The sequence below is a fragment of the Zingiber officinale genome, chromosome 4B (assembly GCF_018446385.1).
Source record: "Zingiber officinale cultivar Zhangliang chromosome 4B, Zo_v1.1, whole genome shotgun sequence".
Taxonomy (NCBI): domain Eukaryota; kingdom Viridiplantae; phylum Streptophyta; class Magnoliopsida; order Zingiberales; family Zingiberaceae; genus Zingiber; species Zingiber officinale.
In genome coordinates, this window is record NC_055993.1 from 139212198 (window position 1) to 139354340 (window position 142143).

General features: G+C 38.9%; 11 protein-coding genes and 2 long non-coding RNA genes across 19 annotated transcripts; 6 read left to right on the plus strand and 7 right to left on the minus strand.

The window, feature by feature from the left end:
• Window positions 1-9867: 9867 nt before the first annotated feature.
• On the minus strand, window positions 9868-11114 carry LOC121978040. Its single transcript, XR_006111115.1, has 3 exons — window positions 10730-11114; window positions 10077-10610; window positions 9868-10004 (listed from the first exon to the last, which is right to left on the minus strand). It is a non-coding gene; the product is annotated as an uncharacterized LOC121978040 (long non-coding RNA).
• A 10247-nt stretch (window positions 11115-21361) lies between these two features.
• Window positions 21362-25973, plus strand: LOC121977080 (stearoyl-[acyl-carrier-protein] 9-desaturase, chloroplastic-like). Its single transcript, XM_042529592.1, has 3 exons — window positions 21362-21697; window positions 24213-24711; window positions 25117-25973. The coding sequence occupies exons 1-3, from the start codon at window positions 21375-21377 to the stop codon at window positions 25675-25677; spliced, it is 1383 nt and encodes a 460-aa protein (XP_042385526.1). The 5' UTR covers window positions 21362-21374; the 3' UTR covers window positions 25678-25973.
• A 530-nt stretch (window positions 25974-26503) lies between these two features.
• LOC121977081 (E3 ubiquitin-protein ligase RNF4-like) lies at window positions 26504-31016 on the minus strand. 5 transcript variants are annotated; one of them, XM_042529594.1, is made up of 6 exons: window positions 30822-31014; window positions 30139-30394; window positions 28726-28804; window positions 27924-28007; window positions 27560-27687; window positions 26504-26846 (listed from the first exon to the last, which is right to left on the minus strand). In XM_042529594.1, the coding sequence occupies exons 2-6, from the start codon at window positions 30364-30366 to the stop codon at window positions 26628-26630; spliced, it is 738 nt and encodes a 245-aa protein (XP_042385528.1). In that variant the 5' UTR covers window positions 30367-30394; window positions 30822-31014; the 3' UTR covers window positions 26504-26627. The 5 variants fall into 5 exon arrangements, with proteins under 5 accessions (XP_042385528.1, XP_042385527.1, XP_042385529.1 ...); XM_042529593.1 differs by having other exon boundaries at window positions 27560-27720; XM_042529597.1 differs by lacking the exon at window positions 26504-26846 and adding an exon at window positions 26853-27297 and having other exon boundaries at window positions 27560-27720; window positions 30822-31016.
• A 1420-nt stretch (window positions 31017-32436) lies between these two features.
• Window positions 32437-35142, plus strand: LOC121977082 (protein XRI1-like). Of its 2 annotated transcripts, none has more exons than XM_042529598.1 (9): window positions 32437-32637; window positions 33294-33355; window positions 33425-33547; window positions 33621-33751; window positions 33837-33906; window positions 33979-34081; window positions 34173-34213; window positions 34381-34461; window positions 34592-35142. In XM_042529598.1, the coding sequence occupies exons 1-9, from the start codon at window positions 32603-32605 to the stop codon at window positions 34870-34872; spliced, it is 927 nt and encodes a 308-aa protein (XP_042385532.1). In that variant the 5' UTR covers window positions 32437-32602; the 3' UTR covers window positions 34873-35142. The 2 variants fall into 2 exon arrangements, with proteins under 2 accessions (XP_042385532.1, XP_042385533.1); XM_042529599.1 differs by having other exon boundaries at window positions 33300-33355.
• A 183-nt stretch (window positions 35143-35325) lies between these two features.
• Window positions 35326-40182, minus strand: LOC121977086 (GDT1-like protein 4). The gene is made up of 9 exons (XM_042529600.1): window positions 39972-40182; window positions 39821-39889; window positions 39597-39722; window positions 39417-39515; window positions 39246-39318; window positions 38022-38107; window positions 36780-36863; window positions 36326-36385; window positions 35326-35679 (listed from the first exon to the last, which is right to left on the minus strand). The coding sequence occupies exons 1-9, from the start codon at window positions 40056-40058 to the stop codon at window positions 35491-35493; spliced, it is 873 nt and encodes a 290-aa protein (XP_042385534.1). The 5' UTR covers window positions 40059-40182; the 3' UTR covers window positions 35326-35490.
• Window positions 40183-43024: 2842 nt separating this feature from the next.
• LOC121977087 lies at window positions 43025-43934 on the plus strand. The gene has a single exon (XM_042529601.1). The coding sequence runs from the start codon at window positions 43064-43066 to the stop codon at window positions 43658-43660; it is 597 nt and encodes a 198-aa protein (XP_042385535.1). The 5' UTR covers window positions 43025-43063; the 3' UTR covers window positions 43661-43934.
• A 7054-nt stretch (window positions 43935-50988) lies between these two features.
• Window positions 50989-53560, plus strand: LOC121977089 (GTP cyclohydrolase 1-like). Its single transcript, XM_042529604.1, has 2 exons — window positions 50989-51307; window positions 51879-53560. The coding sequence occupies exons 1-2, from the start codon at window positions 51091-51093 to the stop codon at window positions 53120-53122; spliced, it is 1461 nt and encodes a 486-aa protein (XP_042385538.1). The 5' UTR covers window positions 50989-51090; the 3' UTR covers window positions 53123-53560.
• Window positions 53441-55730, minus strand: LOC121977088 (pentatricopeptide repeat-containing protein At4g14050, mitochondrial-like). The gene has a single exon (XM_042529602.1). The coding sequence runs from the start codon at window positions 55647-55649 to the stop codon at window positions 53799-53801; it is 1851 nt and encodes a 616-aa protein (XP_042385536.1). The 5' UTR covers window positions 55650-55730; the 3' UTR covers window positions 53441-53798.
• Window positions 55731-56579: 849 nt separating this feature from the next.
• LOC121977090 (AP-4 complex subunit epsilon-like) lies at window positions 56580-66655 on the plus strand. Its single transcript, XM_042529605.1, has 11 exons — window positions 56580-57494; window positions 58561-58746; window positions 58834-59049; window positions 59118-59228; window positions 60660-60857; window positions 60957-61088; window positions 62194-62250; window positions 62345-62461; window positions 63740-63817; window positions 63956-64099; window positions 65085-66655. The coding sequence occupies exons 1-11, from the start codon at window positions 56886-56888 to the stop codon at window positions 66138-66140; spliced, it is 2904 nt and encodes a 967-aa protein (XP_042385539.1). The 5' UTR covers window positions 56580-56885; the 3' UTR covers window positions 66141-66655.
• A 1438-nt stretch (window positions 66656-68093) lies between these two features.
• Window positions 68094-70449, minus strand: LOC121977091 (cytochrome b561 and DOMON domain-containing protein At4g12980-like). Its single transcript, XM_042529606.1, has 3 exons — window positions 69660-70449; window positions 68830-69084; window positions 68094-68654 (listed from the first exon to the last, which is right to left on the minus strand). The coding sequence occupies exons 1-3, from the start codon at window positions 70275-70277 to the stop codon at window positions 68364-68366; spliced, it is 1164 nt and encodes a 387-aa protein (XP_042385540.1). The 5' UTR covers window positions 70278-70449; the 3' UTR covers window positions 68094-68363.
• An 11148-nt stretch (window positions 70450-81597) lies between these two features.
• LOC121977092 lies at window positions 81598-85726 on the plus strand. Of its 2 annotated transcripts, XR_006110728.1 has the most exons (6): window positions 81598-81963; window positions 82064-82102; window positions 82839-85179; window positions 85259-85305; window positions 85420-85553; window positions 85644-85726. It is a non-coding gene; the product is annotated as an uncharacterized LOC121977092 (long non-coding RNA). The 2 variants fall into 2 exon arrangements; XR_006110729.1 differs by having other exon boundaries at window positions 85112-85179; window positions 85420-85720.
• A 4921-nt stretch (window positions 85727-90647) lies between these two features.
• On the minus strand, window positions 90648-96453 carry LOC121977093 (biotin carboxyl carrier protein of acetyl-CoA carboxylase 1, chloroplastic-like). Its single transcript, XM_042529607.1, has 7 exons — window positions 96264-96453; window positions 95914-95967; window positions 95670-95833; window positions 95239-95569; window positions 95085-95156; window positions 91219-91284; window positions 90648-90977 (listed from the first exon to the last, which is right to left on the minus strand). Exons 1-7 carry the CDS (start codon window positions 96414-96416, stop codon window positions 90954-90956), a joined length of 864 nt encoding a protein of 287 aa, XP_042385541.1. The 5' UTR covers window positions 96417-96453; the 3' UTR covers window positions 90648-90953.
• Window positions 96454-104199: 7746 nt separating this feature from the next.
• On the minus strand, window positions 104200-109390 carry LOC121977094 (putative ABC transporter C family member 15). The gene is made up of 10 exons (XM_042529608.1): window positions 108637-109390; window positions 107124-108562; window positions 106963-107049; window positions 106267-106887; window positions 106035-106199; window positions 105658-105952; window positions 105076-105596; window positions 104942-105005; window positions 104627-104866; window positions 104200-104535 (listed from the first exon to the last, which is right to left on the minus strand). Exons 1-10 carry the CDS (start codon window positions 108947-108949, stop codon window positions 104411-104413), a joined length of 3870 nt encoding a protein of 1289 aa, XP_042385542.1. The 5' UTR covers window positions 108950-109390; the 3' UTR covers window positions 104200-104410.
• Window positions 109391-142143: the final 32753 nt, after the last annotated feature.

Below are 142143 nucleotides of genomic sequence, written 5' to 3' on the forward strand. Positions count from 1 at the left end.
CTAACTCTGTTTTGCAAGAAGACTAACATTTTTTACAAGGTCGTATTTTACCTTATTCGGTCGACTGAACATCCGGATCGGTCGACCGAACCCCCAAACAGAAGGATCAGATTTCCAACGAGTTGATTAGGTTTGACCAAGGGATCTGTTGATCGAACCTCGAGTTCAGTCCACAGAACAGAGGATAAGCTGCGACTTGATTGAACCGAGTTGATCAGACCAGATAAGCTTATTGGTGTAGGTTGCACTAACGGTCTAATTCAGGTTTTGATTAATACAAAGTAAGTTAAGTTAGGTTTAATGTGATTTAACGATTTAACTAAGTGTGCAGGAGAAGTCCAGATAGGTCGACAAGCTGACCGGATATATGGCAAGAAATCCAGCTAGGTCGACGGGTTGACTGGATAGTTAGTACAAAATCCAAATAGGTCGACGGGCTGACCAAATATCTGGCACAAAGTCTAGCTAGGTTAACGGGTCGACCAGATAGCTGGCATGAAGTCCAGATAGGTCGACCGGCTGACCAAATATTTGGTAAAGTGGTAAGTTAAGGTAAATCACTAGAGGAGAGTGACTTGGTTAGGACGTGTTCCCCGTTTAAGGGAACAGCTGGTGTCAATCCAACTTGGATCCATTTGTGAAATTTAAGTTGAGATCTTGACTATATTCTGATCTCGAGCAGACATAATCCAATTACTAGCCTTGACTATAATTGTGTTAACACTTGGTTTGCAGGATAATATAAGTTTTATTATCTCGGACTAACTTTATTTTGTAGGAGATAAAGGTTGTTGGAAAAGTTGGTCTGGGCACCTGGAATGCCCAAAATCAATCTTATCGCCAGCTTGGAGCGCGTTGATTGGATGACTGACGTCACGGTCCAGGCACCCAGAACTGCCTATATAAGCAACCTTCCACCAAGAGCACAACACACAACTTTCTTCTGCAACTACTTTCTTGCGCGCTGCTCCAAAGACACTCTTGCAACGCTGTGAAGCTTCTCCGACAACCTGCGACTCAGTTTTTATTTTCCTTGTTGTCGGTAACTTTATTTTATAGTTCTTGTACTTATTGTGTAACTCTTTTGCGAAGTATTAGTGGGTTGTCCAACGAAAGTACTCTCACGTGCGACCCTTGGAGTAGGAGTCGACGAAGGCGCCGAATCATGTAAAACTTGATGTGTTAGTGTTGTTTTCGTTATTATTTTCCGCTGCGTACTTTGACTTGATAATGATTTTTCAACGATCGTTATTCACCCCCCCCCTCCTAGTGTTCTTTATGATCTAACAAAGCCAACAAGGTCAGCGGAATTGGTCGACCGAACGGCAAGATCAACCGACCAAACGAAGGCTCTATCCGAAGCAGCAGAACTGTGATGGGAAGCTAGGCAGGTTTAGAAGGTTCGATCGATCGATCAGGGGAATCAGTCGATCGATCAGATTCGAGTCAAACCTGATCCCAAAATCAATGGATCTGGATCAGGCTCAAATCGACTATATAAGGGGCCTCGATCATCACTCTAAAGTCATTGAAATCAGAACTACTTATGCTATTGTGTGCTGCTCCGAAATGTTTTGACAACACACAACCGCTGCTCCAACAATCAACGAACTTCTACTTATTCTTTTATTGTTGGTAACTAAGTTTTTTATAAAGTCATTATAGTTCATCTATGTACTCATTTTCCGAATTTATAGTGATTATTCAACGAAAGTGATCGACGATCGCAGACCTTCGAGTAAGAGTCGTCACAGACTCCGAACTAAGTAACAAAAAGTGTTAGCGCTTGCTTTATTTTACTTTCTCTATCTTTCTCTTTCCGCTGTGTTATTCTATTTGATTTTTCGAAATGAGCGAAAAATTCATGAGTGTTATTCCCCCCCCCCCCCAACCCGTCTAGCATGCATCGATCCTACAATAGTCCGTGCCTGTGCGCAACTGCGCTTCTCTCAGTTTTTCTTTTTTCTTTTTTGGTTTGGGATTTAGCCATTTATCATTTTGTCTTTAGAGTTTAGGAATTAAGTTATAATATTAAAAAATAAAATAAAATACTTTTTTTTTAAGATACTCACGGGGTGTGTGACGTAAGATGTGCGGAATAATAAAACAATTAATTATACGAAAGAAATTAGAGTAATAATTTTATGTAAAATAATTTAAGTAATGATTTTTAATAAAAGAAAATCGACAATTTTCTAAACCGTATACTTGATTTTGCGTATTATCCAAAATACGTAGCCATTTTCGAATTGACTAAATACCCTTCTTTTTTTTCACGGTTCATCTAAATAAAAGAACACTACAGCCAGGGGCGGATCGAGAATTTTAGGGGGAGGGGGGGTCGCATACTAAGTGACAAGGTAGTTAGATTATCTTCCCCTTGGAAAATCTATAAAAACTTTGTTAAAAAATGACTACACCTAATAAACTAATTTAAATCTCGACAGATAGTTAAAGAAAGATTTTTGAGCCATTTGATACACAAAACGTCTACTGCATCTCCAAAAGTTACCCAGAACTACAAGAATAATCTACATGCTTTTCCTCAGAATATGTGATCTTCAAGAGAGATTCAATTCACAACATAGGAGGAATAAATTGAAACATCTTTTAAAACAAGGTGATAGCATAACCCATGTACGAGGACTATTAACTATAATTTTAGTAGAAATAAAACAAGAACAATGAAGTTTGAGCTCCCATCAAACGTTGAAAGATAAAAGTGATTTTGGCCATAGCAGAGGCCAAGTCCAAAAATGATCCATCTAGTTAATTTCAAATAAATGCTTTACTAAGCATAACACCAAGAGCATATTTCATTCCATTCCTACACTTCTAGTTTATTACCTCAATGTATACACGCAAGTAAATAACACCTAGTCAAGTAAGAAGACACAACATATTGTATGCAACCATGAAACATGAGTTGAAGTGAACAAAAAATGTTATCTGCTTAAAAAGCTTGAATTTTTACTCTTAGAGCCTGGAAATATCCATGATCAATGAGGATCATGCAAGGATTCAGTAAGATCATCGCTAGAAACCACGAGAAAGACCATTGCTTTGCATCCTCGCCAACATTGCACCCAAAATAAACTAATAGAAAGTAGATGGATGTCGGAAAGAGCACAAGCAAGTCTGAAGACAACACCATCCACTGCATTACAAGCTTTGTACACACGCCATCAAATCAATTTGGGGAGGGGGGGGGGGGGGGGGGGCAAGAAGTTACAAAGTAGAAACAGTTGCGAGCAAAGAGGGTGATCAAGAAAAATTATTAATACGGGGTGTAAAGAAGGGGCCCCAGGGGGTCAAAAGCTCAGAAGTCAAGAGGGCGTACAGTTAGGAGTCAAGACAAGGTGGCAGTCAAGGCCACCTGATAGTCAAAAGTCAGGGCGATGTGGTAGATAGAAGTCAAGAAGACGTGGCAGCCAACGGTCCAGGGAGCACAGGAGTTGAAACCGCCCTGCATCACTAGCATCGTAAAACCAATTTGGTAATAGCCAGGGCGGGTTCCTAGACAGGGGGCCGAGGCACCCAAGCCCAGGTTTTACATAAGGTCTCGACATCCCCACACAACCCCTGCGTCCGAAGCTAGCCCTGGTGATACCTCTGAGGGATCAACTCGAGAAGTCCCTAACCAACCCCGGGAAGGACGAACATCACTAAAGGACAACAGTGCCAGAGAATCGTAACCACCTATCAGAGAATAACTGTCATACGCCAGGTTATAAGGGAAGTTATCCCTAGAAGTGACCTAGTGGAAGTGTCCAAGGCTTCTAAGAAGCCTAGAAAGGTCCTTAGGAAGATCTCTAGGGAAGTTATCCCTAGTGAGTACCTAGAGCATCCAAGGAGCACCAATAGGTTTTGGGTTCCTATGAGCATATTCTCTACACCCTAGATGGGTTTAGAGAGTGTCAACTCCAATTGGAAGGGTAGTTAATGCAACCTTGTTAAAGTTGACACTTGAGAGCATTTTCAAGGTTATTGTTAACCTTTGAAAATGAAAAGGATTATTGGGTTACTCTTGGAAAAAATGGTATATGTGCCAAAACTTGAAGAGTTGAACTTAATCTAAATTGGCACAATTAAGAAAAGTATAAGAAAAATAAAGTTAGAATTTTGATACTTTCTTAAGGAATTAAGAGAAAACTCATGCTTTGATCAAATGTGACTAAGCCTTGAAGAGCAAAAAGTGCCAAGTTGTGAGGATTTGAAATTGAGTTGAATTGACACACTTGAAGAAAAACCATAAGAGATAATAAGTTGAGATTTTAGTATCCTCTTAATGGGTTAAAGGAATTTCAAGCCTTAATCAAATTAATTACTCTTTGAAAGAGTAAGTTGTGTCAAACTTTGAGAAATCACATTTAATGTAAGTTGACACACTTAGGAAGAGAATAAGAAATACCAAGTTAAGATTTTGGTATCTTCTTAAAAGGATTAAGGTATGTCTAAGCCTTAAATCTAAATGATTACTCCTTAAGAGGAGTAGTATGTGCCAAACAAATATTTGAGGATTGAATTCTTAATTTCAATTGGTACAAATAGAAAAAGGCAAAAGAAATGTCAAGTTGGGTTTTGACATTTCCTTTAGGAAGACATAGGTAATCTAGGATTAAAATTTTAAGGTTTAGCATAGGATTAAGGATACTTAGATAGTCTATCTAGGTATATTTTATTTATACTAAAATGTCATGATTGATTGTCTATCACATGTCATGACATCATGTGTTGCATTCATTTTTATTTTGAAAAATAGAAAAATACCATGTCATGTCATACATACATCATGTAACTATAGCATGTTTGTCTTTTGAAAATTGATTATTGTGATGTATGCCATAACACATCATGCATTGTTTCAATTCGTTGCAATTAAGGACTAATGACATTTACTAACAAATGACATCCTTGGTGGATGATCATAAACTTCCTAATGCCTAGATAGATATGCATGATCCCTTAGTTTAGGGCAAAATCAAATTTACATCTCACAAAGAATTATAAGGTGACTTGTATGTGTTTTAGTACACATTAGATACAAGTGAAATGTTAGGATGGTGAACAAAACTCAAGATGTTGATTTAGTGCATCTTGTTGAGTTTTAGGTTCATCAAAACACATAGTAATGTATTTTCCAATCATTGGGAAAGTTAATGTACAAGTCATGTGCATTGAGCCCAAAGAACATGATTGGATATTAGTTTTGAAAATAATTTTAAATGTACTTTGGAAAATCTTGATGAAGACTATCTTTTGATAGTAATCATCATTGAATAGTTGAGCACAAACTTGGAAGAAAACACTAGAGTTTTTACAAGTTTCAAAGTTTGTGTCAATATTTGAAAATAGGAAGTATTTTCATAGAAAACTATTTTTTCTTGATAGTATATACCCTGAGTAGTGTCTACATAAAATTTTATGATTTTTAGATTTTTGTAGAATTTTTGGGGAGTTTCTGAAGTTCGCTGAAATTGAATTTCAGGAAATCAGAAACTCAATCGATCAGTTGATCGATTGGATTGGGTTTAATCGATCAGCCGATCGATTGGGAAGCCAATTCCCATGAACAGAAGGGCATTGAATCAATCAGCCGATCGATTGACCCATACTGGATCAATCAGTCGATCGATTCAAAGGGAATTTCTACCATAGAAGCGCGTGGAATCGATCAATGGATCGATTGGAGTGCATTCGATCGATTGAGTCTCAACTTCAATTGATTAGGAAGTCTGATTTTGGCTGGAAAAGCCTAATTTCAGCACTTCAAGTCACTTCGGGTCCCGTAAACCATTCCAAACCCCTTGGAATACATTTGTATATATTTAGGGGGAGTTTTCATGATGAAAACAAATATGGATTGGTTAAGAAAAACCAAAGTAAAGTTTAGGAGGTTTAATTCAATTCTGAATTTTGGAACCTTAAAACTTCAAGTTTTGGTCTTCAAGGGTCGTTAACCATTTCTAACCCTTTGGAATATATTTGTATATATTTAGAAGGAGTTTTCATGATGAAACCAGATATGGATTGGTTAAGATAGACTTAAGTGAAGTTTAGGTTGAGGTTTAGCTTCTTTATTGAATTCTGAACCTCAAAACTTTGAGTTTTGGTTTTCCTAATTGTTTAGGAACTCCAAGTCATTGTTGGTGCAATGATAGAAGTTTACCATGTTTTTAGGGGGAGTTACTCTTTGAAAACATAAAAATCTTTTCAAAGCCCTTGGAAGGTAGGTTAAGCCTTCGTGATGAATTAATACTCAGGGTCGAGTATTGGAGAGCAATGAAAGATTGGTTATCTTCATTGCTAGGATGATAACTTCTCTCAGATGAGCATTTTGGAGTAGATGGTTGCTCAAGGGGGAGCATTGGGTTCAATGAGGGGGATCGGACCTTCATTGGTAAAGTGAAAAATGCTCTTGGATGAGCATTGAGAAGAAGATTACTGCTCAAGGGGAGCATTGGATACAATGAATGGGATTTTCATTGGTTAAATGGTGAATGCTCTAGGTTGAGCATTGTGGAGACAAGTAGAGCTCAAGGGGGAGCTTTGGAGACAATGAAAGGTATGTGATCTTCATTCTGAGGTTAACTCTTATAGAGAAGAGTTGTTTTATGTTGTTGATGTGTGACAAAGGGGGAGAATTGGAGGTTAAAGTTAGACCTTCATTCATACTTTGTCATGGAAGGGTTAAGGCTATGAGATTTAGCCTTGTGATAAAGAAGAATTAAGGCTATGGGATTTAGCCTTGTTATGAAGAATGAAGTTAAGGCCATGGGATTTAGCCTTGTTATAAAGAATGGAGTTAAGGCTATGGGATTTAGCCTTGTTATGAAGAATGGTGTTAAGGCTATGAGATTTAGCCTTGATATGAAGTTGGAGCTAAGACTATGGGATTTAGCCTAACTTAAAGGGATTGTCAAACATCAAAAAGGGGGAGATTGTTGGGGTAATTTCCCTAGGTCAAGTTTGACCAGTTTGACTAAGCTTAAGTTGAGTCAAGCTTGAGTCATGATTTGAGTTTTGATGTTTGACAGTATATGGAGATTGCTAGGACAATCGTCCGGTTGTGGAGATGGTCAAAGGGTTGACCAGGTTAATGAGAATACAAGTCAAGTAGGTTAGGGATGACAGGAGACTTGACTGGGGAAGTCCTAACTGGAGGTTAGGCAGTGGTGAAGTCCTAACTGGAGTTTAGGCAATTGGAAAGTCCAAGTATGATCTTGGCAAATGAGAAAGTCCTGGTGAGGAGTCAGGCAACGGGAAAGTCTAAGTGTGATCTTGGCAAAGGAGAAAGTCCTGGTGAGGAGCCAGGCAAGTGGAAAGTCCAAGTGTGATCTTGGCATAGGTTGTAAGTCCAAGCATGTGGTCTTGGCAAGGTAAGTCCTAGTGTGACTTGGCAAGGAGAACTCGATAACTAGGATGAGGCCGAAGGAAGCTCTTGAAGGTAAGGCGTGAATAATGGAGAGATATCCAAGGGATGCAAGGCTGATGGAGGATGCTATAAGGCTAGTTTGAGGTTGATCGAGTGTGGTGTATAGTCCGACAACTAGGATGAGGCCGAAGGAAACTCCTGAAGGCAAGGCGTGAAGGATGGGAGATATCTGAATGACGCAAGGTTGATGGAGGAGGCTAAAAGGCTAGTTCGAGGTTGGTCGGATGTGACCAAATGCTAGGCATGGAGACCAACAAGTCACGGTTGACCTGGAGTTGGGTTGGGGACTTTGGCCTTGAGTTTGAGTCATGACTAGGCAGTGCAATCAATCGGGTGATCGATTGAACCTGGCTCCAATCGATCGATCGATTTGAGTGTGCTGCGAGTGTGGGATGGCTCCAATCGATCGGTCGATCGATTGGAAGCATTACTCGCGAGCACATAAGCCATCCCAATCGATCGACCGATCGATTGGGAGCTACCAATCGATCGGTCGATCGATTGGGGAGGAGAAGTTCTCGCGCAGACGCGAGAGCACAGAATGGTTCTGAATCGATCGGCCGATCAATTGGGAGCTACCAATCGATCGGTCGATCGATTGGGGAGGAGAAGTTCTCACGCGGATGCAAGATCACAGAATGGTTCTGAATCGATCCGCCGATCGATTCAGATGGTCCCAATCGATCAATCGATCGATTGGGAAGTGATTGTTGGGCAGGAAACGAGCGATGGACGGCTGGGATGGAGTGGTGCTGACGTGGCAATCGATTGGGGATGGATTGGATCGATTGGGAGCACTATTTAAAGCCTTGGCGGAGCGTTTTCTCCACAGAACTTTGCGTTCTTTCCTGCGACTCTTCTGCGACATTCACAGCGATCTTCTCCAAGCTTGCAATGCCAGTTCTTGAAGGTTCTTGGAGGCACGTCCAAGTCAAGAGGCGAGCTACAATAAGAAGAAGAAGCTAGGGTTAGGGTTTGGTGTACAAATCTTGTAAAATTTTCCTTGTATATGTTTCTCTTTGTATTTGTGTTGTCTTGTGAGCCTGTAAGGCTTCTCCACTTTCGGTAGTTACCATAAAGGAGTGATTTCATAGTGGAGGGTGTGTGAGTGTCTCTTCATGAGGTGGATACCAAGTAAATCCCTAGAGTTAGTGGTGTTTGTGTTTGTATTATATTTTCCACTGCATATCAAGACGAAGCAAGCACAAGCGCGCGACGAGACGCTATTCACCCCCCCTCTAGCGGGCACAAAGGTTCCAACACATTTGTCTTCCACAGTACTTCTTTTCCTGCGTTCATTATATTTTCGGGGAAAAAGGACCTGACTTGAATGTCGGAGGACCTACGCCGGAAAGTTTTCCCTGATTTCTGGTCCCTAACACTGCGGGTGCTTGTCTGAGTGTGTGCAGAGGGAGGACCTACGCCGAACCTGACTTGAGTGGTTGTTATTCCAGCCGGCGATAAGGATCATGGGGCATTGCCTTTTGGCGCCGTCGAGCTCAGAGGAGCTGAAGGAGGTGGGGTACACCGCCGTGGAGCGACTATACCTCCGGGCCACGCACGACATGAAGCCCCAAGAAATTTTGGTGGTGAGGAGCCTCCTACTGCCGGGCAAGATGGTTGGCCCGAGACAACATTTTGAAGGCGACCATCACGGCCAACTCGAAGTACTCCGAGGAAGCCGAAGAAGGCCGCGCTGTTGGCGTAGGTAGATCTTATTGCCTTCTTCTTTTTCTTGTTCTCGTTGCCGAGGCGGCGTCTTTAGACAGGAGGCGCTTCTCAGCATTGGGCTCCTTCTCCTCCGTTGACTTCTCGGCAGCATTTTGGTTCTTTTTGTATCTTAAGTGCATTCTCCGACATTGATCGCTTTTACGACGCGCTGTTGGCACTTGTTTTTTTCCCGTCGTATCGCAATGTATTCTTTTTCCTATGCCTTATAAAATTTGCTAATGATTTCTTCTTTCGATTTTTTCTTAAGGCGTTTTGTTCTCTTAAGTGGTTATATTCGCTTCTTTACATGCTTAGATCGCTATGAATGATAACTTAATTATAGATAGAATATCCATAAACTGAAATAGAAAGAGGAGTAATATTTCTCTCAAATCACACCATATGATACTTTTCTAGTATCAGTTAATTGTTTTAATTAATAGTCTGTCTTTCCTTATTCATAGTGGTCCAAAAAAAAATGAAAAAAATAAAGAAAAGAAAAAAGAAAGAGGTAGTTGTCATTCAACCTATGGGATTCCATGCTTGATTTTGTTGTGGCTTCTCAGCCCGTTGACTTGTTTGAACGTCCGGTTGCAAAGGGTACAAGTTGCTTATAGGGATGAATATTCAGTTAATTCGGTTTATAAATTAATCGAATTAATCAAAAATCAATTTGATATTAGCTAATCGAATCAAATTAAAATTTTATTAAAATTGAATTAACCGAATTAGTTATTTCAGTTAACACCGAATTAACTAAATTTGTTTAAAATAACAATAAAAAGAATTTATACAAAATTAATATCAAATTAATCGAATTAACCGAATGCTCACCCCTGATTGCCGGAATCAGCTTTCCCTACAAGAATTGAATTCGTTATTTAAAAATTTATATAGAGACAATTACGAGGGGAAAACAAATAAATTATACCGTCATCTTGTTTTGTCACTGCATCAGAAGTCAGATATCCTATGAAATGGATATTAGTGTACTTTGAATCGTGATGAAGTATGAATTTTCTGTCAAGTATCATATCACACTGGATATGGGAACATGACTCTGAAAGAGTGCCTAAGACATGTTCTTTGAGAGTTCCATCATTTTTTTGCGATCCAATTCAGCATAAGCCATTATGCACAGATTATCATAGGGGTTTAGTTTACCAAGATTGATCTGAGTAGTCCTCGGATATGAATTTTTTCCAGGATTCACTTTAGAATACGAGCCCAAATACACTTCAATTCCTTAAAAGAATAATAAATTAAATTGTAAACAAACTTCAATGTAAATAACAGAAAACGAAAATAACAAATAACAGAAAAACCTTAAAATTAAAATCGACAACAAAATTAAAATTGACAACAATAATTAACAGAAGAATAAAAAAAACCCGTGCCGACTTCATGAACGGAGGGCGGAGGTGCGGAGCGGAGGTGGTGGAGCGGGGTGGGAATCAGGCGGAGGCTAGAGCGGAGGTGTAGACAATAAATTAAATCTTGAAACGAACTTCAATACAAATAATAGTAAACGAAAATTAAACCGACAACAATAGTTAACAGAAGAAAAAAAGAGGAATATCGTACCCCAAAAGTGGAGGGTTGACCCCTGCGACAACTCCATGAACGGAGAGCGGAGGTGCGAAGCAGAGGTGGTGGAGCGGGGAGGGAATCGGGTGGAGGCCGGAGTGGAGGTGCGAACAATAAATTAAATTGTGAAACACACTTCAATGCAAATAATAGTAGACGAAAATAACAGATAACACAAAACCCTAAAATTAAAATTGACAACAAATTGAAACGAAAATGAAAATTGACAACAATAATTAACAGAAGAACACAAAAACGAATATCGTATCCCGAAAGAGAGGGGTGTTGACCCCCACGCCGACTCCATGAATGGAGGGCGGAGGTGCGTAGCGGGGAGGGAATTGGGCAGAGATTCGGTCGTGCGGAAATGAAGTGGTAGAGCGGAGGCAGCGAGAAAATAGGGGTGTGGGCCTTTATTTAAAGTTTGAATATAAGTGAATTTTGATATAGAATTTATACTATATCAAAAATTTGATATATCGAAGTTCCGATACTAAAATTTCTATATAGTATTGGTATGATGTTTTTTATACTAAAGTTTTTAATACGAGAGAGAGAGATATATATATATATATATGAGATTTAGGTATCGATAATCAGTCCTAGTTATTTGTTATTTTTTGTTTAATAATTTATTGTTCTTTTATTTTTGTTATTTAAGAAATTGAAGTACATCTTCTTAGCTACGAATTACCCGAATCAATCTTGGGAAGCAAAAACCCTATGATTATTTGTGTATATTGGTTTATGCCTAATTGGATCAAAAAAACATATTTTATGAAATCTTTCTAAGTCATTGGATCGCAAAGAACATGTTTTAGGAACTCTCTCTAAGTCATGTACCCAGATCCAGTGCGATATGATTTTTGATCGAAAATTCAAACTTCATCATGATTTAAAATATACTAATATACTTGTGCCTCACTCATATAAAAGATCATATCATTGCGTTAGAATAAAATATCTCCCATGTATCTGTCTATATCTTATCGTCAAGTCAATCATACTTAGCTATTTGGGTGACCGATATCACATTTTTTTCCTTTTATTTTTCCCTCCAAAAGTATACTAATATCCATTTCATAAAATATATGAGCGTTGAAAATTTGAATGGAAATCAAGAAGGGGAGAGAGAGGACTCCACTATGCATGGGAATGTTAGTTCCACATTGGTAATTCTAGACCTAGTTGGCTACTGTATATTATTTCACATGCATTTGTCAGATGAACAAATGTATAAGAAAAGGTTTTCTTTGGGTATAAGTCCAATAGCTAGATTATAAAATTTAGTATGTTAGGATACTTTGTTCGACGTCACATCTGCTCGCTCGCTACCGTCATTGCCGCAAATTAATTAGGGTTATTAAAATTTTAATATAGTATTATATTGTATCAAAAAGTTTTGGTATAGTATTAGTATATAATTTAATAGTTTAGTATTTGTATCGATATTGAAATTTGAAAATAACGATATAAAATTCATATTATACCAAAAAATGATATATCAAAATTTAAGTATATCAAAATTTTGATACGATATCAATATAATTTTTTTATATACCAAAATTTTTACTATAGTATATGGTACAAAGTTTCAGTACCAGTGTACCGTATTGAATAAGCTCTAGAGGGGATTCTTTTTCAAGATCGACTATAACATGAAGTCTAGATTCATCAACTCCTTCAATAACAATAATAGATCAATAAATTATGGAAACAATAACAAATTACAAATAACAGAAGAAATAAAAATTAAAATCGGACCATATCAAAAACGACAAATTAAATTATGTGACGAAAATTAAAATATGCCGTTGGATATTCAATTCGAACGGTGGTATATTTGTGAATAGAGGAGAGATAAGAAATTTCTTTATGAATGAGACTTTAGTCTTGAATTGAGGGTTTAAAGATATATTAGTTGATTTATATTGATTTGTATGTATTGATGATGTGAATAAATGTATGGAGAGATATTCTCTCTCATGCGTGGGTACACATGGGTATAAATATAGGGCTCGGATTACACTGAATTAAATTGACTCGTGTGCGAGCACAACCTACGCGCGCTGAATGTTGAACCGATCGAAGCAAATTTTATTTTGCATCTCTTGCTTGATGGAGTATAGACCTTGGTCCATTCACCCGCTCAGTCATTCTATCCGTTCAAGTTGTTCTATCTTTCATTGTCCTACCTTCTACTGTTAGGTTGCTCCGCCTAGGGCTGTAATCGAGCCGAGCCGAGTCGAACTCTTGAATGTTTGAGTTTGGCTCGTTTATAATCGAGTCGAACTCAAGTTTTATTTAACGAATATATTCATGGCTCACGAGCTTATTTGAACTTTTATCAAGGCTAAACGAGCTTAATGAATATAAATTATAAATTTAAATATTCATTAAAAACTAAATTATATATCTAGATAAACTTATAATATTCTTATTAAAATTTATAATTTTATTCTAATAAATAAATTTAATATATTTGTCTATATGTTTCATAAGTAAAATGTAAAATCTATAAATTCAATATCAAAATTATTATTTTTTTATTTAAAAGTTGATTCATGAGCTTAACGAACATGTTCACGAGCTAACGAGGCGAATATTGTGAAACTTTAGTTTGATTTGTTTATTTTAACGAGTCTCATTAAACGAGCTCAAGCGAGCTTTTATCGAATCGAGCTTCGAATAGCTCATGAGCAATTTAATTCATTACATCCTTAACTCCGACCTAACAGAATAACAGGAAATGAAAATTAAAATTGAACGATATCAAATCCACAACAAATTAAATTATAAAATAAAAAATAAAATGCATTTAAGAGATATTCAATTCCCAATAAATGTTTAAATGGAAATAACAAGAAACAAAATTTAAAATCTATCTTAGTTTATTTTCGTTCCAATAATTTATTTATTTATTTATTTATTTATAAAATAAAAATTAAAATGCAGTGAAGAGATATTCAATTTCTTCAATAACAAATAATAGAATAATAAATTATGAATAAAAATAATAAATAACAAATAAGTTATCGGTGTGGTTCTGGCTACGACCACCAATCGCCGGTCATCTGGCACTGTTTCTAGTGCTGGCCGGCCATAGACGCCGATGGCTATCCTCCCGATTTAGTCGCTGGTATTTATGACTGTTTATAAGTGACAAACACGTGGTCGACAGTAGTTGTAGGCAGGGCCGGCCCTGGAGGAGGGCGGCACTGGGCGATGGCCCTGGGCCCATAATTTGAGAGGGCCCAATTTTTTTTTTTTTTAGTATTATGTATCATAGATATGTAATTGGGGTCTTGGATAGTTGGGCCCCAATTAGTGGAAAACTAAAGATAAACGTAGTTGATTAATTTAGTTGATGTTAGTTGGGCCCAACTTTTATTTTTTTAGGTATATAATTAAGGTCTTGGATAGTTGATGTCCAAATTTATTTTGGACCTTTTTTTTTCGCCCTGGGCCTCCTCTATAAAAGGACCGGAGCTAACTCGTAGGTTCTTTCTAGCATTGGACGCTATATTGCTAGTGGTTCGACATAGTTGGCAGCACGTAACACAGTTGCTGGCACGCGATACGATAGCTGGTTCACACAATGATTGTTCACGAGTCGTTCAAGAGGAAAATGCTAACACGAAATCGCAATTTCCAGGCAAGCTGATAGCTAAGATGCTTTGATACCTATGTAAGGTATGAAAATTAAGAATACCGAAATTCTTATGCTATGTATAAAAATGTAGAGTGATCTTCCGTAGAGAAGCGATTTCTTGAAGATAAAGAATAAATTTCGTGCTTATTTTTGAAAGAATGATCATAGAATCAGAACGTCCTTCACAAATTCATGAACCAAATTCCGTAACTTTTTTGATGTTCTTCTTTCACTGTGAAAACGAATGTCACGTTCTAAACCCCTATTCTCATCCATAAACGTTTCCTTTATAATGAAACTTATATAAAAGGTAAAAGAGACATTTTGTCCTTAAAAAAAATGTGGGCAACGTGGCCCATTCCCTCCACAAATAGTAAAAAACCAAGAAACAAAAATTAAAATATATATCTAGTATTTTCCCTTCCATTTTTTTTTCATTTCTTCGAGATTTCTTTTAAAGTTGATGTTCAGAAATTTGAGTCCCAATGATATTTATATTGGAGTTTAGAAGGTTTTAGGAAGAAAGTGTAGTTTTTAGTAACTAAGTTATTCTTGCTTTGAGGATGTTTGACAAGCTGAACAATTTTTTAGCATAAATTTATGAGTCAAGATGCTAGTGTTTTATCATTGAGGGACTATGTTAAGTGAATCATATAACTTTGTGAAAGGTTGATGATAGGGTGCATGTTCGTGGGGTCAGTGAGATGAGGTGGTTAGGAGTCAAGATCACAGGCTGGTCAGAAGTCAGGCTGGCGTGGAAGTCAAAAGTCAAGCTTACGTGGATGTCAGAAGTCAAGCCTCCGTGGCCGATCAAGAGTCAGTCTACCCAGCGTGCGGGTCGGGACATACCAACCGAGGATAACAGGTATATAGAAGTAGGTCGGAGTATAGATCTCGGAATACATACTTGTCATCCAGATACTACAGGACAAACAAGCCAAAAGGAATCGTAACCACTTGTCAGAGAATGCCAGAGAATAATCAAGATGTCAGGGAATATGCTAACAGTCGGGGCTCAATACACCTTCAGTTTTGCCGCCAGCCTATTGGGAAGAGCCACGTGTCAATCACCGCCAGACAAAGCCTGACAACCGACATTTCCTGACACCCGTCAGACCCAGAAACTTCCGTTGCAGTATAAAAAGGGATGTCTTGTCCCTTATGCAGGTACGCTGACTCGTCATTTCTCACTAGTATTTACTTTTTCGTCCTTTCTCTGTGATTTATGGGGAAAAAGTACCTGACTTGAGTGTCGGATGGCCTGACCCGGAGACTTTTTCCCTGGTTTCTGATCTCTAACGACCTGTGGGGATCGTCTGAGTGTGCGCAGGGCCATAGTGTCATCGTCCTGATCATCTTCCTTCGTCAGCTACCCGTGCGAACCTTCCAAGGGGGGTGCCAGGTAGATTCGACGTTTCAGAGATTTCCTGTCAACCTCCAGTACAGCAAGGTCCGTCACCATCCGACTCAGCTTCTGGACGGGATTAGTTGATCTTGAGAAGAATAAGAGATGAAAAATAATTTTTTGAAAATAATTTGGTTGTTATGCTCAAAAGATCAACTACAGATGGTATTTATTAATAAGATAACTAATAAAAAAATACAAAGAGGAGGAATGATATGTTTGTAATTTTTATTAACACAAAATAAATTTTGTCCATGAGGGAAAATCTAGTAATTATGTCGATTTGATGAAAGAGATGATAATCTACTACTGCTTGAGTTGTTAGGAGTATGACTGTCACGGATGATTTTACTATATAATTCTTTGTCCTTGTTTCCTAAAAGAAAGGTAAGTGGAAATTTGTTGGTAAAGGATTGTGAAATATTTTTACTGTTCCCTCGGAAGGAAGAAAAGAGGCAGGGGAACCTACTTTTTGTTTTATTTAATTCAATTTGAAAGTGAAGAAGAAAATTGATTTATGATATTTAATTTTTATCACAGTTTGTGTGGCTTTATTTGATATTTGATTTTGAGTTGGGTTTGTTGTTGCTCTATTTCAAATTTATAAATTGACAAAATTAGAGGGAGCTTTGTTAACTTGATAAAAAAGATTAAGATTTTCAAACATTGGGAACTAATTAACTATCTTAATTAGTCCAAGGAGGTCCACATTTATATACATAATTATAAACTTTGAAGTTTACTAATATTATTATTGTTAAACAACGTCTTACTAATCATTGTATAGGTTGGGATTCAATCAAAATTACTAATCATTGTATAGGTTGGAAATCAATTAAAATCTCACGTTGAAAATTTTTGATAAAGATTATAGTTTAAAAGGATGCAAAGGTGTCTTTATTAGTATAAGATCTTTTGGATAGAACTTAAGAATAAAGTCACGAGGATCTATACACAAAATGAATAATATCATACTATTATAGAAATATGTGGATATCCTTTTGCACATCAAATGATATCAAATCATGGTCCAGACCAAATGTCATGTGGGATGACCTTGAACGAAGTTGAGGGGTAAGCCCGAAATAGGTCAGGTTTATTAGATGCTTGTGAGGAGGCCCAGAGTAGGTCAGGGTGACAGGATGCTCGTGGAGAGGACCGGGTAGGTCAAAGGTGACTAGATGCTCACGAGGAGACCCGAAGCGTGTCAAAAGTGACCGGATACTCGCAGGAAGGTCCAAAGCAGGTTAAGGTGACCGAATGCAGATGCTCACGGGGAGGTCTGGAGTAGATTAAGATGACCAGATGCGGATGCTCGTGGAGAGGCCCGAAATAGGTCAAGAGTGACCGGATGCTCTCGGGGTGGGGGGGCGGACTATGAGAGTAATTATAATCCTTCGTTTGAGGGGAGGATTGTTGAGATTCAATCAAAGTCCTATATTGAACAGATTTGGTAAAAATTATGGGTTTAAAATGATGTAAAGTTATCTCCATTGACGTGAGGTCTTTTGGATAGAGCCTAAGAACAAAGGTATGAGGGTCTAGGCCTAAAGTGGATAATATCATGCTATTGTGGAGATATGTGAATATCCTTTTGCATATCAAATGATATCAGAATCATGGTTTAGACCAAATGTCATGTGGGGTGGCCTTGAACGAAATTGAGGGTGAGCTCGGAGTAAGTCAGGTTGATCGGATGCTTGTGGGGTGGCCCGGAGTAGATTAGAGTGATCAGATACTCACGGGGAGGTCCGGAGTAGATCAAAGGTGACTAGATGCTTGCGAGGTGATCCGGAGTGGGTCAAGAGTGACCGGATACTCGCGGGGAGGCTTAAAGCAGGTCAAGGTGACCGAATGTGGGTGCTCGCGGAGAGATCCGAAGTAGGTCAAGGTGACCGGACGCAGATGCTCACGGAGAGGCCCGAAGTAGGTCAAGAGTGACCAGATGCTCGCGGGGGGCCCGAATTATGAAAGTAATTGTGATCCTCCATTTAAGGGGAGGATTATTGAGATTCAATCAAAATCCTACGTTGGAAACATTTGGTAAAAATCATAGGTTTAAAAGGATGCAAAGTTATTTTCATTGGTATGAGACCTTTTGGATAGAATCTAAGGACAAAATCATAAAGATCTAGACCTAAAATAAATAATATCATATCATTATAAAGATATATATATATATATCCTTTTGCACATCCCTATACAAATTCTAATAACCAGTTAAAATTTAATAAAATTTTGTTCTCTGTAACACTTTCCCTATCTTAACAATTTGGTTGAGCTTTGTTGCAGCTGTAGTGCCGGATTCTGTGAAGGCTGAACTACTGTAACGCATCCAATCTTTCCTCAAATCAGTTCCGCTCAATGCCCTCTGAACTATAAAGGCCGGTGCATGCAAGAACTAATATCACAACTTTCACACAAACTGTGCTACTCTCTTCTCTAAAATCTCTTTGGAGATGGCTCAAATCCTATGGGCTTGATTCTGGCAGGAGATATAGATCACTTGTTGCCTTACTATCCTAATTTTCCTCAAAGCTGCAGCAACAATTTGTTGCGTCATGTTTTGTAAAATGCATGATGTGTAGTATTCTTAAATACTTCATAAACTAAACTCAACATCAGAATGAAGCTGCTAATTAATCAATGTTCATGCTAAAGCCCCACCTCCCTGCTGTTGCAGTGTTGTATTTGAGTGAGCTTAACTAGCAGGACCAACCCACTTAATTCATTTATTATGCTTTCGGTTTTCATGATCACTTCTTTATTAGCCTTAATTGTCTGCCTTCCCTCCCCTAAAATATCCAGTTCAGGACCTCTCTAACCTATTGTACAAAATATTCAGTGCATTTGGGACTTTGTTTATAGGTCAATTAATTGTGGTTAGTTTTGATATAAGTTATTATGATGAAGAGGTTCAGTGAAATGATCATTTAGATGATCTTGACCCAAAATTCTTGATCAGCATGAACTTGATTGGGAAACTCTATATGCAGTTGGGACTTTGTTTATATGATAATAAAAGGTGACTCCTTCATTTCAAGCGCCTCTCACCATTAGTCTCATAACGAAATGAAATGAGTACACATGACCGAGCAACCTCTTTGGGTGGAAAAAATTTTATTCCCTGAATAATTATTCTCCGATCGATCCTTATTCTCAAGTTGGGACTTTGTTTATCGTAATATTGATGGTCGCTAATTATATGAGTCTGTTTGCCAAACTTATTGAGTTATCTGTGGGTCAAATCCCGGCTAGTAGCCGGGTTCCTGTCCTCCCCTATCTATTAGTCACTGTTTGGACTAGTAGCTCCTATAATTTATCTCCTCTCTGTTGACCTATAGGGGCGAATAGACAGGAGTACTAAAAAAGAATGAATCATCTTTTATCATCATGTTTACCAAACTTATTGAGCTGTCTGTGAAGAGTGTAGCTTCATTTAAGGGAGGTTGCTGTCTTATTATGATTTTATACTTTAAAACATAAGGCATGGAATATGAAGAGGCCGCTCTCTCAAGATGAGCACTCATAAATAGGGTGAGTAAAATTTGGTTAAACCGAATGGATTTAATTATTATGTCACTGATTATTTTGATTAATTGGATTCAATTTCAATTTTAAAATTTTTAATGTGATTAAATTGAATAAATCAAATTTTAAATCTATAATTGGGGAAATCCTAAGTTTCTAATTCTGAATTAACTAAAAAAAAGTTAAAATCAAATAAAAATCTATAATTCTTTAATAGTTCAATTAGTTAAGTTGAAAATTGAATTATCGATATTTTATATATTTGGTTTGTTCGATTTTTATTAAAAAGTTGGATCGATTAGTTTGAAAAAAATCTAATTTGTTCGATGTAGATTAAATTCATTTTTAAATTTATTGTTTAGCCCTACTCATAAATATTAAGGAGGTATTTTATTTTAATTATAAAGTGCCCTTTTAATTATTTTTTTCCCGATAAACATCACTTTCAGGCTCTGGACAAGTTTCCAACATGAAGATTAATGCACATAAATATGGCTCGCAATGTTAGCTTAGCACATATCTGCCTTGACTATTTTACTCATCTAGAATAGTCACGAATTTAGCTGTTTGTTTATTACCTAAAACGATACGTAACTGATTTATTTTTTCCTAGCTATTTCAAAATGTGAATCGAGTGGGAAGAGGGCAATGGTTTGAATGTGGGCAAGCATTAACTTAAATCTCTCAACTTTTTGCTATTTGACCAACACTCCATCTATCTTAAGCTACCAACTGAGGCTACTTCACACCCATTTTGTGAATCTTAATGATTGATCACTTCATTTTGTCCTAAAAATATAGTTCAAAAATAAATTCTCTAATGATTAATTTTGCTATGTTATAATTGAATATAAAATCATCTAATTATAGCGATGAGGATATTATATATGAAAGAAACATATGTATATCGATAAATATTCTAATTAAGTAGTATAAAATTATGATATATATAAGAAAGAGAAATAAAAAATAGATGGAAAAATAAAATTTATTTAAATATAAATAAATTTAATCATATAACAGGATTTATATGGCTGATATTACTATAATAGGATAAAGTTTTAATTATTGTTATCGCTTTAATCCGTTAAAATAGTTCAGTTTTATTAATTCGAGAATTTTAAATATAAATTGTAATATTAAACATCTAAAGTTGCATGATGATAGGGTGAGTAAAGTCATGGTAGTCGGATAATGTGGTGGTTAAAATCAAAGAAAGGTTGACACTCCACTCAGGGTTAACATGGGCACATATTTTGATCGAGTGGTCTAGCTAATTGGACTGTTGGTCAGATTGAATCTCGAGTCCCACGAGATCGATGAAACCCTTAGATGTATAAGTTCACCCATAGCTGAGTCTTTTAATCCACTCGAAATTAACACGGTCGAGTATTTAATTAGCCAACCATACCTATAACTTGATCAGAGAAGCTAGACATGTGGGCCAACTGGATTCTTCGGCCAAGAGGCAGAGTCCTTGAGAGTGATATCATTCCTTAATCCGATTCAACCCCGTTTGCGAACGGGGTCCGATCAGATGATAAGGGAACTCGGTCGACCTGTCAATAAAGCACATTAAAGGTCCATCAATCAAATGACCTAATATTTTCTTTTGACGTTTTATATAACGATGATTAGAGAATCAAAAAAATATTGTTTGTATAGTTTGTGCTAGGAAGCTACACTACATAACACAAAAATGCAGTTTGAGTGCATTGTTTTTCTTGATTTCAGACGTGATGATATAACAATTTAAATAAAATTTTATTTTATAACGAATAATTTAATAAAACTAATCGGGGGAGAAGTGTAACGCATAAACTTTGCTAGTGTCTCCAATGCGTCACTTAAACAAGCCTTTCCTATTGACTTGTCTGAAACGTATGAATTTAAATCAAGAATTTTTTATATATATTTAAAAAAACAAAAAAGGAAACTTTATAAACGTCCATTTTCTTTTTTTTTTTTTCATTTATTATCTCTTCAATTTAAATGGGAGAAAATCTTTATTATTATTATTATTATTATTATTATTGACAGCACTATGCATCTCCATGAACACATCGCCGGAGGGCAAAATTGTAATTTTGTGCCGCCTCTCTCTGACGATAAAAGTCCATTCCGCTCGCTTTCTTTCTCGCACCGAGTGCGTCGCCACCCCCCTCGCCGTCCGTCTGCCAGGAGGACTGGACCCTCCGGGAAGAGGAGTAGAAGCACGATTCGATCTCACAGACGCGGCGGCCTCAATGGCTTCGATGGCTTATCGGGTGGCGTTTCGGGCGGAGCCCTTCCGCTGCTTCCCTCAAGCCGGCGGCGGGCGGAGCGCCAGATCTTCCAGGGCGCCGGTGGCCTCCACCGTACGCTGCGCCTCCACCAGGTCGGTCCTCTTCCCAATTTCGTTTCCGTTCCTTTCCGCCTCCGTTTCTGCTGTTACAGGGAGTTTTTACCCCCTTTTTTATTCTCTACGGACGAAATAATTGCTTTCCGTATTGTATCGGGTGAATTCTCCCCCGGGTACACTTTTTAATCGAGTTAATTGCTTTTTTATCGCTTCGAAATTTGCGAATTGATTCTTTCTGTTCCCCCTTTCTTTCCGCTTTTTCGCGATCAGCGTTTTGTTTCTCTTGGGACGCGCTGTCCGTCGCCTTTAACGCTTCTTTTTGTATCTCAAGTGCATTCTCCGACATTGATCGCTTTCACATCGCGCTGTTGGCAACTTTTTTTTTCCCGTCGTATCAAAAATGTTATTCTTTTTCCTATCTGTCTTCTAAAATTTGCTAATGACTTTTTCTTTCTTACCCTTTTTTCTTGCGGTATTTTGGTTCTCTTAAACCGTTACAGAAACGTAAACTGAACTCAGGCTTATGTCGTGGTCAACTGAAGCACGAGTTCAACCTATCTATTGGACATATTATGCTTTCTTTGGCATAATATGCTTTGTTTTTTATTCGTTTCTGTTATATGGTAGCTTATTTAATAGATCGAATATCCATTTCTGTTCACAGATTCTCAATAGTATTTCCTCTTAAATCACCATATGTCATTACTTTTTTTGTCGGCAAATACTTTTGTAGGATCAGTTCTTTGTTTTTATCGTCTGCCTTTGCTTGTTCTTTCATCATTTTCCTTAGAAGATTTATAAACACCAAACTTTAACACGATGTGTGAAATATGAGTAAGATCACTGTGGCTTGTGGAAAAAGAAGTGTTTGAGGTTATTGAATGCTATTCTCTAGAAACATATGCTGACTACTGATAATATTTACTTATGTCTTATAGTGATCAGCTAAGATAAACACTAATTCATAATTTTTTTTTTTGTCATTTACAATGTTGTCTCAATCAAATGGATGTTCTTTTCTGCGTATGAGAAACTTCCCTTCATATTCACATATAAGTTGCTTTTGTCTGAACAATCCAAGTACATGCACAAATCTCTTTGGCTAAAATTGTGAAAGATCCTTTAAACTATTTTCACGTGTTCTGATTAATTTTTTTCTTAGCGATTTCCATGTTCTGGAGACTGTGACTTAACAATTATCTCGTAATAAAAATTTCACATGTTACCTGAGTAAAGGGTGATGTTGAGTTTATAATTGAAAATTTCAAAGTAAATTGACCTTATGAAATGCACATCTATTCTGTTCTACCTCTTCATTGCAACAGTTTTGGACAAGGCTTTTATAAATCTGATTAGCAACTTTAGATGCTTTCAGACAATGCACAATTAATGAGCATTTAGCTGCTATGAGTAGCAACCAATCAGACTTCATTCACTTTTAATAGACTATGTTCTAATTTATTTTTAAAGCAACTGTGGATAGCAGTGGTGAAAAAAATTTCAATAGTTTCCACTTCTTAAAACAATTCTTCTCAATTATATGTAACATATACAAACTCTATGAACACAATTTCGAAGGCAAATCTGATTCCTTCTGCATTGTTGCTATAAACATATGAGATGGTTAACTTCTATAAACGATTCTCAATTTGTGGAGCAATGCTATTTTCTGTTGTTATGTTTGTTGACATGTTCTTTAGTAGGCATAGGCAGCAGTGACTATCTTTTATCACATTTTATTGGAATTCTTGATGTGGAGCCACATGTTTGCCTAAAATTATAGAAACTATCAATATTTTATTCTGATTACACAATGTTGCACCAACACCTGGCTAGTTTGCTATTTGGTTCACTCAGTGTAATTTGATCTAATTTAATGTTATGACTTGAAAACATTATCATATTTATATTTTCACTTTGATTATAGATTTCTAGCATGGCTGAATAGTTAATTTTGGTGATATTCCTTGGAAAATAAATTGTTTAAATTTTCAAAGCCATGTCAGGAGCATCTATAGTGGGATAAGGCTTGTTGTTTGTCAGGAGCATCTATAGATGGGGAGCATTGGTGCAACGGTAAAGTTGCCGCCATGTGACCTTGAGGTCATAGTTCGAATTGCGGAAACCGCATCTTGCAAAAATGCAAGGTAAGGTTACGTACAATTGACCCAATGTGGCACGACCCTTCCCCGGGAGGCCAGGACCCTGCATTGGAGGGAGTTTCGTGCACCAGGGTACCCTTTATGTCAAGAGCATTTATAGAATTTATGACTAATGCATAAAGAAAAAGATTTTTGTTCATAACTTGATTTTATATGGTTATGTAACCTAATCATAGAAAAGGTCTTGCATTGGTTTCTTGATCTTTATAGTTTTTCTTGCTATGAGAAACTAGCTCTTTGATATATTACTTGATATGACTATCTTCAATTCTGTGCGCTATGAATCTTATTGTCTGATCTAGCTGATCTTAGCCCAATATTGTAGGTACTGTGTTGTAGAACCAGAAAACTTCATGTTTTTAACATTCAAGTTGTGCTTATTTTTGTAGGATAGACGCTCCAAAAAAGCCCTTTACCCCTCGTGAGTTACATGTTCAAGTTACTCATTCCATGCCACCCCAAAATATCGAGATTTTCAAATCATTAGAGGATTGGGCAGAGAACAACATATTGGTGCACCTGAAGCCTGTTGAGAAATGTTGGCAACCACAAGATTTTCTTCCAGAACCTTCATCAGAGGGCTTCTATGAGGAGGTTAAAGAGCTGAGAGAGCGCTCTAAGGAGATTCCTGATGATTATTTTGTTTGCTTGATTGGAGATATGATTACAGAAGAAGCTCTTCCCACGTACCAAACAATGCTAAACACCCTTGATGGCGTCAGAGATGAAACCGGTGCAAGCCTTACTTCGTGGGCAGTCTGGACCAGAGCATGGACTGCTGAAGAAAACAGACATGGTGATCTTCTTAACAAGTACCTATACTTGTCTGGAAGAGTGGACATGAAACAAATTGAGAAGACGATTCAATATCTTATCGGTTCTGGAATGGTAAGCTCTCTCAACATGCAGATGTTACTTACGTATTTACTTTTCTCACTCTTCGGTTTAACAAATATACATGACATGAGATTTTTCCTACTTATCATCTTTTTAGATAATGACCTATGTTTTTGTTAACTTTTTCTTAGTCACACTAGCAGTTGAACATTAAAATGATTCTTCTTTCATTATTCACTAAATATTTTTTTTATCTGATTATAAATTCTTTATTACTCACATTTTGCACAACTCTTATCTTTTTGTCAACCTTTTCTTAATCACACTAGCACCCGTGTACAATTTGACAAGCAGTTGAGCATTAATTCATTAGTTACCCACTTAATTCATTCATTCATTGTTGTTGTTAAATTTCTTTGTAATTGCTTTGGGTTTTGAAAGTGTTGTTATTTGCAGGACCCCAGGACAGAGAACAACCCATATCTCGGTTTCATCTATACTTCATTCCAGGAACGAGCGACGTTTATATCCCATGGGAATACTGCGAGGCTTGCTAAGGAGCATGGGGATCTCAAATTGGCACAGATATGTGGAATAATTGCATCCGACGAGAAACGCCACGAAACAGCATACACTAAGATAGTTGAGAAACTGTTTGAGATAGATCCAAATGGTATTGTTCTTGCATTTGCTGACATGATGAAGAAGAAGATCTCGATGCCTGCTCATCTGATGTACGATGGCCACGACGCTAACCTCTTTGAGAACTTCTCAGCAGTAGCCCAGCAGCTGGGTGTCTACACTGCCAAGGACTACGCAGACATCCTGGAGTTCCTTGTCACAAGGTGGAAAGTAGGCGAGTTGACAGGCCTCTCTGGTGAAGGGAACCAAGCCCAGGACTTTGTGTGTACTTTAGCTCTGAGGATCAGAAGGCTCGAGGAGCGAGCGCAGGGAAGGGCCAAGAAAGCACCTGCCATACCTTTCAGTTGGATTTATGGCAGAGAAATCCAGCTATAAAATCAACAAGACATTGTGCCATCAAACTAGCTATGCAAGGAAATCATCCCGTCCTGTGAACGTGAGTTAATGAGAATCTATCATATCGTCGAGTCCCGGTCCGCGCGTGCATCGCCATTGTAGATACTCTTAAATCTGTCACCAGTGTCATCTTGTGTTTAGATGCACTAGCCAAGTCAGTTATCAGAGTTGGAAAAGCTTCGTTTCTTTGATGTCTTCTTTTCTTTTCAACCTGTGAACAAGTGACTGTTTTATTCAGTGCAATAATGGATGCACGTGGGTTTATGTTTTGTTAACTTTTCCTAGTCTCTTTTAAAAGTGGTCAAATTACAAAAACTTAGTTTGAGGTGATTTTGTGGGATCATTTATCTGATTACTTCAATTCTAATTTGTATTATGTTGTAGCTTAAAGAAAGGAAAGTCACGCAACTGTAAAACAACGCAATGTTGTCAAAAGACGTATCATAGATCCTTCCCTAGGTCCACTAAGCTATCCTTTTTTTTAGTTAAAAGGATTTTGCCTTAATATGGCAAATAAGACGTTTTCTCTTTGAGAGCAGATCCTCTGGTTCACAAAAACTGAATCAATTCATGGTCCAACCTTTACATTGGTAGAGGACAATGACCCCCCCCCCTTGTTAACAGATGAAGGTCATTACCTCCCACCAATCCTCTTGTCCCGATCCAGGAGCGGACCAAGACAAGGGGATCAGAGGATCCGGTCCCCTTCTCGCTAGTCAAAACTGGAACTTTCAATATTTTTCAAAAAAAAAAATCCAATATTTTATTTTCAGTAAATCAAATGCAACAAACATATCCACTCATATTTTCTGTGAACTCTTGATGCATATAATAATATCCATTGTAATTGCAGATTATATCAATTAAAATGGAAAATGAAATGGAATCAGGAATACATGTACAGAAAGGATACTCAATTGGAGATTATTCTAATTAGGAAGATAAACACGGTGGAAATTTTTCATGTTAAGTTTCCTCCTGCAACTTGGGCATTTTTTCTGTGTCCGGATAGAGAGCTTGGTGCAGGCCATACAAAAAATATGCCCGCAAATAGTTGATGCCGCTTCGATCAACTCCTCCATGCAGATCGGGCAGGTGAAGGGCTTTTCCAATACTTTCACCAGATTGGGCTCAGGGGATATCTTCCTCTGTAATTTCATAGAAAGAATCAAGATTGAATTGCATAGAGTTCATGAACAAACATGAATCATGTGGCAGACCTTGAATAGTTGGACATGAGCATCTTTTGACAATGATGATGAATCGAGTTTGAGACTTAGAAATGAATAAACAGAACAGTTTGGGTATTTTACCAAAGGGAGGACTGAGTGTTTTCAGAATTCATGAGAAACGCTAAAATTCTTCTTGTGGTATTGATCTCAATGAAAATTTTGAAACTTGCAGAAGGCAAGCGGAGTTTCAAGCTCCACTCAGTTCAAGTAACTATGACTACTGATGAGATATAATCTTCACTATTTTTTCTCATCTGCCTATGTTTAATCTTCTGCCTCATACCACACTTCTTCAGAATCGTGGGAGCATCTCAAATCCTCTTCTTCGGTTTCACATTTCAGAATAAGGTTCATCCAATATGATGACCTGTTATAAGATTTAATACTAATTCAAAATTAGCATTAAACTTAGTTTCTTATCGACACCTATCAGAAGCCAGTATTTTAAATTCAAGGATCACTAGTCAAGTTAAGCTAAAGCAATGCCTTGCTCGTTTAGTCACTTGAAGAACTATAAAATGTAATTTCCTTCAGAAGATAAGCAAGCAACTGGAACGTTATTTAGAAAAGGCATAAAAGAAATGAACAATAGTATAGCAATGTCTCGTACAGGGAAAATAAGTGCTTACCTTAGTGCCATGCCCTTCTTCCAAATCAATATACGCATCACAATCGATACTTTTCCTGCTAGGTGAACGGATAAGTGGTCTCTTGTGAGCATTAAATGATGAGCGCGCAACTTGTTCCTCTGCCATGACTGAAAAATAGGTGGGCATCAAAGGAAAGAAACCTAGATAAAATTGAATAATAAGATGAATGAGTTCTATGATACAGCATTCAAGATAATATCGATTGGCATCTTCATGATTGCATCTTATTCTTATAAATAAAAGTTTGTAGATATAGACTAGACTGGACAATATACTAATCTCAATATAAAAGTTTGTAGACCGGAAACAGCAGTATGTTAACCAAAGTCAACACAATCGATACTTTTCCTGCTAGGTGAACTGATAAGTGGTCTCTTGTGAGCATTAAATGATGAGCGTGCAACTTGTTCCATCAGAGGAAAGAAACCTAGATAAAATTGAATAATAGCATGTATGAGTTCTATGATACAGCATTCAGGATAATATCGATTGGCATCTTCATGATTGCATCTTATTCTTATAAATAAAAGTTTGTAGATAAAGACTAGACTGGACAATATACTAGTCTCAATTTTGTAGACCGGAAACAGCAGTATGTTAACCAAAGTCACCACACACACACACACTAATTCATTGTTTCAACTAGTCCTCATCTTGCAAGGAATCTGCATATTAGATGTTACTTCTAATATCAAATTATAATGAAAATAGTCAACATTATCTCAATTTTCAAGTTAGAAAGATGTCTCCATAGCGACCAAAAGGCTAAAGGTTCCTTAGAGTGAATATTGTAATATTGTTTTATAAATGCTACATTCTACAAGATTCTAAATGCACACTAGTTTCTTATAGCACTGTGCTCTCATGATTCTCCATCAAAGATAATGATAGCATGTGTTGACCAGATCTGCATATTAGATGTTACTTCTAATATCAAATCATAACGAAAATAGTCAACATTATCTCAATTTAAGTTAGAAAGATGTCTCCATAGTGACCAAAAGGCTAAAAGGTTCCTTAAGAGTGAATAATTGTAATATTGTTTTATAAATGCTACATTCTACAAGATTCTAAATGCACACTAGTTTCTTATAGCACTGTGTTCTCATGATTCTCCATCAAAGATAATGATAGCATGTGTTGACCTGATCTGCTCAGATTCAACTCCAGATCAACATCTATGATCACTGTCACTGGCTGTTTCCCTTTGGTATGATGTGTCCCCTGAGAAAATGAGTTGAACTGATAAGGGAAAAAATATGGAAGAAGTAAAGAATAGATAGATCAATAAAATCAACCATAAAGAGCATAATTTAACAAACTAAATTAAGTCGTACTGTCGTAGGCAGCAACTATTTGACATTGTCTACATCAATCTAATCCCACCATTAAGCTATATCTAATATGACAGATTCAATATACTCATGTACCTATTTGAAAAGGAAAAAAAATGGTATATGTATTCTTATAAATGTACTAATTTACATATTCCCCTTGAAATTTTACATTAGAAAATTTATCATTGTAAACATATAAGCTATCATATATGCCATGGAAAGACCCACTCAGAATAGTAATATTGATCATAAATGGAAATGAAGTTCTTGAAGTTTTAAAAATTGTACAGATTGTCATTGAATTTGTTTATCGATTGATATTTTTATCCTAACTCATATCTTTGTTTTATTCTATTATTTAGTATATGGGATAAGATTTGATTGCAAAAAATAATGATAAAAGGGAATAAAAATCCACAATAGAAGTGGAATGTGATAGAAAGAGAAGAAAGAAAAAAAATTAAATAATTGCTAAGATTGATATTAGAAAATTTTAGGTATATAATTTTCACAAATATCAAAAACTATGAATTATTAATATTAACTGGGTGTTCAGTTTTGTTGATGTCTTAAGTTATTCTATCATCTTAAGTTATTCTATTTTGTTTGATGTCTATTAGGACTATATACCTAATTGCTCTGAAACCAAAGATTACCTCATATCTAACTGAACGTTCTCATAATATACAAACCTTCTGAGTCAGTATCGATTATCTTAATTGCTAACCTCTGAAGCATGGTTGACAATACTTATCTTATAGTTTGTTTGTTTTTTATTTTAACTTAAGGTTAACATAGTGATCATAAAAATAAACTGAAAAAAAAACATCTCTCATTTTATAAACCTAATCTTTAGTCCAACTCTTATGTGCAAGAATTCCACACCTAGGTTTAGGATCACTAAGCTTTAAAACATGTTGAAATTAAGAAATAAGGAACCAAGCATGACAAGATAAAATTGAACATAAGAGAAACCCAAACAGTGTGATGTGTCTTAATGAAAATCATAGTCATGTAAGAGGGTTTAACACAATGAATTACTCTGCATAGATAAGTCTCATAAGATTTATGTTTGATAAACTGAGCAACTGTTTTGTTCAATCAAGGAATTCTACCACAATAGAGAAAATTATACCACAATCATGAGGAGAAAGCTATCACAATTCTTGTAAGACATGGTGCCCTCAAAAACATATGAATAGTCAACCAACTAGGAATTACCATGGGAAAGCCTCCTGAGGATGAAAGAGTAAGATTTTCGTCCTGTATCCCTTCTACATCAATGATAGAAATTGGTTGGGCAGAAGATTCTTGTTGCTGTCCAGCAGTATGATAGGGTTCAAAAGCAGCAGAAGTCCCCTCCAAGAGATACCACTCTACAGGAAGAGAGTTAAGGTCTAGATCCCGAGCCATCTTGCCTCCAATACTATCCGGCAACTGTTTCTTCATGCCCCGGCCTGAGTACCTACTACATACGCTAGAAAAAGAACGAGAGAATAGCGCGATCAGTGCAATGCCCAGAATGAATTGTAGAACTATATAAAGCAGAGATGATTTTTGGCCTCTTAATTCTCGCATTCCCGAATCCGAATATAGGGAGAAAGTAAATCTGCCATCATAGATAGTTCTAAAAAAAATCATACTGTCAATAAAGCAATAATTTCCAAAGTTGAACTCGATTACGCCATCTAAATCCGAAACGAACAAGAAGACGAAAAGAAGAAAGAAAAAGCAGCGCCAGGGGCGAACAGAAAAGGGGCAATTGGAATTCAAGCGATAAGCTAACGCCAAACGACGAAAAACTCGCAGACGATCCAAGATAACCCCCAAAAGATCCAGATTTCTATACAATTTTTTTTTAAAAAAAAAAAAAAAAGATGATGATCGAAAGAAGCCATACTTACCAGATACAGGCGATCAAAAAATCGGCGCCGGATTGAGACAAATCGAGAAGCTCCTCAAAGAATTCCTCCGATTGGAGGTTTTAGGGTTTGAATCGGGAAGGTAAAGAGGGATTTTGGCGATCGTAATGAGCAAGAATCGTTCGATGCGCTTCGGTTCGTCGAGCAAGACGACGTTAATAGCCGGCGGAGCAAGGGATCGGCTTTGAGGTCAGCGCACCCGTTTGCGGAGAAGCTTCCCGATGAACCGTTGGATTCCATCCACGTGTGCCAGTTCGTGAGATCAGCGGTCTAGACAGGCGCGCAAGCACAGCGTGTTCTAATTATTGCTTGAAATTAATGTTCTAATTATTGCTTTAAAATTAATATCTTAATTATACCGTTAATATTGCTTTTTGGAGGTTTCCTTCTAATTTTAAAAAAAAAAAACAGAAACATTTGTATTTGAAAATTCAGAATTATATATTTTTTAATATCAAAATTTTATTTTTAAAGATGAAGCATATTTTCTCTAAAAACTAAGGCTATGTTTACTTGAGAGAGTGGAAAGTAAAATTAAGGAAAAGTTTCCATGGTGGAAAAGTTTTCGTCGTTTACTTCATTAAAATTTTTCGAAGGAAAAGTAACGCAATCCATCAGCGGATAATTTTGGAGTCAAAATCGATCACCTCAAAATCGGACGGAAAACAATGGATAGAAAAAAAATGACGCATGTACCCTTTTGCATTCACAAAATTATACCATATACCAAAAAAATGACGCATGTAGCCTTTTTAACTCACAAAATTACACTATGTACAAAAAAAAATGACGCATGTATCCTTTATTATTTACAAAATTACATCACAAGTATTCTCCTTCCTCTATCAAGGTAAACAAGTGTGTAAAGAAAAAGATTTCTTCACCCTTTCTTTTCTCTTTCTCCAATGATAACTTTCTATCGTTGATTCTTTTCTTTTCCTCATCCACACTCTAGAGTAAACATAGCATAAATTCTATAATAAAAATGTAGATTTAGCATCATAATTTACTATGCGAAATTTAAAAGGTTAAATATCCTTTATAATAAAATTTTAATATTATTTAAATTGGATGGTAATTAAATTATTAGCTTATCCTAATTACTGACTCACATGGGTCACGTGACGCACTCTCGCCACGCCGTTCCATTCAAAAATCGACCACGTTCCAAAACCAGGACATGCCAAGGTTAGCTACCCAAAAGCCAACCTGCTATGTTAGTGGATTCCTATCAAGGGCCCCACAATCTAATATATTTGTAGGCAGAGCGGGTGGCAACTACTCCACGATTCCCGTAACGGCTCACTTGTCGAATCGGTTTCGAACAACTCAAACCCGGATCCGATTATCAAACCGTCACCGCAACCGTCGCAACTCCCAACGCTAGCGCCTCTACCATCCGGATCCGAATCAGAATCCGAATCCATTAACAACTACCACGGGCACCAGAACCTTTGTTTTTCTATGCCATTCGAAGAAGACGTATTCACCAGATTGCCATTCTACTCTCACACTTCATTTAGTTCAATGGAGTGGCATTATCGTAAATTTTTGAAGTTGAGGCCCCAATTTATGTTTCACAAAACTATTTTTTACTGGTTACTACTCGATTTTGAACGTCTTTCTCTCGGTCCAGCCGAATCCATCGCCGTCAGAAAGGCAAAGGAGTGACACTGCTCCATGATTTCAATCTCACTTGAAGGTAGTGATCTACGATCGGATTTGAGTTGTTTCGGGGCGTGAATGCCTGGAATCTGAAGGCGATGGAGTTCGACGATGGCAACGACGCCGGTAACAAGTAGGTTTCTTCCGTCTCTGCTTTAATCAAATTTTTTTTTTTTCGATTAATTTGCTGGCGGTGCTGTTTGATGTTGCTAAAAGGGAGACGAGGGTGGAAAGGCGATACCTGATCTGTTGCATTGGCGATTTCTTTGAGATTTTTCGGCCAGCTGTTTAGATCTGATCTTGTTTCTTAGTTCCCCCAAAAAATTTTCGCCGTGGTCTTTCTACAAGTTCTTATCTTTTTGTGTTTTTATGCACATCTATGCTTGAATCACTTCCCCCAAAACTTTTTTTTTCCATCTCTTAACTCGGTGACTAATCGCCTTTGCTTGCTATCGAACTAAACATTTTAGTTTATGGTCAATCCACTTCCATGCTCGAATCACTTCCTTAGAACTTGTTTTATCTCTCAATTTGGTGACTGACAGCAGCCTATGGTTGGTATTGAACTAAGAATTTTATTTACTGGTTATGTCGCTTCAATTTGTCGTGTAGTTGATTTTGTTTGATCTGTTCTTTCTGTCGTCTAGTTGCTATGGACCTGGCAGTTCATTCGGTTTAATCTACTGCTTCTCTTAGTAAACAAATTTTTCATTGATAATATTGATTAATATAACTCAGTTTGCCATGGTTATCTGTTCTTGTCATAGTAATCATAATCTCCCTGTTTAGTTGCAGTGGGATATGGGAGTGGCAAGGAGATGAGTATAGTCTGCAGAGAGACACTAGAAACGGTTTGTTGCTTAGGTAATTTGTGAAATAAACTACTGTTTTGTCCGTCTTATGGTCAATGAATTCCACAGAGTTGCCTCACTTGTTCTGGGATAAAATTAATCAAAATGAAGATGATTTGTTATACATTCTGGATGAGCACACTCCGATAAAAGATTGCGCAGACTTGGGGCACTTACTTTCTGATCTTGGAGGTAACCTTCTCTATGATACTTGGTTTGTTGCTTTGGTGTTGAACTTTGGATGCAAACGGAAATTTGTATTCAGGTGATGCTACCAAGGGGTGGGAAGAGTGTAGAGACTCCATGCAACTCAAAAGAAGGCGCATGCTTCAGTTCACTTCTGATGCTCGTGAATCTCCAAATGATGAAATGGCCTCAGCGTTATTGAAAACGAAGGTCGGTATTAGTTACCCATGCTGATTGATTGACTATCTTCATAGTCGTATTGGATTCTTTCTAACTAAATCTTATGGATTATTAGTCAACGATAATGGAAGATGAGATTGCAGAAAGTTTAGAGTGTACTGCACAGTGGGCTTCAGCCTTCTCTGGTTTGTGTTCCTTTAACATTTTGAATTGTTTTGGTCATTTGCATTTCGGTACTAACATTGTAACTCTTTCAGAAGAGAGGTCTGGTTTGAACTGTGAAGGTTTGGATCAATCATCAGAGGGGTGGCTAGTAGATTGCTTGAATGAAAGCGAGATGCAGTGCAGCCCCGATGAAATGTGTGAAAATTTGGGCTTTTGTGTTTGTGATATATCTGCTACCATCTCTTATTAAATGCATGTCTTAAATTCATAACATGGCTTCTCACAGGAACACTATTGTGGCCTTCAATCAACAAGCTGATATTTCTGGTCTGCTCACAACCTTTACAAGTCTTCGAGATATGTATCTAGTATTTATTAAAATGTTGTTTCTATCATGATTTATCTTTTCTACAATTCTATGAAGTCACTGATTCATTTTTCTCAAAAAAGATGCCTAACTCATGCTTTCTTGCTATCGTTTTATCTGTTTATAGAGTATTATCAAGATTCACCTACAATGGAAACTGATACGATGCCAGAGACCACTGCCCCAATTAATCTGAAGCTTTCTAAGGGTATACTTTACTTGGTGATTCATTCAACTCTCCATTATTATTTGCTTGTTGAAACCTCTATGCAGATACCTATGATTGCTACTGGAATTTTCTTATAATCTGTTTATTTTTTTATGTTCTCATTTTTCAGGTAAGAAGTCGTGTATCAGAAGCCCAAGAAAGTTGACAACTTCAGTTGCTTATCCTTTTGCACTTATCAAACCTTGTGGAGTTCACGGCGATCTGACATTGAGCGACATAAATCAACGAATTCACGCTCCACCACCGTCAAAATTGAAGCATGTGAAGGACGAGGATCCTTTTGATTTGTATCCGACATCGGCTTTTTCTGGGAAACCTGTGGTTGTGAAAACAAAAATACGCACTGAAGGTGGACAAGGTAGCATTACGATCACGAGAACCAAAGGTTAGCGGACAAGCAGCTCTGAATGTTGCCTCCATATCACGTCCTCATGCATATAACTTGATGAATTGTCGTGTAAGCTCTAGCCAGGTTTTGTAGAGAATTTAGGTCTTTGAAATGTTTTCTAGGTGCTGTATTTATCACTCGGAAGAATTTGATGAACTTGTTGTCTTTGAGGCTTATGCTTCGTGCTGTCTTACTGTTTTGTTGTGCAGCTATTAATATTGTGCACCTCATTTGTTGCTTATGGTTGAGTTAATGAACCGTTTTGTAAATAACATTGAGCAGCTATTTTTGCTTTGAGGTTGGATCTAGAGGAACAAGGATTGTGACTCGTGGCTTCGAAAAGATTGCATATCTTTGCCATTTCAACCTGAGGCGAAGTTTGCATCCTTCGTCGACGGGGGCAATCCTCGAGGTCACAAGATAGTAGCATCACATTTTAGTCGAACAGAATGCCATGACTAATCACATAATACACTATAGATCCAAAACCTATAGAACATACAACTGTCATTATGTGTAAGAAGGGCACAACAAAACATAATAATGGTGTTGAATTGGAATACAATTTCGCCTATGAGAAAAATACTTATCAGTGAATTTTACTTCCATTTCTCTTCGCATCACAATGGAGGGTAAAAGTATGAAGACAAGGAGAATCCAAGAAAGAGAAGGCCACCAATGGTGGCGACTGTTCTTTGTGAGATTTTGGATGCCAACAAGCTCCCTCCGATAACCGCCAACGAAGTGCATACCGTGTGACCCAAAGTTGCTCCAACAGCAACTCCAATTGCATTCTTGTGAGTTGCCAACTGCAACACCCAGTAATTGTCGAAATGATAAAGTTCTTAAAGAGTTTGAGGAAGTAGCAACAGATATATTATATGCAGATCCTTCATAGTATTACATGGAATTCTTTAAGTCACTTATCATGAGATCAAATAACTATACGTCTATTTTTAAATGTTAACTATAATATATTTCATTTAAACTTTTTTTATTCATATCCTCCATTCTTATCAGCTAGTCATATTGTGTTTTAATTTATAACAAAAGTAGGTTAAATAAGTGATAAAATGGACTGAAATAGAGTCTATGGGGAAAAAAATGAAGGGTGCTTGAAATAGGAATAAACAAGAGGGCTCCTTCAAATTAAAGGCAATCAAATTGCAAAGATGTACATATAATCTACCCGTAAATAGTCCTGGAGCTTCAATGAAAATGAAAAAGGAAGGCAAGTAGAGTCAAGGAAAATGAATTTTACTTGAACAGACACACAGGATGGATAAGCAGGACAGGGAAAGGATTACAAAATGATACATGATTTCTATCCAAATGAAACTATAGTAAATCACCGGCCTTCGCCTACTTTGAGATTCCAATGCATGATGCGAACCACAATACAGTTATACAGATAGAAAGATAAAGCTAGATGCAGTTTAAGATGTGATGACTCACCGCGATGGTTGCTATTTGGCTGCGATCTCCCCATTCAGCCAAAAAAGTTAAAATAAATGACTGCAAACAGAGGGTAATTATCAATATTCCATTGGATATAGAAGCATAGATAGTGAAATTAAAAGCACCATCCTTCAACAGTCCCTACACACACACAGAATCTAAAACCAGACCAGGCAAATACAACCATTTAACCTGGTTTCAGGGGCTAAGCCTCTCTGAGGGACCAGTACAAGAATTCTGATTAAACAGAATTTGAGTTAGTTCAAAAATGGTGAAGCAGTGAGATCATTAATTTTGCCTGTCCAATTTAAAAGACACTGCCTATGTAATACACACAGAAAGAAAAGGCTACAAAACATTTGACGGAGCAGAAATTGAAAGCATGAATGAAAACATGCAGAAACTTTAACATTATCTGCAGGTTAATAAGCACAATAACAAAAGATCAAACCTCCAAGAATATTGGTGTGCAGAATCTGGTAAAGAAGTGTCGCAATGTAGATTTTCCTTGCCCAGACTCCAGCTTCTCTTCCACCTGAATAAGTTTGATCAGTGAATTCAACGAAAAGCTTCTACCTTTATAAGGGTTAGTACAATGCAATAGCTATAATTCAATCTTCTGATTTGAAATGAATATGCCAATAAAAAGTATAACACTGAGAGCTATACAATATTCCTCAGCATTCAATATTAACTGCACAGCAAAGACATCTTCCTGCTCTAATGACAGGTTCAATTACAGAAACTGTAAGCCACTAATTAATTTTGAAGAAAATCTGCAGGATTGTAAAGTGTTAGTAATTCACTACTTTAGACTACTTTACTGTTTCAGATATAACTAACTGTCACATATGATTGCCTTTCTTGGCTAAAGCATAAGAACAAAGAGAGAAGAGACACAAGAGTTTCCCTAAAATGGCTACGAAGAGCATTTGGATGAAACAACCCAAAGAGAGAGTGATGAACACAGAAATAAAGGATAACTGAAGACACCAATCACTTTTTTTAGCATTTCTAAAAAATCAGAAAAATGATTTGAGCAATAGGCAAAAAGAAAGTTTAAAGTAGAAATCAACAAACAGAGAAGCAGAAGACAGAGCTCAATAATCAAAAACCACTGCAAGTGATTTCTATGGAGAAGCATTTACTTTGAATTTTGATTTTATTCAAATGAAAGTTCCCATTTCATTAGGCTTTACATGTCAAATTTGAATAACAAACAATACATGAAAGCGATGGTGCTTGGGAATGTTTGAAAAGTGGGATTCTAGGCTCTTTTTTATATATCAAACTGGCACTCAAAGTCAACAAACTTATCGTCTTATACCAACAAAAATATATATAAAAAAAAAACAAGGTTGCAAAGACAACTATCATGAGGGACAATATTTTACTTTTATAAACAGATATATTCTTCTGCTATATTGTAACCAAGGGTTAGATGCATAGTGAAGATATATTATACTACGCAAAATTAAATGTATTATGATCAAGAGGATAAGAGCAATAGCATATAGAAAGTTTTACAAAACACCAAGAACAATTAAATTTTGAACTAAGGGGAAAATATTTCAAGCCACTAGACCAACTTCTCAAAAATGTAGAATCCTAACACCTTAAAGAAATAAAGCTACAATTTTAAGAGGAAAAGACATGTAAATTGAGTTAAAGAAAATACATTGAAGTAACATACCTCCTCTATTTCCTTCTTCTGTGATGCCTTGGAATCTGATCTCCAGGCAATGTATAGTAATCGAAGACCAAAAAATGCATAAAGCACTGAATGGAATAAACAAAATGTTGATAGTATCAAAATGTGCCAAACAACTGCAATACCTTGGTCACTAAGTTTGCAGTTATCTTTTTCATTCAAGGTGTACATGGACTAAGAACATTTTGAAGGTCGAGAGCTATAACATTTGACTACATGGCTGGAACTTTTTTTTCTTAAGCAGAAAATAACACTTAGAGAAACCAAAGAAAACAACTAGTAAAGAAGTAACTATATATATTTTTATAATTATGCTTTAATCAGTCAAGCATCGTGATCAAGAGACAAAAGTAACAAGTTTCAATTTAAGATGCAAATATTTGTATTATTGATTCAGTTGAACTTCATATTTCTATACATAGGAAATTGTGTAAATCACAACTGCATCTAACAACAATTGTTATTAGTAATACAACGCGGAACAGCACCAATTTATAATGTCAATATTTGCCTTATAAGTGAAGAAATCGAAGATTTACAAAAGGACTGAATTAACTTTTATATGACATTTAAGAGTATTTGAGAAGAAAACATAATTTATCCTTTGAATATATCTTTGTAAGAAAGTAGATGCAAATCCTTACGGCATGTGCATATCATAGAATACCAAAATAAGGTTGCAGATTCTGGCTTTCCTAAATTTTGCTATTAGTTAAACGACATCAACAAATTCCTTATAATGTACTCATGGTTCCATATTGTCTACAAGCAAAAACATTAGTAGCACCGACAGACTTTACACCACTGATTTTGAGAACAAGAATGCATTTCACATCGTCTGCATCAATAATTGCAGTTTGAAGAAGATAGACTGAATGCTGAATGGACTGATGCACCAGCAACAAAGGAAAATCTGGCAAGATTGACTACTGCGATAAATTGGTGTTCCATGCCGGTTGGTTCTTCAATATGCAGATTATATTCCACCAGGAAGGTGGGAGACAAAGTGGCTAGGACCTTTCCAGGTTCAGTCTTTTTTATTGATGCGCAGGCAAGGGGGGAAGGGGGAAAGGGGGAAGAAACCATTTTTCATTAAGGATTTAAGATAAAGATGGAAGAAACATTTGATTTTCCTTTTTTTCTTTTTTAGCAACAACTGAATTCAACCAAAATTGGAAGATTGCAAAAATTAAATGATGAGTTTACCTGTGGCAGCACTATTAGTGTGCTTCCTCGATATTAAATTTGGCACAATCCTACCAAGCCCAGTTGAAAGTACCTATAAACAGGTAGAGTAAAACAAACCTTTTAGTTTTCACGACACAATATACTAGAGCTGGAGAAAACAAGTGAAGAAGAACAAATAACTCTGATTACCGTCATCACAACAAGGGCACTGAGTGCACCAGACAAGACAATCGATTTTGGATGACGCATTGCCATAAGAGCCGCAATTATAAAAGTCTCGTCCCCAATCTTCCGAAAACGAACTCTTATGTTAGTAGAAAATAGTTGATAGAAAAAACATCATCAGAACAATGACCAGTGAGCACACACCTCGCTGACAATGATCATGGACAAGCTAGAAAAGAAAGCATCAAAGACACCCAACCCCCTCTCTTCCAGGGAAACAACTCCTTCCCAACTTTCATCATCATCTTTCTTCAACGGGCGAATTAGCATCTGCGGTAAACGGAGGAAATAGACCGTCCCAAAATTTTAAACCTCACAAAAATTCATTTTTACGACCAGTAACTTGAAGCGCACAAAGATCTGCTCACTCTTGTGCGTCGATCCAACGGTTCGGCCACGACCGCCGAGTCTTTGTCTCCACCATCCGTCTCCGACTCCTGAAACGTAACGAGGTCACCGAACTTCTTCAGCTAAGCATCGAGCAGCGGCGGCAAATCGAGGGAGAACGAGAAGGATTACCTGCGCCAAGGCCGCCAAACAAGTCGAGACGATGAGGAGGAACAGCGCAATCGAGGAGAGATCAAATCCGGTGCCGGCCCTTCCCATCGCACCGGATCTGAAACCCTAGAAGTTGAACGCTCGCTGTGAGATCGATCGAAAGAGGAGGAAGAAATCGCGTGGATCTGCTACTTCAGCGAAGCCGGTCCTCGTTTCGCAACGCATCTAATTAAATAATGCGATTGGTTAAATAAGCATTTTGTTTTAATTTAAAATAGAATAATGATTTTTCTTTATACAAAATAGCTAATATTTTTTTTTTGCAAAATAATTACAAAAATCTTTTCACACAGTTCATTTACTAAATTCAAATTTTAATAAAATATTCTTATTTTAATATTATTAAAATAATTAAGAATAACTGGTACAACATATAGCACTTATTTTAATATAAAAAACTCTGAATTGAATTAATAAAATGTTGTAGTGCCTTTTCATTTTTTTTTCCTAATGTTTTTTTTTATTTTTAAAATTCCACGAGCATTTAGTGGAGCAATCATCTCCTGCCACGCAGACTCTAACGTCGCAACACGTTTCCTACTCAGCCGGTGCTCTAATAAAAGTGTAACGTCGAATCGAATCATGATCGATTTGGTTTCATATAAATAAAATTTTCCATTAGAATAAAAAAAAAATACCTAATATGCTCTACCAGTGCTCGGTCGGTAATTTACAGAAGTGTATTGAAAATACTTATTCAAATTTTATATTTATTAACAAATATAATTATTTTTTATTATATATTTCTTTTATTAGCTGTCGACGGTTCATTCATCGATAGTCAAACATTATAAAGAAAGTGGAATACACTAATTAATTTTTAAATTTATTATACTCACAGTGCATTAGTGTGTACATGGTGCACGATGCACATCTCTTAAAATATTTTAAAACTACGTCATTTCAAAAATCTACAACCCTTTATATAATATATGAAATTCACATTAGTTGCACTCGGGATAATTATATTGGTTTAATTTTTTTTAAAAGATGTTTAAAGTGTATTTTCGTCGAAATTCCATAAAAATCTTAAGACGCTCGGAATCATTTCAAAACAGAACCATTAGACTTTTAGAAGCCTACTCAATATGATCAGATCATCAAACACAAACTTCATAACTTAAATTGAGATATATAAGTTTTTAAAATATTCATAATTTTAAAAAAATTTAGGACGAGCTTGTTAAAAAGACTTAGACCTATTATACTTGGGTATCAGCTCCACCAAAGTGTTTGTAAGATTCTTGTTCAAACAATATCTTATGTAAACATGTTATAACTTATAATTAGATAAATTAATTTTTATGTTTCCACAACTTAAAAATAATTTAACACAAACTTATTAAAAAGGTTTAGACTTATAATACTTAGATTTTGAAATTTTAAATCTGGTAATATTTTAACCAAAACTTATTGATCATCTTATGAATCTCGTAAATCGTTTTAAATTATGACTTAGATTCCTTGAACTCTTAGCGGTGTAAACATGCTCTAAGATCCATTACCAAAATCGAGAAATGTATTTTTTTTTTTGAATTTTCACAATATCATGATAATTTTAAACTTAGTGTCAAATTGATAGGAATTAAATCTAAAAACTTGAGTATGGATAAAATCTATCCTCTCCCATGGATTTTGATGGAATGAGAATGATAATTAAGTTTTGGACGAAAATATCCTTAGTATATTTGTTCACTTTTTATTTCATTTCATTTCACTTTCTCTCTCTTTATTATCTCTCATCATACTTTATCTCTCCTCATCCTATATCATATTTTTTCTCTCCTCATTCTCTCTTATCACACATTCTCTACCATTTTCTCTCTGTATTCTCTCCCATCACACAATCTCTCTCCTTATTTTCTCTCTTTTCATTCTCTCATCATTTTTTCTCATCGTACTTTCTCTCCCCTCAATCTCTCTGACCATACTCTCGCTCCATATTTTCTCTCATCGCACTTTCTCTCTCTTTATTCTCTTCAATCGCACGCACTCTCTCCTGATTTTCTCTCATCGTACTTTTCCTCTCTTCATTTTTTCCCATCACATATTCTCTCTCATCATACTTTCTCTCTCCTCAATCTCTCATTTTCCCTCGTCACACTTTCTCTCTTCATTTTTTTCTCATAACTCTTTCTCTCTTAGCACACTTTCTCTCTCATCATATTTTTTCTCTTGTCAATCTCTCCTATCATGTTTTATCTCCTCATTTTCTCTCATCACACTTTCCCTCTCTTCATTTTTCTCATCACACTTTCTCTCTCATAACATTCTCTCTCTAATCATATGTTTCTCTCACGTTCAACTTTCTCTTCCATCTATTTTTTTTTTTTCCTCTAAAGATAGGATAAAAAAAATTTAGGTTAATTCCGATTGAAAATATTCAACTAACAAAATATTATTTTTAAGAATGATACTCAAACTCATACTCATTCTCATTCCATAATACTATAATACTCATTATCATTTTGATTCCTAAAAAAGAACCAAATGTCACCTAAATTTATCATTCTTAGCCATCAATACCATCAAAAGATTCTTATGAATCTTAAAATCATTTCAAATCAAGATAATCAGAATGAAAAAACCTCCTAAATATAATGCACTCAACCTATACGGCCTTAATTAACTGAGAGATTACCATGACTAATTAAGTTGATAAATATATAAGATAATAATTATAGTGGTGAGAGGAGGTTGAAATTCGATAGGGAACTGATGCACTTGTCAATTTAGATTTCTATTAAACTTCTTAATGATAACATCGTCAGAGGGTCGCTAATCGTAACGGTACCACATTTTTAAAATTAATTGAGAGATATTTAATTTTAAAATTTTCACATCCTATCAAATTCTAATCAAGCCAGCCGTACACCAACCAGTCTCCGAAGGAGGTTTGGTTGAGTCACGTGTAAATCTAATCAGCACGACTCTATCAACGAGCGTGGGGCCATACCACGGCATCTGTGGGCCGTGCATAATTGCTGGTTGAGTAACGATATGGTGCACGAGTTTGTCCGCGAGCATAAGGCCACATCTTTAGGCCGCCGAGCATGATCGCGATCTCCGCAAGAAACCAAGCGTCGAATTCACTCCTCCGCTCGCCACCGACGATGTCCTTTCGATCGATCGCCTCCCTCTCCCTCCTCCTACCCCTCCTCTTCCTGCTCCATTTCTCCTCCGCCGCCGCCGGCGATGACAATCTGACGGCCTACCAGGTCCTCGCATCGTACGACTTCCCGCCGGGCCTTCTTCCCCTGGGCGCACTCGGCTACAACCTCGACGCCACCACTGGCGCTTTCTCCGCCTACCTCAACGGATCCTGCAGCTTCTCCCTCGAGGGCTCCTACCAGCTCCACTACAAATCCACCGTCACCGGCGTCATCTCGACCGGACGCCTCTCCGACCTCCACGGCGTCAGCGTCAAGGTCCTTCTTTTCTGGGTCAACATCATCGAGGTCCGACGCCTCACTGACTCCCTCCGCTTCTCCGTCGGCATCGCTTCTGCCGACTTCGCCATCAGCAACTTTTACATCTCCCCCCGCTGCGGCTGCGGGTTGAACTGCACCGACGGCGACGATTCGCAGGAATCTATTCGATCCCCCCTCCGTCTTCCTGGCCGTCACCAGGATGCGGTAAGCTTTACTTGAGAACTGTCAGGCTAAGCGTCAATTAGGGATTTGTATCTTTCCCTAAAATTTGTGATCCTTATCTTCACCTAAAGATTACACTTTAATTGTGTATCAATGTCGAATCAGAGCCCAGTGATCTCTGATTATCTAGTAAAATAGGGAATGATTTCACTTTAGCTATGTGCCAATGTTGAATCAGAGTCCAATTATCTAGTAAACTGGGGAATTATTATGTAAGCTCAGTGCTTTACTTGGCTTGAAATGCTAGTAAAACAGGCAGTGATTTCTTCTACTTGTGATCTTTATCATCACCTACCTTCCCTTACCTTAATAGACAGAAGTATCACTATTTCTCAAATTAAAATTATTAGACTCCTTTTTATTTGTATCATAATAGGATCCATCAGTATTCAGTTTCATTCATTACTCCTTGGGTTTCCTCTAAATTCACATTCACTAGTTGAACAAGGAAGGTTTTTAGTATAACTTTGTACAATGTTAGATCAATGCCCAACAATCTCTGATTATCTAGTGAAATAGGGAATTGTTATTATAAGCTCAGTGTTTTACTTGGCTTGACATGTTAGTAAAACAGGGAGTTGTTCCTCCTATTTTATGATCTTTATAATCAACTTTCAATAGACAGAAGCATCACTTATCCTTGAATATAAAATATTTCCTCTCTACATTTGTAATAATACTATAGGATCCATCAATATTCAGTTTCTTTCATTTTCCCTTAGATTTCCTCCAATTCACACTCAGCATATCATTTTACTTTTCACTAGTTAACCAATCAGCCATGGAATGTAGGTGGGTTCTCTCATTGAATTATGGTGTATGATTTGGTTCATTCATTTCTTCTTGGGTTTGCTACAATTTGCATGCACTTCATTCTATTTTTTGCTAGATGATCAATCAGCCATGGAAGGAATTTATGGCATTGAGTTAGAACGAGATGTGGTGCAAATTTGTCATTCTTGTAGTGATCTATTTAGTTCCATCAACTGCACCTTTTATTCTCCCGTCTTACATTCAAACATCATTGTAGTTTCCGGTACTTGACCGTCCATCATGGAATGTAGGAGGGATTTATTGCATTGGCTTACAGTGAGCAATGGGGAGATGTTGTAAATCCTCTAGTGAACTAAGCAATCCATTCAGCTTCATTCATTGTTCTTTAGCTTCATTCCACATCATTCTAGTTTTCACTTGTTGACTGATTGACCGGGGAATGTAAGAGGGATTCGTGTTAAGGTGGGATATGACAAGATGTTGCCAATCCTACAGCGTTCTATCAACTGCTCCTTAGGTTTACATTCAACATTATTATACTTTTCTACACTGTTGGAGGTGCCTATCATGCAAATCTTCTGAGTTTTTATTACTTAAGGAAGCACAATTAATATATCAATGTTTGTGTATTGCTAACGGTAACCGGTTTTCGCCGAGTAAATGTCATTCAATTTTATCGATTGATATATATTGACAGGGGCATTTACATTCATCATGTTTGAATCTTTAGTTGTCATATGGATTACACTTGCAGATCTCAAGTGCCAAGTTCATACTTCCTAACAGTATGGTCATGTTTTTGATGATATGGCCAGTACACCACATAAACCCAACTAAAGTAGCAAAGCTTTCTTTTGGTCAGGTAGAGTAACAAAGTTGGATCTTCCATCTTTTTCATTGATAGGATTCAACTCGAATGTCGATGGGAGCTGCTTCAAATCAGCTCGATGACCGTCGTGGCATTCTTCGTTGATGAAATCGCCCTTAATAGGAGCCTGAGCCCTGATGCTAGCTGCTATGGGTAAATGTCGTTATCCTTATGGGAATTTTGTTAGATATGATTGTTTGGGCTTGTTATCCTGACCTAAACGATACAGTGAGGATTTATATAATAGCATTTTTCTCAACACATAAGGACGTTTCAGTATTACCCATTTTACGTACCTAGCTTTTGTAATTTCAAAAACATATAGGCTTTGTTTCCTTAGGAGGAAAAAAATAAAAATTATGAAAAAATTTCCATGATGGAAACTTTTCCTCTCCTTACTTTGTAAACAACGAGGAATTATATTTATTTCTTTTATTTACTTATAAAAAACTAAGAGAAATTCTTTTCTTTTGTTTATCAAATGAACTGACAGATTTATAAATCCTTACACGGATAATTTTTTTTCATAATTTTTGCTTCCGCCTAAATAGGGTGGAGAGCAATTCTCTTTTGCCACAACGTGCATATCTATTTCTAACCGTCGGTACTGACAATACAAGACGATGATAGGCAGCTACACTCGCTGTCTTTTTCTTGCTAGCTGCCCTATGAGGGCGCTGAACGTGGCTAGGGAGGAGATGGCCCTATGGGCATGAGCGACCTCGGATATTGCTTGAGGGGCCGACAACCCATAGAGGGCGAGCGACCTAGGAGGGTCACTTTCAGGCTGCTACCCCCAAGGGTGAGTGCCTTCGAGCTTGCTCGCGTGGATGGCGAACCCCCGAGGGCGAGCGACCTTAGAGGTCGCTCACGAAACCAATGGTCCTCTTGAGGGCGAGAGCGAGCGAGCGAGCGCAAGTCTAGTGGCCTTGCGAAGGCGTGGGGCTGGCGACCTTGTGAGGGTGAGCGCAAGTAAGGGCGAGCATGAGCGAGGGCAAGTAGGCAAGCAAAGTCATCACCTTGTGAGGATGAGCGCAAGCGAGGGGCGAGCATGAGCGAGGGCGGGTTAGCATGAGCAAAGGCAGGCGAGTGAGGCCGGTGGCCCTGCGAGAGTGTGTGTGTTGGGTTGGTGGCCCTGTGAGGACGAGGGCGAGTGTGCTTGGGTTGGTGGCCCTGCGAGGGCGAGGAAGAGGGCGAGTGTGAGTGCGCAAGGCCGGCAGCCTTGCGAGGACGAGCATAGGCACAAGGGTGAGCGCAACGTGATTGTCGATTTTTTTTTTTTTCCTTTTTTCCTTTCTCCTACCTTTTCCTATGGAATTTTTTCCACCATCAATTTCTTTCCTTCCCTTTCCTTCTTTCGGAGTAAACAGAGGCATATCACATTTATGTTATACTCTTTCTCCTTCTTTTCACGAAATAATCACGTGACTTTGTGTGCATGAATTTCTAAAATTTTGTAGAATCTTGGTGCGTTTGGTATGCACCGTTTTCATTTTTATTTTCTGAAAAATGTGCGTTTTTTAGAAAACAGAAAATGATTTTTTGTCATTTTCTGTTTTTCTAGAAAACGATAGTCAATTTTTTAGAAAACGCGCGCGGAAAAAGTAAATCAAACACCATTTTTCAGAAAACGCGCGTTTTCCAGAAAATAAAAATGGAAAACGTGCATACCAAACGCCCCCTTAAGTTTTTAAAAATTTATTACTCTCAATTTATTATCAAATTTAGGTTTGAGAGCGTGAATATATTAAGGAGGCTGATATTAGTATATTGATTGCAATTTAGAATGATTTAAAATTTTCTAAATTCATCAGTCATTTTCGGATAAAATTAATTGATAGATTTAGAGAATACTGGATTATTTTAAATTAAAACCAATATACTTGCTTAACATCCCTAATGTACATATGCCCTCAAACCTGAATTTGATAATAAAAATTAAGAATAGTAAAATTTTAAAAACTTATAGGGCATGTTTAGTTGAAGGTTATTGTTGATAACCTTGATTATTTATCTAAAATTATATTATTTAATCATATTTAATTTAAGTAATGAGTAATGAAGCATGTCTGTCACGTAACAAATGATGGACATAATTTGGAATATTTGAAAGTGTAAGGTTTTATGCCATTACCTCCCTAATGTACACATGCCCTCATATCTAAATTTGATAATAAAAATTGAGAATAGTAAATTTTTAAAAACTTATAGGGTATGTTTAGTTAAAGGTTATTGTTGATGATCCTGTCCAAAAGCGGGAAATTGGAAAGCTGGGAGGTGGTGGCTTCGCTTACTGGCTGTGGACCTCGTTTCGCTTTGCAACACAAATAACGTCAGTGCCGAACTAGGGAAGGGATCCCAGACATTGACCCTCCGACGCTCAAGTCAGTCATTGAAAAATGTGGAGAAGCATAGCAACAGTAGCAAACAGTAGATAACGCGCACTTCCGTCGGTGATGGAACCCCTTTTTTATAGAGCCTTGGTGGACAGCGTGCGCGCTTCTCGAGGTATGGGCACACTCTCTCATGTGCCCCATGAAAGGGTCTTGTCAAGAAAGTATCTCTGACACCATACCTTAACAGAGCATGTGTATCCCTGACGTGATAATAGAAGCTTCTGTCGTATGAGGATGTCGAGAGATACCATGCCTCGTGTCAGCGGCACTATCTCCCAAAAGAATGTCGAGAGATACTATAGTGGTCCCGTTGTTTGGCCAAGCGAGGTAGTCTCTTGGCTGGGACTCCGCTCCGCCCATGTCCAGGTTCCGTTGCTGGACCAAGCGGGGTAGCCGCTCAATCGAGACCACTCCGCTTTGTCGACCTCCGTGATTCTTCTATTCGGTGACCGTGTAGTAACATATCATTCCCCGTTCAGACCAGCTATGCGGTCTCCCTCAGTGTCCTGCTGTTCCGTATTGAGCATCGACTGTCTAGCGTATCATCTCGGCTCGGAATGGAGGTCTGCTCGGACCCATCTCCTGCCGGTCGAGGCTTGACCGCCCGACCACCCATTGAAATTGTCCTCTGTTCGACCCTTTAACATTCGGGCGTTGATCACCTTGACTTTGACCTCCACCTTGACAGTTGACCCCGTGTCAAGTCGATCTCCCTCCATCTCCGCATCAGTTGATAACCTTGATTATTTACTTAAGATTATATTATTTAATCATGTTTAATTTAAGTAACGAGTGATTCGCAAGTAATAAAATATGTTCGTCACGTTAACAAATGAGGGACATAATTTGAAATATGATTACTTTGATGTAAGGTTTTATGTCATTCCGGAGTTAAAAAAATATTCTCAATGTTTTTAAAATTAATAAAGTTAAATATGTGACATGGGTAATACTTAAATCTCTTATCCGGTTTAGTAAAATACTATTGATATAACAACTATTTTTTGCCCCATGGATGGGAGGATTGGAGAAGAAAGATGTGGATTTGTAGAATCAAAGACACCAATTAGATGATCACCTAATCTCCTACAAAAGATACACAACACACTATTATAGACCATAATGACTCGAGCAAAAGCTTGGCGATGACAAGGATGCTCGTCAAAATTACTATAATATTGTAATTGTCTGCCATCTCTTTTAACATTGGATACCTTTTTAATGATATAAAAATATTTGGTGCAGGAAATAATTAGATCTGTGGCGTGCAATTTAATAGTGTGATCGCCGGCCCCCGATCTGGATCTGGATCGAATTATTGATCAATTAAATAAATCGCCGGAGCCTTGAGATTGAGAATTTGAGATGGGCACTCCACTGCTGCCATTGTCCGCTTCTGCTGCTCAACATTTGATGCTGAAGTTATCGTTATTTTTAATCAATCAATCAATCAATATCTACAATGTCTAGAATCCTGCAGGTTTGCCCCAACATTTAAATTACCATGTCAGGAGTTATCGTATTTTTTTTAAATTTATTTGATGGGCCGAATCTGATATCTCAAGGTTATTCTTTGATCTGAATATCTATAATTTTTTAAAAAAAATATCCAAACATATCTCCCTGTAAAATAATAAAGTTGTCCTCTGTTTGTCATATATATTAAATATTTATCCTGTCTAGAAATAGTGAAGGTGACTGATTGAAAATATGATTTAGGATTGATCGTGTGAAAATTATACTATGTTCTGCTATGTAAAATTGTAAAAATTAAGAATGTCAGTACCAAATTAGGAAAGAGGTCCTCAACATTAATTTTTTGATACTTAAGTTAATCATCGGAATAGTAGTAAGAAAATTGTAGCAACAACATGAGTGTAATCACAAATAATGCATACCTCCTCCTGTACATGGACCTTCCTTTATATAATGCTCTAGTAATAGATGTGCATGCTTCCCAAGGTGCGTGCACCTTTTCTCAACTATCCTACGAAAAGACACGTTAAGAAAGTGTCACTGACACCATTCTTTAACAGGACATGTAAATCCCTGCAAATCCCTGATATACCAGTGGAATCTTTCATCATACGATTTACCTGTTGATCATATCCTACTGTCAGCAGCATCAATTCCCAGAAGGATGCAATAACCTAAGTAAGGGATCCCACTGTTTGGCCAAGCGGGAGAGCCTCTCGATCGAGATTCCCCACTCGATTGATCTCAGCTATTCCTCTCTGTGGTCGCTCGACTCAGTAGGCTGTTTCTCGCCCGATCGGACAAACGGTTTGGTCGGACTATCCTTTATTTGGTTAATTGTGAAGATCTGATGCCCTCTCCATAATCATCTCGACTAGACGAGTGATATGCTCAGATGAGCCTCTGGGCTGATCGAACCCTTCAGACCCGCTCGGCTAACATTGGTGACTCGACGATTTCTTACTTTTGACCATCTTAACTTTAATCTTTACGTCGGATGATGTTCCCGTCTTTTAACTCATACTTGAAGGACTCTCTTTTCTACCGCATCAAATATCGTATTAAATAGATTTATTTTAATAATATTCCCATTGTAATCATTATAAATTTGCAGTTACTAAATATAGTGTTAAATAGATGATTGAAGTTTTTTTAATATTTTTTATTAAAATTTAGTTTGCGCTGAAATAGTACTTTAAAAATGAAAAACATAGGATGGTTGGCATTTTAAATATTTTTTATAACAAAAATAAGATATCGTCACACTCTACCCTTATCACTATCATTAAACTCCCTCTTATTTATTTATTATCGGAAATGATTTCAATTCATCGATTGTGGTTTTTAATTGACTGATTACTTCATCGATGTTTTTTATTTAAATAAAAAAGATTTTTTAAAATTTATTATTCGTGTAATAGAATTTGTAAATATTTTTCAGGTTTTGGAGCATCCGATCTCCACCGAAGTACACCTGTAAAGGGTCAACTTGTCCGTTGAAGATCAGTATTTTTTAGTAAAAGAATAAAGGTATCTTTTATTTTTTATTATTAAAAAATATTTTATTGAAAAATAATTTCCCCCCTAAAATTTTCATTATTTACAGCAGTTTTTATCCTAAATTATTTGTGTTTAAAACTACCTAATGAGATATTTTTTTTAAAAAAAAATCTTTATTTTATTATTATTATTATCAAAAGGGCATTTTATTTAAAAAATATATAATCTTTTGATGCCCTGTCAGAAATGTTATTACCGAGGATATTATATTTTACTTCATGGTTTATATTTGTTATAAAAGAGCTATAAATAGAAAGAATCGCATTGCGTTTCATCGAACCACGAATATCTCCTCTCGAGGGGCGACCTCTCTTTCCAATTTCCTGCGTTCTCACTCTCGCTCCGGCGTCGGCATGGGCGCGCTCGGCTCCGGCTGCTTGGACGACCTCGAAGGCGGAGCCAAATGCGAGGAGGAGGCGACGGATCCGCTGGCGTCGGAGGCCGAGCGCCCGCTCTCGATCGAGGAGGCCGTCAAGGCGCTGCTGCAGGGCCTCGGAGAGGATCACGAGCGAGAAGGCCTCCGGAGGACGCCGCATCGCGTGGCCGAGGCCTTCCGCGGAGGAACCAGAGGTTTGCGATCGTTTTATTGTAAATCTGCTGCTACTCCGTTGGTCCCCCCTTTTTTTTTTTCGTCCTTCCGCATTTCACAAGATCTGTCGGTCATCTTCCGTTTCTTTAGTTTAGAAAGCATAACCACTCGCTTTAGATATCTGCCATCGCTTTCCCAATATCCTTTATTTGGTGAGTAGATTGCTGTGTAGTTGTTAGCAACCAAAATGCTTTCTTTACAAGGATAAGTAGTTAGTAGTATGCTATGTTGATTGTTGACATCATAAAGACAAAGCTTAGTAGTTGTTCTATTCCGCTTTAGATAAGGAATGTTCTGCTTCTCTCTGCTTGGTAAAGAAATCTTCAGAACTTGTGTTGTTTGGATTCACTATCCGAATCAAAAACTTCAATTCATGCCCGAGAATAAAATCCATTTTATCAGCATTCTTATCCTACAATTTGCTCTGTTACTTGTGTTACAAATTACTGAATTACCAATGCACAAAAAGATCTGTAAGGAACTGGTGGCTTGTATTGGTGTTTGGAATAGTTCAATCAAGTTCTTAATTTGAGCCAATCTTTTCTGTAATAGGGTACAAACAAAAGGCGAAAGACATTGTGCAGGGTGCCTTGTTTCCAGAAGCTGGATTGAATCCGGGAGTCGGCCATGCAGGAGGGGTTGGTGGGCTAGTGGTTGTTCGCGACATCAACCTGTTTTCCTACTGTGAGTCCTGCTTGCTTCCATTTAGCATCAAGTGCCATGTTGGCTATGTGCCATCCGGAGGGCGTGTCGTCGGCCTGAGTAAGCTGTCGCGAGTTGCAGATGTATTTGCAAGGAGGTTTCAGGATCCTAAAAGACTAGCAAGTGAAGTTTGTGCAGCATTGCATAACAGCATTAACCCGGCCGGTGTTGCTGTCTCTCTTCAATGTTGGCACATGAAATTTAGCCATTTGTGTGACAGCAATTTTACTCATTCGACCATATCAGATATGCAAAGTTGGGGAACAGTTTTAGCTTCTTCCAGGTCTGGAGTTTTTAAGGAAGGGAAGAACTCTTTGTGGGATGATTTCACTTCTCTTCTGAAACTAAGTGGTGCAATCATCGAAGGAGGAGATACAAACCATTCTCATGTTTCTCCCTGGTGCCCCTCGAGGTCTCTTGAAGTACCCATGTCCAATGGAGAGTGTGCGAGAAACTTCAAAAATGGAAAGACTTCTTCCACTACAGCAGTTTCACAGGCTTCTATGGTGGCTGCTGTTGCTTCAATTCTACACTCCCTTGGTGAAGATACTTCGAGGAAAGAACTCTTGGGCACTCCGTACCGTTACGTCCAATGGCTTCTGAATTTTAAGAGCTCTAACTGGGGCTTAGATTTGAACAGCCTTGATATCTGTAAAGTGAGCTCTTGTGTTGTGAAAGATGGAAATATTGACAGCAAGAATGAGATGAAGACAGAGCTAAGCATTCCTTTCTTCTCGCTGTGTGAGCACCATCTCTTACCATTTCATGGTGTTGTACACATAGGATACTTGACCAAACAAGAAGGTATTTATATCGAGCGGTCAGCTTTGCAGCAAATGGTTCATTTCTTTGCTTGCAAACTCCAAGTTCAAGAGAGATTAACCAGACAAATAGCAGAAGCAGTTTATTCTAAGCTCAATGATGGTGTAATGGTTGTTGTCGAAGCCCACCATAACTGCATGATATCAAGGGGGATTGAGAAAGTAGGGAGCAACACGGCTACTATAGCAGCTTTGGGCCAGTTTTCTAGTGATCCAAACACCAAGGCTTTCTTTTTGCAGGCAATTGCCAGTAATGCTACTTCTGGGGTTTGATCTGGATGGGCCGAGCTATATTTACAATGCAACTATCCTGTTCATGCCGAAGGTAAAGCATTGCACTAATATTTCCTTGTTGCTGATTCCCAAAGCCAGCAAGTCTCATCGTTTGCAAGAAGTTTACACAACAAATAAGAAAAGCCATGCCTGAAAATTTTAGGATTTGCATCATCCTGCGAAAAACTTGAAGGAACATAAATAAATTTGATTCTCCTCTAGTAACGTTGCATCTATGCAACATCTTTGTTTGTAGAAGGGAGTACCATCACGGACATCCAACGATTTTGTTGGTTAGTAGTAGTTTATGTTGTTGTTGACGATTATGGCCTTAGTCTTTCACTGTCATGGTATCTTCACGGTTTATCAAACCGATCCTTTGTAACGTTGTTGTACCCTTTTTCTGTATCGAGAGAGATAATTGCTAATTGCTGTTGATGGGTTCCTGTGTCATTCCAACAAAATTATGATTCTGTTACTACTTATTTTATGCTTTTGAGTGTCTTCTCTGATTTCATCATACAATTGCTTTAAAAATGTTTTGAGAAGGCTGCAACATGAAAAGATTGCATGTGTCCAATGCATAAACATGTTCCATTAAATTCACCGATATTCAGAATCTTCGTGCAGGTTCAGCAATTCGTCGCTTAAGGTTTTTGCACAAGGTCATACGAAGTTACCAAAAATCTCCACAAGAACACTTTCCACATTCGAAATGGTGAAACCTATTTGCATCTCGCACAACTATCGACCTCCCAGTTATGGCACTGATCAACTTTAGAACGGTATGACAGTCTGTGCAAACGCGAAGGTTCTTCACGATCCGGATTGTGGTTCCTGGGATCGACTTGAGAAGCCCAAAGGCAACAGCCAATCTCTCACTATGCAAGAACAGTTGTTGCTCTTTCTCGCACTCTTCCAAGTCGTGCATAACCGACCTTGCGTCCGGCACATATCCTCTCCTTCTCATGTCGATGGCCAGTTCATCGAGCAATTGAACGATCTCGACTCTCATATCATGCGGGATTTCTCCGGCCGTAAACAGACAGCTCTCTTTGCCCAAGTCAATCCAACTATAACCTGGCTGTTTCTTGATCTCCATATCATCCATCAATTTCCTCACTCTGACCACAGACTCCCATACTCCGGCAACAGCAAATGCATTGGACAGCAAGATGTAGGTCGAAGGGTCCTTCGGATCCATACTCAGCAACCGATCGGCCACCCTTATGCTCCTCGGGGTATCGCCATGCTTCATACAAGCACTCAGCAGGGCTGCCCAGATAGCTTCGTCAGGCACATACGGCATCGACTCAATGACATGTTCTGCTTCAGCTAGATGCCCCGACCGACTGAGAAGATCCAACAAGCACGTATAGTGTTGCAACGAAGGCCTAATGCCGTGCTCCTCAACCATCAAATCGAACAATGCCCGCCCCTTTTGAACAAGCCCGGCGTGGCTGCAAGCATAGATCAATCCAACAAAAGTCACACCATTGGGCTGCACTCCTGCAAGAATCATATGATCATACAATTGCAATGCATCCTCAGCTCGGCCGTGCTGTGCCTCCCCCACAACCATGGTCGTCCAAGAAACGACATCTCGTACGGTGAGGCTTAGGAAGACAGATCTCGCGGAGTCGATATCACTGCACTTTGCATACATGTCCACAAGAGCATTCCCGACTATGAAGCTTGATTCATACCCAAGTGCCCACATGAGCCCATGGAGCTGCCTGCCCAATTGTAGCGTCGCTAAATCGGCAGCAGCGCCAATGACGGCTGAGAGAACAAAGGCATTGTCGATCTCCACTTCTTGCCTCCGCATTTCTACAAACTTCTTGGCCGCATGGAAGCTTTCCCCGCTCTGAAGGAAGCCAGAGATCAAAGCTGTCCAGGCGAAGATGTTTCTGTGCGGCATTTGATCGAACAGCTCCAGAGCTCGGGCCTTTCGGCCATTGGAAGCGTATCCGGAAACCATAGCAGTCCAGCAGACGAGATTCTTCTCGGGAATTGTGTCGAACACCTTCCGAGCGTCATCGACGGCGCCGCACTTGGAGTACATGTCTACAAGAGAAGACTTGACGACGTTGTCGTCGTGGAACAGAGACGACAGGAAGTGGGCGTGGACTTGCTTGCCGAGACGAAGGGAGCCGGCACGGGAGCAGGCCTTCGCGAGGGTGGCGAAGATGAATCCGTCGGGAGGAACGGCGTCCGCGGAAACCATGCGGCGGAAGTGGAGAAGCGCATCGGAAGGGCGATCAGAGTTGGAGAGGGCGGAGAGGAAGGAGGAATAGAAGACGGCGTCCCTGTGGGGGGATTCGTCGAACAGCCGGTGGGCGTCCGACAGGAGGCCGGATTTGGCGTAGGCATCGAGGAGAGCAGTTGGGTACGGGGGCCAGCGGCTCACGCCGGACTTGATGAGGTGAGCGTGGAGATGGCGGCAGGCGGCGGGATCACGGCGGCGGACGGAGGATCGGAGGAGCGAGATGGCGGCGGGCCGAGATGACGTGAGGAGAGGTGGCATTCATTACTCGAATGAACCGGTCGTGCTGCCGCAGGTCGCAGTGCGAGGACGAAGAAAATTCATTTGGCCCCTGAAGTTTATCAGAAATTTTTCTTCTCCCTTCATACACTTTTTAGAAGGGCAAAAATAAAAAAGTACCATTCGTATTAAATTATTTTAAAACTATTATAATAACTATGTATAGTCTTTTTATCAACCTAAAAAAATTGATTAAAAAAAGTTACTACTATGTGAAAGTCACGGTTGAACTCACTGAAATTATCTTTTGCAATGCAAATAAAGCATCTCTAATTTAAATTTTGTAAGAAGTTATTGTAAAATGAAAAAATAAATAAATAAAATAACTCGAATAATTATGGAGGTAAGGGTTGAGGTTTTTATTTTAAGATGAGTGGTGAAATTTATGTGTAATCTAAAAAGGGTTATAAGAGAGGTTTTTTTTTTATAGGAAAGAGTAATAATTATTTATATTTTTATATGGCATTGATATACATATTAGAGATAATGAAAATGAACTCTAATAATTGAAGATGTCTTATGATTGCATAGAATAAATTCATTTTAACTAGAAAACCTCTCATTTAGAATTACTATGTTGTTTTCTTAGTTTCTACATGTGTTGCACTCAGTTAGTTTATACAAGAATATTATTATCATTAGGTCTAGGATTGATTTCTAGTAAGTATGGAATGTCATTATCTCAATTCCTCTTTACATGCATTATTATTGCTGGGTTAGGAAGCTTCTCATGATTTCGATTTCACCTTTCATGGTCAATTATGTTGTTTTCCAAGACCTAAGGGTGTACAAATACGATTTTTAAAACTCTAGAGTTGTGTTGTCAATTCTAAAACTAAAAGGCTTGTTTTTGAAAAATGACTATTTTCCCAAGTTTTTTTTTGTTGTAAAATCAGAGCTATAAACAAACAAAAAGGAAAGGAAACAGAAAATAGAAAAAGGGAAAACCAAAATCTCGTTTCTTTTATTTTCTGTGTTCGTCTTCCAGATCTCAGATTCAAGCTCGATCTCCGTTTCGATTGCGCACTCCTCCCGATTCGATCCGAGTTCATCAGCATTCACGCCTTCGATGCGCTGAATTTTCGTGAACGGCTTGGAATTAGGATCAGTTTGCGTCGGCAGAGCATTTCGATCCGTCACGGAGGAGTACGTCCTAGGGTTTTGGCTTGGTGAATCCGGTGGAATTGGGAGAGATTAAAGCGGCAGAGATAAGCGCAGATGGAGCAGCTGAAGACGATCGGGAGGGAGCTGGCGATGGGCTCCCAGGGCGGCGCGTGGGCGGGCCAGTCCAAGGAGTTTCTGGACCTGGTGAAGTCGATCGGAGAGGCGCGCTCCAAGGCGGAAGAGGACCGCATCATCCTGCGGGAGATCGAGTCCCTTCGACGCAGGATCGCCGAGCCCGACGTGCCGCGACGCAGGATGAAGGATTATATTATTCGCCTCGTCTACGCCGAGATGCTTGGCCATGACGCCTCCTTTGGCTACATCCACGCTGTCAAGATGACCCACGACGATTCCCTCCCTCTCAAGCGTACCGGCTACCTCGCCGTCACCCTATTCCTCAACGACGATCATGATCTGATCATACTAATCATCAATACTATCCAGAAGGACCTCCGTTCGGATAACTATCTGGTTGTCTGCGCTGCCCTCACTGCCGCCTGCAAGCTCATCAACGAGGAGACTATCCCTGCTGTTCTTCCTCAGGTGGTTGACCTCCTTGCACATCCAAAGGAAACCGTGCGCAAGAAGGCCGTGATGACACTCCATCGCTTCTACCAACGTTCACCCGCCTCCGTGTCCCACCTCATTTCCAACTTCAGAAAGGTATCTGCTTTCCCCATATCCTGCCTGCTTGCATGTATTGTATGACATTGTAATTTGCTACTGAAGCCACCTACATTCAATTCCTGCTCGCAAAAGAATGGTATTGTAGTTTTTCTCTGGTTGCATAGAAATATGCTCCCTTTGCCTTGATGATTACATTTATGTGACACTATTATCTTTATTCATTAAATGCTACCTTGGCAATTAGTCATGATCGCATCAGCATCGGAAGTTCGTAACATATCTGGACCTTTTACCTTTTATTAGGTACTTGAACAAGTGATGCTTCAGATAATGTAGGTGACACTATCACACTAAATAAAGCAAACATAGCATAACGAAAGAATAGACCTTGCGTTCAGAATATTCAAGCCAGATGAACCATAACACCCCAATGGCATGGATTGGATGTAAACAACTGAAATATTTTCACAATGATTGCTGATGTTTGGTTTTATGGAAAAGTATTAAGGGATCCTTTATAAATTCTTAACCTTCTATTTTCTAAGTGTCAGCCTTTTTGCTTTAGTTCAGTCAGTATATCCCTTTCGAAACATCTTGAGTTTGCTTATCCAACTTATTGGGAATATGTGTTATTGTGTCTCTCACTTGCTTCAGGAAAACAAAACAAAATCCAGAATAAGCAAAGCATTCTAGTTGGTCTAGGTTGTTTCAGGAATATTTGCTTAAGCATCTAGATAAATTTGGAAGCACAAAGAAAATAAATTTATCTTTCCTTGATTATGCCAGTTGGATAAATCCTTGTTAAGACAAGTTGAATATGAATCAAATGCAACATCAGTTGAGGAGAAGAGGAACTAATCAGTGTTAAAGCTATAGTTGAATGTTGTTGTGTTTTATCAGTTGACAACTTAAGCATTGTGACTTTCTTTTTGGTTTGTTTTGTGATATGATACTATAGTATTTAAAGAAATTCTTTTAATAGGTATACTATTTTGTTAATCAATCTAAAATACAGTTTTTTAATCCATTATTTAAGTGTTCTTATCATATCTTACAAGCCTTTCTGAGGAGTTAACCCATTTGCCTTTGATCTTTGTCTCAGAGGTTGTGTGATAGTGATCCTGGAGTGATGGGCGCAACACTTTGCCCTCTTTTTGATCTCATCACTGAAGATGTAAATTCATACAAGGATCTCGTCGCCAGCTTTGCCAGCATTCTTAAGCAGGTAGCTGAGAGAAAACTTCCAAAGACATATGATTATCATCAAATGCCTGCTCCATTTATTCAGGTACCCTGCTACATAGAATACCTTATCTCTAACTCAAGTTATTTTTTTCCCTGCTTAATTTTGGTAGCATTATATTTTATCTTGCAGATAAAACTACTAAAGATTCTTGCATTACTCGGTAGTGGTGATAAGCAAGCAAGTGGCCAAGTTTATAACGTACTTAGTGACTTATTCAGGAAATGTGAAACATCAAGCAACATTGGAAATGCTGTGCTATACGAATGTATATGTTGTGTCTCATCCATCTATCCAAATGTTAAATTGATGGATGCTGCTATAGAAGCCACTTCCAAGTTTTTGAAGGCATGCCCAGTTTTCATTTTTGGTTGATGATATTTTGCTATATCTTATGTGGTTATTTTGTTCGTCAGAGTGATAGTCATAACCTCAAATACATGGGCATTGACGCACTTGGAAGACTTATTAAAATAAATCCAGATATTGCTGAAGAACACCAACTTGCTGTTATTGATTGCTTAGAGGTGATGGATACTCTCTCAAAAACATTCTTAATGGAAATACTGATATTTTTCTCTCATGAGATATTTTCTCAAGAGAAATTGTATGTGTTGATCTCTATATTAGTTTCTAACTCTGAATCACCTGACTTGGTATTTGTTTACAATTGTAGCAAGAGTATATGCTACTTATTAGTTAGTGAAAAGGTTGACAAGTCATAAGAATGAACTATGTACATCATCTTGGACATTTTCTTGCAATTTACCATTCTATTAGTAGTAATCAAACAGTCCCCATCAGGTTGCTTGATGTTGCATGCTTTGCACATGCTGCGTTATGTTGGAAGTAATTTCTTGTCCATGCTACTTGGAAGTATTTTCTTGCTAATGCTTATATATATATATATATATATTATTGTTGTTAGCAATGATAATTCCCCATTCAAAATTTGCTTTTCTTATACGTTCCAATAAGTGATTGAATGTGATGTATGTTTCCAAGCTATGAAATGATATGCTCTTGTAGTCTTGGATGAGATCCACAGCTAACTGTTTGGCCATGTCCCATACTGACAAGCATCAAAATTGGAAAACATGAAAAATAGCTTAGATACGCACAGGAGAACAGTATTATTAAAAGCCAAACATGAACTACTAATATAGAATAATGAGCTATATATTGGATTTTGATTAAAAAACATCCAATTACTATGATCTACTTGAGTTCAATAATATACATGCAACTGTAAATTAAGCTTGACAAAAATAAGCCCAATTGACTGGGGAAACCTAGAGGGTAGGGTGGTTACAGAAAATAGAATGCACGGTATTAGCAAGCAGAAATAAACAGAAGAAAGGTAATATAATGCATAAGATACAGGTTAAAGAGATGGACCACTATTGGCAAATAGGTAGTTGATAGTTGAGACATCACTAACTATAGTTTTGCAACACAATCTGAAAGGAGATAATAGGCTAGTTGCTTATCTATTGGCTACAGTTTGATACATAAATTATAACACAGGTTATTGTTTGCATTGTAACATCCTTTATTGCTTTGCTTATATCTGTATAATTTCGACAACAAAATTTTACATGATCTTGCTTCATACTCTCATTGATAGCAAGTCACAGAATGCATAACTATGTTGTTTTTGGTAAAAATAGCATACATGGATTTCAGTAATCACAGACAGTTCAAGCCTACTGAACCCTGGTTTGTCAATGTAGATCTGCGGGATAATTAATCATCTTCTTCTGGTGGATTGATACTAATGATTATTCTGTTCTGTTTACAATCAAGCTTACTTTCCTTGGAAAAAATAACATTCATGTATATATGTTTCGGACACACAATTATGTAGCAGTGATAATTATTTAACTACCTAGCAATTGCCAAATACTAAATAAGAATTGTGATATACTGAGTCAGTTTGCATGGATTCATTTCTACAGGATCCTGATGATACCTTAAAGCGCAAGACCTTTGAATTACTCTATAAAATGACAAAGTCCTCAAATGTCGAAGTAATAGTTGAACGTATGATTGATTATTTGATAAGCATCGATGATAATCACTACAAGGCAGATATTGCATCACGTTGTGTTGAGCTTGCTGAACAATTTGCACCAAGCAACCAATGGTTTATCCAAGTAATACTCCATGTTGTTTAATTTTATTACGTTTTGTACCTTTGTCTAAAACATATCCTAGAATTGTCTCTTAACAATGACTTATCTTTTACTTCCCAGACAATGAATAAGGTCTTTGAGCATGCAGGCGATCTTGTTAATTCTAGAGTTGCACATAATTTAATGCGACTTATTGCTGAAGGATTTGGAGAGGATGATGAAGGTGCTGACAGTCAACTTAGATCCTCTGCAGTAAGTTTGTGGATGCTAGATTTTTTACTTATCATGGGTAGATTAACTGGAATTAATGTCTCACTTTTTGAATTTTGTTAGAATTGTGGTATCACTTTGATACCAATTCCTAGAGATGCGATAGTTCTGTTACTAGTTGTTGGAACACGGCAATCTCCTTGAAAGTGTGAAAATAAGAAACACAAGTGAAGATAAAAAAACATTGAAGGAAACAAGATTGAGGAAGAGAGATTTTGTATGGTTCACAAGCTTCCTTACATCTATGAGACCATGACCTTATGTGAATATTTTTTTATGTTATTGTCAAATATGCATTACATCACATCTCTACATTACAATATTCATGAGATGGTTTTTTCCTATGATATATGGCTCACACACATGCCAAAACTCATAATAAGTGGATTATGTAATTATTGATGATATGCCATATAAGACTGATTCACAACTTTTAGAAGATGCGTTAGGAACACCAGGATGGATTAATAAGCACTTGAATATTAGACTAGCACCATTGGATGGCACCTCTTTTGGTAAATTGATCATCCAACAGGATTGGTTGAAGCCTGGTAGAGCATGCGGTAGGTCATCAATTGTCACGACACTAGTTTAGGTTGGCCAAATTCAGAGTTTTCTGCATTTACTCCTAAAATCTTCGCTGGGGTGCTGCCCCTTGCACTCTTTGCAAGCTTGATCCATAGATTGTTCGAATTTGACAGCTATGGTGTGGCCCCTTGCCCCTTGATGAGCTTACTGGTGAGCTTGACTCCCAAACCTCCATGTAGCTCATCAAATTGCATTGTACCTCAGTCAGGCTTCACACCTCCAAATAGACACAATAAATCTGTCTGTTTTATATGACCTTGCTGCTAAAATATTTGTAGCTGGAACAAACAACTAATTTCTGCAGACTTCACTATAAAAAGTTTCTCATACTTCTATTTACCAAAGTTGTCCTTTTTTATTGTACAAGTTAGTCTGGTCAGATTTTTGAATGACAGAAAACTAGACGTTCTGCATGGAGTCATCAGTCATCTCTCTTTATTGTTTATTTTCATCTTTTTGTTCCTATTGGATAACTGTAACTTCTATTTCTTATATCCAGGTTGATTCTTACTTGCGCATTCTTGGGGAACCAAAGCTTCCTTCTTTGTTTTTGCAGGTCTACTGTTTTTCTTGTTTTATTTTACTTTTTCATTTGGTTACCTATTTTATGAGCCTTTATAATGCTCTTAAAGAATGGTATTTAAGCTCAGGTCATATGCTGGGTTCTTGGAGAATATGGAACTGCAGATGGGAAATACACTGCTGCTTATATAATTGGAAAGTTATGCGATGTTACTGAGGCGCATTTATGCAACGATACAGTCAAGGTTAATCTCTTAATCATGTTTTTGCTTGTGACAGAGAACTTTACTTCCCTTATTATGATATGTTAACATTTTTATTTTTTATTTTTATTTACAATTCCTCAGCCTACTAGACATAAAGAAAAGTTCTGGTGTACAATGAATAATCTAGACTTATGCTAAAATGTTTTTAACATATCTATAATATTGATGTCTGTTTCCTTTTTTGGATTATTAGCACCTTGCATGGATGTAGCATTCATGCGTAACATTTCTTTTGGCTTAATGATTTGCACTTAAGAATTTGAATCATTATGGTATACAGAAGAAGTTGCTTTCCTTAGTTCAATAGTAAAAGGAACCCTTTCTCCTTACTTTAAATGCAAAATTGCTATACATCTCAAAGGCAAAAGACTTGGCTTGTAGTTAATGGTTTATTTTTTTAATATATTTTTGTTATTTGATATGCTCATCACACTTCTTTTCCGTAGTGAACTCTCTCCTTATTTGATTTATTTTATGTTCATTTGGAAATTTTTCCTAAGAACTATGTTGTAGAGAAATTTTTATGAAATTCTACTTTATTTCTAATGTTTCTGCCAAGAAGCCAGTAAGATTATATTTGCATGCTAAAATCAAATAAATGTAACAGAATAAGCAGGAGGTGAATAAAGTAGGGTGGTGGAAATGCACTTAATGAAGGTTAGTTGGAACTAAGGATTGATATGGGGCTCAACTCCATGTGACGGGGAGATGATAATTAATAAACAAATGTGTATCAGAGTGGGTGGTATCACTCATTTTCATACCTGCCATGAATTTTAAAATTAAAACAAAATTTTAAAATAATAAGTTCATTTGTTTTGTCTGTGAATTTGAACAGTTCAGAATTCATGTGTATCATTTAAGAAAGAAACTATAACAGAATAATTAATACGAACCACTGTATCATATGAGGATCCAACGGCACCCTGCTTGTTGTGTTATTCTCTTGCTCTACTAAATGGGACCAAAGCCTTCACGTCAGCAGAGACCTCAAATCAAACCGTCCAACCCAAACTTTTGGACCAAGTGAAGGAGATGTTGCCTTAAAGTTTCTGAAACAATTACCTGAATATATGAGACAAATGGACCTTGTCCACTAAAGCTAAATCCTGTGATTGCTTACTCTTAGGAAATGCAGTAAAATAGACACGTTGTTTTGGTTGTATGGTCCACTAGTAGTTTATCTATTCATCTGCTTATTTTGTTATTATAATGCATCTATTTAGCAAAGGACTTTGTCTTTCAAATTTGTGATAGGCTTATGCAATATCAGCAATCATGAAGATTTGTGCATTTGAGATTGCTGCAGGAAGAAAAGTGGAAATGTTGCCTGAGGTAATACTTGTATTTGCATTGTATGCCAAGAGAGTATAATTGAGCTGATCTTTTCATTCTATTGTAAAATTGGGTTTTGCTTGCTTAAATTATATACTTTTGCTAATACTGCAGTCATTGTTTCTATTGCCTTTGCAGTGTCAGTCCTTCCTTGATGAACTATCTGCATCACATTCGACAGACTTACAGCAACGTGCTTATGAGCTACAAGCATTGTTGTGTTTAGATAGTCAAGCAGCTGGAAATGTCATGCCACTTGACGCAAGCTGTGAAGATGTTGAGGTAATCATTATGCAGTTTCATAATTGCATTGCCATAATTCATTGCATGCATAAGTTATCTTATCTTTGCTATTGGTCTCTATAGTTGGGTTATGGATGTTTAATATTCCTAAATCTGTAAATTGATTTTTTTTTTCTCTTGTAGTTTAAGGCTTTAAGGTTCAATAGTATCTACCTATTAGCTATATTATCAGAGTATGAGTGCACATATCATGAACAACTGGTTATCATGACTTGCTTGTGTAAAGTGCATGGATTAGAATTTACATTATCTAGCAATTCATTGGGTTTATGATTCAAGTTCCATCTAACTTCATCATGAGGGGGATGCTAAACAATAATCCTCCTGCATGTATGAATGAACTTAAATTTTACTGACTGATAGATAGAATAGCCAAAGATGCAGGCTAATCCAACTATAGAATGTAACAGGTAAAAGAGTTTGTACAATTGAAATTTTTTCTTGAAAGTTTAATTATCATTGACTGCCATCCTATCAAAATCTCTTAAGTCAAAGATGAGGTGATGACAAAACCTGTTTTTGACTTTTATTTCTTTGTAACTCTAGAACAAGGTGAGATGGTATAGAATGTTTAAAAATTACTAATTTCTCTGACATAGAAGAGGTAAATCTATTGTAAATAGGACAGCGAGATCAAAGAAATTATTAGTTTACTAATGTAATAAAATATAGTTTTAATTAATTTGATTATTACCAATGATATTGCCTTTATATAGTGTTCAATGGAAGGATAACATTCATGCAAATATGGCTTGATAGCAAAGGTTTTTTTTTTTTGATAATGTTGGAAATTTTTTCAAACTAAATATAGCTGTAAAATTCCCTGAAAAACTTTATGCGGTCTCAGAAAATTGCTCTGACTCAATTGCAACGATCTCAAGTTAAAGGCAAATATTTTAAGTTAGAAAGTGAATATTTTTAATTCCTTGCTGCTCCAATAAGCTGACGAGGTGTTTTCTTTCAGATTGATAAGGATCTTTCGTTCCTGATCAATTTTGTTCAACAATCCATTGAGAAGGGAGCAAATCCATACCTTCCCGAGAGTGAACGACTAGGCATGTCTGGTGTAAGCAACTTTAGTAGTCCATACCAGCAAGAAGCTTCCAGTCATTCACTTAGATTTGAAGCATATGAGCTTCCGAAACCATCTTCTATACCTGTTATTCCTCAACCATTCATTTCAACTTCAACTACAGATCTTGTTCTAGTGCCTGATACTACTTATTACAGAGAAAACAATCAAGCTTCTAAGCTAATTGTTGGCCCTGAAGCCTCTTCTGCAGATGCTGGAATTAAGCTTCGACTTGATGGTGTTCAGAAGAAGTGGGGTAAACCTACATATTCATCTTCTTCGTCTATCACTACCTCAGTGGAGAAGACAACAAATGGAGTCGTGGCACATCAGGATGGCATCAGGTCTCATTCACGAGATACCACATATGATTCAAGGAGACAACAGCCTGAAGTTTCGGTAGAAAAACAAAGGTTAGCAGCATCACTTTTTGGTGCTTCAGCCAGTAAAACTGAGAAGAAGGCAACAATGGCCCAGAAGGCACCCAAAGGAAATTCTACAAACGCTGAGAAATCCAGCGTGGTCAGATCTGTCAGTCCTGGAACTTCCAAGGATAAAACTGCCCCTCCTCCTGATCTCCTTGATTTCGGGGAACCAGTCCCTACAAGTGCACCAACTATTGATCCCTTCAAAGAGTTGGAAGGACTTATAGAACCAGCTTCAGCACTGGGCCCGCTCTATAATACCGTCAAAACTGGTGGTGACAAAGCACAGGATCTGATGGCACTGCACATGGATACGCCACCAAGTGTATCCAGGACTTCTCTCAGTTTGGCTTCTGAAGGCACCTATTCTACCGATAAGAGTTCATACACGGAGAAACCCATGATAGCAGTTAAAAAGGGTCCAAATCTACAAGATGCATTGCACAAGGATGCAACCGCCAGGCAGGTCGGTGTGACACCCACTGGAAATAACCCCAACTTGTTCAGAGACTTGTTGGGCTGAAAAGTGCAGTGTGGTTTCACATCTTAGTTCATTATACAATCTCAAGAAGAACCCCGGGTTCCATGGTCGTGGTATCTTTGGTGGATTATTTCACACATACAACGAGAGAGTTGATGATTTGCTTGCTTACATTGGTTCGATCTAGACAAAAGTGCATTTTCAAGGCTCATTGAGTAAATCTAAAAGGGATTTTTTTTTTCTCTTTTTGAGGTGAAAAATAGGACTTCCTCAAACAAGGTGTATAACATGGTTGGCCAATTTGTAGATGTGCTTTAGTTCTATCTGTAGAGAAGAAGACGCTCAAACATGCGGGCAAAAAGGAAGCCATCATTCATCCACTTATTGCGTTTGTTGCTTCTCCGGCGAGAATTGCTCGACTGGTATTTTTTTTTTTTGTACTTTTTAATCCGTTGTATTTTCTATAATAGAATTTAAGATTTATTCCTGGACTTTTTTTTCTTCTGTTGGTTTTGTGGAAGCACAATCTCTAGTGTATTTCTTACATGGCGAGCTTATGTGATGTGCAGGAAAGCATCATGTGGTGAAATTTCTTTGGGAATGGTTAGTGATAAAACTCGCTCTCTCAACACTTACATTTAATATGCCCTATTCATTGAATAGTAGAAGTAATTTTCTCAAATATTTCAATAAATTATCTGCACGTTAAGTATGTGTGTGTATATATATATATACTGCTCAGAATAGTCGCTCAGAGCCTCACCTTCTATTGTGGCATGTGGAATGTGCTCATGTCCCTTAGGATCTCTTTACATCAAGGTTATGTTTTTTTTTTAAAAAAAAATAAATTTAGGTGTTATTTTTTCTTTAGTTCGTCTTAAATTTAAAAGATAATTTATGCATACGCTCAGAAGTCGATTTTTAAGATGTTTGTCTCATTTGAAATTTGATTTTCTTATTGTTTCTTTAAATGCACTGCAATACACTTGGGGGAACAATGAGATATTTTTTTTTTGGTTGTTGTTGAATGTTGTTAATGTTTTGTCCGCTCAAAAGTGGGTGGAGCAAGATGGGTGAGAAATGAAGTGCAAAATTTGCTCTTGTTTTGTCCACTGAAAAGTGGGTGGAGCAAGATGGGTGAGAAATGAAATGCAAAGTTTGCTCTCGATGAACGCAGCTGAGAAGGTCAGGTGCTAGTGGGCGATGGGGCTCTGAGAGGGTTTGGCCGAGTCGTAAAAAGGGAGGATGCAAGTGCTCAGGGCTCATCGACGACGTCCCCAGCAATAGGACGAGCCAGAAGCTCACTGTGAATTAATTATTTATGGGCATATAGTTGACGAGATCCATAATGTCAGCAGTCAATGAGATCGACCTAGGTCAAAATCATGAGGAAGGTGAGGATACTTTTATCATTTCGTTGTCCCTCTTCTCGTCCACTTTTTTTGCTTTTTCTTTTGCTATCTTCTATTGGCAAGCAAACTGCTATGGTGTGACCACGTTGGCTATGGAAGACTAGGTCTCCTCTCCCTTCTTTCCTCCACTTTGCTAGGCCCCTTGTGGTGTCGACATGTGGGCTCAAAGTAGCCATCAGTCTTTGTGGTCTGAACAAGCAGACCGCGACTTGACCCTATCAATTGTCTTAACTTGTAGCAACAATATGACATACCCGTGTTAGACACTTGTCTTCTCTCTACTGTCCTACCTTTTGCTTCTCACCTTGCAAATTATGAACTCGATTCTTCTCCATATCACCAAAATTTCACCACTTGGAGTTCAACCTTCCATTTATCCAAAAAATTAAAAACTCATTGATAATCAATTAGTTGGTGAAGAGTAGGCAGAATCAACTTGTAATTTATTAAAACTCAACACCAATAGACCAACCAATCATTGTGACATATCAGGAAAGGCACCATTACAAAGGATTCTAAGCTAATCTAATCCAATCCAATCTAATCATGACAAGGAAACCAAGACCACACAAAAAGAAAGGGGTGGAAACATATTGTATGATATTATACAACAAGCCTTTTCTGAGTCTTCACAAAAAACATTAGAAAGCTCAACCTCCAAAACCACACAAACTTAAGCATAAAGGCTGATGTAGAGGGATTGCAGAAGAGTTGGACTTATTTCAATAGAATATACAAAGTGATATAGAAAGACTAAAACTTTGTACCACCATTGTAGATTAAGCAAAAGGCGCGTGCGCATACTATGAGAAAGATCGAATGGTACATACTGGCAGAGTGGTAGTAAGATCCATCATGTAGATAGTGGATGTTTCACGCCATTGTAGGGTTTTGAGTCGTCAGATTTCCTCCTGAGAGCAATGATCCAAGTGACAATCTCCAAAAACAAGGCGATAGCGGCTAGAATGCAGATTGCAATGATGTAAGCCACTGTCCATTTGTGATCGATGCTCAAGACCTTGAAGCCTTCAAAGACGTTGGCGATGCCCAAGGAGATGACAGCGTATCCGATCAAGTGATGGTAGATATTCCAATAGAATCTGTATTTATGATCCTGGTTTGGTCTCAGGAACAGAGCGAAAACCTAAAAACACATACGCCAATTGTCGCATAGTAAGATAACATACTTTGGAAGAAGAATTCGGCTCAAGGATTTTAGCTAAACCGAAACAATGCAGGCGGTATCGAAGATCTTTTAATCCAATCAAGCATATCAAACTTTGATTCAAATGTATCAAAGGTTGCAATGCTAGTCTTACCTGTAAGGTTGCCAGCGAAAAGAGGCTTATTCCGATGTTTCGGTGAGTGGTGTATTGAATTCCCTTAGATTTGCTGCCGAGATTGAGGCCAGTAGCCCAACCACCAACTCCAACTCCATAGCCGATAGTCTGACATGTTATGTGGAGATAAAACCACGCAGGGTCTGCTGACTTGAATGTTTTCAGATATCTAGCAAAGATTGCGCCCACCGGAAGCAAAATCCCCCAACTCACAGCGTTCAGCACGCCGTGCACCTAAATAACATGCAAAGTGCCAAGAATTCAGATACACATCCAAAGCTCCTATAACAACATTGAAGTATCCTAGTCAATGCATATTCTATATATGTTTCTATTGTACATACTTTTTCCTTTATTTGTATTGCGGTCAGCCTTTCGACAAAGTCAATTAAATTGACGAAATTCCCAACATTCTAAAAGTTTTGAAACACAATAAGCATGCACAATGCAACAAACAACAAAATAGTCTGAAGACCTCAGTAGAAATTAAAGTTTTCTATGACGAAAAAGGACAAGGTTGCATTTTGGCTAAGCTGATCTGAAGACCTCAGGAACACAAATATCTATATCAAAGGCACAGAGACGACGAATATTAATAATTTCTCAATAAGAAAACTGTGGAGGACCTTGAATTCTATAGATACTTCCAAATCCAGACCACCATAAAATCTTGGAAAAAAAATATTAATAATTAGGAAACAAATCGATCGATTGAATATTCTAACTCAAGGTTGACCCCTAGTCAATCATACTCTATCTGCCAAGAGATGATAATTTTAGGTAAATTGCAGGTCAAATTAGGTACTCACATTCTTGCTCTTGGTAGTGGAACTGCCGGCGCTGGACTGGGACGTCGCTCCCCTGATGAGATCCACCTTGCCCGTGGAATGCAAGTTCGCCGGCTGGAGCTCGTGGGGTTGCGGAGCCCCACTCGACACTGACGGCCCCACTTGCCATACCTGGTTCACCGTCGTCGTCCCCGACGTCAGCTTCAGCGTCGCGAAGATCCGCATCACCCCGCCGGACTGCTCCGCCGCCAGATCTGACGTGTCAAACGCGATCGGCCCCTGCTCGACGTCGGTCCCCTTGATGCTGTACGTCCTCGCCCGCATGGACCCGTCGGGCTGCTGGAACGCTATGAGCGCCTGGGACCCGTCCATGCCCTGCCCGGTCGGGTTGATCGCCCAGGCCACCCACCCATCCGGCTGCGCCGGCGGCGCGACGAACGCGACGGAGAGGTTTCCCGAGGCGGCGTCGTAGGACCAGTGGAGCGAGGCGGAGAGGTACGGGAGGTCGCTGCAGGTCGCGTAGACGCGGTTGGAGCCCAAGGACGCGGAGGAGCACGAGGAAGCCCCGGAGGCGAAGCCTCCGAGGAGGAGGAGGAAGAGGGCGACGGGCAGCGCGAGTCGAAGCCCTAGAGCGGCCATTGCTCCGGTCGCGGCAGTATTCAGGCGGCAAAAGGGGAATTAATAAGCCGATCAAGGGGATAAATGCAAAAAACAACCCGCCGGGAGGGGCTTCTTTATAAATTCGAAGAAGGCGAGGCGTGGAAGCGCTAAAAGCAGGCGCGAACAGAGGAGCACGGGTGTCGGGGTCGCTTTACAGAGGAAGAGGAGTGTGCTGTTCCGCAGGACGTTTTATTAATTAAGCTGCGCTTGACACGTGCGGGTTCCGGGGCGACGACGTTACGTTACGTAACGGTCATGGATGAAAAAAGGAGCGTCCGTTACGGGAAAGCGGTTGGTAACTGGTTACGACTCAAGCAACGACCGACGTATGGCTTTGGGTGGCATATGGAAACAATACTTATAGTAATTTTATTCGAAAAAAAAATCAAGTCCTCAATTTTAATTTACCTTAATTATCTTTATTTAAAACAAAACTAAATTCAGTTATCTGTGGAATCTTTGTTCCCTTCTTTCCCGGGTAAACACGGTTGGTAAACGGTGGATGTCGGTTTTTTAGTAGGGTAGAGGAGTGGGCTGGTGAGTGACGAGTAAACGATACAAGGAAGCAGACGACGCGACCAAATCGAGAGAAGAGAGAGAGAGAGAGCGGTGACAGCGACAGGTGGACGGCCACCATTCATTACGATCGCTGCCATCGTGGTCGACGTCACCATGCGGTATGCATGACGCGTAGGTTTGTAGCAGCCGACCCGTTACGAAGTATATAAATAAAAAAAGGGTTTTATTCAGAAAGCAATTGAATCATTTTTATAATATTTTTCTTATTAAAAAGTGAGTTTAAATATATAAGAAATTTAAAATGTCTAGGACCAGATGGTGGCTATTCTTCACTGTATCTCAAGAATAATATATGTTTTTTTTAGCTTTTAAAAATATATTATTGATTTTTAAAATTTTGAATAAATAAAATGCAATATCATGTAGGTCGAGATTTGTAAAAGCTTATCAACTTGATTGGATGAGATGAGTCGTGCTATTAATTGGACAACCAAACACATATTACGAGAGAATTGAATCAATCAAGTCAAACAAATTGATTGGGTGTATAGGCACAAAGGATTAGTTGGGAAGTTGAGTAGGTTACTTGAGCCGGTTGAGCTAGCAATTGGCCAGGAACCATTAAGCTAAGCAATAAATGAGGATGATAATGAGTTAGATTTAAATAGATTTCATATTCGTATGATCTCTGTCATCATTTCTATTCGTATCTGATATTCAATTTTCATCCATATCCTCATCACATGATATCTTATTATCACTTATAATATTTTTTTAATTTGAATTATTTCAATAAAATTATAAATATTTATCAAATTCTTAAAAAAACATTAAGAAAAAACTTAAATATAAAAATTAATAAAAGCCGTCATTCCCAAGGTTAAGTGACGCTTCCTCGCTATTTGGAAAATAAAATCAAATCAGGGAAAAAGTCTCTGACGTTGAACCTCCGACATTAAAGCGACATCCGACGCTAAAGCTAAGAATAGAAATAGGAAAAGAAAATAGTACAGAATGATCATGATCCTAAAATATGAAATTTTTCTTTCTTTTATATTTTTTTTTGATGACCCTATGTCTTCCTCTTGATTAATGGCATTAATTACTTGAGAGAAGAAAAAAAAAAATTTGACTTCTCTGCAATCATTGATGAAGTATTTTCCTTTGCTTCATTTCATGATGGAGTGTTCTATTTGATTTCCTCTTTCCCTTTGTTCCAGGCCATGCGTCGTATTGGGTGGGTGTCCCGGTCGGCTCTCACCGAGCCGAGCGAACGTCTGGTCGGCTTTCTCCGAACGGCCTATATATATCCGAGCGGTCACTAAGTCGAGCTCCACTCGGATTCAACGGCTAAACCTCTTACCCTGATTTTAACCACCTCGATCTTGACCTGTACCATGCCATTGGTCACGAGAGCGCCACATGGGCCCTGTTGGGCAAAACCCGTTACAATTAGTGTGATTTTTCCACTCTTCTGAGTGCGTACCAAAGTCACAAGAACTTACAATCAAGTAGGTTTGAGCAGATAATCTCAAACTGTCGACTCTAGCGAGCCGAGCCACGTGCCGAGTAGATGAGTCGTGGACACCGGGAGTTGTCGAGCAGCGCCACGTTGTGCTAAGAGTTGCTGACAGGATGTCGAGAGCTGCAACACGAACTCAGAGTGGATGCCGAGTCCAGCAGAGCGCTGTCTCCTTAAAACAGATTCGGCCCCTCCGTGGTGCTCAGAGGATTAAGTGGACGTCTGTTTCCCAGGATAAAACGGCAGGATCACGAGTACAACCGAGCACTGGTTGTCGTGACGATCTGAACTAGCTCCGAAAACTATCACTATTTCTGTTGAGCAAAAGAAGTGCACAACAGAAGGGAAAGAAACATGGGGATTCAAAGTGGAAGGGAAGCACGTGCACACAAAGCTTAGTTTTCCACACGAAACTCACTGAAGCTGTTTCTTGTGCTCTACTTCGTTTCTGTGCTCAAGGTCTTATATAGACCTTGTGCAAGCTTGGCTTACAAGCACAGCAAGCCACAACGTGGCTTGCTGTTGGCTTTCATTGGCCAGCAAGCCACAACGTGGCTTGCTGGTGGTTGCAAGCAAGCCACGTTGTGGCTTGCATGCAAGCCACTTGGCTTGCAAGCTTGTTTACCATGTGGCCTTGTTTGCCATGTGGCACAAGTAAATGTGCCACGTGGCGTGTAAGCAAGCTGGCAATTTTTCATATCTTGTATGCTGGCCAACAAGTTGTTTGACTAATATAACAAATAAGGGGGTTCACAAAACTACCCCTCGGGTTGATGTCGTCCGGGCCCTAGATTTCCAACCCCCTTCGTTCCGAATCAGTCGGAAAGCCTTGCTTGTAATCGTTGTGGGACTACAACCCACACGTCGCGTTTTCATTCAATTTTTTCCAACAATCCCCCACATGAATGAAAACAAGGATTTGTGATAGTTTTCGACAGTTGAGTCGAGTATAGGATAGGTAGGTGTTACCCTTTGAACCTTCCCTTGTAAACTCTGTTTGCTCACTGGCTGATTAGTAGACGTGACGTCTTTGAACTATTTGGCCGTAGGTGTAAGCATGAACAGATCTTACCCAAGACTCTCCCTGATATAGTTCAGGTCTCATGAGTGTGTTCGTTCTTGGCCATGAACACGCCTGGTTCTGTGAGAAGCTCTAAGAATTGTGCCTCTAATTCTCTTCAAAGCGGCCCCACTTCTTTCTCACATAGGTGATCTCTCAAGAGTTACCATCTACTCTTTTTTATCATTAAAAGCTCATTAGCTTATCCTGCTCTAGTCACTGTTTCAATGGGCTACCCCCCACAATGTGTCTAGTCAGTGCAGATTAGTTGTCCCTTTGAACCTAGTTCTTGGGATCTCCAGTCAGCATAGGTTGGGTGTCCTCTGTACTGATCGCTGACAATGGCATCAAGCCCATTCCCTGTGATGAGCTTGCAACTAACTCTCGATTTAACCCTTTGGTTAGCGGATCCGCTAAGTTATCTTTTGACTTCACATAGTCAACATTGATAACTCCAGTTGAGAGTAGTTGTCTAATGGTATTATGTCTACGACGTATATGTCTAGACTTACCATTATACAGATGGCTCTGTGCCCGACCAATTGTTGATTGATTATCGCAATGTATGCAAATCGCCGGCACAGGTTTTGGCCATCGTGGAATATCTTCTAAGAATTGTCGTAGCCATTCAGCCTCTTCACCACATTTGTCAAGAGCTACAAACTCAGATTCCATCGTGGATCTGGTTATTACGGTTTGCTTAGAAGATTTCCAGGAAATGGCTGCACCAGCTAGAGTGAAGACATATCCACTCGTAGACTTAGAGTCTTGTATATCAGATATCCAACTTGCATCGCTGTATCCTTCGATCACAGCAGGATATCTTGTATAATGCAGTCCATATTCACGAGTGTACCTTAAGTACCTCAGTACTCTTGTTATCCCTTTCCAGTGCTCAATATTGGGATTACTCGTGTATCTGCTCAGTCTGCTTACTGCGTGTACAACTCATCAAGTACATCAGACTTCCAATCACTCGAGAGTATTCTATCTGCGAGATACTTTCACCTCGATTTTTCGATAGATGTTGACTCGTATCTATTGGCGTTCGTGTCAACGCAGTATCACCCTTGGTGAATTTCTCAAGAATCTTGTCCACGTAATGGGACTGATTAAGAACAAGTCCTTCTGTCGTTCTAAGAATTTTGATTCCTAGAATCACATCAGCTAGGCCCATGTCTTTCATGTCAAATCTTGAGTTCAACATGTCTTTAGTGGATTTGATTATCTTATCATTACTCCCAATGATAAGTATGTCATCTACATAGAGGCACAAGATGACATAGTCATTCTCTGTGGCTCTCATGTAGACACATTTATCACATTCATTGATCTTGAATCCACATTCCTTCATGGCATTATCAAATTTTTCATGCCACTGCTTTGGTGCTTGTTTCAAGCCATATAATGACTTCACCAATCTACATACCTTGTTTTCCTGTCCTGACACAGAAAACCCCTCAGGTTGGTCCATATAGATTTCCTCTTCTAAATCCCCGTTTAGAAAGGCTGTCTTGACATCCATTTGATGTATTTCGAGAGTCCATAGAGCAGCGATAGCCAATAATACTCTAATGGAAGTTATTCTAGATACCGGAGAGTATGTATCGAAGTAATCAAGGCCTTCTCGTTGTCGGTATCCTTTGATGACCAATCTGGCCTTGTATTTATCGATTGTACCATCTGATTTCATTTTCTTCTTGAAGATCCACTTACACCCTAGTGGTTTACTTCCCGGAGGAAGATCCACAAGTTCCCAAGTGTGATTTTGCAAGATAGATTCTATCTCAGATGCAATCGCCTCTTTCCAGTGAGGTCCATCGGGAGCCTACAGCTTCGAGTAACTTCGGGGTTCACTTTCCAAGATGAAAGTGATAAAATCCGATCCGTAGGATTTTTCTACTCGAGCTCGTTTACTCCGTCTAAGCTCAACCTCAACTGGTTCCTCATTTTTCCTTCGTCTTGTGTTTCATATGCCCGTTTTGAGGAGCTAGCATCCTCTCGGGTCTTAAAAGGAAATACATGCTCAAAGAACGAGGCATTTCTCGATTCAATTATCGAGTTCTTGTGTATCTCCGGTATGTGTGATTCATACACACAAAATCTATACGCAGCGCTGTTTTGTGCATATCCAATAAATATGCAATCAATAGTCTTTGGTCCTATCTTAATCTGTTTCGGATCAGGTACTAACACTTTGGCAAGACACCCCCACATTCGTAAATATTTGTAGGACGGTTGTCTTCCATTCCACAACTCATAAGGGCTCTTATCTATTTTCTTTCGGGGCACCTTATTTAAAAGGGCTTCCCCCCACATGGACTCTGGCAATCCAGAGCTTAAGAGAAGAGCATTCATCATCTCCTTAAGAGTTCGGTTCTTTCGCTCAGCAACTCCATTTTGCTGAGGAGTATAAGGAGCCGTTGTTTCGTGTCTGATCCCATGTTCAGCACACAACTCAGCGAACGGTGACACATATTCGCCGCCTCGGTCACTTCGAACCACCTTAATCTTCCTATTAAGCTGGTTTTCAACCTCATTCTTATAGAGAGCAAATTTCTCTATAGCTTCATCCTTACTTTTGAGAAGATACACATAACAGTATTTTGTGTTATCATCTACAAAAGTGATGAAATATTTATTACCACCACGTGTTGATGTACCTTTTAGGTCGCACACATCAGTGTGGATTAGGTCAAGTGGTTCGTTACTTCTTTCAATATGTTGAAAGGATGACCTTGTCATTTTCGCTTCAAAAAAATCTCACACTTGTGTTTTGGGTCAAGGTGAAATGTAGGTATGCTTTACATATTAATTAATCTACGCAATACATCGTAGTTAACATGTCCTAGTCTACCATGCCGCAAACACGAAGACTCAAGCATATAAGTGGAAGAGCTTTCAGTTTTATTTATCTTAGACCTAATCGGCATTACATTGAGCTTAAACCGCCCATCAGATATATAGTCCCTTCCTACAAACACTCCATTCTTGGACAATACAACTCTGCCCGACTCAAAGACAATGCAAAAGTCATGCTTGCTTAACAGTGATCCGGATACTAGATTCTTCCGAATCTCCGGAACATATAGCACATTGTTCAGAGTAAGGTCCTTGCCCAAGGTCATCTTCAGCACCACTTTTCCTTGGCCCATGATGTCCGAGGTTGTCGAGTTCCCCATGAACAGCTTGTCTCCAGTGACTTCTTCAAATCTGTGGAGCAGCTTCTTATTGCAGCAGACATGTTTGGTGGCTCCAGTATCGATCCACCATTGCCGAGGATTAGAACCTATTAGGTTCACTTCAGAAATCACAGCGCAGAGATCCATATCCTGTTCTCCCGCCAGGTTGGCCTCAGGTTTTTTCTTCTTTGGCCTTTTACAATCTGAAGCCTTGTGACCCATACGATCACAATTGTAGCATTTCCCTAAGAACTTCTTTTTCATGTTTTGTCCTTTGGGTTGCGTCGTGGAAGATTTTGGATGCTTCCGTTTTGAGCTTTGTCCGTGCTCAACAACATTGGCTTTTACAGTAGCCTGAGAGAACAGTTTTCTCTCCGAATTCTTGTTGTCTTCTTCTATACGAAGGCGAACAACAAGTTCCTCCAGGTTCATTTCCTTCCGCTTGTGCTTCAGATAATTCTTAAAGTCCTTCCAGCCAGTTGGTAGCTTTTCAATGATAGCTGCCACTTGGAAGGTTTCGCTCAGAGTCATACCTTCTGAGTGAATTTCTTGTAAGAGTACTTGAAGCTCCTGGACTTGACTGATTACAGACTTCGAGTCACTCATCTTATAGTCCAGGAAACGACCAACAATAAACTTTTTGGCCCCAGCATCCTCCGATTTATATTTCTTGTCCAGAGATTCCCACAGTTCCTTTGCCGTTTTTATCTCACAATACACAAGATAGAGTGAGTCGGCAAGATTGTTAAGGATGTAGTTTCGACAGAGGAACTCAGACTCGTTCCATTTGTCGAGCAGAAGGAGGGTGTTTACCTCATCTACACCCTTAACAACCTTGGGAATTTCTTCGGTCAAGATACGTGCCAGACCTAGCGTGGTTAAGTAGAAGAACATCTTCTGCTGCCACCGCTTGAAATTCACTCCTGTGAATTTTTCTGGCTTTTCCCCGTGATTGATTGGCACATTCCCAATCGGGGCGGAGGAGGCCGGCACATGTTGAGCCTGTTGCATCTCAACATTTTCTGCCGCTATATCAACAGACCGAATCTGTTTTAAGTTTGTTGGGCAAAACCCGTTACAATTAGTGTGATTTTTCCACTCTTCTGAGTGCGTACCAAAGTCACAAGAACTTACAATCAAGTAGGTTTGAGCAGATAATCTCAAACTGTCGACTCTAGCGAGCCGAGCCACGTGCCGAGTAGATGAGTCGTGGACACCGGGAGTTGTCGAGCAGCGCCACGTTGTGCTAAGAGTTGCTGACAGGATGTCGAGAGCTGCAACACGAACTCAGAGTGGATGCCGAGTCCAGCAGAGCGCTGTCTCCTTAAAACAGATTCGGCCCCTCCGTGGTGCTCAGAGGATTAAGTGGACGTCTGTTTCCCAGGATAAAACGGCAGGATCACGAGTACAACCGAGCACTGGTTGTCGTGACGATCTGAACTAGCTCCGAAAACTATCACTATTTCTGTTGAGCAAAAGAAGTGCACAACAGAAGGGAAAGAAACATGGGGATTCAAAGTGTAAGGGAAGCACGTGCACACAAAGCTTAGTTTTCCACACGAAACTCACTGAAGCTATTTCTTGTGCTCTACTTCGTTTCTGTGCTCAAGGTCTTATATAGACCTTGTGCAAGCTTGGCTTACAAGCACAGCAAGCCACGTTGTGGCTTGCATGCTTGCCAGCAAACCACAACGTGGCTTGCTGTTGGCTTTCATTGGCCAGCAAGCCACAACGTGGCTTGCTGGTGGTTGCAAGCAAGCCACGTTGTGGCTTGCATGCAAGCCACTTGGCTTGCAAGCTTGTTTACCATGTGGCCTTGTTTGCCATGTGGCACAAGTAAATGTGCCACGTGGCGTGTAAGCAAGCTGGCAATTTTTCATATCTTGTATGCTGGCCAACAAGTTGTTTGACTGATATAACAAATAAGGGGTTCACAAAACTACCCCTCGGGTTGATGTCGTCCGGGCCCTAGATTTCCAACCCCCTTCGTTCCGAATCAGTCGGAAAGCCTTGCTTGTAATCGTTGTGGGACTACAACCCACACGTCGCGTTTTCATTCAATTTTTTCCAACAGGCCCTTCCTTATTGCCACTTAGCAGTGTATCTTCCTGCAGTATGTGGAAGATATGTAACATGTTTTGAAGGAGTCGCAGCAATGTCATCAGCGAGTGGGAAATCACTGACTAGCACTTAACAGAGAAAAAAACAACCAATTATTCACTTCAAAGTTATCAAGAAATTTTCCATAGGTATTATCACTTATAAAAAAGTGAAAGAAATATGTTTATACAATCATAAGCTAACCTTGATTTGTTTCCCTATGGAAGAAGTGGAATATGATGCTATAGAAAACATACAAAAACAGTAGAATAATGCTTTTATTTATGAATTGAGTTATCAAAAGCCTATGTCCCCCTAAAATTTATAGTTTTCTAGTAAATTGCAACCTACTGCAAACATACATTAAACGAGAAACATAGATATGATCAAAATGTTTTATTGGATGTCTCATCTCTCCTATACAAAGAGCACTGTACAAGTACAAAATGTCCTCTAATATACTGTATCCTGCATGGGACCGCCGGGCCGTTTGGGATAAGGATACCATCTTGAGCACGCAATTTTATACAAGTTCGTGCTTTTCCTCAATCTGAATGTAAAATTCTAGTTATCTAAATCCCTAAAGTCTCAACAATCAATGTCTATGTTCATAAAGTGAGGAGGAACGCCAAAAACATCAAAAGCAACTTTTTTTTTGAAAGGTAATGATATAAATATCAAAATAGCATGTATATTTTAATAAATTCAAAATTTTAAATACGTTATTTGGTAAATTACCGTTCTAGTCATCCAAATCCTTAAAGTCGCAACAATCAATGTGTATGTTCGGAGGAACGCCAAACACGTCAAAAGCAACTTTTTTTTTTGTCTGAAGAAAAAAAAAACAGCCTTTCTGACAGAATGAAGTGCTAGCTCCGTCGGCCTGAATACATAAAGCTGATTATAACTGCTCAAGAATAACATCCGATCGATAATCGATCTCGCTTAAAAGACATCCAGTCAGACAGTCGAGAAGTAGTGAACGATCGATTACACATATTATCTGAGTTGGTATATGATAGAATGTTTGTCACATGAGATTGTGGGGTCGAAATTCAGGATAATCGGGGTATAAATTTTCGATTCCTATGTAATTTACTTCACCTGTCACATACTTATTTAAGATATTATGATTTATCTCCCTCATAATGATCTTAAGTCGGATACGATAAAAATAATGAGGACGAATGATTTCATCTTTATCACATGAGAAGTAGTTAACGATCCCTCTAAAATTAAGCAGATGTTAGGATTGTGACGTGAGATAAACGAGCAGCGAAATATCTACTGGACAGCTCGATCAGGATCTAAATAAATGTACGGCGATGGATCACATGGCAGGGGAACGAATCATTAACAAGCGTTTGGCTGTCTATTATACACTTCAAAATTTCAATTTAATTATTTATAAATTCAATCTATATATATATATATATATATAATAATTTAGATGTAAAGTAAATAATCTCCCCTAATTCTAAAATATATATAGATAGAGGATATCAGTTGTTTTTATTTTATTTTATTATTTTCAATTAAAAATAATTAAAATATATATATATATATACAGCAGCGTTTTTTTTTCTTTTTAATTTTTTTTTAATTTTTGAATTAAAAAAATAATTAAAATATTTTTAAAAAAATTAATTTTTAGGGTTCAAACTTTGGGTTATAATATCAAAGTTATTTTTTTTTTTTTTACCTATAGAGTTCAGGCTTTGGGTTATAGTATCAAAGCTATTTAGGGTTCAGGCTTTGGGTAATAGTATTAAATCTATTTTTTTTTTAATTTTACCTCTAGGGTTCATGCTTTGGTTATAGTATCAAAGCTATTTTATTTTTTAGATTTTACCTCTGGGGTTCAGGTTTCCCAATTAGATTATAGTGTTTGGTTTTTAAAATAAAATTAATTTAAGTATTTATTGTGTATTGTAATATGTTAAGGGGATATATTAATGTATTAGAAATTTATATAAAGAAATATTAATATTTTTAATTGATTTTTTTAAAATTTAAAATATTAAAAAATAAAAAAATTTAAAAAACAAAGCTTGATCTCCTGCGCGACGCGCACGAGATCAGTATATATATATATATATATATATATATATATATATATATATATATATATATATATATATATATATATATATATATATATATATATATATATATATATATATATGAGAAATATTATGCTGCGGCGCCTTATGTGCGGTTTTGCCACGGTACTTAGGCTGATCGGTCCCCAGACCGATCAACCTTCGAAGCCTGATCGGTCTGTGGACCGATCAGGCTATAGGTGGATCGGTCCACAGACCGATCCCCCTACCTTTTTCTGCCTCTGATCGCTTCAGCAGACACAGCGCTGCCGATTCTGGCCGCGAATCGGTAGCGCTGTGTCTGCTAGCGTTTTCGGCAGATTTTGGCCACGAAACGGCCGGATTCCGGCCGACAGTGGCCGGGCGTCCAGTGGAAGGTCGGCAGTCGGTGGTTTGGCGAGGTTTTTTTTTTTAGCTTTCCCAGACCGATCAGGTTGGAGCCTGATCGGTCCAGGCCTCTGACGTGGCAAGTACCGTAGCAAAACCGCAAGAATTGCACCGCAGGAGAAGATTTCTATATATATATATATATATATATATATTGAGCATGTTGCATATTTATCTGATAAATGGATTAGGGGGTGATTATTTACTTTCAGTTTAAACATCTATATATATATATATATATATATATATATATATATATATATATATATATATATATATATATATATATATATATATATATATATGAATTGATAGTCTGCGGACCTTCTCCTACGGAACGCTACGGATTGCTTAGGTGGAAAAATCCGTGTAATTCTTTTTTTTTAAGAAAATCCGTGTCATATTTTTTTCCCAAATCTACTTTTCCTCCGCCGAACCCCTCCTCCCCACACGCGATCCTCCTCCGCCACTCTCCTCGCCGCCGCCCCACACGCGATTCCTCGTCTACGCCGTGCCCTTCCCTCCCTCGGCTCGACGTCAACCCTCGTCGCGCCCTCCTGCGAGTCTAGGTTTTCCAGCCGTGCCCTGCCCTCCCTCACCGCGACTTCGACCGTCGCCTCGCCGAGCCTCCCTCCCTCGCTAGGAAGAAGTAGGTTTTCCCTACACTGTGACGAAGCTAAGTTTTCCCAACACTGCGACGAAGCTAGGTTTTCCCTTGCTCGCCAATGCGTCTCCTGCCGACATTTCTATTTCAAAGGTTTTTGAAACCTGACGGCATTTCTATTCCATCACCGTGAGTTCTTATTTACTCATAGCCAATGAGAGTTTCTTGGTTATAGTAGTGCTGGTATTGCATTTGATATGAAGATCTTAATTCTGGTTCATCTCTGCAGGTTCTGCAACCAGTGACAGCAACAAAACTGTATAACTATGTAAGTCTTAACAGAGCATATGTAAGTCTTAACAGAGCATTCGTCTCTATATTTCTTGGTTCTAGTAGTTCTGTTATTTATGGTACATAACTTGGTATCAAATCATATGTTCCTCTTGCTTCTATCTAACTTCTTCTCTGAGAAACTAGTTATACTTAACCTGGTATTTACATTTACTCACACAGAATACTCACAGCCATGGATTTGCCATATTATGTTCAACACATATATATGGTGTAAACTCTCTTAACCATACTTACATAATTTTGATTGTATTCCATTCACATACATATATATTTCATTTTTCCTATTCAATCTATTGTAGATTTAGACACTCAACATATTTGTTGAGTCACAAATATATTTAAATTATTGATTAAAAAATAGTATGACTGAAGAAGCATTTGATTGAATAATTATATATCATGTTCCTTTTTCTGGTTCAGTCTCTTTCAATTTTATTTGTAAAATATTTCCTTCTATATCATGGTTCACCAAGCTATTGTTATGACTATTTGATTTGATTTGGCCAATCATTTCTGATAGTGGTACTAATTAGATATATTTTTGATCAAAGTAGACAAAAAAAATAAAATGGTAGAAATTAAAATTGAAATAAGAACTAGTTTTTATCAAATGATTTGAAATTTGTAATTGTGAGTTTAAATTGAAATAAGTTATAATTTTTATTTATTTGTATACTTATTTGTTCTCAAATATAATGTGATATTTTCAGAAATGGACGAAAATAGAGTTGATGATCAGGAATACATTCCTCAAGTTGCAGATGTTAGAAAGCCAAAAATTGGGATGAAATTCTCATCGCTAGAGGAAGCATATTCATTCTATAACCAATATGCACGAGAAGTCGGATTTAGTTCAAGGATAAACACAAGCAAGAAAAATAAGATAACAAACGAAGTGATGTGGAAACAAATTGTATGCTTTAAAGAAGGGCATACTGATCTAATGCGGAATGCTAAACATGGAAAAACTGATCAACTGATAAGGGAAAGAGCACGTGGCACAGTTAGAACAGGTTGTAAGTCAAATATTGTACTTGTTAAGAAATAGACCGGACCTAATTGGGTTGTCAGTAACTTCGTAGAAATCCATAATCATCCACTCTCGACTACCTTAAGGTGCATTTGTTACCCTCACATCGTAGAGTTTCAGCAGCAAAAAAAATATTAACTAAACAGTTTTCAAAGGCCAATGTACCAACTTGTCAACAAATGCGATTATTAGAGATAGAATATGGAGGACCTGAGGGGGTAGGTTGCACAGAAAGAGATATTAGAAACTTTGAGAAAACCCTAAAAGATGATCAAAAGGATATCGATGCCGAAACACTGATCGAGTTATTTACATCTGAGCAAGAGAAGAATTCATCTTTTTTCTTTGATTACGAGATTGATTCAGATAACAAATTTAGTAGGTGTTTTTGGGCTGATAATGTATCAAGGAGGGCATATGGTGTATTTGGTGATGTAGTTGTATTTGATACAACATATAACACCAACAAATATGGCTTGATTTTGACACCATTTGTAGGAGTTAATCATCATCATTAGACAATTATTTTTGGTTGTGGGTTTCTAAGTGATGAAAAAACTGAATCTTTTGTTTGGTTACTTCAGAAGTTCATAGAAGCAATGCCTAAGGGTCCACCAAATGTAATCATCACTGATCAGGATCCTGCTATGACGAAAGTCATTGCACAAGTTTTTTCATAAACAGTGTATCGATATTATTTGTGGCACATACTGAACAAATTTTCAGATAAATTAGACCCTTTGACCTTTCAAAATCATTATCAAAGCATAAAGAATGTCATTGTAAATTCTACAACACTTGATGATTTTGAGAAGTCATGGGAAGAGGTTATCAAATGTGCTAACTTGGAGAAAAATGATTGGTTATCCTCGATGTATGAATTGCGACACAAGTGGGTGCCGGTATATTTTAGGCATGTATTTTGTGCTGGAATGTTAAGTAGTCAAAGATCTGAAAGCTCGCATTCATTTTTCAAGAGGTATATTTCAAATAAGAACTCATTGATGAATTTTATCACCCGTTTCAATAGGGCACTGAGACACCAAAAACATAATGAGTTAGTTGCAGACCATGTTGATATGAATGAGCATCCCAAGATTAAGACAAACTGGCCAATGAAAACTCAAATGGTTAAGTTGTATACAAAAAAGAAATGGCTGGAGTTTCAAAGTGAAATGACCGACAGTCATGGTTATTATGTACAATCGGCATTTACAGGAGTTGACTCAGTGGTTTATCATGTGATGAAATTTCAAAGTTCTTCTTCTTCCAAACCAAGGATGCTTACACATGACAAACAGAGGGACTATATATCGTGTAGTTGTACGAAATTTGAGTTTGAGGGCATTCTATGCAGACATATGTTAGCATTTTTTCGTATCAACCAAGTGTTTCATTTGCCTGATACGTATATACTCAAACGATGGACACAAGATGCAAAGGTTGGAGCAATATATGCTTTGGGGAAGCAAAATTGCGTCGATGATCCAGATCCAGAAAGATTTTTGATGTCTAGACACTTGAGGTTATCCTATAAAGCTTCAGTGTTAATTGATGATGCATCTTTGACTAATGAGGGGACAAACTTCTTGGAAGAACAATTCGATTGTATCTACAACAAAATTCAAGAGATAAACATTAGTAAAACATGCGGTGATAGAAATAAAAGGAAGAAATCCATGGATGAAGGTCTTGGTATTATTGATCATTCTTCAGTAAGAACAAAGGGATGTAGGAAAAGATTGAAATAATTAAAGGAGAAGTCAATCTCAAAGTCCAGGATATGTCCTGGATGTGGACATTGAGGTGTGTCACATGACAAGCGCAACTGCCCAATTTTACAGCAAAAGTATGTGTCAATTAATTCTGCATTTCTATTATAATTTTACTTGCAAACTCAAATTCTTTTTATTATATTACATTTTATAAATATGACGATGTGTCGACTGTCAGATCAACTGAAGATAATTATCATAACAGCATTGACGACACATATGAAGTAGATTTGACATCTAGAGCTGGTACTATCAAGGTTTTATTTTATTAAATTATAGTTGATCATTGAGAAAATGAAGTTAATAATTATCTTTATGGTTGCAGGTTCTAACAACATGCGGTAGGATATTTGTAATTATTTATGACGACTGGTAATCGTCTATTTCCTTTGTTTGCACAATTGGAAAGTACATTTCATCTTTCATTTATTGAGCTAGTTCAGTAATGCAAATATAATTACTAACTTGCTTTTTTAATTTTTGTAGATAACTGGTGCTGTTCTTTTTGATATTTAGTTGTTGAAATACAATTCAATGACTTGCTTACAACTTGCATGCGGTATATGGGAAAAGAATTAAAATGTACTCTCTTTTCAAATGTTTCAAACTTGGATGATCTGGTAATATCTATTATATGGTGTTTGATTTGGTTGCATTTCCTAGATTAGAATAGCAAAATTTTATGCACTTGTCTTCATTTGTGCTCACAGGTTGGGCTACCTGTTCACAGTTCTGGAGTGTTAGAGTGTATACTAAAAGTCTAGCTTTTGTATAAACATTTATTTAGAAATAAAGAATCACAATGGTCAAATACCTACATTTATTTGTTAAGTGTAATTGTTCAATTAATTTATATTGTAAATAACATGGTGTGTGGTGTCACACATAGAAGATCATGTTATCAGTTCTTTATAAATTATAAACAGTTGCTCACAACTAAGATGGAAAGGAACAAACCATTGGAATAGTCGTAGTATAATTAGGTATTAGTTTATCTTAACTAATAAATTACACTAGTACACTCTAAGTGTTTTGAGTAGGACCATTTTAGGTAAGTTCTTTTAATACTGACTTGATAAAAGAACTAGACCTTAGTTATTATGGAAGTGTGTGCTCTTAATCCTAATATAATAACAAATACATATATTTAGTATTTATTTCTTTGACTTATCAATGGGTGAGATATAGCTCGATAAATCAATAAACTTGATAAGTTAGGAAATGATATTACTTATAGTGTATATTATTGATTATAGAAGAAAATTGTGTCCTAGTAATCTAGGTTGAGAATGTCCCCAAGATGAGCTCATAAGGATTGTCATGTTAAACCCTGCAGGTGGACTTAGTTCGACATGACGATGAGGTTGAGTGGTACTACTCTTGGACTAAGATATTAATTAAGTGAGTTGTCAGTAATTCATTTAATTAGTGGACATTCGACATCTTAAACACAGGGAGATTAACACACTCATAATAAAAAGGAGCCCAAAATGTAATTTGGAATTGGTGCGGTAGTTCAATAATAATTCTTTAGTAGTATGAATTATTATTGATGAAGTTAAGTTGTGTGTTCGGGGCGAACACGGGAAGCTTAATTTCATCGGGAGACCAAAACCAATTCCTCCTCTCGGTCCCTATCGTAGCCTCTTGTATATAGAGATGTATACCCACCACATACTCGCTTCTTACCCAACCCAAGGGGGCCGGCCAAGCTAACTTGGAACCCAAGCTAGGGCCGGCCAAGACCCAAGATTAGTGGTCGGCCCTAGCTTGGAGTCCAAGCTAGGTGTGGCCGACCACATAGAAAATAAATAGGGATTTTTATTAAAATTATTTCTTATGTGGATATCATGGTTTTAAAAGAGAGTTTAAAATTTAAATCTTTCCTTTTATAGCTTTCTACAAAAGATTAAGAAAAGATTTGAAATCTTTCCTTATTTGTAAATTGAAATGTGGATTTTAATTTTAAGAAACTTTCCTTTTTTAACCATGTTCAATATTTAAAAGTGAGTTTAAAAATTAAATATTCTCTTTTATAAGTTTCTACAAAAGATTAAGAAAAGATTTGATATTTTTCCTTATTTGTAGATTGAAATGAGATTTTAATTTTTAGAGATAACTTTCCTTTTTGGAAATCATCCACATGTTTAAAAGAAAGATTTTAATTTATAAAATTTCCTTTTTACAAACCACCATGAAAGGAAAAATTATTGGAGAATTTTTTTATAAATTTCTGGAAACAAATTAGGTAGTTTTAATTCTTGTGTTATTAAAACTCTCCTTGTTTGGGATTTTAAAGTGGCCGGCCATGTTATGTGAGAAAAGAAAATTATTTTTTAATTAATTAAATTTTCTTTTTCATGGCAAAGGAATTAAGGAAGTTTTTATTTAAATTTCTTTATTTGCCAAGGCCAAGGATTATAAAAGAGAGGGTAGAGGTGCCTTCAAGAGAAAAAACTCTATTCTTTTTCTTCCTCTCTTTTCCTCCTTAGTGTGGCCGACCCTAGAGGTTTTCCCTCTCCTCTTCTCTTCTTCTTTAGTGGCCGGTTTCATCTTCTCTTGGAGCTTTTGTTGATGGCCTGTTCTAGCTAGTAGAAGAAAGAGAGAAAGGAGGATTTGTTTCTAGCATCCCTTAGAGCTTGGTGGTGGTGGTCGAACCTCTACTTCTCTTGGAGAATTGTGGTGGCCGAATCTTGCTTGGAGAAGAAGGTGTCTTAGGTGGATTCTCATCTCGGTAGATCGTTGCCCACACAACGTCCGGGATAAGAAGAGGAATACGGTAGAAGATCAAGAGGTTATTTGCTTACAAAGAAAGGTATAATTAGTAATTATTTTCCGCATCATACTAGTTTTCTTTGTATAGTTATTTTTGGAAATACCAAACACAAGAGACATATGATTCTAGAGTTTTCGGATTTGTTTCGAATTTGTATTTCTTTTGTTTTATTTTTTGAATTTGTGATTCGATTGTTCTTTTTGGTTAAACCTAGAGTTATATAAGGAAATTAAATATTAGCTTTCATTAAAAGGCTTTGTCTAGGTGGTGGTGGATGCTCTCATACCCAAGAAGGTCATGTGCCTCGTCATGCAGTCCTGGAAGCCAATTTTAGAAATTAATATTTAATTGAATTTATAACATAGGTTGATTTGGATCAATAGTATTAAGTTCCGCTTGCGATCCAAGTCTAAACCATTAAAAATAGATAAGTTAAATTTGAAATCAATAATGTTAAGTTCTGTTTGCGATTCCTAATTTAACTTCTAAAGAACACAATAGGTTGTTTAGGAAAATGTTCGACACTTGTTCAAAATTTTTGTACATTGGAACCGGTACGATTCTTCTAGGACCAACCAACATGGAGTGCATGGGTTGTAGTTGCATTTGGCTCCTCTTGCAATCTACTTTGTTTTAGCAACTGATCTCCGGAAGAGGATCTTGAACATGTTGTAGAGATCTGTATGCTATTTGATTGTGACTTCTAAGCTAATTAAACAACTATATCAACAATAAGCCGGAGTCTATTCTCCATGTACATTGCTTGGTAAGTTTATGTCTGGGTTGAAAAATTACTTGTAGTTAATTTTTTTTCTTAGATTTCTAGTATCGGTTGAATTTTATCATTTGAAAGGCAAACTTCATCTCATATTCCAGGAAATAAAAATACAGTTGATGACCAGAGAAGTTTTTTCTGTTATACTATGGATTATTCAATAGTTTATATCTGATGAGAAGGCGTTGCCCTTTTCAAAAGCCTCCATGAGTACAAAAATAAGAAATCCACAACCAATAGCACAACAATGAAATCCAGCAAATACTAAGAATTCCACAGCTTCATAAATCTTGAAACCAATTTCTTTGCAGACTATCCACTAACAAAACATTAGCTAAAACTTCCCAACACACCCTGCACTTCCTCAGCTTCTACACAGACACCATGGCACGAAAGCTCCACCATAACATCATCAAGTACCCACATAAATTTTAAAAGCTTCCAACTCCAATCAAAGATAAAAACGAAACGGCACACCTGTTCCTTGGCACAACACTGCAAACATCTTCAATAAGCCATACAAGCCCAGCACACAACCATTAACAAGCAATCAACACACCAAAAGGTAATCCAGAATTTACCAACTGCACATCCTTATATTCTCTACTTATCTATACCAGAACTTGCACACCACAAAGATTATTACCATTTTACAATAGCATATCCTGTACAGATATTAACAAACTTCATACATGTTTGAAATATAACTCTTCCACATCCAAGTGACTACAATTCCACACACCCAAAAATAATTCAAAAAATTCCAAACGAAGTCCAAAGATGAATCAAACGAACCAGTTCAATTTGGTTTGAAACAAACCCAAAATTTTCAATTGGATTCGGCAAGAAAATACAATGAATCAAAGAAACAAAGTATAATACAATCAAATTTAACTGCGACACCTTCCCTCTTCAGCATAGTACATCACTTAGAAAACTAGTATGGGAAAACCTAGCTTCGTCGCAGTGTAGGGAAAACCTACTTCTTCCCGGCGAGGGAGGGAGGCTCAGCGAGGCGACGGTCGAAGTCGCAGTGAGGGAGGGCAGGGCACGGCTGGAAAACCTAGACTCGCAGGAGGTCGCGGCGAGGGACTGCTGTGGCGCGGCGTCGCGGTGAGCATTGACGTCGAGCCGAGGGAGGGAAGGGCACGGCGTAGGCGAGGAATCGCGTGTGGGGTGGCGGCGAGGAGAGCGGCGGAGGAGGATCGCGTGTGGGGAGGAGGGGTTCGGCGGAGGAGTATCGCGTGTGGGGAGGAGGGGTTCGGCGGAGGAAAAGCAGATTTGGGAAAAAAATATGACGTGGATTTTCTTAAAAAATAAGAATTACATGAATTTTTCCACCTAAGCAATCCGTAGCGTTCCGTAGGAGAAGGTCCGCAGGCTATCAATTCTTTTATATATATATATTTGAGTTATTTAAAAAAAAAATATTTTAATGTTTGACATGGATAATAAAAAAACCTAAATCTAGTTGCAATTTTTAAAATATGTTGAAATCTCAAATCACATTTGAACTGGTACTCTTTGGTTTATATTAAAATAAAATAATCAATTGGATTCCTTGAAAGTTAGATGGCACAGTTTATTATATATGATTAAATGTTAAAATTTTAAGACATAATAGAAACTATTTTTTCTCCTTTTATACATGATTTAAATGAAGGATATGGAAGAATTTTTTTTTTGAACTCAATTAAATAATTGAATAATTGGGTATAAAGATAGATCTAATAGATTCTATTCATACCCAATTCAAATATATATATATAATCTCTTCATGTTTAATATATTTTTATTGAATATAATTAAATTATGTTTAATCTTATTTGATAGGATATTAATTTAATATGTTTTTTTAATAATGATAGTTGAATAAAACTAAAAAAATTATTAGTATAAAGGATATGCGATCTTCTGATAGATATAGATACGAGAATAAATATATGATCCACAATAGATATAGAGATAAAAGTTGAAAATCCAGTGAGAATGAAGACAGATATAATAAATTGGGATGAGGACAAAAGATATAAAATTCGACTCAAATTCGATCCATTATAATCTCCACGCATAAGAACATGCAAAAGATTCCAATATTTTAAGTAGAAGCTACCAACAAACAATCACATGCTCAGCAAAGAAAAACATGAAATGCAATCACTCTTGAGGAATTCCAAGCAATCTCAATTGATATCCAAATGTTTGGTACAAGACAAAATGTTTAAAAAATAAAAACAAATTGTTTCAACGAGATGGATAAGAGAGCACCAGTCAATTACAGTGTCAAAAAGTCAACAAGATCACAAAGATTTATTGCAGTTCGAATGGGAAAAAAAATACATTTTAGCAACTAGACTCAGATCAAAGCTATCACCGTTTCCAATTCACATGCATAGTCAAGTCTTGGAAGAAACCAAAAGGCAAGAGAAACTGACGGAGAGCATCCGTAACCATGGCAGATGGACAGGCTCAAGGTTCGATGACAAAAATTGGCTGCATAAATATCCCAGAGAGAGTTTAAAATGTGAAGGTAAAAAAAGACACAGCTTCTCTTTCACTCTATCTCTTGTAACAAATTGATACCGAAATAATACGCAGCATTATTTCATAGAATTAAAGGTGTGCAATATGACCATCTGTTACATGTTTTAAATTTTTAGAATATTTTTAGAATTTTAAAATTCAAGAAAATAGACTGCAGGGGTGAAAGAAGTGAAAGAAAATAGAAGCTAACCTGTCCTACACCTACAGGTTTGCCATCTTCGATCAGTATCTCCACAACAGTTCCGGCCTGATCAGACTGGAAAGGAACAGTATAAGATTCATAATGTTTTCGGATTAGAAGCGACAACATGATAAACAATGAATAAGTTTGACTCTGGTAAAACAGAACTTCAGAACGATGACAGTTTGCTTAACTTGTCGGCATGTAGATAAGTATATAAATGTCAAACAGGACCACCGAATATACTATGAAGTAATGAAACAATAAAATAAATAGCAAGACCGATGTTATTTTACTTTCTGAATAAGATAGCTGTGTCATTCTAGGTGTTTTTTATAGTCCAAGATTATCAAACATCAAATAAGAAGTTGCAAGAAAGATTAGTTCTAGAAAGAACAAATATCAGTAGCCCATTACTTCTTAATCAGCTGCTACATCAGTAGCCCATTACTTGTTAATTAAATCTAATAGTTGGGCACGAATGGTACGATTATAGAAGCACAGTGACCAAATCAAAACAAAATGGGAATTATTGTTAGGAACCTCAAATCTGCAAATCGAGATTGAGTTGTATGAAGTGGCTAAGTGAAATCCATTCCTCTACAAGTGGACTGAAAGTTCAGTAAGATCAAATGCAAGATAAAAACAAGAAAGAAAAAAAAAACTGAAAATGATAAGTATTGGAATGCACTAAAGGGGATGGACAAGTGAAAGGAATATCTACAAATGAAATCAAAAAATATACAAGTAGAAATAAAATCCCAGAAAGAATCCAGTGACAAGCATTCAAGTGGGTTGTTGGAAGCTGCAGTCCCAGAGATTAACACATTATATTTGTGTTTGAGAAAAAGTATGGTAGTTCCCTCTGATGATGTGGAGATCCGAGAGGAACCCCAAATGATGAATAATTAGCAAAATTCTACAGAGACAGTCCAATTATCGAAGACATGGTGGGATTATTCTTTTGGTCATCAACATCCCTGGTCACTTGAAATTGTACTTAGCATTGTACAAAGAAATTTCAACAATGATAGTGTGATGGGAAAACTAAAACCAAGTTAACTTTTAACATTTAGAGTACATCAACGATTGTTCTATTAAATGTATTTTTATTGTATACAAAGCTTCAGATAGTTGAGCCCACCAAGTACTGGGTCAGGCTGGAATAGTGATCTCAGTCAGTAGAATAGTTGGATATCAAATAAAGATTGTAAGTCAATGATTTTCCGGATTCACTTATGGATGAACTATTTCTGAGAAAGTACATTAAGGGTTGTGGACTTGTATAACAAATCAAGTAAAATATTGGAGATATTCAGTGTGATATTCCCAAACTTACATGGACTATTGGACTAGCAAGAAGGTCTTGTTCCCTTCCTTTAAATGTTCCCTGTTGGTAATTTTTTTCTTATGAACCATACCAAAGAGAGTTGCCACCTAAGTGATCTCTTTTAACCATGCAAACTCTGTATTTACTGCTCTTTTATGTTTTCCTATTTATTGTTGTGTTTTAGGCTAGTTAACTAGTAGGAGAGCAATATCCCATGCTATAGAAACTTCTCTGTAAACGTAGTGTGTAACTGCAATTGTTGAAGTCAAAAAAGGTGGCAAAGTGAATGCTAATATAGATTAACAAGCACCTAGTTGACAACAAGAGACTAGTTCTTCCTTTCATTTTGGCAGTCTTAAATACCAAGCAAGTAAACAGAATACCAGTAGTGATGTCATTGTAGCTGAGGTCATGGTGGGCAAGGTTCTTGAGGTTGCAGATGAAGGGTAAGGATAGACAGGTCGCTGAGTATGTTGGGGACAGAAATTTTAGTGTGCATGAACCCGTCGCTATTACTGTGCATGAATCCAGGTTGTACTTGAGTAGCTTTCAGTAATCATTCTTTTTTTATCCTTCTCTTCCATCATCCCATGTCAATAATGTTTCTTCGCTTCTCTTTGCACTTCCACCCTCCTTCCACTCCCTTCCTCACCTACTCCCCTCCAATAAACACAGCCACCTAAGTGATCTCTTTTAACTATGCAAACTCTGTATTTACTGCTCTCTTTCTTTTATGTTTTCCTATTTATTGTTGTGTTTTAGGCTAGTACACTAGTAGGAGAGCAATATCCCATGCTATAGAAACTTCTCTGTAAACGTAGTGTGTAACTGCAATTGTTGAAGTCAAAAAAGGTGGCAAAGTGAATGCTAATATAGATTAACAAGCACCTAGTTGACAACAAGAGACTAGTTCTTCCTTTCATTTTGGCAGTCTTAAATACCAAGCAAGTAAACAGAACACCAGTAGTGATGTCATTGTAGCTGAGGTCATGGTGGGCAAGGTTCTTGAGATTGCAGATGAAGGGTAGGATAGACAGGTCGCTGAGTATGTTGGGGACAGAAATTTTAGTGTGCATGAACCCGTCGCTATTATTGTGCATGAAGCCAGGTTGTACTTGAGTAGCTTTCAGTAATCATTCTTTTTTTATCCTTCTCTTCCATCATCCCATGTCAATAATGTTTCTTCGCTTCTCTTTGCACTTCCACCCTCCTTCCACTCCCTTCCTCACCTACTCCCCCTTCCCTTTACGTCCTCCAATAAACACAGCCTTAAAGTTTCGAAAATCAAGTCAGACCAACAGTTCAATTCAGATTAACCATATATTGAAAGATTACAACAACTGGAAAAACTCAAGAACCCATGTCATGTTCAATTCGTCCAGAATATTGATATATATTTTGTTTTAAAATTATTAGATTTTTCTGTTTTATATTTTTATTTAATTCAATTAAACTGGTTGGACTAGTTTAACCATAGAAGCGCTAGGCTACTCTCTGACCAATCCAAATTTATACATTGATTACAGAGCCATTATATAAATGCTATGCATGATTATATTCACAGACTACAGTCCATTATACTACTATTACTTGGAGAAAATAGTTGCCGTATATGAAAAGGAACAAGCTATTCATCCTTCTTAATGCAATATGTTTTCATATTTCAATTGTGGCAAAAGGCGAATACGCTCGCCCCCAGCACCCCCGCCAACTCGTCCCAAGGCCAACACGGAGGAGGTAAATCACGGGCGGCTACTAGCCTTTGGAATAGTGACTAGCACATAAGGGAGGTATTTACCTCGGCTTTGCCGAGATTCGAACCCCAGACCTCATGTTTCAAGCACTGACAGCTAGTTAAGGTAATTCCAGAAATAATAGATTGAGGATGCAAAAGACAGTCGTGACGAGACGGTGTGCAAGATACAATGTCAATTGTGATTTAGCCGTTTAGGCAAAAGGGATGATACCTATAATTACAATAAAAACTGAAACATTTTATAAGTTTAAGAATGAAAGATTCAATTCAAGGTCCATCCTACTGTGCTTGTGGGAGCACAAACTAAGGGAAAACCCATATTCAATTGCTAATGTTTGAGATTAAGGAGTCTTTTGGGTTAAAAGTCAAGAGTCAACTATTGAGATCTTCAGTGAATAAGATTAGAGTTTCTCACAACCTTCTTGAGTAGAAAACAACAAACAATAGCAAAAAAAAAAACACAAAGCTCTATTGACAAGGATTATAAGAGAAGATGTCAAATAAACTATTTAGCTGAGGACATGAAATATAGAGTGTCAAGATCTCAATATACTATTTAGATACTTAAAATATAGAGATTTATTAGTTGAAAATTATCATCCTTCTTTTAGACTTGTTAAATTTACAGACATTATCCATTGGCCAAAATAGGAGCTCCAATTTAACTCCCATGATCAGTTTCATGGATTTGGATAGAGGTGAAAAGACAATAAATTCATTTCAATCTTACAGCCAAAATAATAATTAAAAAAAAATTAAAATCAAACCATCCTAAGAAAGTGGGCTTACTTCAATTTCATTCATCAGCTTCATAGCTTCAATAATGCAGAGTACTTGTCCCTTGCTGACTTTGTCGCCAGGCTACCAAAGTAGGCAATTTAAGTAGGATGCAATGTGTTATCTCATTAAGTTTCATCTACAAAAAACTGATAGTAGCAATCACCTTAACAAAAGGGGGCAAGCCTGGACCAGGGCTTCTGTAAAGTGTCCCTGACATAGGACTCTTAAGAGGAGGATGTGATGTCTTTAAAGCCTTAGGAGTAGATGCAGGGGCAGGGGCAGGAGCAGGAGGCGCTGGCGATGCAGGAGAAGGAAGGGCGGGGGCAGGAGATGGTTGCGGAATTGCTTGTGAAACTGGTAACGGAGATGCAGGGGGTTGCATCATAACAACTTGGGGTGGTGGAGGCTGAGGTAAAGCCTCCTTTTTGCGAATGATAACTTCACAATCATTTTGTTTCAGCTGCAGTTCAACAATATCTCTTGAATCAACAAGCCTGCATCACAAAAATGTGAATCGAGAAGCCTGTTTAGGTTTTACACTACCAGATAAAAAAAAAACAAGAAGCAAATAGGTAGAAGCCTCATTTCTCATACTCTACTAGGCTTGCAACTTGAGTCATAAACTCAGCAATTGCCTCCTCCGTTAATGGAGCTGAAGGTGGCGAAACATTTTCATTTCTCACATTCTTCCCTTTGAGTGCTGAACTATCCGCCTTAGTCCCAGAAGATGCAGAATTATTGGCGGATCCACCAACATCCTATGCCGGGAAGTAAATCCAAGGATGAGAACGAATAAAACCAAAACTAAGCTAACAACGGGAAATGCATTAATGCTTACGTCATTCAATTGAGCCTTCACAGCGACAGCATTATCTCGGCGGAACCCCAATCCCTACAATATGGAATTTGTACTACCATCAAACATTACCACGAAAACAACAAAAACCAATTATATGGAAAGGAACGGGCTGAAGGAGTACGGATCAATCATCAACAAGAGCAAAGAACAGCAAAATCAAAAAACCGAAACAAAATGTCAGCTTCCAAGAATTTCAATCAAAGAAATCAAAATAGCCGAGGAGACGAAAACAATCTGTTTTCCGAAATCTACCAAGGAACGGGTGGCAGGGAACAGATCTAAGATGAAGTCGAGCGAGAAGAGTGAAAAGGCTATCAAATCAAACGAACCTTGGCGGAGAAAAGGAGAGGCTTCTTGAGCTTCGAAGGGAGAGGAAAGGAGACCGAAGCAGGGCGTCGGTGCGAGGCGGAAGAAGCGGCAACGGCGGCGGCTGACACACCGGCGGCGGTAGCAGCGGCGGCGGGGGAGGCGGAGGCCACCATGGTCGTGACTCGGAACTCGGGAGGCCGAGAGTCGAGTTTTGGGGATTCATGAAGACAGCGGACCAATTAATGCGTCATCCGCTACTAATCGGGTTCGGATGAGAAGAGTTCGGATCCTATGTTGTCCCTAAATTTTGTTGTCCCCGTGTTTATTTATCGATCGAACGGATTAGATTACATCTCAAGAATACCTTATACATCATGAGGATATTGTACACATCTTAAGGATGTCATGATGCTTTAAGATATAATCTGACCCGTCCGATCAACAGGGAACACGGAGACAGAAAAATTTGGGGACAGAAGAACTGGAATGAGAAGCACTCAATTCAATTAGAATGACGGGTTAATGTGGAAGAGAAAGGGAAAAGTGGACAGAGATTCTCTGATCCAAAATCCCTCGATCAATCCTGGACCCTAGGCAAAAGGTAAGATGCTCACAGGGCTTCTGTCAACATGTCTCAGATTTATACGGAGGATCATCTCAACTTTCTTTTGAGACCCTAGTGGAAAAAAATAAGTCTTTAATTAATTTTTAAACTAAATATGATTAGAAATGTTGAATTTTATTAGTTATAGTAAAAAAATAGAAGTTGACATCCTAGCAGCACTTAACACAACCAATCTTATGATCATCTAAGGAAGTAATTAAGAAATTATAGTTGACTACTATGGAAAGAGTATTTTTCTTGACTTTATCGAGATTTAACTCATTGTTCATTATACATTAGCCAACTCAACCATGTCTCGAGGATGACATTTAATTTTATTAGTAAAATTCAAAATAACAGTTTCATACATTATCAATAATAATTTATACAATTAGAAAAAATGACAAATTATGCCACGTATCAATAATTTTATCTTGCGCCAAACTTCACTTCTTTATTAGTAAAATTTAAAAAATAAAAAATATTTATGTTAACTAATTTGGAAACGAGTATTAAATTATTATAATATTATTAATATGCATTTTAATTACTATTTAGAAAAAATATCAATAAATTTTAATTTTGAGGAAAGAAACACAATAATAAAATTATTATATGAAATAGGATCAAGTACTAAATATAATCATTATCTAAAATAGACTTTTTCTTGAAATTTTATATTAGAGGAACTTCATAAATAAAATTATCTTTATATTAATTTTAACTTTGATAAATTATTAAGAAAATTTATTTAACTAAAAATAGTTAACTAATATACATCGGTGAATTATTAAAAAATTGAAAGAAAAATTAAAATTTTTAAAAAATATAACGAAGGAGTAAATAGAAAAAAATAAAATAAAATTTAGAAAAAAATAATAATGTGATATTAAATTTTTATAAAAAATATTAATTAAATATAACTCATAAATAATTTTAATTTATTAACAAAACTTAATTTTGATTAGTAAATTAAATTTTTACTAGTAAAAAAAATTACTAATTAAATTTTAATAAAGAATAAAAATAAATTATTAACCAAATCTAATTTTAATTATAAGAAATTAAAATTATCAATTAAATTTAACCAAGTAAAAAAATAAAAATCATGACTTTAATCTATTAAAAAAATTAAAATTAAAATTAGTAATTAAATCTATACAAATTTAAAATTATTGACTAAATATAATTTGATTAATAAAAAATTTAAATTATCAATAAAAATAAATCTTGACTAAATTTATTTTAATCATAATTTTAAATATTTAATATACAACTTCACACACACACATATATATATATATATATATATATATATATATATATAGAGTGAGCCCTAATATAATAGGGGCCCTAGGTATAGATCTTAATGGCCTATGTCTTGAGTCGGTTTTGTCATAGACAACTATTAGTTTTTAGAATAGTGACTAGCATATAAATGAGATATTTATTTCGATTTTGCTGAGATTCTAACCCAAGACCTCAGGGTGGCAAAATCCTAGCCACCAGATTATCCCAGGGATTAGAATGACGGATTATGATGGCAAAAGACGAATATGTTTGCCTTCAGCGCATCCTTCAACTTGTCTCAGGATTAATACAGTGGAGATAAAATCATGAATGACTAAGGGGCTGCTTGTTTGGGGGGTTTGGAATGGGAATGAAATAAAACTTGATGCTTGGTTTGAGGAAATGATGGTGGGATCCACGGATTCATTCCTCTAAATATAGGAATGAACCATTACTGAGTAATATAGGGGTATGAGAATCATTTTCATTTCATTAATATTTGTAATCATTCCTATTTTCATTTTTATTTTTTTATCCGAACTAAATGCCCCTAATAATCTTTGGAATAGTGACGGATTATGGATTCATACGCGAGTGTTTATTCGATATGATAAACAAGTTAATTAATGACAATTTTTCAAAGGGCGTCCCAAAATTTCAGATTGCCCAAAAGCGCCCTGAAATTTGGAAATGCTTAAAAGTGCTTTTCTTTCATCTCTCAATAATTTTTCTACGTATGTCCTTTCCTTTAAATTAAATTTAACTTTTTTCTTTATATACCTGCAACAACTGTTATAATGTTGATTTTTTAAAATCAGTACCATGATTTAATTACAGTATTGGTTTCTAAAAATCAGTATTATTGATGGGTTAAGTTATGGTATTAAAGCAGTATTGATGTGTTAAGTTATGGTATTAATTTTTAAAATAGTAAAAAAAGTATATTACTAATTTGGAGTACCGTAATCAATGAGTTTTTAGTGAAATTTATTGATGAACGTACCAGATTTAAATTTTTTAACAATTAATATATAATGGAAGAGAGTATTGTAATGAAGGTATTTATAGTATTCATATATCGTTTTAATACTACTGTAATTACTTCAAATTAATATTCTGGGCATATATAGACTAGGGAGATATTAAAGAAATATATAGCGTTTGGAATGATTTTAATATACGGGTTATTATGTTAGATGGGCCAAGCGAATAAATGAAGGGTTTAAGTCCAAAAAAAAATAGGAAAGGTATATTATTGGCCGATCGAAGGCTGAGTGTTCACGTGCTCATATATATTCGGCTGGGTAAAATTCGCCCAAGCATAAAGACATTTGACCTTATATATTATTTTCAGCATATTATCGATCGATCGCAGGCCGAGCGAGTGCCTACGCGCTCGTATATGTTCGACCGGATAAAGTCTGCCCGAGCATAAAGACACTTAACCTTATATATTATTCTCAGTATATTACCGACCGACCGCAGGTCGAGTGAGCGCTCACGCGCTCATATATATTCGGGTGGGTAAAACCCGCCTAAGCATAAAGAAAGGATCAATGGAAGACAGTCCTAACATACGGTCGGCTTAAATGATCGGATGAGATATATTCAACAGAAGACATTCTTAACAGTATATACAACCGGCTTGAACGACTGACCGAGATATATTCAGCAAGAGGTATTCTTAACAATATATACGATCGACTTGAACGACCGACCGAGACATATTCAACAGGGAGCATTTTTAACAGTATATACAGCCGACTTGAATGACCGGTCGAAATATATTCAGCAGGAGGTATTATTAATAGTGTATACAACTGGCTTGAACGACCAACCGAGATATATTTAACAGGGGTATTCTTGATACATGGCCGGTTTGAACGATTGACCTAGATATGCTTAATAGAATATTTGACGGAAAATATCTTTTAAAAACTTCTTCAATTACGATGACGTGTCCTCATTATAAATATCAGTTGATCCTGTTCGGAATTTGAGTCAGACGGACTGTCGGGTGAGGTGGATGGAATGTTGACCGAGTCGCGACGTCCCGGAGGAGGGTATGCTGAGATGAATTATGTGTTGACCAAGTCTTCAAAAGTCCTCTGGTCAACTCTACCTGCAGCCAGTGACCGAGTTGCCCCGATCCCTGGTATCTTGAGGCTCGAGGCAGTCCAACGAATATATAAGTAACAGGCTAATAATATAATAATGAAATAAATGAGAGGCGAGTACGAAACGTACCCTGACCCAGGGGGGCGCCCTCGGATGGGACGCTGTTCGAGTTGTCATGACCCGGAAGAGTATATGAATGCACCGGACGAGGAGCTGGATCTGATGAAGCGAAGCCGGACACGTCACAGAGTTGGAAGTGGTGGCACGAAACTAGACGTTGTTGGTGCAACCTCAGGTCAAGGTTGACCTGGTTGACCCGACTCGAGTTGACCTGACTCGAGTTGTATTTTGATGTTTGACAAGAACAAAAGAGTTGTATTTTGATGGGAGATTGTGGGTGCAACCTTTGGTCAAGGTTGACCCAAGGTGAGTTGACCTGACTCGGAAAAGTCCAAGCAGGGGGTTTGACACGGGAAAAGTCCAAGCAGGGAGCTTGGCACGGGAAAAGTCCAAGTATGGAGACTTGGCATGGAGAAGTCCAAGTATGGAAGCTTGGCACATGGGAAGTCGGAGAGGGCTCGGTAGCTCATTCTCCGGACTGTGGTCAAAGAGGGCTCGGGAGCTCGTTCTCTGGACCGGATGGGAGTCGGAGAGGGCTCGGTAGCTCGTTCTCCGAACTGTGGTCAGAGAGGGCTCGGTAGCTCGTTCTTTGGACCGGATGTGGAAAAGTCCTGGTGAGTGAAGCCAGGCAGACGGGAAAGTCCTGGTGAGTGAAGCCAGGCAGTCGGAAAGTCCTGGTGAGTGAAGCCAGGCAGACGGGAAAGTCCTGGTGAGTGAAGCCAGGCAGTCGGAAAGTCCTAGTGAGTGAAGCTAGGCAGTTGGGAAGTCCTGGTGAGTGAAGCCAGGCAGTTGGGAAGTCCCGGTGAGTGAAGCCGGGCAGATTGGAAATCCTGGTGAGTGAAGCCAGGTGAAAACCCTAGTGAGTGAAGCCGGGCAAGAGAAAATCCAGATGGATCAAGGGAGATCGAACATCTGGTGTTGAGAAGGTCAAGTAGGTCAAGGGAGTGACCGGATACTTGACACGAAGAGAAAAGTCTAAGTGAGTCAAAGGGATTGACCGGACACTTGGTGGGGAGTCTTAGCAGGTCAAGGGAGTGACCGGATGCTAATCATGATGTACCAACAGGTCAAGGTTGACCGGATGTTGGTTTGGAAGGCTTGGGACTTGGTTTGGGCGAAAACCAAGCTCTGGATCGATCAGTGGATCGATCCAGTGATACACTGGGTATCTGGATCGGTCTGGTGACCGATCAGTAACCACACAATGAGCTTCTATGTGTTATCTGATCGGACTGAAGACCGATCAGGAGGCCGATCAGAAGAAGGCAACAGAGCTGGGAAAGAACAGCTGATCGGTCTGGGGACTGATCAGCAAGGAGTCTGATCGGTCACCACGACCGATCAGAGACGCAGCCACCTCTCTTGCAGAGAGGTGGGATCGGTCCGGGGACCGATCAGACTGGGGCCTAATCGGTCCCCAGGACCGATCAGACTGGGGCCTGATCGGTCCCCAGGACCGATCAGAGGTTCCCTGGACCGATCAGGCTTCAGCCTGATCGGTCCAGAACTATCCGTTGTGAGCCAACGGTCTTCTGTTTCTGGCTTCTTCTTCGCAAGTGGATGCAGGTATAAGAGGAGAGGCTTCTACAGTGCAGAAACTCTCTTCTTCTTCTTCTTCTTGCTGCTGTGAGTTCTTCTGCGAGCTTTGCTGAGCTCTCCATTGCTGAAGCTTCGTGTGAGCTTCCGTCGGCTGGGTGATCAACTGCTGCTGTGAGTTTCCTGAAGTTGCTGCTTTGGATTCCAGTCGACAAGCTTTGTTTTGTACATTCATATTGTCTTCTATTTTGTGCTGTATTTTTGTACATCTTTCTTGCTGTTGCAAGAAGTTTCTGTGGCGAGGTTTCTCCACCCAGAAGGAGTGTTCTTATTAGCCGATTTTCCGGGGACTCATCCACCGACGGATTGGTAGGCTTCGTCCACCTTACGGACACGCCGAGGAGTAGGAGTTTCATCTCCGAACCTCGTTACATCATCGCGTTGAGGTTTGCTCTTCCTTATTTTCGTTTCTATTGTTTTATTTTCCGCTGCGCTAACTTGATTTGTAGAAAGAAACGAACGATTTGGGGCGGCTATTCACACCCCCCCTCTCTAGCCGCGATCATCGGTCCTAACAGACGTGACCTCGGTCGTAGGCCGGGCTAAAATATCAGCATGCAGGCCGGGCAAAAACATCGACATGCAGGCCGAGATAAAGCACCGGCACGTAGATCGGGATAAAACACCGGCATATAGGCCAGGATAAGACGTCGGCACGCAGGCCAAGACACGACACATAGATAGGAGCAGCGCATAGGGTGGAACACAGTGCATAAGCCAGGTCGACACAAGGACAGAATACAATAACGACACACAGGGCAGGAACACAATAGTGGTACATAGGTCGAAGGCATACAACGACGAGGACGCTACATCAAATAGGCGTCCGAGTCTTAACGAAGGCGACAACTAGCCATAACGTGGAGGGGGCAGCTGCTGTGGCGTGAAAAGCACGGCTGTAGTAGGCAACCGTGGCGCCCCTAAGTGTTGAAGTGAGTCGAGATGACCGGATATAGCGCTGAGAGGTGCAGATGGCGAAGGAGGCGGGGCGGGGAGCGACGTTTTGTTGCTGGATGGGCTAGTAGTTGCTAGGGAGAGAGGAAGAGGAGAAGAGGAGGAGTCAATCGCTGTGAGGGGAGGTGACCGCAAGGGAATACATCAAAGGTGGCATGGGCAGCCACAAGCCCTAGCGCCGGCGACGAAGGTGGCGCGCAGAGGTTGCGGTGCCGCTCGTCGGCATCCGTGTCGAGAAGGCTGAGGGTGTCTGCTAGTGAGAGGAGAAGAAGAACCTCTGGCTCATCGACGACGAGAGAAGCGGCGACGACTCGTGTACGACCAGTGACCTCCATGGTCACTCCTTGGCAGCGATAGAATCCGTCCTGTGGCGGCTTCGCGAGGAGGAGACGAAGGGGGTGATATCTGGAGGCACCTATCGGCGAGAGGTGAAGGAGGGAGGAGGGAGATGGCTCGCCGGTGACGATAAGGGAGCGGCGATGACTGTGCCTCCTCTGCGTCGTCCTCGCCGCGGAAGCCCCAAGAAATGAAGGAGAAAACACCGCCTCTTCTCCTGCATGCTATAGTGCCTCCTTTTTTCTCCTAAAGCCCTAACCAGCGAAAAGACTAAAATGCCCTCCTTCCTCCTCTTAATTTCTTCTCTACCCCTCAACCTATATCCACATCATCAATCATAAATGATAAAATGGATACATCTGGGATACAGAAAATATTCCTTAAAGGATTATCGCACGAAGTATAGAAGATGACTTCATCTTTTAACAAACTTTAACGAACCGGGGACCATCTCGCGACTACGTAGGTTACGTGAGCTAGGTAGTATAAAAAAAGGAATCCTCTCCGTTGACAAGGTACGCAAGTTCTTCTTCTTCCATCTGTGAGAGGAACTAACTTGAGCGTCGGAGGGCCTAGCCAGAGATCTCTACTCTGATCTTAAGTCACTAACACTTTGTTAGCTCGTCTCACTGTGCGCATTAACATTGAAAAATTTCTTCATATCTTCAGAGTTTATCTTTATCAAAGGAGCATTGAGAAAATTCATCAGAACTAGTACTCATCCTCATAAATAAATTTGAGACAGGATCAAATATGTTTGACTGAAATATTTTGATGAACTAAAACCACTTGATGAATCTGAAAAAACTTTGAACAATATGTTTAGGATTAGAAGGGTAAAATGAAAAATAAATGAAAACTAAATGTACCTTTTTGTATGTTCAAACATTAATTTCAATATAATTGTGATTAGTTAGCTCAACTTCCAAACATGCACATTAAACGCTGACCAATCGATAAGAAATAATGATTCTTCTCCAACATTCCTAATACAAAATGGATGACAAAAATAAAAACTAAAAAAAAAAATTACTGCGTCGAAGGCTTCTCCTCTGTTGCTGTACAAATTGTAGAGTAGGTTCACTGATGGCATTGCTTCCGCTGATTCTGTTGCGTCTTTGTTAGATTCGATCGATGCCGTTTCTCGATTCATTCAAGATCGAAGTCATGGTTACCGCTCTTGGATCTTCCCAGGAACTCCATCACCAATTTGGAAAACGCCGACGAATCATCCTTCAGGAGGTCTCTCGGCGAACTGAACTCGAACACCTTCCCTGCGCGACACAAACAAGGGACAACAGATAGAAAGAAGCGGCGGCATGCAGCCGTCTGACTAAGCGAGTTGCCGAGCGAGCGAGCGCGCACCTTCGTCGAGCACCAGAACAAGGTCGCTGTCGATCACGGTCGGAATTCGATGCGCCACCGTGATCACCGTGCAGTCGCCGGTCTCTTCCCTGAGAGTCTTCTGAATGAACTTGTCGGTCGCCGTGTCCACCGAAGCTGTGGCCTCGTCCAAGACGAGGATCCTCCTCCGGTCCAGCAGCACCCTGGCGAGGCAAGCCATCTGCCGCTGGCCGACGCTCCAGTTCTCGCCGTCTTCCGCCACTGCATCCATCTCTCTGTCTCAGCCTCACTCGCATCGACATTGCTTGCGTTTCAGTTAAAGAGAAGTCAAACTACCTGGCGCCTCGAGCAGTCTCTGATCTTGCTTCACTACCTCTCCGAGCCGACATTTGTGGAGTGCCTAGTGGAACAGGATTCGATCAGTCGTCTTCTACCTCCATTCCCTAAAGCAACAGAACAAGGTCACCTACCTCCCAGATTTCCAAGTCCAGATGTCGCCGCAGGGGATCCAAGTTCGTCCTCACAGTTCCATGGAAAAGAGTTGGCTCCTGGGGTATGATGCTCAGCCTCGACCTCAAGTCCTGTAGACCAATTCGACTGATGTCGACGCCATCGATCACGATCCTTCCTAACGATGGCTCTACCACTCGGAACAGAGCTTGGATGAGCGTCGACTTGCCACTTCCCGTCCTGCCTACCACTCCAATTCTTTTCCCTCCGGGGAAGGTGCAGCTGATCCCCTTCAGGACCATCGGAAGACCGGCGTTGTAACGAACGTGGAGGCCGTCGAGCTCGATGGTTCCAGACGTCGGCCAATCCTGCTCTGGTCTCGAATGCTCGATTACGAGAGGTGCCTCGCTAGGCACCGCCGAGAACTGCAGTATCCTCTCCACCGAGATCATCTTGTTCTCGACGTTGCAGAGGTTCCAGATGACCCAAGCCTGCAGCACGTTTAGATTCAAACCGTACGTTGCAGCGAGCCCTGCCAAGCCTGCAACGGAGTAGAGTTAGGCGTCGGAGATAGTGTTAAGGCACAGGAGAAGTTCAGTTACTTGGATCAATGGAGTCTCGGGGCATGGAGACCAGGATGGTTATCACTGCGAAGAACACGAGGTTGAACAGGAAGTTCACCCTCACCGAGAGCCATTCCATGGTTCCATAGTTGTGAAACGTGATTCGCGAGTAGTCATCGATCAAGGCCAGGTTCTTCTTCGAGAAGCGTCCTTCCTGATTGAAGCAACGGATCGTGGCGGCACCCGAAAGAGACTCGGAGAAATGGTGGAGGATGGGAGCTTTCCGGATTCCTACCATTCGAGCTAGCTCTCTAGCAGAGCTGATGTAGTAGTTCTGCAGAAAGTCGGTTTAATTTGTTTCCTTACCCACAACAAGTTCCGCCATTGAAGATGAGCAAAGGTATTTGACTAATTACCTGATACCAGATGGAGACTGCTACGGCGATGACGAAGAGGATGAACACCGGCCAGGCCACTTGGGACATTAACACGATGATGCACAGCAGCTGAACCAGAGCAAAGACCAGTCCTGCGAGTCTGTAAGGAATATCGGTGTCGACGGTGCTCTGATCTGTGGAAGACTGAAGAAAGAACAGGATTGTCAGTTAATCTTCTACCATCGGTTAAACGAGGAACGCAGCGACTGACCCTGTTAAGAATTCGACTCGAAGGCGTTGCGTCGAAGAAGGACATGGGTGCTCTCACGATGTTGGTGATCATTCCAAGAAACAGGCGTTGAGCCGTTTCAATGGCGATGGTGGCGAGCAGAACCGCCCTTCCTAATACGAACACCGAGCTGCCGGCAGAGAGGATGACGAAGCCCCCCAGCATCGTTTCTCTGCTAACTCGGCCGTCCTTTTCGGTCGCCCAGGCGATCCAGTAGTTGCTGCCCATCTGAAGAGCCTGGAAGAGGACCTGGCAGAGCAGCAGCAGAGGAACAAGAGCTCCTCTGTAAGCCGAAGTCACGAAGGTGCGATAGACGTGCCACTTCACCCTCCCAAACTCCCTTTCCTCTTCCTGCGATCTCTCGATGAGTTCGGAAATTCCACTGTCGGCGTAATGTTTCACTTCTCTGAGCTGCTGCTGCTGCTTCTTCTTCTTCTTCTTCAGTTTATGGCTCACGCTTACCGATAAACCATTCTCGTCGGACGGACGGACTTGGCTCAGTGACTCGTTGTGTGCGGCCATTTGCTGCACAAGCTCCCCGTCGGTCTCCTCCATCAGCTCTTGGTACTTTCCAGATTGCACCACCTTTCCATCTCTCAGTACCTGAAAATGACGGTCAAAGCAAAACCTGAAATGCTATTTTGCTCGTCGTTATCTGAAGATACGAGCCAAACTCACCAGAATAAGATCTGCCGCGGCTAAAAACTCCAGCTGATGCGTGACGTAAATGACAGTCTTGCTGGAGAGCAGCCTCATCAAGCATTCCTGCACGCGAGCCGCCATGATCAGGAAGAAAGCTCATCGGGGAGAAACTTCAGGCCGTAGTTTATTCTCCATACCTTGAAGAGGTGTGTCCCTGTGTGTGCGTCGACCGCGCTGAAGGGATCATCCAGCAAATAGACGTCTGAATTGTTGTAGACGGCTCTGGCCAGTTGGATCCTTTGCTTTTGGCCTCCGCTCAAGTTAATGCCCCTTTCTCCTACGAGGGTGGAGTCGCCGTCGGCCCAGGTTCCGATGTCCATGTTCAGGGCACAGGACTCCAACACTTGTTGGTACCATCTCCTGTCCATCTCCTTCCCGAAGAGCACATTTTCTTGAACGGTGCCGGACTGAATCCAAGCACTTTGGGGGACGTAGGCCCGCGTGCCGAAGACGGTGATTCTTCCGCCGGTGACTCTCGGAATCTCTCCGATGATACTGCAGAGGAAGCTTGACTTGCCGGAGCCAACCGTGCCGCACACCGCGACCTTCTCGCCTCTCATTGCCTGAATCCTCTTGTCGATTTTGAGGGTGGGCTTCTTCGAGTTCGAGTTCGAGTTCGCTTCCCAGTTGTATTCGCCGGGTTCGATTTCCAAAGCGACGTGGCTCGATGCTTCGGTGTTCTTGCTTGGCCAGAATTGCGTCTGTTCCTCTTCCTTTAAGAAGTCCTGGATCCTGTTGACGGAGACTTTCGTCTGCGTGATCATGGCGACGAGCTCCGGGAGGTTGTAGATGGGCTCTTGCAGGATTCGGAACGTGGCTAAGGCCGAGAGGGCCGCGCCGGCGGTCAGCGGGGTGCCGACCAGGATGCATACGCCGAAGGCGACGACGGAGACGAGAGTCGGAGAGGCCCAGAACAGGAAGGCGATCGCAGAGCATGTGTAGAGATACCTCTTGAGCCAGCTCCTCTCCTCCTCTCTGAGCAGGAGCAGCTTGTCCAGGAAAGCTGTTTCCCATGAATGGAGCTTCAAGATCCTCATGCATTTTAGCGTCTCGGCTGTGGCCTTGATCCTCGAGTCCTTCGCTTCCATGATTTTGGAGTGCAGTCGCTCCTGTAAATTGGCCAGCGGCGTGTTGCTCGCCATGACCACGATGGTCGCGACGAGCGCAGAGAAGGCCGCCGCGAAGCCGAGGTTCACGTAGAGGATGAGCAGCGCCAGAGAGACCTGGACGGGAAGCAACCAAATGCCGTGGATGTGCCAGAAGAAGTCGGCGACTCGTTCGACGTCGACGTCGAGGAAGTTTATGATCTTTCCGGTGCTTGTTCCGGAGTACTTGATCAGAAGAGACTTGTTGTAGATCGCCACCATCAGGGCTGCTCGGACTCGGACGCCGATTTGCCGGGCGCCGAAGTACCACTGCCGCTGAGTCAGGGATTCCACCGTCTTGGCGGCGAAAAAGAGGCAAGCGAGGATGTATCCTCTGCGGCGGCGCACGCCGCCGGAATCTCTGTCGGAGATGAAGTCCACCAGGCCGGAGATGAGGAAAGGGCCGAGGTAGGAAGAGAGCGTGTTGAGCCCTGCAAAAGCAGCGAGCAATTAAGGAGAATGCCGATATCGATTCAAGGGAATGCAAATCCTTCGGTACATATACCGGCGAAGATCGCATTCAGCGCCAAGCACCTCCGAACAGAGTGAACGATCGCTCTCTGGAACGACGACGATTCGGCCTTGCGCTTGCGCAGGGATTCCTGCAGAAGGCAGAAGGAAGCTTTGGCCGATTCCGATCGAGGAACGCTCGGGACGTGCGAAAGCTCGAGCCTTTCGGCTCGCCCCTTTTCGAAGAGAGGACTCAGCCATCCGAAGGTGAGGCGGCTCCAAATCCCGGCGCCGGAGAAGCCATCGTACTCCGCCTCATTCGCAAGCAACGGTCGCTCCAGTTCCGGACTGGAATCCGAGGAACTCATGGAAGAAGAAATTGACTAGGGTTTAACCAAGAAATCAAGATTGGGGAAACTGTTCCATTGAAGACGCGCAAGGAGGCGCTCGAGAACCCTAGCTAATCGCGAATCCGTACCGCCAAGAAAGCATTTTGGCGTTACTACCATTGCCAGCGCGGCGCGGAGCTCGAGCCTCCATGACCCATACCTCAATCCCGATCGCCAAATCCAGGAATCTTCGAGAGGTGCGAAAGATGCCACTGCCAAGACTGGACAAGATGTCGCCACCAGCTAGCGTCGTCCATGGCTTTCACATGCTGGAATCCCGCGTCGTCACGGGGAAGAAGAGGATGATGATAAAGGCAGATCAATCGATCGAACCCTCTGCAAGAACCGATCGATCTCGACGAGGGTTTCCGCCTTAATCTCGCGCCGGGTGTAAAAACAGGAAACCAATAATCTCTTTCCGAATCAGACGGCTCCATGCGTGGATGGCAGCTGGGAGCAGGTCGATGATCGATCGAGAATCTTACGACAAATCGAGAACGGCCAAACAGCGACAAGATTCGCATCCTGAAATCGTCAAAAAAACAAAGATATATATCCATATATATATATTGATACGATCATCAATCATGAAACGCATGGTCCCGGAAGAATCTGCAATTGCCATTGTTAAGGAATCAGGGATTGAGAGCAGATGAGTGTGGATAAAGCTGGGGAGGCAGACGGATCGCATGCGTTCGGCCTGTGGCGGTACGTGGCGCGCTCGTGAGTGCGCTGCGCGGTGCGTGCATGTCCCATGCATGGACGCGCGGGCTTTTTTGGCGGTTTGTGCTGGCACGGTTCACGGATCGGGGCAGACCGGCGAGTTGTCGACTGGACCACAATAATGTAGGTGAAACCAACCGGTCGAAGATGTTTACGATTAGACGTATCGATCGGGTCAGATCACATAGTCACTCGAGAATAGATATTTCCATTGTGAAGTCTCTTTCGCCTACTTCGCTATCTCACTTGTTCCTCTAAGTTTAAAATTTATATAAAAGGAAATTTAAATATTATCGACACATTTTTCAGGCGAGGTGGAAAGGGATTTTGGTGGTTTGTGCTGACACAGTTTGTAGATCAGATCAGAGTTGACGGGGTGAGGAGTCAGATGATATATATGCCAAGAAAATCATACTGAAGGGACGATTTTTTTTAAATAATCAATTATCAAAAAATAAATATAATAATTGATAAATAATAACACTTCCTAAAATATAAAATTATTAGCATAAAATTGTAAGTTAAAACAACTTACACAAAATTAGCAGCAATTCCCAAATAAAATTATAATTTAAAATAATTAACTTACACAGAAAAAAAGGAGAGTACAATTCAAAAGTTTTAAATAATCATCTATAGCAATGATCAATTAATTTTTATGTTTATCCATTTTAAATTGCACTCGATTCGTCAATAATTGATTGAATAATCTCTTTTTTTTTTAATGTAAATTCTAAATCAAGAATGAACTAGCGAATAAATCATCTTCCATGTTATTTCACAATCATGTCTTGACAATCTTCATTGATGAAAATGAAATTCCATAGTTGTAGTATAAATTGAAAGGGCAAGAATAAGTCCAATGAAACATTTTCTTTCCTTGGTCGACCTCTACTTGATTGACAAGGAGCTTGCATGTTTGGTGTATCTATTCCATGTTTATCATAAAAACTCTTCACCATGTCAAATAATTGATCTCATCTATGCTCTCTGAATTTATAAAGAAGTTCTTTATCCATGGTGTTTATAATATCTTGAGACTTGTATTGTAGAATTTGACAAAGATAGTTAATCATTTCTAACAACTCAAGAATAAAAACAATATAAACAGAAATTCAAATGATAATATTATATCATAGTTCCATCAGTTGTTGCTCTACCAAATAAACTTTTTTTTTGTCATTAATGATATCACTTAAAACAAGTAGAACGTGATCAAACAAAGCAAACTACGAAGTGCCCTCAAGTGAGAACCCCATCGTGTATCTCCTGAATATTGTAATACTCGCAATTTGATTTTTTTTTTTCCATTTCTAGATTTAAGCTCATTAGTAGATATCAATTCTACAATTTGATTAACTTGAGTAATTCGCAATTGATCATGGTGTTTGGAAGAAAAATCTACTAAATTCATTATAACAACCAAGTGTGAAAAGAAATGTTCAATAGAAATAACACTTTGAGCTGTTACTACTATAAAAATTGACGTCAAAGAAAAAGTAGTTATCTTGATTTGATAAATTAAAAAAGTAATTAAGAAATAAAGAGTGCAAAACCTTATATAGTTAATTACAAGAAAAATCTAAATCCTAAATTGAAAAAGTAAAAGACTAAATTACCCTAAAGGTTACAAACAAATAATTCTAATAAAATTATATAATCTAACATCCCCCTCATACTCATGAAGCATTGAGAGTTTGTCAGATAAAAATTGAAAGCATAAAGCAGAATGAATTTTGATAAACATATCAGCTATCTGCAGTGAGAAAGGAACAAAAAGGTAGTACAATAGTGGCAAGCTATAGATGATGACGGGTGAAATGAAAATCTATCTCAATATACTTCGTTCTTGTTAGAGTGTATACTAAAAGCCTAGCTTTTGGTATAAACATTTATCTAGAAATAAGAATTACATTGGTCAAATGTTTACATTTATGATAAATGTAGTTGTTCAATTAATTTATATTGTATATAACATGGTGTGTGGTGTCACACACAGAGTATCATGTTATCAGTACCTTATAAATTATAAACAGTAGCTCACGACCATAATGGAAAGGAACAAACCATTGGAAGGTCGTAGTATAATTAGGTATTAGTTTATCTTAACTATATAATTACACTAGTACACTTAGAGTGTATTGAGTAGGATCATTAGAGGTCGTTTCTTTTATACTGACTTTATAAAGAAACAAAGACCTCAGTTATTATGGAAGTGTGTGCTCTTAATCCTAATATAATAACAAGCACATATATTTGATATTTATTTCTTTAATTTATCAATGGATGATATTTAGTTCGATGAATCAATAAGCCCGATAAGTTGGGAAATGATATCACTTATAGTGTGTGTTGTTGATTATAGAAGAAAACTGTGTCCTAGTGATCTAGGTTGAGAATGTCCCCAAGAGGAGCTCATAAGGATTGTCATGTTAAACCCTGCAGGTGGACTTAGTCCGACATGACGATGAAGTTGAGTGGTACTACTCTTGGAGCTAGATATTAATTAAGTGAGTTGTCAGTAACTTACTTAATTAGTGGACATTTGTTATCTTAAACACAGGGAGACTAACACACTCATGATAAGAAGGAGCCCAAAATGTAATTTGGGATTGGTGTGGTAGTTCAATAATAGTTCTCTAGTGGAATGAATTATTATTGATAAAATTAAGTTGTGTGTTCGGGGCGAGCACGGGATGCTTAATTTTATCGGGAGACCAAAACCAATTCCTCCTCTCGGTCCCTATCGTAGCCTCTTAATTATAGAGTACTATACCCACCTTCTTACCCATCCTATAGGGGGCCGACCAAGCTAGCTTGGAGACCAAGCTAGGGCCGACCATGTTTTGGTGAATTCATGTGGCCGTCCCTATTAAAATAAAAAGGAATTTTAATTTTAAAATTTTTTTTATGTGGATAATATAATTTAAAAGAGAGTTTAAAAATTTAAATCCTTCCTTTTATAAGATTCTACGAAAGATTAAGAGAAGAGTTAAAATCTCTTTCCTTATTTGTAGATTAAAAGGTTGATTTTAATTTTGGTAAAAACTTTCCTTTTAATTATATTCATGATTTAAAAGAAAGTTTGAAAATTAAAAATTCTCTTTTATTAGTTTCTACAAGATTAAGAAAAGATTTAATATCTTTCCTTATTTGTAGATTGAAAGGAGATTTTAATTTTTAGAGATAACTTTCCTTTTTGGAAATTATCCACATGTTTAAAAGAAAGATTTTAATTTATAAAATTTCTTTTTATTAACCAATCATGAAGGGATTAAAATTATTGGAGAAATTTTTATAAATTTCTAGAAACAAATTAGGAAGTTTTAATTTTTGTTTTAATTAAAACTCTCCTTGTTTTGGGGAGAAGAGTGGCCGGCCATTATAATTTGAAAAGAGAAAATTATTTTAATTAAATAAATTTTCCTTTTCAATGGCAAAAGAATTAAGGAAGTTTTTATTAAATTTTCCTTATTTGCCAAGACCAAGGATTATAAAAGAGGGGGTAGAGGAAGCTTCAAGGTGAACGACTCTATTCTATTTTCCCTCTCTTTTCTCTTTGGGTGTGGCCGGCCCTTTCTTTCCTCTCCTCTCCTTTGTGTGGCCGAAACCTTCTCATGGTGGAGATATCTTTGGTGGCCGGATCTAAGAAGGAGAAGAAGGAGAGAAAAGAAGCCTCTTTTCTAGCATCCCTTGGAGCATGGTGGTGGTGGCCGAACCTCTTCATCCTAGGAGAAGTTTTGATGGCCGAAACTTATAAGGAAGAAGAAGGTGCTTGGTGGTTCTCATCTCGGAAGATCGTTGCCCACACAACGTCCGAGGTTAGAAGAGGAATACGGTAGAAGATCAAGAGGTCTTTCTAAAAGGTATAACTAGTAATTTTTGTTTCCGCATCATACTAGTTATTTTTGGAAATAATACTAAATACAAGAGGCATACGATTCTAGAGTTTCCAATTTGTTTTCGATATAGTGTTCTTTTGTTTTTCTTTCCCTTGTGATTTGATTGTTCTTTTCGGTTAACCTAAAGTTATTTTAGGAAATTAAATATTAGCTTTCCATAAAAGGTTTTGTATAGTCGGTGGTGGTTGCTCCCATATCCAAGAAGGCCATGTGCCTCGCCACGTCGATACTGGAACCAATTATGGAAATTAATATTTAATGGAATTAATAACTTAGGTGACTTGGGTCGAACGTGTTAAGTTCGCAGGAGATCCAAGTCAAAACCTAAAAGAACAAATAGATTAAGTTTTGGATCAAACGTGTTAAGTTCGCAGCGATCCAAAATTTAATTTAAAGAACACATGGTAGCTAGGAAAAGGTTCAGACCTTTGTACACAATTTTTGTACAGTGGAACCTCTAGGTTTTCCGAGTAGCAACCAACAATTGGTATCAGAGCTAGGGTTTTGCCTCTGTGTATTTGGTATTAGTTTAATTATGCACATGTCATACATAATTTAGGCAGGTTAATAGTAGGATGTGCTAACTTTGTGGATGCAGGATCCAACTATTATGGCTTTTAGTTATTATGTGTGTGATTAGACCCTTGGACATGTCAAGGGCATTTATATGTGTGCATGATTGTATTAAAATACAGCAGGAGATGTATTTAGTTTTATTAGGATTTTATTTTTGATCTAGGTACATGTACATTCCTTTTATGGAATATAGGATCAAAATGTAAAATTCTATTTATGTCGCGGATCGAATCTTGCAAAGCGTGGAACCTTCTAAGGACCAGAGGCGCAGCGGAACTAGGAGCAAGATGGATGCGACAGCTAGACCCGGTGGCGGTGGCCAAATATGGCAGCAGCTTGGGATGACAACACACGGAGGACAACTAGAGATAAAAGCCATAATAGTTGAAAATTAGATTTTCTATTTATTGCTTTTATATTGTGCTGTGTGTGCATGTTAGTATACATGACTAGTAGGCTAGCATAGTTAAAATTCCTCGTTTATAAATAACTAAGTGGGAGAGAGATTTTTAAATAAATCCCATGGTCTCCATTACTAGTTTGTAAGTGATGCAAACAAGCTTGCGCGTTGGCTCTGAGTGCCTTCCTCCATAACGGATGAGCTTGTTTGTGGATCACTAGAACAGACTTCCATTTTTGGATGACTATAGGAAGTTAATTAAGAGCGTGTGATCTTCCCCAACGGAAGGGGCATAATCTTATTAATGGACTTAGTGTCAAGTAATGGTATACACTTAGACACATCTAATAGTATCCTCCCCATCGGAGTCACTGCTATTATTTGTGTGACCAAATGAAACCAACTATTAATTTGTCATAAAATTAGGTTGACAAGATAATAAAATTAAAGGGTTAAAACCCCTCTTACAAATGATTGATTTTGTATACGTCCACACTAACGTTGCATACAAAATTAACGGTGTTTGAGATAATTTTATTTGTCATAAAGATACGTTGACAAGATAGTTAATGGGTAAAACCTTCCTTTTACAAATGTTGAATTTGTATACGTCCACACTAACGTGACATGCAAAATTCACGGTGTTTGAGGTGTTGGTGAATTTAAATAATATTGTTTGAGGAATCAATATTTTATTTTAAATTCAAAAAGTTTTGACCAAATATTTGATCAAAGACAGATCAACTATTAATTTTATTCGTCATAAAGTAAAGTTGACGAGATAATAAAATTAATGGATAAAATCTCCTCTTTGATTTTGTATACGTCCACACTATCGTGGCATATAAAATTCATGGGGATTTTAAAGAATTGATCTTGACCAAATATTTTTGTGATTCTTAGGATTTAAAATGTTTGTCAATCCCTAGTTGTTATACTATAGAAAAGACTTAGTAGTCCCAATTGTAATGATTGGAAATAGGACTTGGACATTAAGGTAGACTGTCTTCTTAGAACTAAGAATAATATAGGTGTATTTAATTCATTAGTTGAAACATGTTTAGTGGTGTTATCTACCAGAACACAGAGTGTAGATCAGATGCCATCAATCATGTTCGCAATTCATTCAGGGTTCCGGGAAATCCGGCTAAATGAAAATTAAAACAACATGGGCACCACTGTAAAAATGGTAGTTGTTGCGGTGGGAGATGTTTATCTTTTGATAAGAATAAAACATGAATTTTTGAGTAATTGTCTTTACGCACCAAGTTTAGAAAGAACTAGTTTTCAGTTTCTAAACTATTCAAAGAACTTGATATTCTGCCTCTTTTAATAACAAAGTTGTTATTAAGAAAAAGAGGGAAGTTATCTGTTCTGGTACGTTGGTTGGCAATTTATAAATCCAATAACTCTCACGATGCAACAAATGGAAATTAGTAACACATCTTCTAATTTTAAGAGAAAGCAACCTTCGGAAATGAACCATTAATATCTTTGGCATCTAAGGCTAGGTTATATTAACTTGAGTAGGATTCATTGGTAGCTGATGAATTTTTGGGTTCATTGGTAGTGGAAATCTTTCCAACCTGTGAGTCTTACTTGGAAGAAAAAATAACCAAGAAGCTTTTAAGTTTAAGGGGTATGGAGTCAAAGATATGTTGAAATTGGTTCATTCTGATTTGTGTGATCCTATGACTATCCAGACAAGAGGTAGTATTGAATATTTCGTCTATTTTATAGACAACTATTCAAGATACAAATAAATTTACTTAATGTACTGCAAGACTAAGTACTTTGATTAGTTCAAATAGTACAAGGCTGATGCGGAGAAATGTTAAAGTAAAAGTCACTATGGTTAGAACATAGTGGCAAGTACCTCTTGGGAGAATTTAGGAGTCACTTATCAGAAGTAGGGATTCAATTCCAACTAACTGCACCTGGTACACCCCAGCAGAATGGTGTAGAAAAAGGAAGGTATATGACTCTTATGGAAATAAGTAGATTGATGAGTTATTTAGAATATTACCAAAATTATTTTTAGGATATACTCTGGAAACGGAAGTGAATATAGTACCTTCCAAAGTCAGAACTCTCTACTCATATAGAATTGCTGAATAGGCGTAAGCCTATTTCGAAGCATATTCGGATTCGGGTAGTCCAGCACATATGCTGAAGAGAGACAATGATAAGTTGGACAGGAATTCACTTGTTTGTGGGTTATCCTAGAGAAATGAAAGTAGGTTTATAGTCTTAAAAATCAGAAGGTCATTGTTAGCATCAATGACCGATTTTTAGAAAAGGACTATGTAATAAACCACGTGCCCATAAAAAAAATTTGTTCTTAAGGAAATAATAAAAGACATGTCTAATCTAGTACAAATTGTACAAGATGAAATACCACAAGGAAACTGCAACACGTATCACAAATGATACACAATTGCAGAAAGTGTCTTGTCGTAGTGGGAGGGTTGTTAGGCAACCTAAAAAGATTCATGTTTTGGGAGAGTTTTTGGACTCGATCCCTGGAGGACATGAACCTGATCTCCGGACATATGACGAAGCACGCCAAGATAAAGATGCAATATCTTGGCAAAGAGTAATGAATAACAGAATTAGAATATATGTATTCTAATAAAATCTGGAAGCTTGTAGAACCACCAAATGGTGTAAAAGCCTTTGGGTATAAAAAGGTCTATAATAGGAAAAGAGGGATAGACAGGAAGGTAGAAACTTTCAAAGCAAGGCTAGATGAAAAAGGAAACTTTTTCACTAGTAGCCATGCTTAAGTCTATCCGGATACTTTTATCTATTTGGTAAGTGGATGTCAAGACAACATTCCTTAATGGAAGTCTTGAAGAAAGCATCCATATAAAGCAACCAGAAGGGTTCATTGTAAAGGGCTAAGAGTATCTTGTGTGCAAGCTCAATCAGTCTATGGACTGATGCAAAGCTTCAAGGTCTTGGAACATCCAGTTTATCAAAGTAATCCAGACCTATGGATTTATTGAGTAAACGGATAAGTCTTGTATATACAAAAGGTGTGATGGAAACGTGGTGGTATTTCTTGTACTATACGTAGATAACATTTTTGGTAGTTGGAAACAATATCAAAATGTTGTCAGAAGTAAGGGTATGGTAGTCCAAATAATTCGATATAAAGGACTTGGGAGAATGTATATATTTTTGAGATCAAAGGATCGCAAGAAAAATATACTTATCCTAAGCTTGATACATCAGAAAAATCCTTGCTCGTTTTAAGCATGCAAAACTCCTAGAAAGGTTTCTTACCTTTTAAGCATGGAGTGTCTTTATCTAAAGAGATGTCTCCGATGACATCAAAGGAGATTGAGGACATGTAGGCAGTTCTTTATGCTTCGGCAGTTAGACAACCTAATGTATGCTATGCACGAGATCAGAAATCTGTTTTGTTAAGGGCATAGTTAGCAGATATCAAAGTAACCCTAGACAAGGACATTGGATTGCAGTAAAGCATATATTAAAGTACTTTAGAGGAACTAGAGATTATATGCTAGCTTACAAGGCAGTTAATTTAGTCCCTGTGTTGCATGGATTTTGACTTCCAATCGGATAGGGACAATAATAAGTCAACCTCGGGGTTTTGTGTTTACTTTAGGAGGTAAAGTCATAACTATGGAAGAGTGATAAGCATAGGTGTTTTTCTGGACTCTACCATAGAAGCTGAGTATATGGCAAGCCTCTGAGATAGCCATAAAAGCTGAATGACTCAATAACCTCAAGATAGACTTAGATATGATTTCTGGTTTGTCCAAAGATTATTACAATTTATTGTAATAACATTGGTGCAGTAGCAAACTTGAAGAAACCATAAGTCTATAAAGTAAGAAAACACAATAGAGCGCAAGTACCACCCAATACGAGAAATCGTATAAACAAGGAGAAGTTGTTGCCGCCTAGATTACATCAGATGATAACCTAAGGTCCTTAAGGCAAGAGCTTTTTGAAAGGCATGGGAATCAGATGTATGGCAGCAGATACGGCAGCTTAGTCTTTTAGTATAAGTGGGAGATTGTTAGAGTGTATACTAAAAGCCTAGCTTTTGATATAAACATTTATCTAGAAATAAGAATCACATTGGTCAAATGTTTACATTTATGATAAATGTAGTTGTTCAATTAATTTATATTGTAGATAACATGGTGTGTGGTGTCACACACAGAGGATCATGTATCTTATAAATTATAAGCAGGAGCTCACGACCATAATGGAAAGGAACAAACCATTGGAAGGTCGTAGTGTAATTAGTATTAGTTTATCTTAACTATATAATTACACTAGTACACTTAGAGTGTATTGAGTAGGACCATTAGAGGTCGTTTCTTTATAATGACTTTATAAAGAAACAAAGACCTCGATTATTATGGAAGTGTGTGCTCTTAATCCTAATATAATAACAAGCACATATATTTGATATTTATTTCTTTAATTTATCAATGGGTGAGATTTAGTTCGATGAATCAATAAGCCCGATAAGTTGGAAATGATATCACTTATAGTGTGTGTTGTTGATTATAGAAGGAAGCGTGTCCTAGTGATCTAGGTTGAGAATGTCCCTAAGAGGAGCTCATAAGGATTGTCATGTTAAACCTGCAGTGGACTTAGTCCGACATGGATGAAGTTGAGTGGTACTACTCTTGGAGCTAGATATTAATTAAGTGAGTTGTCGTTAACTTACTTAATTAGTGGACATTGTTATCTTAAACACAGGGAGACTAACACACTCATGATAAGAAGGAGCCCAAAATGTAATTTGGGATTGGTGTGGTAGTTCAATAATAGTTCTCTAGTGGAATGAATTATTATTGATAAAATTAAGTTGTGTGTTCAGGCAGCACGGGATGCTTAATTTTATCGGAGACCAAAACCAATTCCTCCTCTCGGTCCCTATCGTAGCCTCTTAATTATAAGTACTATACCCACCTTCTTACCCATCCTATAGGGGGCCAAGCTAGCTTGGAGACCAGCTAGGGCCGGCCATGGGTATGTTCATGGGTGAATTCATGTAGCCCTATTAAAATAAAAAGGAATTTTAATTTTAAAATTTTTTTATGTGGATAATATAATTTAAAAGAGAGTTTAAAAATTTAAATCCTTCCTTTTATAAGATTCTACGAAAGATTAAGAGAAGAGTTAAAATCTCTTTCCTTATTTGTAGATTAAAAGGTTGATTTTAATTTTGGTAAAAACTTTCCTTTTAATTATATTCATGATTTAAAAGAAAGTTTGAAAATTAAAAATTCTCTTTTATTAGTTTCTACGAAAGATTAAGAAAAGATTTAATATCTTTCCTTATTTGTAGATTGAAAGGAGATTTTAATTTTTAGAGATAACTTTCCTTTTTGGAAATTATCCACATGTTTAAAAGAAAGATTTTAATTTATAAAATTTCTTTTTATTAACCAATCATGAAGGGATTAAAATTATTGGAGAAATTTTTATAAATTTCTAGAAACAAATTAGGAAGTTTTAATTTTTGTTTTAATTAAAACTCTCCTTGTTTTGGGGAGAAGAGTGGTCGGCCATTATAATTTGAAACGAAACTTATTTTAATTAAATAAATTTTCCTTTTCAATGGCAAAAGAATTAAGGAAGTTTTTATTAAATTTTCCTTATTTGCCAAGACCAAGGATTATAAAAGAGGGGGTAGAGGAAGCTTCAAGGTGAACGACTCTATTCTATTTTTCCTCTCTTTTCTCTTTGGGTGTGGCCGGCCCTTTCTTTCCTCTCCTCTCCTTTGTGTGGCCGAAACCTTCTCATGGTGGAGATATCTTTGGTGGCCGGATCTAAGAAGGAGAAGAAGGAGAGAAAAGAAGCCTCTTTTCTAGCATCCCTTGGAGCATGGTGGTGGTGGCCGAACCTCTTCATCCTAGGAGAAGTTTTGATGGCCGAAACTTGTAAGGAAGAAGAAGGTGCTTGGTGGTTCTCATCTCGGAAGATCGTTGCCCACACAACGTCCGAGGTTAGAAGAGGAATACGGTAGAAGATCAAGAGGTCTTTCTAAAAGGTATAACTAGTAATTTTGTTTCCGCATCATACTAGTTATTTTTGGAAATAATACTAAATACAAGAGGCATACGATTCTAGAGTTTCGAATTTGTTTTCGATATAGTGTTCTTTTGTTTTTCTTTCCCTTGTGATTTGATTGTTCTTTTCGGTTAACCTAAAGTTATTTTAGGAAATTAAATATTAGCTTTCTATAAAAGGTTTTGTCTAGTCGGTGGTGGTTGCTCCCATATCCAAGAAGGCCATGTGCCTCGCCACGTCAGTACTGGGAACCAATTATGGAAATTAATATTTAATGGAATTAATAACTTAAGGTGACTTGGGTCGAACGTGTTAAGTTCCGCAGGAGATCCAAGTCAAAACCTAAAAGAACAAATAGATTAAGTTTTGGATCAAACGTGTTAAGTTCCGCAGGCGATCCAAAATTTAATTTAAAAGAACACATGGTAGCTAGGAAAAGGTTCAGACCTTTGTACAAAATTTTTGTACAGTGGAACCTCTAGGTTTTCCGAGTAGCAACCAACAATTTGTATTAGAGCTAGGGTTTTGCCTCTGTGTATTTGGTATTAGTTTAATTATGCACATGTCATACATAATTTAGGCAGGTTAATAGTAGGATGTGCTAACTTTGTGGATGCAGGATCCAACTATTATGGCTTTTAGTTATTATGTGTGTGATTGGACCCTTGGACATGTCAAGGGCATTTATCTGTGTGTGCATGATTGTATTAAAATACAGCAGGAGATGTATTTAGTTTTATTAGGATTTTATTTTTGATCTAGGTACATGTACATTCCTTTTATGGAATATAGGATCAAAATGTAAAATTCTATTTATGTCGCGGATCGAATCTTGCAAAGCGTGGAACCTTCTATGGACCAGAGGCGCAGCGGAACTAGGAGCAAGATGGATGCGACAGCTAGACCCGGTGGCGGTGGCCAAATATGACAGCAGTTTGGGATGACAACACACGGAGGACAACTAGAGATAAAAGCCATAATAGTTGAAAATTAGATTTTCCATTTATTGCTTTTATATTGTGCTGTGTGTGCATGTTAGTATACATGACTAGTAGGCTAGCATAGTTAAAATTCCTCGTTTATAAATAACTAAGTGGGAGAGAGATTTTTAAATAAATCCCATGGTCTCCATTACTAGTTTGTAAGTGATGCAAACAAGCTTGCGCGTTGGCTCTGAGTGCCTTCCTCCATAACGGATGAGCTTGTTTGTGGATCACTAGAACAGATTTCCATTTTTGGATGACTATAGGAAGTTAATTAAGAGCGTGTGATCTTCCCCAACGGAAGGGGCATAATCTTATTAATGGACTTAGTGTCAAGTAATGGTATACACTTAGACACATCTAATAGTATCCTCCCCATCGGAGTCACTGCTATTATTTGTGTGACCAAATGAAACCAACTATTAATTTGTCATAAAATTAGGTTGACAAGATAATAAAATTAAAGGGTTAAAACCCCTCTTACAAATGATTGATTTTGTATACGTCCACACTAACGTGGCATACAAAATTAACGGTGTTTGAGATAATTTTATTTGTCATAAAGATACGTTGACAAGATAGTTAATGGGTAAAACCTTCCTTTTACAAATTTTGAATTTGTATACGTCCACACTAACGTGATATGCAAAATTCACGGTGTTTGAGGTGTTGGTGAATTTAAATAATATTGTTTGAGGAATCAATATTTTATTTTAAATTCAAAAAGTTTTGACCAAATATTTGATCAAAGACAGATCAACTATTAATTTTATTCGTCATAAAGTAAAGTTGACGAGATAATAAAATTAATGGATAAAATCTCCTCTTTGATTTTGTATACGTCCACACTATCGTGGCATATAAAATTCATGGGGATTTTAAAGAATTGATCTTGACCAAATATTTTTGTGATTCTTAGGATTTAAAATGTTTGTCAATCCCTAGTTGTTATACTATAGAAAAGACTTAGTAGTCCCAATTGTAATGATTGGAAATAGGACTTGGACATTAAGGTAGACTGTCTTCTTAGAACTAAGAATAATATAGGTGTATTTAATTCATTAGTTGAAACATGTTTAGTGGTGTTATCTACCAGAACCTGGAGTGTAGATACAGATGCCATCAATCATGTTCGCAATTCATTGCAGGGTTCCAGGAAATCCGGCAGCTAAATGAAAATTAAAACACCGTCCACATGGGCACTACTGTAAAAATGGTAGCTGTTGCAGTGGGAGATGTTTATCTTTTGATAAGAATAAAACATGAATTTTTGAGTAATTGTCTTTACGCACCAAGTTTAGAAAGAACTAGTTTTCAGTTTCTAAACTATTCAAAGAACTTGATATTCTGCCTCTTTTAATAACAAAGTTGTTATTAAGAAAAAGAGGGAAGTTATCTGTTCTGGTACGTTGGTTGGCAATTTATAAATCCAATAACTCCCACGATGCAACAAATGGAAATTAGTAACACATCTTCTAATTTTAAGAGAAAGCAACCTTCGAAAATGAACCATTAATATCTTTGGCATCTAAGGCTAGGTTATATTAACTTAATACAGCCCTCATCCCCTGTGCCGGTCGGGCGGCATGCCCCTCACGTATGTTGGTGCAACCTTAGGTCAAGGTTGACCTGGTTGACCCGACTCGAGTTGACCTGACTCGAGTTGTATTTTGATGTTTGACAAGAACAAAAGAGTTGTATTTTGATGGGAGATTGCGGGTGCAACCTTTGGTCAAGGTTGACCTGGTTGACCCAAGGTGAGTTGACCTGACTCGGAAAAGTCCAAGCAGGGGGTTTGGCATGTGAAAAGTCCAAGCAGGGAGCTTGGCACGGGAAAAGTCCAAGTATGGAGACTTGGCACGGAGAAGTCCAAGTATGGAAGCTTGGCACATGGGAAGTCGGAGAGGGCTCGGTAGCTCGTTCTCCGGACTGTGGTCAGAGAGGGCTCGGGAGCTCGTTCTTTGGACCGGATGGAAGTCGGAGAGGGCTCGGTAGCTCGTTCTCCGGACTGTGGTCAGAGAGGGCTCGGGAGCTCGTTCTCTGGACCGGATGGAAGTCGGAGAGGGCTCGGTAGCTCGTTCTCCGAACTGTGGTCAGAGAGGGCTCGGGAGCTCGTTCTCTGGATCGGATGGAAGTCGGAGAGGGCTCGGTAGCTCGTTCTCCGAACTGTGGTCAGAGAGGGCTCGGTAGCTCGTTCTCTGGACCTGATGTGGAAAAGTCCTGGTGAGTGAAGCCAGGCAATTGGGAAGTCCTGGTGAGTGAAGCCGGGCAGATTGGAAATCCTGGTGAGTGAAGCCAGGTGAAAACCCTAGTAAGTGAAGCTAGGTGAAAGTCCTGGTGAGTGAAGCCGGGCAAGGGAAAATTCAGATGGATCAAGGGAGATCAGACATCTGGTGTTGAAAAGGTCAAGTAGGTCAAGGGAGTGACCGGATACTTGACACGAAGAGAAAAGTCCAAGTGGGTCAAAGGGATTGACCAGACACTTGGTGGGGAGTCTTAGCAGGTGAAGGGAGTGACCGGATGCTAAGCATGATGTACCAACAGGTCAAGGTTGACCGGATGTTGGTTTGGAAGGCTTGGGACTTGGTTTGGGCAAAAACCAAGCTCTGGATCGATCAGTGGATCGATCCAGTGATACACTGGATATCTGGATCGGTCTGGTGACCGATCAGTAACCAAACAGTAGCCTACTGAGTGTTATCTGATCGGTCTGCAGAACGATCAGGAAACAACGATCAGAAGGCAAGAAGTTCGGGAGAAAAGGAAGGGAATGCATGCTGATCGGTCCCCAGGACCGATCAGGCTTCAGCCTGATCGGTCCAGAACTATCCGTTGTGAGCCAACGGTCTTCTGTCTTCTGGCTTCTTCTTCGCAGGTGGATGCAGGTATAAGAGGGCTGATGGCTTCTACAGTGAAGTAATCCCTTGCACTCTTCTTCATCTCCGAAGCTTCTGCTTCTTCTTGATCTTCTTCTTGCTTCTGCAAGTTAGTGCTTCCGAAGCTTCGCGTGAGCTTCCTCGACTTCTTCAACTGGGGTCAGCTGCTGCTGTTCTTCCGTGAAGTTGCTGCTTCATCAACGGAAACCAGTCGAAGGCAAGCAAGGTGTTTTACATTCATATTGTTTGTATTTCTTGCTGTATTTCTATCTTGTTGTTGCAAGTTATTGTGGCGAGGTTTCTCCACCCAGAAGGAGTTGTTATTAGCCGGTTTTCCGGGGTCTCATCCACCGACGGATTGATAGGCTTCGTCCACCTTACGGACACGCCGAGGAGTAGGAGTATCATCTCCGAACCTCGTTACATCGACGAGTTTGAGGTTTGCTATTCTCCATTGTCATTTCTTTTGTTTATTTCCGCTGCGCTAACCCTAATCGTAGGAAGAAACGCGAAGATTTGGGGTCGGCTATTCACACCCCCTCTCTAGCCGCGATCATCGATCCTAACAAGTGGTATCAGAGCGAGGTCGCTCTTCGCCGGATTAACACCCGAGGGAGCACAAGCTAGAGATGGATCAACTCGGAGAAGACATCACCATTCCACCCTTCTACGATCGCGACGACTTCGCGTTTTGGAAGGTAAGAATGAAATATTTTCTTATGACTAATCTTGAGAATTGGAGTTGTGTCCAATTAGGTTTCAAGCCTCCGACGGACAAGAAAGGAGAAACCCTAGAGAAGAAGGAGTAGACCAAGGAACAAGTCCACCAATCCCTAGTCAACAATGAGGTATTGAAGATTTTTGAATTTTCTTTACCTAATGACATTCTATGTAAGATAGGTGGATACAACAATGCCAAGGAGTTGTGGAATAACTTGGCTAAGTTCCATGAGGGGAACTCCACTTCAAGCCATGAAGAGGAGTCAAGTGAGCCAAGGAGTTCACTTCATGGAGGAATGGATTTAGAAGTTGAGGGCCACTCAACATCTAAAGAAGAAGAGGAGGAGAGTTCTTCTTCAAGTTCGGAGCAAGAAGAAGAAGCTTCTACCTCCGGAAGGGATGAAGGAGAGAGCGTTCATCCATCCTCAACTCTAGGTAACTCAAGCAATTCAAGTTCTAGTAAATTGCATATATTATGCTTTGAGTGTAGGGAATTTGGACATTACAAGAGTAAATGTTCAAAGAGGGTTAGAAAGACTCCACCGGCGCCAAAGATCAAGGAAGCCGGAGTCCCGATACGCAAGAGCAAGGAGCACGTGGTGTGCTTCCAATGCAAGCGAAGGGGACACTATCGGAGCCAATGTCCGAGGGGGATGCAATCTCACAAGGACAAGAGACCGAGCACATCGATAGGGGGAGCTAAGGCAAACCCTAAGGTAATCTCTAAGGCACATTATTGCAATACTAGTAAGATGAATGCTAGTAGTTTGATTGCAATTGACAATAATGATAAGCATGATAATTATAGAAATCGATACACATGCTTAGGAGCCAAACATGTTAACCTAGATAAGGATAACTCTAGAAATGTCAACCCTAGGATTAACTCATCTAAGGTTAAGGGAAACCTAGGTAGGAATCCCAAAACTACTCGACATATGCCTAGGAGTACCTCAAGGAACAATGACAAATTAAAACTTGAGGTATTAGAAAAGGAGAATCAAGTCTTGAGGTCAAGACTTGATACTTTGAAAAAGGCTCTTAAGAACTTGGAGAAGTCATCTCTAGGGTTTAAGAGTCAAAAACCAATGTCCAAGGACAAGAAAGGTTTGGGTCACAAACCTAAGTCCCAAATGGTCAAGCCCACTTATCACAATGTTCCATTCGATTATGGAACAAAATCTAGGGCTAGGAAGACCATCACCAAGGTCACAAGGGGAGTCACCCCTAGAGTTGATCTTGATGAGTCCCAAATGACCAAGGCTTCAAAGCCTAGGAGGGTCATTAGGAGGGTTGCTAGGGAAGTCATCCCTAGTGAATACTTAGTGAACCCAATGAGCTCCAATAGGTATTGGGTTCCTAGGAGCGTGATTTCATCACGCTAGATGAGTTAGGGTGTGCCAACCTTACTTGAATAGGTAGTTAACCTAATCATGGCAAAAGATGGCATGTTAGAAATTTTCAAGGTGCAATCAAGCCTTGAAAATGAAATTAAAAATTATTCCTAAGGTGATTAGGATGTGCCAATTGTTGGTGCGGTTAGCACTAACGATTTAACCCAGGTTTTGATGAATGACAAATAGGTTAAGTTAGTTTTGTTGTTGTCTGACACTTTGATCGAGTGTGCAGGAGAAGTCCAGCTAGGTCGACGGGCTGACCGGATAGCTGGCGAGAAGTCCAAGCGGGTCGACGGGCTGACCGGACGCTTGGCGAGAAGTCCAAGCGGGTCGACGGGCTGACCGGACGCTTGGCGAGAAGTCCAAGCGGGTCGACGGGCTGACCGGACGCTTGGCAAGAAGTCCAGACGGGTCGACGGGCTGACCGGACGTCTGGCAGGTAAGTGAGGTAAGTCACTGGAGGGGAGTGACTGTGAGGACGCGTTCCCGGGAAGGGGACATTAGGCGTCGATCCGGCTTAGATCCATTTCGGATGTCTAAGTCGAGATCGTGACTAGATTCCGGTCTCGGAAAGACGGAATCTAAGTCATACTCTTTTTATCCATCTGTTGAACTTTAACTGTGCTAACAATCTGTTTTACAGGATGTATATTTGCCTCGGACTAACTTTGTTTTGCAGGAAAAGGGAGTTTTCTGGAACAAGGTGGTCCGGGCGCCCGGAGGTCCGGGCGCCCGGAAGGCGAATTCTATCCAGCCAAGTCGTCGCCACGTGGAGCATCTCGGTTTGAGCAGTTACGTCACATTCCAGGCGCCCGGAAGGAATCCAGGCACCCGGAACAGCATATAAAAGAAGCCCCAGGCAGGAGCTTCAGAATCAATGAATCAAGCTGAGAACTCTTCTACTGCTGGTCTTGCTGCTCGACGTTCAGTGCGACGCCAACAAAGCTCTGACACTACGCTCCGTTCTTTTCCCTTTTTGTCGGTATTTGTTTTCAGTTTTCATTAGCATTCCCTGTACGGTTCTTTTGTAATCATCATTTCGAATTGCTAGTGATTGCCCAACGAAAGTGGTCAAGGACCACGGGCCTTCGAGTAGGAGTCGTCACAGGCTCCGAACGAAGTAAAACCATTGTGTCTATTTTACTTTTCCGCTGCGTTTATACTCGATTTTTTCGAATCGATATTCACCCCCCCTCTATCGAATCTAACGGTCTTACAAGTGGTATCAGAGCAGGTACCGCTCTGATTTGGTGCAACCACCAATCAGACAGGGGGTGAATTGTTTTTGTTTTTTTAATAATTAATTTTAAATACTGGTGTTTCGTTAACTTAATATTTCTCTAATTAATTTAAATTAGTGCAACACGAATCTAGATTTTTTTTTCTATTTTTCTCTTCCCGCACTACTAATCCAAGACCAAGTCTTGGGATATTTTTTTTGGTTATTTACCTGTGCACAGAATGTCCCAACAAGAAGGATTCAGCACAGTGCGACCTCCACTCTTCAACGGGGACGACTTCCCTGAAGCGCATGGAGGTCTACCTCAAAACAGACTTCGACCAGTGGATGAGCATTACGAGACCCTACAAAATTCCAGTGGACAACGCCGGGAATCTAGTGGATCCTGAAGACTGGACAGCAGATCTCAAGAAAAAAGCATCAACAGAAAATAAAGCGATCAACACTCTACAATGCGGATTGACAAGAGAAGAACTGAACAGAGTCGGTTCACACAAAAACGCTAAAGAGCTATGGGACAAGCTGATCGAACTGCACGAGGGAACGAGCGACGCTAAGGTAACAAAACGAGACCTGCTTCTAAATAAAATTTTTAATATAAAAATGCAGGAAGGAGAAACAGCGAATCAACTACACGCGAGGATCAAGGACATCCTCAACGGGCTTCATGCGATAGGCCACCAAATGGAGAATAGAGACTTAATAAGGTACGCATTAAACGCCTTTCCACGTAATAGTTTATGGGCATCAATAGTGGATGCCTACAAAATTTCTAAGAATCTTTCTAACTTAAAATTAGACGAGCTGTTTTGTGAATTAGAATTACACGAACAAACTAATGCTGGAGCCGAGAAAGGTATAGCTCTATTTGCAGGTTCCTCCAAAGAAAAGAAAAGCAAGCCTGAACTTGAAGAAGACTCCGATCAATATTCTCAAGACGAAGAACACCTGGTGAACTTGGTAAGAAAAATGTTCACCAGAAGAAAGAGGAGCTTCAGCAAAAAGGATCTTCAAAAGATCAGCTCTCCCTCAGAACAAAAGAACGTGACTTGCTACTGCTGCAACAAAAAGGGACATTACAAGAACGAATGCCCAAAATCAAGTTCGACAAACCAAAGCCAACCAAAAAGAAGGCACTCAAAGCAACGTGGGACGACTCCTGACGAATCGGAGGAAGAAGAGCAGAAACATCGAGCCACCTCGCATCGATGGCCCGCGGGTCAAATGAAAATGAGTCAAGATGAAGACGCGGGTCTGAACTCAAACAAGCCACGAGTCCGTACTCGTTTCCGAAGGCTCGAATGAGGTATATGTTAATTTAAACAAAAAGTTTTTTAGAATCATTTCTTGTTTAAATAGTAAATTAACTAAAGTAGAAAATGAAAACAAATCACTTCTTGAGGAAAATCAACACCTCAAGGAACAATTAAAAAATTCGAATCCAACTCAAGATCTAACACTTGAGGAAGAGAATTTATCATTAAAAAATGAAATAAACAAATTAAAGGAGATGTTAGAAAAATTCACGACAAGATCAAAAAATTTAGACTTAATCCTAAATAATCAAAAAGCATGTTATAATAAAACCGGACTAGGATATAAGTTGAATTCAAATAAAACTTTCAAATCATTAATAACCCAATATAAGTCAACCAATCTAGCTTGGGTTCCGAAAGCGTGTCGGACCACGCAAGTAGGACTTAATCAATATTATATACCTAAAGAAAAAATACATTATATAAAAGTGTATAAACCAAACCAAAATCCAAAATACAAACCTAAATCAAATTCAAAATCTAAACAGTTTAAAAATCAACAAAATTATCACCAAGTTAACTATAACTATAAAAAGAATCGACACAAGCCTAAAACCAAAATCTAAATTAATGGCCAATAATTCAGGGGGAGGCTCCAGAATAGCTGGCACCTCCAAAACTAACCTACCCGACAGGGTAACCCAAAACAAACTAACCCGACAGGGTAATTAGGATTAGTTAAAAAGAGACCAAGTTTAACTTGAATCATGATACTGGTGAAATTTTTGGATGATAGTACGTTAGGGAAGCTTGGGCATCGCATGTCTAGAAAGATATGGTTTCGATCTGGTGCATTTGGCCAAGTGGAACTGACCGAAGCTACCCTTAAATGAATCCTAACTAGTTAGACCAAAATTTAGTACTAAGTTCCGTGGATAGGACTATTCGGAAAACCTCGAAAGGTTGGTTACTTCTAATGATGTCCATGTGACTCACCAAGCTTAGAAGTTTATCCGAAGAATGCATATTTGTGGAAACCAAAACTAAATATGAATCTAACACACGTTAAACCAAAACTCCATAATTAAAAATCCAATTTCATCTCACGAAATCATAGGATTCCCTGATTGAAAATATAGATCGGGTGAGATGAATAAGGCTTCAAAATTTTAATTTTAAACTTAAAAAATTATTTTCAAAATTTTAATTTTAAAACTTAAAAAATTATTTTCGAAATTTAAATTTTAAAACTTAAAAAATTATTTTCGAAATTTTAATTTTAAAACTTAAAAAATTATTTTCAAAATTTTAATTTTAAAACTTAAAAAATTATTTTCAAAATTTTAATTTTTAAACTTAAATTTTTTTCAAAATTTTAATTTTAAACTTAAAATTTTTTTTCAAAATTTTAATTTTAAACTGAAAAAATTATTTTCAAAATTTTAATTTTAAAACTTAAAAAATTATTTTCAAAATTTTAATTTTAAACTTAAAAATTAATTTCAAAATTTTAAATTTAAACTTAAAAATTAATTTCAAAATTTTAATTTTAAACTTAAAAATTAATTTCAAAATTTCAATTTTAAACTTAAAAAATAATAATTTCAAATTTTAAACTTAAAAATTAATTTCAAAATTTTAATTTTAAACTTAAAAAAAATTAATTTCAAATTTTAACTTTAAACTTAAAAATTAATTTCAAAATTTTAATTTTAAACTTAAAAATTAATTTCAAAATTTTAATTTTTAAACTTAAAAAATTATTTTCAAAATTTTAATTTTAAACTTAAAACATTATTTTCAAAATTTTAAAACTTTAAAAAAAAGAAGTTTTTTTTAAAAAAAATTTAAACTTAAAACTTAACTTCAAATCTAATTTCCAAAAAAAAAAAAAGTCAAAAACCAGGGGCGGGCGCCCCTGGTATTCCACTCCGGGGCGCCCGGAAGGAGATCCGGGCGCCCCGCCCTAGCAACCCCGGGCGCCCGGAGTCCCCTATAAATAAGGGGCAGCAGGCGCCCCCAACCTTTGCCCCACCAATTCTCACTTTTGCCAAGGTTCACTCTGAACCTCAGTGCGAAAGTACTCTAAATCAAAATTTTCTTGCGGTGAAGACGCTGTTGCGATTCAACCGAGGTCGTCAAATCTATATTTTTCGATGGCTCCTCGGTAAAAATTCTTCCCCTCTCTAAAATTTTTTTTTAGACTTTGTCTTCTCAATTTTTTTTCTTAGAATATTCTTTTATTTATATACAGTAGGAAACGAACAAATACTGGTGCTGGACCCTCCAATGCTAGTACAGACCCTAGGTTTCCCACAGACGAACTTAGGATTAAGTTTGAGTCAACCATTTATAAGGCCATTAGGACTACCTGCATAGATAGATCGTTCTTTCTAAGGTCATGTCCCTCCGCTTTAGAGGTTATAGGCCACTATAACTTAAGGAACCTTGTCGAATGTACCAGTCCAATAAACATAAGTCTGTGTGCCGAATTTTGCAATAACCTAGTGAAAGTAGACGATCTCACCTATACCACTAGGGCAGCAGGCACTGATATCACATTTTCCCCACGACTATCCGAGAGTTTTAGGGTTGCGTCCATCTACCTGTTCCTTTTGTGCTATCCTCCGAGGGATCTACCGAGATCCCTACTCACATATTACCTCGATACGATTTATTCGTATTTTTCTGGGAGAGAGAGATCCCACCGTGACACAGTTTAGGTCAAGAGAACTTGGTCCAGGACTACGCTCTTTATAGGGTTGTAGTCCTTTGCATTTTACCACCGACTACTCGGGACATCGCTGTGATGCGCCCATTCCATTCGTTCTACTCTATGCCCGATTCATAGGTTGACATTGACATCACCTACATATCTTCTCCATCATTATCTACTCAGCTGGATTCGTGACTGATAGACGAGTCCATATGCCATTTGGTCACATTCTGACAGCCTATATGTCCTCGTTACACATTGATGTCACTAGAGGAGACATTGCCCATATGACCGAGTTCGATGTTATAGCAGCTCGGAACTTCTCCCTAGCCGGTATCCAGATAGATAGAGATGATGGGACTATGTCTTGGCGGAGGGGGGCACAGCACCAGCCCGATCCAGACGCACAGATAGACGAGTTCATGCTCGCACTATTTCCAGAGGAAGCCGCACCGGCTCCACCACCGCCCCGAGCTCGAGCACCACGACACGCTTCCCGCACTCTAGCCGACCGTATGACCGGACTAGAGAGAGCTATGGCGAGTCTCCAGCAGGAGAACTCTGACTTTCATCGGGACATTCGGCGAGAGATAGCCGAGTTACGAGCTGCCGGGAATACCCGACACACTGAGCTGATGGCGCTTCTCCGATCCTTGGGATCTGGACCACCCCCTTCATCATCTCAGTAGATCTAGTTATGACTCACTTTTGTAGCTACACTACCTGTAAAATATTTTGAATCTATCTAGTGATATTTCAGACTTACATCAATTATGTTTTATCTTAATAGACTAGGATTCTTTTTAAACTAATTTTAAAATAATGTTTTTTTTAACTAATAGGTTAAACTTATTTGTTTTCAAAACTTTCCATTTTTAGATTTTCAAAAACAGTTTTGGCCTTAGACTAGTTTTGAATCCTTAGAAAGCATGTACCCATAGGACTAGTTTTTGAGCATCTCACCAACACCTTAGGTTTACCTTGCTTATGTTTGACAAACATAGAAAGGGGTGAGATGCATAGGCCAACTGTCTGGACTTAAGATACTTATTTCAGTGCATCAACATAAGTCTGGACGTTAAATACAATTCAGATATTAATCAGATTAAAGTTCATCAATCAAGTCAAACACTGACTGGTTATAATTAACTTAATCTGACTAACCAAGTGAAAGCTACTATCTTCTGATAGTTAGTTAGTACCTAATTGGTTAGACAGCTGGTTAAAGATAAGTGTCAAGTTCAGGGGGAGAAATTAATGTGTGTTTGAAAAATGTTTTTTTACATCTATGTTAAAACTAACTTATTTTTAAAACACCAGTTTTTCAAAAATTATTTTTGCTTCTTGAAAATTATTTTAGCAAAATTTTACTTCTTGAAAAATTATTCTTACTTGCTTAATTTTTGCTTTGTTTTGAAAAATCGTAGTTGAAAAATTTCCCTTTTTGAAAAGAAAATGTTACTTAAACATGAAAAGTAAATTTGAAAAACCTGTTTTGAAAATTTTTTACACGCTTGAAAAGTTACACTTGATTACCTTTAAATTTATACTTTTCAAAATTCAACTTGTCTCCCCCAAGTCAACTTGACAATTTTTCTTGGTGTTAAAAATTGTACTTTTACAAACTCTTCACTATGATTGTGTACCCTTGCTTATTTTTGATGAATGCCAAAGGGGGAGGGTTAGGTGGTTAAGTTAGCTAAACCAGAATTGAAAATACAAAACAACTTTAAAACCACATAAATGCATGTTGTTTCTTGCATATGTTTTCACTAACTTAACCAGGTTGTCATTCCATCAAAAAGGGGGAGATTGTTGGTGCGGTTAGCACTAACGATTTAACCCAGGTTTTGATGAATGACAAATAAGTTAAGTTAGTTTTGTTGTTGTCTTACACTTTGATCGAGTGTGCAGGAGAAGTCCAGCTAGGTCGACGGGCTGACCGGACGCTTGGCGAGAAGTCCAGACGGGTCGACGGGCTGACCGGACGCTTGGCGAGAAGTCCAGCTAGGTCGACGGGCGGACCGGATAGCGGGCGAGCAGTCCAGGGAGGTCGACGGGCTGCCCGGACGCTTGGCGAGAAGTCCAGACGGGCTGACCGGACGTCTGGCAGGTAAGTGAGGTAAGTCACCGGAGGGGAGTGACTGCGGGGACGCGTTCCCGGGAAGGGAACATTAGGCGTCGATCCGGCTTAGATCCATTTCGGATGTCTAAGTCGAGATCGTGACTAGATTCCGGTCTCGAAAAGACGGAATCTAAGTCATACTCTTTTTATCCATCTGTTGAACTTTAACTGTGCTAACAATCTGTTTTACGGGATGTATATTTGCCTCGGACTAACTTTGTTTTGCAGGAAAAGGAGTTTTCGAACAAGGTGGTCCGGCGCCTAAGGCAAATTTATCCACCAAGTCGCCGCCACGGAGCATCTCGATTTGAAGCACACATTCCGTGCACCCTAAGGAATCCAGCGCTTAACAAGATATAAAAGAAGCCCCGCATGAGCTTCAAATTAATCAATCAAGCTTAGAACTCTTCTCACCGGGTCTTCGCTCGACGAAAATCTCCGGTGACTCTACACTACGCTCCGTTCTTTTCCCTTTTTGTCGGTATTTGTTTTTAGTTTTCATTAGCATTCCCTGTACGGTTCTTTTGTAATCATCATTTCGAATTGCTAGTGATTGCCCAACGAAAGTGGTCAAGGACCACGGGCCTTCGAGTAGGAGTCGTCACAGGCTCCGAACGAAGTAAAACCATTGTGTCTATTTTACTTTTCCGCTGCGTTTAAACTCTTGTTTTTTGAATCGATATTCACCCCCCCTCTATCGAATCTAACGGTCCTACACCAATCACATTTGAGGAGTTCTCTTAGGTCAATTTAATTGACACATGGTGATCTAAAAATCCTTAGTATATGATTTTAGGTCTAATACACTTAGGAATATGGATTTTATGGCAAAATGATCAAAATTATCAAAAATGGCAACTAAGGCTAGAATTAGGTATTTTCTATACCTTTATATGTTATTTGCCATGTATTGTTTGCCATATGCCATGTCATGACATCATATTTATTTTATGATCATTTAAAATGTCATGATAATGCTTAGGTTAGTTAAATGTCATGCTCTATTTAAGTTTTATACTTTATGCCATGACATCATGACATTGGCACATGTTTTTACTTATGATATCATTATATGCCATGTCATTATCTCTTGCATGTATAATCAATGAAATTGATCTAAGGATAAGAAACACAATTTGATATGGAGATCAAATTGATGTTTAGAAAATGCATGAGACCTTAGCCTAAGATAACCTAAACCCATATCTCACATCAAAATTGACTTGGATGTGTTTTTGATACACCTTAGATGTGTGTGAGATATTAGGATGATGAGTTAGGATCAAGGTGCATAGTTCTTGTACCTAGATAAGCCTAATTCGAAATTGAGGATCATAGGGAAAGCTTGTGTACAAGTCATGTACATTTAGCCCAAAGATTGTGGTCCTAAATTAAATGGTTTAAAATGATTTCAAAATTGAGTTGAAAAACCTTGATGAAGCTTTTCTAGTGATAGCATTCATCATTGAGTAAGTTGATACAAAGATTGATTAACTTTGAGCTATTTCAAAGAATTTTGAACTTTGTATCAAGATTGAAAAATGGAAGTTATTTTCATAGAAAACTATTTTTCCATGATAGTATATGTTTTGAGGAATGTATCCTCAAAATTTCACAATTTTTGAAATTTTCTGTGATTTTCTAGAGGTTTCTGAATTTCGGAAGAAGAAAAATTCAGAAATCAGAAATCAGGGGTCGTGGACCGATCAGGAGGTTCCTTGATCGGTCCAGGTCTGTGTGAATCGGTCACTAGGACCGATCCAGGAGAGTACCGATCGGTCTGGTGACCGATCCAGTGAAGGCTGATCGGTCTGGTGACCGATCAGCGCGTGCCAACTTGCTGATTTTCGACTGTTTTGTCTGAAATTTCAGCTGGGAGTTGGTGGTTTGGATTTCGAAAGGTTTGAAACTCTCCAAGACATTGTTGGTGCAATGGTCAAGGGGGAGTTGACCTTTAGGGGGAGTTTTACCTATTAGTCAAGGGGGAGTTGACTTTTAGGGGGAGTTTTTACTCCTTAAAGACATGAGTGATATGAGATTATCACTAAGTTGATTGTTGAATTTAGTATCAAGGAGGAAATTAAGGGTTTCAATGAAAGGTATGGGACTTTCATTAGGAAGAAACTCTTGACCTTGATTCACTCCTTTTGATGTGTGTCAAAAAGGAGAAGAATGTCTAGAGAATGTTCAAGGAAGAACATTGGAATTAGTGGGAGAGTTTGTTGATCACGACGAGTGAAGTTGTGAACAACGATAACTTACTCTTCAGGGGGAGAGTTTGTTGATGTGTGCCAATAGGGGGAGAATGAAGGGGTTAAGTTAGGCCTTCATTATCTAAGAAGGAGGTTGCCTTCTTAGAAGGAGAATGTAAGGTTGTAACTTATGTTTCATTACCTAGTGGCATGAGGAAAGTTGAGGCTATTGGATTAGCCTAACTTAAAGGTATTGTCAAACATCAAAAAGGGGGAGATTGTTGGTGCAACCTTAGGTCAAGGTTGACCTGGTTGACCCGACTCGAGTTGACCTGACTCGAGTTGTATTTTGATGTTTGACAAGAACAAAAGAGTTGTATTTTGATGGGAGATTGCGGGTGCAACCTTTGGTCAAGGTTGACCTGGTTGACCCAAGGTGAGTTGACCTGACTCGGAAAAGTCCTTGTAAGGGATCGGTGGGCCGGCTTGAAGGGGGGTTGGATAGACGGCACCCCCAAATGATCGCTTCTCCTACGATGTTAGCTTGCGCAGCGGAAATACAAAACAAACAAGCTAAACTAAAGACAAGAATAAGAAAGAGCAAACAAACCAACACACGTCGATTTACGTGGTTCGGAGATAAAGCTCCTACTCCACGGCTGTCCGTAAGGTGGACGATCCCTCAATCCGTCGGTGGATTAATCCCCGGAAACTCCGGCTAGCACAATCCTCCTTGTCGGTGGAGAAACCTCACCACAACTCGATCAAGAGCACTTGGATTGCTAGGGCACTAGTTGACTACTAATTAGAGGTTACCCACCACTAATTGTCAACTCAAACCAAGCTCCCAAGCTTTGGTTTTATAGGCCACGGTTGAAAACCCCCTACTCGATTGCTAAAACATGCAAGTCCCCTCTGTGGAAATTCGACCGTTACATCCCAACGGCTCGATTCCACACATTCTGCTCACGCCACGATCGTTCAGCCGATCGCATCACGATCGCTAAAACATGCAATGATCACATAAAGATCGCACAAGAGCGCCACAAGATCGCTACAAGAACGCTTACAAGAACGCCACAAGAAACCCTAAAACCAGGATTTTACTCCGAGTACAATCTCTCGTGCACTGCACCTCACCCTTATGACTCACTTGATTCTTCCTTTGCGGCTTTGACCTTTTGCCTTCAAGCCTACTTCCTTGGCTCTCGTCCCGGATGCATTCAAGCCCGCTGCTCGTACCCAATGCCATCCTTCGCGATGCCTCAAGTCGCCTCGCCCTTGTCCTCCGCTTGTCCACGGTCCCTCGGATGCTCCATCCTTCACCGGACCCGAAGCCATCAACCTGAGTCATATGTGTATCCTGCAAACCTGCACAACTCAAATACACATATCAAATACAAGGGTGAACCTAACTTAAACCCTTTGCCCAAACACCAAAACACATGGTCCCGCGGACCATTGGGATTGCTCCAACAATCTCCCCCTTTTTGGTGTTTGGCAATACGTTTAAGTTAGGGAAAACATATAGCAAATAAACATGCTAAAACAAATGGACTTACGTTGCCAAGGCTACACACTTGGACTTACACCGCCGAATGGACTTACGATGCCAAGGCTACACACTTGGACTTACAACGCCGAATGGACTTACGATGCCAAGGCTACACACTTGGCAACCGTCGAAACAATGCACAGGGCTTTTTAAGAACCTATCCCAAGGCTCCCCCTACACCTAAGCTCCCATTGAGCTAGGATTTTCCACATAAGGCTTTTGAAGGACCTATCCCAAGGCTCCCCTTTACCTACGCTCCCCATGAGCTAGGATTTTTACAACGGGGTTTTTAAGAACCTATCCCAAGGCTCCCCTTACACAAAGGTACTTTCAGGTTTTCCCAACTAAACCTTACTTCTCCCCCTTTGCCTAACATCCAAAAAGTTCTCCAACAATATCCCAATTATTGAAAACTTGTCATCCAAATGACCCTAAACTCATGTATGTATCCCCCATGGATCCCATACATCTATATGAGCTTACCCGGTCAAAATCTAGTGCTGAAAACACTTTCAGACTGGTATTAGTCGACTGCAAGAAGTACCAGTCGGCTGCCCCCATGAAAATGAGCTTACAGAGACATTATGTGCTCGTGAACAGTGTTACCAGTTGACTGGTAACTGTACCAGTCGACTGGTACCCTATTCATGAACCAAATTCAGAAATGCGCCAAAATTCCACAGACCTCCAAAAATCCCCAAATTTTGTGGAGAGGTCTATTTTATCAATATATACTTGGGAAAAATATATTCAAAAATATATCTATCACCAATCCCAAGATTGACACAAAACACAAAACTAGCTAAAAAGTTCAATCGAACCTTGACCTAAAGTCCTAGTTTTGACTTCCTCTTGATGTATTTGCCCATACTAACCCATAATGCATCCCTAGCATTGATTTATATGGCATCTATACATCAAAACCAATTATCATGCTATATGACCCCAATTGTCATATTTCTTGCATGAAATACAAACCATGTGTGCCAATTCCCTAGGTTTGAGACTCAAGTCCGTCTCTAAACCACTTGGCACACTCCATGGCTCCTCTAGACCCCCAAGTAGAACCCACCTGAGATCCATTGGCCATGGGTCCCAAATTGACTCTTGGAGCTCCCCCTAGAGCTCTTTACCTTAGTCACCTCCCTAGGTGACTCATCTATTGTGACCAAACCACAATGATGTCCCTTAGAAGATCTCCTTATCTTCTTGACCTTGGACACATCATCCTTGCCATAATCATATGCAACCCTAGCATATTTCTTTTTATTGGCCTTGGATGACTCTCCCTTGCCCTTATCATGTGCCACCCTAGCACATGGTCTCCTTTTGACCTTGGAGGGACTAGATCGGTATCCCAAGCCCGATCTATCATTGTTGGGTCTTTGACTACCCAACACCATATTTAATCCCTTAGATCCAATAGTGAATCTCTTAAGGAATTTCTCCAAATTATCAAGCTTTGACTTCAAAGCTTGATTTTCCCTTTCTAAGTTCCTAACCCTAGAGTCAACATGTCCACCTTGGACATTCCTAGACCTACCCTTTTTAGGCATGTGTCTCCCCTTCTTGGGATTAATGCCTTGGGTCTCCTTAGGTCTACCATTTCTAGGTTTATCATGAAAGGGTCTCCTAAGGGTTTGATCTACAATTACCCTACTCCTATCATGATATTTAAAACCAAAATTTTGCATGGGTATATAATGATTAACATTATTTTTCCTAACATGCATGGAAGAATTTAAATTTGACTTCAAATTTAAATTAGGGTTTACCTTACCCTTTACCTTTGGAGCTCCCCCTTGACATGAGCCTCCATTCTTCCTCCACTTCTTTTCCCACATCCTTAAATGCCCCAACCTTTTGAGCTCTCTCTTCCTTGGGCATTTGGTGTGGTAGTGCCCTATTTCACCACAAGTGAAGCATCTAATGTGCTTCTTCTCGTTCTTCTTCCTACAACTCAAATTAGATTCAAAATGAATTGAATTGAGTTTAGGAGTTACCTCTTTCTTACCCAAAGGACATCTACTCTTGTAGTGTCCCTTCTTATTACACCCGAAGCAAATTATGTGGTCCTTTGACTTCACTTCGGTGGAGGTGCTGGCTAGATTGACCACTTCCAAGACCTCTTCTTCTTCTTCACTTGCCTTGGAATTTTCTTCAATTCTTGAGGATGTAGATAATGCCTCATCTTCATTTTCCTCCTCCTCAACTTGAGCAATTAAACCCATCTCCTTGGGTTCTTCTTCTTTTGATGTTGAATTGCTCTCCACATCCGATTGGTCCTTCTTCTCCTCTTGGACCACTTCATCACTTTCTTCGGATTTTTCATCTTCTTGTGTAGGCAAAAATTCCTCCCATGGTAATTTCTTCACTTTGCTCCACAATTCATGGGCATTCTCATATTTACCTACACCACTTATCACATTAGGAGGCAATAAATCAATTAAAATTGCTATTACCTTTGAGTTTGCCTCCGATCGTGAGGTTTGCTCCTCCGTCCAATGTCGTGTTCGGAGCTTCTTTTCTTTCTTGTCCTTTGGGACTTTGAATGACTCCTTTACCACCATCATGGTGTCCCAATCCGTGTTGAAGAAGACTTCCATCTTCATCATCCAAAATGTGATGTCCACAAGGCTTCCTCCTTCAAACTTTGGAGGGACAATCAACCCGGCCATCTTCTTATGCGTTGCTCTTCTCGGTGGTTAGTCCGATGAAGTGCGCCCTTGCTCTGATACCACTTGTAAGGGATCGGTGGGCCGGCTTGAAGGGGGGTTGGATAGACGGCACCCCCAAATGATCGCTTCTCCTACGATGTTAGCTTGCGCAGCGGAAATACAAAACAAACAAGCTAAACTAAAGACAAGAATAAGAAAGAGCAAACAAACCAACACACGTCGATTTACGTGGTTCGGAGATAAAGCTCCTACTCCACGGCTGTCCGTAAGGTGGACGATCCCTCAATCCGTCGGTGGATTAATCCCCGGAAACTCCGGCTAGCACAATCCTCCTTGTCGGTGGAGAAACCTCACCACAACTCGATCAAGAGCACTTGGATTGCTAGGGCACTAGTTGACTACTAATTAGAGGTTACCCACCACTAATTTCGTCAACTCAAACCAAGCTCCCAAGCTTTGGTTTTATAGGCCACGGGTTGGAAAACCCCGCCTACCAGTCGACTGCTAAAAGTGTGGAAATTCGACCGTTACATCCCAACGGCTCGATTCCACACATTCGTCACCGCCGATCGCTTCAGCCGATCGCACTACCGATCGCTAAAACATGCAATGATCACATAAGATCACACAAGAGCGCCACAGATCGCCACAAGAACGCTACAAGAACGCCACAAGAAACCCTAAAACTAGGATTTTACCCGAGTACAATCTCTCGCACTCTGCACCTCACCCTTATGACTCACTTGATTCTTCCTTTGCGCCTTGACCTTTGCCTCAAGCCTACTTCCTTGGCCTCGTCCCTGATGCATCTCAAGCCCGCCTGCACTCCAATGCCATCCTTCGCAGATGCCTCAAGTCGCCTCGGCCCTTGTCCTCGCTGCCTTGTCCACGGTCCCTCGGATGCTCCATCCTTCACCGGACCCGAAGCCATCAACCTGAGTCATATGTGTATCCTGCAAACCTGCACAACTCAAATACACATATCAAATACAAGGGTGAACCTAACTTAAACCCTTTGCCCAAACACCAAAACACATGGTCCCGCGGACCATTGGGATTGCTCCAACAAAGTCCAAGCAGGGGGTTTGGCATGTGAAAAGTCCAAGCAGGGAGCTTGGCACGGGAAAAGTCCAAGTATGGAGACTTGGCACGGAGAAGTCCAAGTATGGAAGCTTGGCACATGGGAAGTCGGAGAGGGTCGTAGCTCGTTCTCCTGACCGGGTCGAGAGGGCTCTGGAGCCTGCTCGACCGGATGGAAGTCTGAGAGGGCTCTGTAGCCTGCTCTCCTGACCGTGGTCGAGAGGGCTTGGGAGCTCGCTCGGACCGGATGGAAGTCGAGAGGGCTCGTAGCTGCTCTCCGAACTGCGGGTCGAGAGGGCTCCGGAGCTCGCTCGATCGGATGGAAGTCTGAGAGGGCTCGTAGCTCGTTCTCCGAACTGGGTCGAGAGGGCCTGTAGCTCATTCTCCTGACCTGATGGAAAAGTCCCGTGAGTGAAGCGCTTGGGAAGTCCGGTGAGTGAAGCTAGTGGAAGTCCCGTGAGTGAAGCCAGATTGGAAATCCTGGGAAGCGTGAAAATCCTAGTAAGTGAAGCTAGGTGAAAGTCCCGTGAATAGCCGGCAAGGGAAAATCCAGATGGATCAAGGGAGATCGGACATCTGGTGTTGAAAAGGTCAAGTAGGTCAAGGAGTGACCGGATACTTGACACTGAGAAAAGTCCAAGTGGGTCAGGGATTGACCGACACTTGGTGTCTTGACAGGTGAAGGGAGTGA

Excerpts from the sequence above, each read along its gene's own strand:
- LOC121977080 (XM_042529592.1), top strand. The coding sequence starts at position 21,375 with ATGAACACATCGCCGGAGGGCAAAATTGTAATTTTGTGCCGCCTCTCT. Across the intron at positions 21,698-24,212 it reads GTACGCTGCGCCTCCACCAG|GATAGACGCTCCAAAAAAGC; the intron begins GTCGGTCCTCTT and ends TTATTTTTGTAG. Across the intron at positions 24,712-25,116 it reads ATCTTATCGGTTCTGGAATG|GACCCCAGGACAGAGAACAA; the intron begins GTAAGCTCTCTC and ends TGTTATTTGCAG.
- LOC121977081 (XM_042529593.1), bottom strand. The coding sequence starts at position 30,366 with ATGAAGAAACAGTTGCCGGATAGTATTGGAGGCAAGATGGCTCGGGAT. Across the intron at positions 28,805-30,138 it reads CCTCAGGAGGCTTTCCCATG|GGGACACATCATACCAAAGG; the intron begins GTAATTCCTAGT and ends TCATTTTCTCAG. Across the intron at positions 27,721-27,923 it reads CAGTTCACCTAGCAGGAAAA|GTTTCTTTCCTTTGATGCCC; the intron begins GTATCGATTGTG and ends AATTTTATCTAG.
- LOC121977082 (XM_042529598.1), top strand. The coding sequence starts at position 32,603 with ATGGAGTTCGACGATGGCAACGACGCCGGTAACAA. Across the intron at positions 33,356-33,424 it reads GCAGAGAGACACTAGAAACG|AGTTGCCTCACTTGTTCTGG; the intron begins GTTTGTTGCTTA and ends TGAATTCCACAG. Across the intron at positions 33,907-33,978 it reads GTGGGCTTCAGCCTTCTCTG|AAGAGAGGTCTGGTTTGAAC; the intron begins GTTTGTGTTCCT and ends TAACTCTTTCAG.
- LOC121977086 (XM_042529600.1), bottom strand. The coding sequence starts at position 40,058 with ATGGGAAGGGCCGGCACCGGATTTGATCTCTCCTCGATTGCGCTGTTC. Across the intron at positions 39,723-39,820 it reads CGTTGGATCGACGCACAAGA|ATGCTAATTCGCCCGTTGAA; the intron begins GTGAGCAGATCT and ends CGTTTACCGCAG. Across the intron at positions 39,319-39,416 it reads GTGCCCTTGTTGTGATGACG|GTACTTTCAACTGGGCTTGG; the intron begins GTAATCAGAGTT and ends ACCTGTTTATAG.
- LOC121977087 (XM_042529601.1), top strand. The coding sequence starts at position 43,064 with ATGATCGCGATCTCCGCAAGAAACCAAGCGTCGAATTCACTCCTCCGC.
- LOC121977089 (XM_042529604.1), top strand. The coding sequence starts at position 51,091 with ATGGGCGCGCTCGGCTCCGGCTGCTTGGACGACCTCGAAGGCGGAGCC. Across the intron at positions 51,308-51,878 it reads CTTCCGCGGAGGAACCAGAG|GGTACAAACAAAAGGCGAAA; the intron begins GTTTGCGATCGT and ends TTTCTGTAATAG.
- LOC121977088 (XM_042529602.1), bottom strand. The coding sequence starts at position 55,649 with ATGCCACCTCTCCTCACGTCATCTCGGCCCGCCGCCATCTCGCTCCTC.
- LOC121977090 (XM_042529605.1), top strand. The coding sequence starts at position 56,886 with ATGGAGCAGCTGAAGACGATCGGGAGGGAGCTGGCGATGGGCTCCCAG. Across the intron at positions 62,251-62,344 it reads TTCCTTCTTTGTTTTTGCAG|GTCATATGCTGGGTTCTTGG; the intron begins GTCTACTGTTTT and ends ATTTAAGCTCAG. Across the intron at positions 62,462-63,739 it reads TATGCAACGATACAGTCAAG|GCTTATGCAATATCAGCAAT; the intron begins GTTAATCTCTTA and ends AATTTGTGATAG.
- LOC121977091 (XM_042529606.1), bottom strand. The coding sequence starts at position 70,277 with ATGGCCGCTCTAGGGCTTCGACTCGCGCTGCCCGTCGCCCTCTTCCTC. Across the intron at positions 69,085-69,659 it reads CCACTACCAAGAGCAAGAAT|GTGCACGGCGTGCTGAACGC; the intron begins GTGAGTACCTAA and ends CATGTTATTTAG. Across the intron at positions 68,655-68,829 it reads TTTCGCTGGCAACCTTACAG|GTTTTCGCTCTGTTCCTGAG; the intron begins GTAAGACTAGCA and ends ATGTGTTTTTAG.
- LOC121977093 (XM_042529607.1), bottom strand. The coding sequence starts at position 96,416 with ATGGTGGCCTCCGCCTCCCCCGCCGCCGCTGCTACCGCCGCCGGTGTG. Across the intron at positions 95,968-96,263 it reads CTCTCCTTTTCTCCGCCAAG|GGATTGGGGTTCCGCCGAGA; the intron begins GTTCGTTTGATT and ends TCCATATTGTAG. Across the intron at positions 91,285-95,084 it reads AGCTGATGAATGAAATTGAA|TCTGATCAGGCCGGAACTGT; the intron begins GTAAGCCCACTT and ends GTTCCTTTCCAG.
- LOC121977094 (XM_042529608.1), bottom strand. The coding sequence starts at position 108,949 with ATGAGTTCCTCGGATTCCAGTCCGGAACTGGAGCGACCGTTGCTTGCG. Across the intron at positions 105,006-105,075 it reads TGGACTTGGAAATCTGGGAG|GCACTCCACAAATGTCGGCT; the intron begins GTAGGTGACCTT and ends CTGTTCCACTAG. Across the intron at positions 104,536-104,626 it reads TGTTCTGGTGCTCGACGAAG|GGAAGGTGTTCGAGTTCAGT; the intron begins GTGCGCGCTCGC and ends TGTGTCGCGCAG.